Genomic DNA, 144,179 nt, shown 5'->3' with positions numbered 1-144,179 from the left:
GGATTACTTTACTGTAAAGCAATGTAAATTCTGCAGAATCAATCTTAATAAAACTTGCCCAAAATATTTCTTCAGTTTTAGAAATTTTCAGAATTGTCCATTTTTTCACCGAAAATTAGGACTTGTGTGAAGCACAGCCACTTAACTTAGTGCTTAACTTTGCTTTGAGAATTTGGGAACAATGGAGAAGAATAATAGAATTGGTAGGGATCTTGGAGGTCTTCTAGTCCAAACTCTTTCTCTTTCCTATAACATTTCAGATAAATGACTGTCCAATTTCGTCTTAAACATCAAACAGTATTGGAGCATTGTCAACTTCTGGAGAATAGTTAGGGCTCCTCTTCTTTGTGGAAGCCCTTAGATATTGCAACACTGCTATTATGTCACTGATAACTAGACATGCCCAATTCCAGCAACCGTTCTTCATATGTTTTAGCCTCCAGGACCCTAATCATTTTGCTTGGTCTTCTTTTTATTCTTTCTAGAATCTCAAGATCTTCTTTACATCTGGAAACCAAAACTGGATGCAGTATTCCAGAGCATATATAGCATTATAAAGTGGTTCTGACACTTCATGTGATCTTGATTCTATCCCTCTCTCAATGCAGCCTATGATTCTGTTGGGTTTTTTTTGGCACCTATAGCCTACTGCTGACTCATGTTTAAGTGATTGTCCACTAGGACTCCAAGACCCCTGTTGCACATACTACTGTTGAGCCAGGTATCACCTATTCCCGTGATGGCAAACCTATGGCACCAGTGGCACACAGAGCCCTCTCTGCGGGCATGCCAACCGTCGCCCCAGCCTAGCTCCACCATGCATGTATATGCGCCTCCCGCCAGCAACTGGTTTTTGGTTCTGCCACACATGTGCAGGGGACTGATGCAAGTGGGGGATGCGTGTGCACATGCATGGGGGCGGGGTTCACTTGTGGGTGGCTCACATTGCATTTTAAGTGTTTGTGTGTGGGCACACTCCTCCCCTGTGCCCAGCTTTTGGCCTGGAAGGTTTGCTGCACCAACCTGGCATCCGTACGGGGCACGGGGTACCCTACAAGTCCCCCGGTGCACCCAGCTTGGGACCTAGAAAACCGCCTGCACCAGCATGGACGCTATATGGGGTGTGGGAGGGAGGGGTTGCATTTTGGGGTAGTGGGTTTGCGCTTTGGCCTCTTGTCAACAAAAAGGTTAGTCATCACTCATCTATTCTATGCCCAAGCATTCGGTTTTTCCTTTCTAAATGTCGATCGTAACATTTCTCACCGTTGATTTTCATTTTGTTAGCTGGGGCCCAATCTGTCGACCCTTCTATATCTCGAGTTTATCTTCTGGAATGTTGGTATTCTTGTCAATTTGATGAGTTCCCCTTCTTTCCCCTTGTCTAAATCATTGATGAAGATGAACAGATTTTGCAAATCTTCCTGTTCTGTTCTTTTTCCTTTGTTCAGGGGAGTCTTGTGTCCTTCGAGGAGGTGGCTGTGTATTTCTCTGAGGAGGAATGGTCACAGCTGGATCCTGACCAGAAAGCGTTGCATTCGGAAGTCATGCTTGAAAACTATAGGAACGTGGTCTCTTTGGGTAAGAGTTTTCTTGTCCCAACCGTCGCCCAAGAAGATAAACTAAGGAAAAAATTTATTGGGAAAAGTGTGAAGCTAATCAAAGATAAATTACATGTAAGCGAACACTATTTAACCCAAGACAAAGGAGAAGATGCTATAAGACACAATGGAAAAAATTACAATGGGACATTCATTCATCCTCTTGGAAATAACTTCCTTACACCTCAAAAACCGATTCACACAAAAAAGGACTCTTATAAATGTTTGGAATCTGGAAAACATTTTAGAGCAGGAAAGCAACTTACTTCCCATGAAAGGACTCACACAGGGGAGGAGCTATTCAAATGCAGAGAGTATGGTAACAGGTTCAGAAGTGGCAGTAATCTTATCACCCATAAAAGGATTCACTCAGGAGACAAACCATATAAATGCATGGAGTGTGGGAAAACCTTTACTCGTAGCGATGGACTTAGAAACCACAAAATGATCCACGCAGGGGAAAAGCCATTTAAATGCATGGAGTGTGGAAAGACCTTTGCTCTGAGCAGTAGACTTAGGTACCACAAAAGGATCCACACAGGGGAAAAGCCATTTAAATGCATGGAGTGTGGAAAGTCCTTTGCTCAGCGTGGTCATCTTATTTCCCATAACATGATCCACACAGGGGAGAAACCATTTAAATGCATGGAGTGTGGAAAAACCTTTACTCGTAGCAATGAACTTAGGTACCACAAAATGATCCACGCAGGGGAAAAGCCATTTAAATGCATGGAGTGTGGAAAGACCTTTCCTCTGAGCAGTAGACTTAGAAGCCACAAAAGTATCCACTCAGCGGAAAAGCCATTTAAATGCCTGGAGTGTGGAAAGACCTTTGCTCTGAGCAGTAGACTTAGACGCCACAAAAGGATCCACACAGGGGAAAAGCCATTTAAATGCATGGAGTGTGAAAAGACCTTTGCTGAGCGAGGTCATCTTATTTCCCATAAGATGATCCATACAGGGGAGAAACCATTTAAATGCATGGAGTGTGGGAAAACCTTTACTCGTAACAATGAACTTACTATCCACAAAAAGAGACACATGGGAGAGAAACCATATAAATGCATGCAGTGTGGTAAAACCTTTACTCGTAGCAATGAACTTAGGTACCACAAAATGACCCACACAGGGGGAAAGCCATTTAAATGCATGGAGTGTGGAAAGACCTTTGCTCGTAGCAAGGAACTTAGGTACCATAAAATGATCCACACAGGGGAAATGCCATTTAAATGCATGGAGTGTGGAAAGACCTTTGCTCTGAGCAGTAGACTTAGAAGCCACGAAAGGATCCACACTGGAGAGAAACCATTTAAATGCATGGAGTGTGGGAAAACCTTTACTCGTAACAATGAACTTACTATCCACAAAAGGAGACACATGGGAGAGAAACCATATAAATGCATGCAGTGTGGTAAAACCTTTCCTCGTAACAATGAACTTAGGTACCACAAAATGATCCACACAGGGGAAAAGCCATTTAAATGCATGGAGTGTGGAAAGACCTTTGCTAGTAGCAGTGGACTTGGGTACCACAAAATGATCCACACAGGGGAAAAGCCATTTAAATGCATGGAGTGTGGAAAGACCTTTGCTCTGAGTAGTAGACTTAGAAGCCACAAAAGGATCCACACTGGAGAGAAGCCATTTAAATGTATGGAGTGTGGAAAGACGTTTACTAAGAGCAATGCTCTTACTTCTCATAACAGAATCCACACAGGAGAGAAGCCCTATAAATGTGGAAAGACCTTTGCTCAGAATAGTAATCTTACTTCTCATAAAAGGATGGGAGAAAGTATCTAGCAATAGCAATTCCACTTCAGACTTCTCTACCACTCCACAAAACTTTATAGCAATATTTGAGCAGTTTACAAAGTCAGCATATTGTCCCAAGAAATCTGGGTCCTCATTATAGGCTGAAGCAATCATGAGCTGTTGGTAATTTGCTTGTACTACTGCATTCTAACTTCTGACCCACCATGTCTATAGATTTTTATGTGTACAGATATTGTGCCTTTCTGATCCATATGAGACAAGGATGTATCCAACAAAGTGAAATTTAATGTGTAGAAAAGTAAGATTTTACACCTGGGCAGAAAAACAGACTACATGAAACCTGGCTAAAGATAGTAACACTTAGAGGGACCTTGGGAGTCTGAATGGATGATCAATTGAACATTAGTTATCTGTGTGCGGCGGCAGCCAAAAAACCTAATACAATGTTTGGTTGTATAAACAGAAGCATAGAATCAAATTCACATGAAATATTAGTACCATTTTATAAAGCCTTAGCAAGACCACACTTGGAATACTTCATCCAGTTTTGGACATTACATTACAAAAAAAGATGTTTAGGCTTTGGAAAAAGTGTAAAGAAGAGCAGCTAAGAAGATCAAAGATCTAAAGACGAAAACATACGAAGAATTGTTGCAGGACTTTGGTTTGGCTAGTCTAGAGAAAAAGATGGGAGTAGGAGTGACATAATAGCAGTATTCCAGTACTTGAGAGGCTTCCACAAAGTAGAAGGGGGTCAATTTATTTTACAAAGCATCAGCGGACAGGACAAGAAGCAATGCAGATGAACTAAGCAACCTGGAATGAACAAGAATATTCCTTACAGTGAGGACAATCAACCATTGGAACAGTTTGCCTTCAGACATTGTGGGTGCTTCATCACTGGATGCTTTTAAGAGACTGGATAGTCACTTTTCTGAAATGGTCATAGGAGAGTGTTAGCAAACCTTTTTGGCACCAAGTGCTGAAACCAGAATGCACGTATATGTGCTGGAAACCAGAAGGGGCAACTGCTCTTCTGTATTCCAATGCCCACATATACTCTGGCTATGTGGAATTCACACGCAGGAGCATTGGAAACCGGAAGAGCAGCTGCCCAGTGCACATGTGCAAGCCTGTCAGCTGATCTTTGCATGTGTATGCATGCCGGAAAGTGGAAGAGCAGCTGCCTGGTGCGCATGCATCTGCCAGCCCCCTGGCCTTCCGCTTTCTGGCGCCCACACCCACACCAATGCAAAGAACAGCTGGCTAGTGTGCATGTGCATGCCGGAACCCATAGGATCAGATGTTGACGGTGCATGCCCAGAGAGAGGCTCTGCATGCCAATAGTTGCAGGAGCTGATTGTTTACTGGCTGGACGCCCTTCCTATCACCAATGCAGAGTTTTGTTCAGCAGATATATTCTCATTCTGCCCAGAGAGAAATATCAGCCTCTACCTAGGATCGAACTCACAGCCTCCTGATTGCGAGATGAGAGATCCATCTATAGGCCATCACACCACTCTATGAGTTCCCCATCTATGCTCTCTGTCACTGCGTTTTTATTGTTTGCCAGCTGTGCTTACATTTTACGATATACGGTAGACTGAACTGACTCTTATCTCTAAGTTCAACTGCGCATGTCCACATTCCACATTCTTTACTTCTCTTCTAATCCTTTGTTCGCCTGGCAAGGTAGGCTGGGACACTGCCAAAATGTAATCATTAGTTAGTAAGTTTCTTTTTTAATTTTCTTTACAATAAAATGTTTTTCTTAGAATATATCTCGGGTTTATTTTGCTTAATTAAGAAGTATGCTTCAAACAGCTTCCGGTTCCGGCGGCTGATGGCAACGGGCAAGCTTTCCCTTTTTCCCTATTATTTTTAAAAAACCAATAAAACTTTGTTTAAAAAAAAAGAAGAAGTATGCTACAAGGAAAAGCCACGCTTCATTCCTCATTAAATACAGGGCTCAATTTACTCCTTGACAAGTGGTAGCATCGGATCATTGATTTATGGCTTTTTCCTTGCTTGTTACTTGATGATAAGGGTCTAGGCTAATTAGTCTGATGATTTATTTCACGACTGCGGAATGCTGATTTAAATCATTTCTAAGATGCCGAAAATTAAGAAAAAAAGGAAACACTCCGCAAACGATATCAGTGTTTCTGATCTCTCTGATGAAGAAGCGAAAAGCATTTTATACAGGTTTACAAACCTTCAAATGCCGCTTGCTTCCGCAACCAGACTGGATGGGAGCCAGCCATGGGAGATGAAGAAGAATACAGAAAAGCTGCTCCTGAAGGCGACGTACTACAACTGAGGTCAGTGACGCCCCCTTCTAATTATGCATGCTCCCAAACAGTTCTTTGAGATTTTGAAACACTTGGTGCGAGGCCAAAGTTTTCACAGCCGCAAGAGCATTTTCACTCCCACACAGAGAGAGAAACTTATAATTCTCCTCCAAGCTCTAAGCAAGCTATAAAAAGCTATCGTGATCTAAAAGAGATCTTTGAACGTCAGCTATTCCAGGCCAAAATGGCTTTATCTATGTTTGAGCCAGATAAGAGGGAATCTCCTGTTTTTCAAATTTCTGAAAACGCCATCTTGGCTCCTCCAAGCCTAAGACACCCCCCCTGGAGGATATTGTGTCAGGCAAATCAGAACAGAGAGCTGTGTACACGTCACAATTGTCACGTGACGTTCTTTGTTCTCCAATTGCATATGCCACGCAGGCAGAAATATTACAGCCTAAAACTGAAATTGCAGCACCATCTACTGGCAGAAGTAATTTACTAGAGAAAGCCGACATGAATTATAAATTCCAGCAGCAATTACAGACATTGCAACAGACTTTATCAAACATGTCTTTAAATTACTCAGATGTTCAGGCTGCAATGCAACAAGTGCCTCCACAGTCCCAATTTTCAGCACCCCCTGGTGGTGCTGGTGTCTTCTTAGATGGAGCACAACAATACTTAATGCAGCAAAGGCAAATGGCTGCGCCTCCAGCAAGCCGTCTTAATATTGCTGCTCAAGCACCAGCCGCACCTGTAGTACAACAACCACAGGTTTGACTACAGCGGCCACAGGTTCAACAACAAGTATTTTTACCTGCACAGCCAGCATTTCAAATGCACATTCCTCAACAGGCATTTTCTGTTGCTCCATTGACTGGTGAGTCAAAATTAAAAATGTCAGGACAGAATTATAAGGCCTGGGTCAGTGAGGTTGCACTTTTGCTTCGCAGAGAAGGTACCATTGTATGGTGTTTAATCCTCCTGCCCAGCCATGGACTCCTGCAATAAGAGAGACTAAGGCTTGCACAACATTATTGATGTCCATGGATACTGAACTGCAAGTTACTTTTCCGCCTGATGCAACAGCCCAACAAATTTGGGTCCAATTGGAAAATTGCTAAAGGCCGTTTCAATCGAATCTTCATGTTTGCTCATGTCTGAGTTCCATGGTTCGAGATTGAAATCTGGTGAACAAATTGGAGGACATTTAACCAAACTGAAAGGAATGAGAAAAGAATTGAGAGAGAGAGGCCATTTTATTGATGATATTCAAATAATCAGCATTATCATTAACTCATTGAATTATGAATGGAAAGATGCCATTGCAAAGATTAACCATGTGCCTATTGCTCAATGCACAGTGGACAATGTTTGCAGACTTTTAATTGAAGAAGAAACTCTCATGTTAACCATGCCACATTTGCGAGGACCACCCGCATCAAGAGCTCCAGCGAGACATCCCTTCCGAGGAAGAGCTTACGTTCCAAGGATGCCAAGATGCTACATCTGTAACTGTGTGGGAAATGCCATCCGGGATTGTCCCCAACGAGTTCCAGCTCCCGTCACATACCATCCCAGAGGAACAGATTCCAGAGCAGTGGTGGGTTTCAAAAATTTTTGGAACCTACTCTGTGGGTGTGGCCTCCTTTGTGGGAGTGGCTTGCCAGCCATGTGACCGGGTGGGAGTGGCTTGCCAGCCATGTGACCGGGTGGGAGTGGCTTGCCGGCCATGTGACCGGGTGGGAGTGGCCAAGACAATGTCACTGAATGAATGATCTACAAAAAGAAGATATAAAAAAGGAAATTTATTATTTTGTGCACTTACTACTTAAATAAGATTAACATAAGTACACAAAACAATAAAAGAGCTACTTACAGAAGGTAAGTAGCTTACTACTTACTACTTGTATTTCAAAGGGAATAAATACATATTTAATTTTACACATGTTAACAGCTGTTGGAATTGTGTTTGCACAACAGTGGAAAAAACAAAGATGAAAATGAATAAATATTAGAATGTGCAAGAATGAATAAATTGACAATTAAAACCAAGAAGGCTTTGAATACTTTTTCACGTGGAATTTGTTTTATCAATTGCTAACTAACAAAAACAGCAATTAGAAATCTAAAAGTATGAAAGAAAACACCAATTATGAAAGGAAAGGTCACTAAAATGTATAAGGAAATATTATTAGCACTTGATCATTATTAATGTGTAGATAACTGCGGGACATTACATACCCACAAACACAAACTATGACAGTGCCAGGAAAACACACACACACACACAAACAATTTCCCCCCAAAAGACTGCAGATGAAACCAGTTTTTTTCCCTAACCCTAAGAACAGGAAAGACAAAGCCACTGGAATCAAAACCATCAAGGCATTGTGGGAAATTATAAAGGACAGTGCCAGGAAGCTCACAGAACCAGCAACCACATCACAATTACATAAACAACCAGGTATCACACAGAAACACACAAAATCTGGCAAAGCTGCCTTGCACCAACCTGGCCTGCCCATAGAAAAGAAGCCACCTTGAGACACATACCATACACCAACCTGTACACTTAAAAGCAACATATTGCATCACAAATAAAACATTTGCAAGAAGGAATAACATTTCTTGTAATAAACTTTCTATAAACAATAAATAAATAAAAATTCCCTAAAAATAATTAAAAACCACCAAGTTCAGAGAACACCAAAGGACCCCACAGTCCTCTCCCTCCTTATCTTTTTCCTTTTTGTCCTTCGACTTCTCCTCCTCCTCCTTTCCCCACAACCCCATCTAGCACTGATGATGTTACCTAGTTTGGTAGTGAAATGTCTGTAAAAAAACCACCAAGCTCAGAAAGCAGCAAGGATCCCACTTTCTCCCACCTCCTCCCTCTTTCTCCTTTTTGTCCCCCCCCCCCAAAAGACTGCAGATGAAACCAGTTTTTTTCCCTAACCCTAAGAACAGGAAAGACAAAGCCACTGGAATTAAAACCATCAAGGCATTGTGGGAAATTATAAAGGACAGTGCCAGGAAGCTCACAGAACCAGCAACCACATCACAATTACATAAACAACCAGGTATCACACAGAAACACACAAAATCTGGCAAAGCTGCCTTGCACCAACCTGGCCTGCCCATAGAAAAGAAGCCACCTTGAGACACATACCATACACCAACCTGTACACTTAAAAGCAACATATTGCATCACAAATAAAACATTTGCAAAAAGGAATAACATTTCTTGTAGTAAATATATTTTATAAACAATTAAAACATATAAATTCCCAAACAATAATTTTAAAAAGATATTCTATAAATAAATAAAAATCCTTAAAAACCATTGTTAAGTATTCCACCAGCAATAATTTATACTATAACTATTTTAAGGTATTGTACCAACTGTAACCATTATTCCACCAGCAATAATTTATACTGTAACCATTTCAAACTATTCCACACACAATAATTTAAAATGAAACCATTAAAAATATTCCATACTACAATTAAACAATTTAAAACAATTATATGCACAATACATTTTAAAGTATTGAGTATAGAATATTTTAAAATGGTTTATTTTAATTTATTTTGGATAGAATCTTTTTTTAAATAGTCTAAGACAATTTTAAAAAAAGAATCCACACACAATAAATTGAAGTAAACCATTTTAAAATATTCTACACTCAATACTTTTAAGTAAAATTATTTTAAAAAATTCTATGCACAATAAATAAAATATTATTTTAAAATACATTTAAAAAATAAAAGAAAAAAAGCCAGGTTACTTACCAGCAGGCAGAATCAGCAGCTCTCCGATGCGATGGATGGATGCAACAGGCAGCAGACAGGCAGAGAGGCAGCAGGACAGGTAAGACTGTTTAAGACTGCTTAGGGCTGGAGAGGGGTGGGGGGGGCTTTTGGCCTAGCCTCGCGGAGGCTTGCCACCCACGCCAGCCCGGTGCTTCGTATCGGAAAGGCCCAAAGGCATTTCCGAGACGATGTAAAGCTCCGGGCGGCTGGGCCGCCAACGCGAGCACGGCGCTTCATCTCGGAAAGGCCCGAAGGCATTTCCGAGACGATGTAAAGCTCCGGGCGGCTGGGCCGCCAACGCGAGCATGGCGCTTCGTCTCGGAAAGGCCCGAAGGCATTTCCGAGACGATGCAAAGCTCCGGGCGGCTGCGCGGCCCACGCGAGCACGGCGCTTCGTCTCGGAAAGGGCCGAAGGCATTTCCGAGACGATGCAAAGCTCCGGGTGGCTGCGCGGCCCACGCGAGCACGGCGCTTCGTCTCGGAAAGGGCCGAAGGCATTTCCGAGACAATGCAAAGCTCCGGGCGGCTGGGCCGCCAATGCGAGCACGGCGCTTCGTGTCGGAAAGGGCCGAAGGCATTTCCGAGACGATGCAAAGCTCCGGGCGGCTGGGCCGCCAACGCGAGCACGGCGCTTCGTCTCGGAAAGGCCCAAAGGCATTTCCGAGACGATGCAAAGCTCCGGGCGGCTGGGCCGCCCACGCGAGCACGGCGCTTCGTCTCGGGAAGGCCCGAAGGCATTTCCGAGACGATGCAAAGCTCCGGGTGGCTGGGCCGCCAACGCGAGCACGGCGCTTCGTCTCGGAAAGGCCCGAAGGCATTTCCGAGACGATGCAAAGCTCCGGGCGGCTGGGCCGCCCACGCGAGCACGGCGCTTCATCTCGGAAAGGCCCAGAGGCCTTTCCTCGGCGAAGCAAGCCTCCCGCCGGCCGCGTCGCCCACGCGAGCATGGCGTTTCCTCGGCGAAGCAAACCTCCCTCCGCCCCCCCTCGTGCTTAGTTGCTTACCTGAGGGAAGCAGCAAGCTCCCAGCGAAGAGAAGGGAGTTTTGAAATGGAGGACGACCCGCTTTTAAACGGGTCGCCTCCAGCCCGCTCACTGATTGGCTGAACTCCAGCCAATCAATGAGCGGCTAGCTGGGCTAGCTAGCTTAGTGCGGACGGGCGGGGGAGCGAGCGAGCTCCGTTGGGATGGCAAGGGGGATAAAGTGACAGGACCGGTGCCGGTTCCCGGTTACTTCCGGGTCCGGTTACTTCCGGGTTCGGTCTTCAACCGGTTCGCGCGATCCGGTGCGAACCGGTAGGAACCCACCACTGTTCCAGAGGCAGAGGCAGAGGCGGAAGACAAAGTTGTCGTGGTCCAAAGGGTGATCCACAAGCTGCAATCACCACATTGGCCTTAAGCAACGATCCACAACCTCATCCAGAGTACGAGAGAAAGCTTTTGTAGACTTTGGACAGTGGTGCAGCGTTGCATGTTACCTACAGAAAGGAACTTTTCACAGAGATGCATGAGCCTGAACCTGAACTACGTGAACTTTATTCTTTCTCCAATCATCCTTGTAAGGTCATGGGAAAAGGAACTGTTTATGCCGAAGAGCTCAATGCACTCATCCCTGATGTTTATTACATACCTACAGCAACTAGTAATTTGCTTAGTCAGTCACTTGTCTAGAGTGTTAAAGTTCCAGGTTCACCACCTCGAAAAAGCAAGTTACATAGTTAGAAATGGAGATATTGTTGCTGAAACCATGCTAATTGGTGGTGTTTATTACATAAAACCAAAGCGTAAACCGCAAACACAGGCAAGTATACAAATTCCAAAAGAGGAGAGCACAGGCCCAGAGAGAGATGTTCCAGTGAGAGATCCTGTAGCTACTCCAAAGGCTCCTAGAGCCAACAAAAATAAAATAAGGAAACAGGTTGCTCAGAGCAAGCCTGAGGTTCCTCACAAAACTGTTAATGTTGAAAATTCACTAACTGGTAAACCTTTGCATTCCAGGTGTATCCATAAGTGGTATAGAAGATTAGGGCATGCCAGTTTCTGTGTCCTTAGGAAAATGCAGGAGTTCACAAAAGGTTTGGATCTAAAGGGGTGCAGGGTGTTTTGGATTGTGCTCTCTGCAAGAAAGCCAAATCCAAAGCAGCAGCCATTCCCAAACGCGCTACACGCCTGTCAACACGCATTTTTGATTTAGTACACACTGACATAGTGGGTCCTTTTCCACCAACACTTGATGGTAAAAAGTATTTTCTAACAATTGTTGATAATTACTCTAGATATGGATATGTATATCCTATGAAAGAGAAATCTGAGACCTTTCAGATCTTTAAAGACTTTGCAGCTCTTGTTTCTACCCAACACCAAGTTCACATCGCCAGAATCCAGAGTGATCGTGGTGCCAAATTCATGTCTCAGCGTTTCCAGGACTGGATGCGTAAGAATGGAATTCTTCATCAGACATCCGCTCCGTACACACCGGCACATAACGGAGTCGCAGAACGAAGACAAGGAGTCCTACAAACAATGATGTTGTCTCCTAGAAGACGCCAACCTCAGTAACCCATACTGGAGTGAAGCTATCAAATATGCAAATTACATTGTCAACCATACTTGGAGCAGTGTAATAAATCAGACTCCTTTCTTCATGATGTATGGCTACAAGCCCGAACTCAAGAACCTCCAGATTTTTGGTTCATACACTATGGTGAACATTCCCTTAGCTCAAAGAAGAAAAGGAGGTCCAGCAGCAAAGAGACTGAGATTTATGGGTATTGATGATAATTCAAAATGGAGCAAATTTATTGACTCTAAACATGTAATTGTGATTTCCCAATCTGCTAATTTTGAGGAAGATGTTGACTGGTCCAGGATTCATTCCAATGATCCTGGAGTTTATTTTCCTAGAGATGATGCTGTAGATGCCACGCAGCCTGATGACCAAGATTCACAGGCAGATATTCCATCCACTAGTTCTTCTCAACCTAATGTTCCGTCTTCACGAGCTGCAGATGGTGATGCTAGCGACAAATGTGAGGACGAGGACGAAGCAAAAGAAGACTGGACTGTTGTTCCGAGACGTTCCAAGCGGGTCACAAAGGGAATCTCTCCACAGCGATATTCGTGGCAGCTGACAAAAACACCCTTGCCTTTGATTTGCAATGTTACACTTCCTCCTGATACCTTCACTCAAATCAAGCATCTTCCTGATTCAGAGCAAGAGAAGTGGTATGAGGTAATGAGGATGAAATGGACAGTCTAAAGAAACTTAACGTATTTACACCAGCAAAACCTCCAGCAAACAAAAAAGTCATTGGCACTCGATGGGTCTACAAAATCAAAAGGAAGCCAAATGGTGAGTCATTGTAAAAGGCCAGACTTGTAGCCCAGGGTTTCGCTCAACGTTATCCTGAGGACTACACAAACACCTACTTACCAACAGTCAGAACTGAGAGTGTAAAAATTGCTTTAGCCACTGCAACTATCCTTGGTTTAGAAGTTTTCCAATTCGATGTTGACACGACTTATCTACATGCTGACCTAGATGAAGAAATCTATGTGAGAGGTCCTCCAGGATTCCGACAGCAAGAAGGGGATACCTGGTTTCTAAACAAAAGTCTTTATGGTCTGAAACAGTTTGGTTTAATGTGGTACGTATGTCTTACTGACAAACTAAATTCAATGGGCTTTATTAAGTCGGAAACTGGTGAGTGCGTGTTCACAAAAAGATCTAACAATACATTTGAGATAATTCTTGTTTATGTTGATGATATTGTTTATATTGGTCCAAATAAGAAAACGAGTGAAATTTTTGCTAAAGCTTTGCAGAGATACTTCACATTGAAATTGTTAGGTCATATTAGCACTTACTTAGGTGTTCAGATTGACAAAACACAAAAGGGGTTTAGTTTTTCACAAGAGGAGAAAATCGACCACATTTTGCATCATTGCAATATGAAGGATGCTAACACAACAAAGACACCCATGCAAACAGATTTTCACAACTTGACACATGAATTAAGTCCTGAGTTCGAGGATCAAACACTTTATCGTTCAGTCATTAGGTCACTGTTGTACATTAGTAGTTGGACCAGACCCGACATTGAACTTAGTGTTAATCTCTTGTCTCGATATGTAGGTAAGACAAAACAGTTTCATTGGACATGCGTTAAGAAGTTATTGAAATACCTAAAACACACCAGACATATGAAGTTATTGTTAGAACCAACACATACTGATTATGCAGAATTATGTTGTTATGCAGATTCTGATTGGGCAAGTGATAAGAAATCGCGAAAAAGTACTTCAGGTTATATGATGTTCCTAAAAACAGATCATGCCAGACTAATCTTATTGCATTCTTTGATAATGTGACAAAATTAGTGGACCAGAGGAATGCCGTTTTATTTATTATTTATTTATTTATTCACATTTCTAAACCGCCCCCTCTCCCAAAAAGGGACTCGGGGCGGTGTACAGTCCAGAGTATATCACAGATAAAATACAAATATAAATAGGGCTATAAATATATGTATGTATGTGGAGGAGGTTAAAATTAAGAGTCCTGTACAGAGGAATAAATATGAGGCTAAAAGCCCTAAAAACAATTAAAACTAAAACATTACCCTTAAAATAACCAGATGAGAATATACTACCAGGAGTTCATAGATGTAACATTTATAATCATGCCAGGCCAGCTAGTCGGAACAGGTGAGTCTTCAATTTTTGACGGAAGGAGCGGAAGTCCAAGGTGGTTCTGATGTCGGGGGGGGAGGTCATTCCAGAGGGTTGGGCCCATCACAGAGAAGGCTCTACTCCTCGGCGCCGCCCGCTGGTATTGCCTAGTGGACGGCACTTGGAGAAGGCCCTCTCTGTGAGAGCGGATTGGCCGCAGGGATGTATGTGGGAGGATGCGATCCCGCAAGTAACTAGGTCCTGAGCCATGGAGCGCTTTAAAGATAGTAATCAGGACCTTGAAACGCACCCGAAAAACCACAGGTAGCCAGTGCAGCTCGCGCAGGAGCGGTGTTACGTGGGAGTATCTAGACCTCCCCATGATAACCCGCGCGGCCGTGTTCTGGACTAGCTGCAGTCTCCGGGCGCGTCCCAAGGGAAGCCCCATGTAGAGAGCATTACAGTAATCTAGGCGAGACGTCACCAGCGCATGAGTGACTGTGCGTAGGGCATCCCGGTCCAGTAGGGGGCGCAATTGGTGCACCAGGCGAACCTGGTGGAACGCCCCCCTTGCCACGGCTGCCACATGGTCATCCATTGACAGCCGGGCATCTAGGAGGACGCCCAAATTGCGTGCCCGTTCCACAGGGGGCAGTAGCTGGTCCCCTATGGCCAGCGATGGAGTCAGCTGGCTGAACCGAGGTGCCGGAAGCCACAGCCACTCAGTCTTGGAGGGGTTGAGTTTGAGTCTGTTGTCCCCCATCCAGACCCCGACGGCTTCCAGACACCGGGACATCACTGCGACAGCCTCGTTGGGGTGGTTTGGGGTTGAGATGTACAGCTGCGTATCATCAGCGTACAGATGGTATTCAACCCCAAAACCACGGATGATCTCGCCCAGCGGCTTCACGTATGCATTGAACAGAAGGGGCGAGAGAACCGACTCCTGCGGCATCCCACAAGAGAGTGGCCTCGGGATCGATCTCTGCCCCCCTGTCAACACATATTGCATCCGGCCGGAGAGGTAAGAGTCGAACCACCGTAACACGGTGCCTCCGACTCCCATCCCCTCCAGCCGGCGCAGAAGGATACCATGGTCGATGGTATCAAAAGCCGCTGAGAGATCTAATAGGACCAGGATAGAGGAACAACCTCTATCTCTGGCCCTCCAGAGATCATCAACCAACGCGACCAAGGCTGTGTCAGTGCTGTGCCCGGGTCGGAAGCCGGACTGGCGTGGGTCTAGATAATCGGATTCATCAAGGTGACGCGGAAACTGCTGCGCCACCACATTCTCAACAACCTTCGCCATAAAAGGGAGGTTGGAGACTGGACGATAATTAGCTAGCTCCATTTGGTCAAGTGAAGGCCTCTTGAGTAAGGGCCTCACCACCGCCTCTTTCAAGACGGTAGGTAAGGATCCCTCACCCAACGAGGCGTTCACCAGGCCCAGAAGCCAGCCTCGTGTCACCTCCCAGGATGCCAGTACCAGCCAGGAGGTACACGGGTCCAATGAACATGTGGTGGGTCGCAGCCTTCCACGCAACCTGTCTAAATCCTCGGGGGCAACAGAGTCAAACTCCTCCCAGAGTGGACTCACAAGACTCACTGTTGACGGCCCGTCCAGACCACTGGAGGGGGCCCATCCGCTCCGGATCTGAGCGACTTTGTTCTGCAGATATTCTCCAAACTCCTCTGCTCTACCCTGTAAGGGTGCCCCCCACGTCTCTTGCACCAAGAGGGAGCGGGTGACCCTAAACAGGGCGGCAGGGTGGTTATCCGCAGATGCAATAAGAGCGGCACAGTGTCTACGTTTGGCCGCTCTCAATGCCACGAGGTAAGTCCGTAAATAGGGTCTTACCTGTGTTCGCTCAGACTCGGAGCATGAGGACCTCCACCTGCTCTCTAGACGTCTCCTCTGGCGTTTCATCACCCTCAGCTCCTCGGTATACCAGGGAGCCCGGGTGGGTCGCTGCCGTAGGAGAGGTTGCAAAGGCGCAACCCGGTCCAAGGCCCCAGCCGTCGCCCTATTCCAGGCAGCCACTAGGTCCTCCGACCGAGCGCGGGTCAGGGCTACAGGTAGCGGCCCAAGCTCCGACTGGAACCTAAGTGGTTGATATAGTTTACTTGGACTTCAATAAGGCTTTTGATAAGGTAGACCATAACCTACTACTAGATAAAGTAGAGGAATGTGGGTTAGACAGCATCACCACCAGATGGATTTGTAACTGGCTGACCAACCGCACTCAACAGGTAGTCCTCAATGGAACTGCATCTACATGGAGGGAAGTATGCAGTGGAGTACCCCAAGGCTCTGTTTTAGGCCCAGTACACTTCAACATCTTCATCAATGATTTGGATGAGGGAATAAATGGGGAACTCATCAAATTTGCAGATGACACCAAGCTGGCAGGAATAGCCAACACTCCAGAAGATAAGCTTAAGATACAGAAGGGTCTTGACAAACTTGAACATTGGGCACTATCTAATAAAATGAAATTCAATGGTGAAAAGAGTAAGGTTCTACATTTAGGCAACAAAAATAGAATACACAGGTACAGTATAGGTGGTACCTTGCTCAGTAGTAGTAACTGTGAAAGGGATCTTGGAGTCCTAGTGGACAACCATTTAAATATGAGCCAGCAATGTGCAGCAGCTGCCAAAAAAGCCAACACAGTCCTAGGCTGCATCAACAGAGGGATAGAATCAAGATCACGTGAAGTGTTGATGCCGCTTTATAATGCCTTGGTAAGGCCTCACTTGGAATACTGCATTCAGTTCTGGTCGCCACGATGTAAAAAAGATGTGGAGACTCTAGAAAGAGTGCAGAGAAGAGCAACAAAGATGATTAGGGGACTGGAGACTAAAACATATGAAGAACGGTTGCAGGAACTGGGTATGTTTAGCTTAAGAGAAAGAAGGACTAGAGGAGACATGATAGCAGTGTTCCAATATCTCAGGGGTTGCCACAAAGAAGAGGGAGTCAAACTATTTTCCAAGGCACCTGAGGATAGAACAAGAAGCAATGGGTGGAAACTAATCAAGGAGAGAAGCAACTTAGAACTGAGGAGAAATTTCCTGACAGTTAGAACAATTAACCAGTGGAACAGCTTGCCTCCAGAAGTTGTGAATGCCCCAACACTGGAAGTCTTTAAGAAGATGTTGGATAGCCATTTGTCTGAAACGGTATAGGGTTTCCTGCCTAGGCAGGGGGTTGGACTAGAAGACCTCCAAGGTCCCTTCCAACTCTACTATTATATTATATTGTATTGTATTAAATGGATGTCCTGTTTACTGGCAAGTGAGGAAACAGAATTTAGTTTCTTGTTCATCTACTGAAGCTGAATATGCTTGTGTTTCAGATGCATGTAATTCTCATGGTTTGATGCTTTGGTCACAGATACCTGGACACGTCCGGTGCGACCGATCACCGTGATGGAAGACAATGAATCGATGGTTTATATTTCTGAGTCCCATTTCACAGGTTCTAGGTCCAGACACATTGACATTCGTTATCAAAACATAAAACATTTAGTTAAACAAGGTTTCATTAAATTGCAAATCATTGATGAAGTTGTTGAAGAGTACTGGGCCTTGGGGTACTCCTCCTTGGTGGAAGAGTTGAACACCTTCACCCGCTCCGAGGTGAAAAGACCAGATCCCGTTGCTTATGGCCACCGGCCTTCTGATTCTCAACCACTCACTCTCTACGAACACCAATTGAGAGCTGTATTGAAAGCGGCTGATATTTCTCTCTGGGCACAATGAGAATATATCTGCTGAACAAAACTCTGCCTTGGTGATTGGAAGGGCACCCAGCCAGTAGCCAATCAGCTCCTACAACTGGCATGCAGAGCCTCTCTCTGGGCATGCATCGTCAACACCTGATCTTATGGGTTCCGGCATGCACATGCACACTATCCAGCTGGTCTTTGCATGGGTGTGGGTGCCAGAGAGCAGAAGGCCAGGTGGCAGCACGTGCATGCACACCAGGCAGCTGCTCTTCCACTTTCCAGCTGCATACACATGCAAAGATCAGCTGGCTGGCTTGCACCTCTGCATTGCGCAGCTGCTCTTCCGGTTTCTGGTGCTTCTGCGCATGGAATCCAGATAGCCAGAGTGCATGTGGGCATTGGAACACAGAAGAGCAGTTGCTCTTCTGGTTTCCAGCATATATACGTGCATTCTGGTTTCAGCACTTGGTGCCAAAAAGGTTTGCTTACACTCTCCTATGACCATTTCAGAAAAGTGACTATCCAGTCTCTTAAAAACATCCAGTGATGAAGCACCCACAATATCTGAAGGCAAACTGTTCCACTGGTTGATGGTCCTCACTGTAAGGGAGATTCTTGTTAGGTTGCTTAGTTCATCTGTATCAGTGACGTGCGGTGAGGTTTATGGCTGGTGAGGCACTGACACAGTGGTGGGTTTCAATTTTTTTTAGACTTGTGGACTTCAACTCCCAGAATTCCACAGCCAGGCATGCTCAGTTCCAATTTAAAGCGACAGCATTTGTTTTTCTCCTTTGCGAAATAAGTTTCTTTCTTTTTTTTCTTCTCCCTTCCCCTCTTTCCTCCCTCTCTCCCCCCTCTCTCAAACACACACACACACACCAGCTGGATTGGACTATATCTCCTACCCCCTTCCCCCTCTCACTCAAACAAACTCTCAAACAAGCACACACACACACACACACACACACACACTTGGATTGGAGGGAGTCAGGGAGACCACAGGAGGAGGCAGGAAGACAGTCAAAGAGCCATACTGGAGCATACACACTTTCCCCCAGCCCCGGAAGCATCCAGCCCAGCTTCACTGATTACAGGTTTGAAAAGACAACGTAGCTCTGCCTGCAATCAAACTACACTTGGGGACGACAAGCCAGCCAGGGTCCTTCCCTCCAGCCTTTGCTCAAAGCCCCGCACCAGGAGGATGAGTTTGAATTCCTCCCCCTCCCTCCGACCCACACGTACCTTTTCCAGCTGTTTCAGAGAAGATTTCAACTCTGCTCTTGCCTGGGCCCTCTGAAAAAGCCCCGCCCAAACGAGCGCCCTCTACTATGAGGCAGGAGAACTGCGTGCCTCAACTACGTCAGGAATTTTTAGGCTTTTAATCCTTGCTTAACTCTGCTTGAGTGATCATAAAGCCTAAAGTCAGACTAGATGAGGCATGCAGTTCTCCTGCCTCATAGTAGAGGGTGCTTTTTTAGAGGCTTTTTTAAACAGTTAAGCAGAGTCATCCAGGGTGAGGAAGGCTTAGGCAGTAACTAGCTCAGCCTGACATCAGGTCTCGCCTTTTTCCTTTTACATTTTTTTTCTTTTCATGATGTCAGTGGTGAGGCTGATTAGAAGATTAGAAACCCTCTTGTATTATATATAAAGATTAATAAAAAAAGAATTAAGTCAGATATAGTTAAGTTTTGAATATTAGGGGGAAAATGTTATGATACAGGATATAGTTAAATAAAGGAGGCATAATGATAAGGTATATATAGGCATGGGCACAACATAAGGAAATTGGATGTAAATTGCAAATAATGTTTTGGAAAGAAGGATTAGAAAATTTTGTTATTGAATATTATGGATGTTTAGCTAGAATAGGACATAAAGATTCAGTGTTATTGGAGGATTTTAGAAATAGTAAATGAAATGCTAGTATGTGGTTATGTATTAAATCTTGGTATATTTTATAATGAAGGACGTTTAAACAATTATAGTCAAATGTAAATGGAGGTATGATGGTAACAGGTATAAATATCTGAGTTAAAATACTTGAGTTAATATGAATTACGCTTGATGACTGTGGAAGAGATGCACGAAGGCCTTTTGTAACCAACTGATGCACTTTCTACAGAATGTAAAAAAGGAAGATTTTATGTGTTGTGTTTGTTTTGCGAATAAAAAAAATATTTTTTAAAAAATTGACTCCTTCTACTTTGTGGAAGCCTCTCAAGTACTGGAATACTGCTATTATGTCACTCCTACTCCCATCTTTTTCTCTAGAGTAGCCAAACCAAAGTCCTGCAACAATTTTTCGTATGTTTTCGTCTTTAGATCTTTGATCCTCTTAGCTGCTCTTCTTTACACTTTTTCCAAAGCCTAAACATCTTTTTTGTAATGTAATGTCCAAAACTGGATGAAGTATTCCAAGTGTGGTCTTGCTAAGGCTTTATAAAATGGTACTAATATTTCATGTGAATTTGATTCTATGCCTCTGTGCCCATCTAACTGCAAAAGTCTCCTTTTCCCATATTGCCCATCTCTGTTCAGTTTCAGTTAACTTCCTAGTGGTGTGGGGACATGGTTGTAATTTGTCTTCTTAATTCTTTCGATTAAAACAGTGAAGGAAGAAATGTCCTTCTGGGTTCGGCTCCAAGTGGGGAAAAAGACACTGGAGACATGGGAGGCTGCTTGGAAAGATGGGTTAATGGTGGACAGGATCACACATGGCTTGAGTCTTGAACAGAAAAGGTGATCACATGCTTCAATGTTGGTGGAGAAGGAGAGAAGGGAGGCTGAGATGCTGAGTCCCTGGTTTTATGCCCTCTCTGGCCTTTGATATTGAGCTTGTCTTCTGATTGGTTGTCAGGCTCCCATGGGGCCATGCAGGGGCAACTCTCTAAGCTGCCTTTTGAATCCAGGTTTGGCTGAGTTCTCAGATGCCATGTGGGGAGTTGGGTAAAGGCTTGTTGGAAGAAATGTCCTTCTGGGTTCGGCTCCAAGTGGGGAAAAAGACACTGGAGACATGGAGGCTGCTTGGAAAGATGGTTTAATGGTGGACAGGACCACATGGCTTGAGCCCTGAACAGAAAAGGTGATCACATGCTTCAATGTTGGTGGAGAAGAGAAGAGAAGGGAAGAGAAGGAGAAGAGCAGACAAGAAGAAGGGCTGAAGAAGGGCTTGCAGGGATTTTTATAATCTGTTCTGCCCCACCTATCTGTTTCCTGTTCCTGTGTAAGAAATGTATTCTGATTGGTTGCCAGACTCACATGGGCCCATGCAGGGGCAACCCTCTAGGCTGTTTTGAATTCAGGTTTGATTGAGTTCAGATGCCATGTGGTCAGTTGAGTAAAGGCTTATTATCCTGCCTTAATCCCATCACAGCTGAAGAGGAGAACTCTTTATTATGTAAAGTGGACTAGCTTGGCCTTCTTAATGGCCCATTGACAAAGTGGGATGGGCTGGAAGCCGCAGGAATTTATTTTGTGTTTAAAATGTGTTTCTCCATTTTTTCACATCCAGGAAAATATAATATTCTGCCTTATCAATATTTCCTAGGATATTTCATTTTTCTGGGAGAGGGCTAGGTGATAACTTCCTACAGGCTGATCCTAGCATGCCTTGATTCCATCACCTGGAGCTGAAGGGGAGAACTCTTTATTATGTCAGGCTTTAAAGGCTCACTGACAAAGCGGGTGGGGGCAGGAAGCTGCAGGGAGCTATTCTCTCATGTTTCTCCATTTTCACATCCAGGGAAATATTCTGCCTTTTCAATATTTCCTAGGATATTTCATTTTTCTGGGAGAGGAATGGGTTTTAACCTCCTACAACAGCACCAACTGCCACATCACTGGCATCAGTCTGGATTACAAATGGTTTCTCTGGGTCTGGGTGTTTTAATACAAGTTCAGCTGAAAAGAGGTTTTTTTTTTCCAGTTTTTCAAATGCTGCTTGGCAGTCCAAAGTCAGCAGTTTACAAAGGCAGCATATTGTCCCCATCAATCTGGGTCCTCCTTTTACCGACCTGAGAAAGGTTAAAAGACTGAATGAACAATGAGCCAGTGAGATTGAACTAATTTGAGAAGGACAACTGTGTATGTATTAAGTTAAAGAAATCAATAAAAATCAATCATTTCCCTAATGGTGGCTTCCCTGCCAGTGTCCATCTTCCTCCACTTAAGACCAAAGTTCTCAACAACCTCAAGACGCACACTGTGTTTTCCAGAGAGGCTGGAAATGAACACTATTTAACCCTGTGGAAAGTTATCACCCAGCCCTCTCCTAGAAAAATGAGATATCCTAGGAAATATTGAAATGGCAGAATATTATATTCCCCTGGATGTGAAAAGGAAGAAACATGTTTTGAAGAGAGAATAGCTTCCTGCCCCCACCCACTTTGTCAATGGGCCATTAAGGAGACCAAGCCAGTCCCTTTACATAATAAAGAGTTCTCCCCTTCAGCTCCAGAGGGGAAATGGGATTAAGGCAGGATAATATTGGCCCTTTACAGAACTGCCCACATGGCATCTGGGAACTCAACCAAACCTGGTTTCTCTTGGGGAGGAAAAAAAGAGCGGAATAACTTGCAGGGATCCGTCCTGAAGCCCCAGAAATTCCCCTGTGAAGGAAAAGGCATCTGGAGACCCAGAAGAGTCATTGGACCCACCGGGAGTTGCTCTGCAGGACAGAGAAAGGATGGAGACACAACCTTTGGCCAAGGAGGGAAGCGGAAAAGGCCCTTCAGCTGCTCAGCCTGGGAAGGGGGGGAAGCTCTGGACAACGACTGGGCAGAAGATCCTGGAGGAGGAAACCATCCGCCCTTCCGAAGTTCAGCTGCAGAATTTCATCCAATACCGGGAGGCTGAAGGTCCCCGAGGACTTTGCAGCCGACTCCATGACATTTGCAGACGATGGCTGAGACCAGATAAGCACACCAAAGCCCAGATGATGGACCTGGTGATTCTGGAGCAGCTCCTGGCTATCCTGCCCCCAGAGATGGAGAGCTGGGTGCGGGAGTGTGGAGCAGAGACCAGCTCCCAGGCGGTGGCCCTGGCTGAAGGCTTCCTCCTGAGCCAGGCGGAGGAGCAGAAGGTCCAGTTGCAGGTGAGAGACTTTAGGGAGCTCAAAAGGGAATAAAGAATATGTTTGAATACTTCACCCCTCCTTCCCAAACTTCTCTGACATTCATAAATTGTGATGATGTCCCACCAATTCTTGTAGGAGATTGTTCCATTGTTTTCTCACTCAACCTCACGGATGGATATTGGGGGCTTTGAGGTTGTGTTCCGAATATAGGAATCCACTTTCCATTTCATGTTATTTTATTTCGTGTGAAGTACATTAATTCTGCTTTTTTTCCCCTTCCTCCTATTGGAAGTGCTGCACTGTGGAGATCAGAGATCCTGAGGGAAAGAGGAATCCATCAAATTCCCCTCAGGAGCTATTTTTCAGGAGGATCCCTTGGGTAGATCAAAGTCTGGACACCTCAGGAGGTAATGGAAGATCCTCAAATTACCCATCTGTCTTACTTTAGCTCTCTCTTCTCTTCTATAGAATACCTCCTCCCTCTTTTGTAAATTATGCATTTTGAAATCATTTATTCTTTACAGAGAAAAAAAGAATGAAGTTTTTTGGTTTTTCTGACGGAGATCAAACAGCAGTTGAACATCCAAATCAAATAAGAAAGGGAAAAGTTATTAGATTTGTATTCTCCCTTCAGGAAGTGAAATGGGTGTGCAGAGTGCTCTCTCCTTCTATTTTCCCCTCTTGTTTGGCCTGGATTATTTTTGTGTTCTTCCACAAAATGGACAGCGGAATAGCAGATTCAACCAGCATAGCTTCCTCTGGTTACCTTGTTCGTCAATTTTGCATTTACAAGAAGGATTTTTTTTAAATCCTTCAAGAATTAGGAATAAACACATCACAGGGGCAAGAACTGCTAGAGACCTATTCGTTTTGTCATTCTTTGACTTGGAATTGTGCAGTGCTAATGAAAAATAAATAAATACATTGCTGCATTACTATTTTTAAAAAGCCTTGTTTATAACTGGTAGTTTAAAAAATATGCAAATCATATTAAAAAATAAAGCAGAATTTTAAAATGGAAAGTGAATGGCCACATAGAGCAGGTAATTACAATACTTAGGCTACAAAATAATTTCCAATCCTCTAATTTGTTCCTGGATTAGGAGATCAAACATTCCCGCTTTGCAAAGTCTGAGAAATGGCTTTCTCAGGGAACTTTTTCTTCTTTCTTTTCTTCCATTCAGCCAGTGGCTCAGACTACTAGATTTATTTTTATTTTATTTATTTATTTACTGCGCTTCTAGACTGCCCCCTCTCCCAAAAGGGACTCGGGGCGGTGTACAGTCCATACAAAAATACATTATAATATAATTAAATAGCTGAACAATTAAAATTGTTAAATAGGTAGAGTTAAATATGGAGGAGGTTAAAAAGAAAGTTAAAAGAACTGTACAGCTGAGTAAAGTATATATAAATATAATTTAAAACCCCTAAAAATATCACACAAATTAAATATAAAAGCAATTCCCCTAAAATAACCAGTTAAAAATATGTCTACCAGGAGGTAACAGTTATAATTATGCCAGGCCTGCTAATCGGAACAGGTGAGTCTTCAATTTTTGTCGGAAGGAGCGGAAGTCAGTGGTGGTTCTAATGTCGGGGGGGAGGTCATTCCAGAGGGTTGGGCCCATCACAGAGAAGGCCCTACTCCTTGGTGTCGCCCGTTGGCATTGCCTAGTGGACAGCACCAGGAGAAGCCCCTCCCTGTGAGAGCGAATTGGCCGCAGGGATGTGTGTGGGAGGATGCGATCCCGCAAATAACTAGGTCCTGTGCCATGGAGCGCTTTAAAGATGGTAATCAAAACCTTGAAATGCACCTGAAAAACCACAGGCAGCCAGTGCAGCTCGCGCAGGAGAGGTGTTACGTGGGAGTACCTAGTACTCCCCATCACAGCCCGCGCGGCTGCGTTCTGGACTAGCTGCAGTCTTCGAGCGCGTCCCAAGGGCAGCTCCATGTAGCGAGCGTTGCAGTAGTCCAGGCGAGACGTCACCAGTGCATGATTGACCGTGCGCAGGGCATCCCGGTCCAGTAGGGGGCGTAATTGGCGCACCAGGCGAACCTGGTGGAACGCCCCCCTTGCCACGGCTGCCACATGGTCATCCATTGACAGCCGGGCATCTAGGACGATGCCCAAATTGCGCGCCCGTTCCACAGCGGGCAATTGTTCGCCCCCTATGGCCAGCGATAGAATCAGCTGGCTGAACCGAGGTGCCAGTAGCCACAGCCACTCAGTCTTGGAGGGGTTGAGTTTGAGTCTGTTGTCCCCCATCCAGACCCCGACGGCTTCCAAACATCAGGACATCACTTCGACAGCCTCGTTGGGGTGGTTTGGGGTTGAAATGTACAGCTGGGTGTCATCAGCGTACAGATGATACTCAACCCCAAAACCACGGATGATCTCCCCCAGTGGCTTCACACATGCGCTGAACAGGAGAGGCGAGAGGACCGACCGCTGCGGCACCCCACAAGTGAGTGGCCTCAGGGTCGACCTCTGCCCCCCTGTCAACACACATTGATTCCGGTCGGAGAGGTAGGAGCCGAACCACCGCAAAACGGTGCCTCCGACTCCCATCCCCTCCAGCCGGCGCAATAGGATACCATGGTCGATGGTATCAAAAGCCGCTGAGAGGATCAATAGATGATAGACAGAGCGATAGATCAGTTGATTCAGATGTGGGATTACTTTCCTGTAAAGCAATATAATTCTGCAGAATCAATCTTCTTGATAAAACTTGCCCAAAATATTTCTTCAGTTTTAGAAATTTTCAGAATTGTCCATTTTTTTCACCGAAAATTAGGACTTGTGTGAAGCACAGCCACTTAACTTAGTGCATAACTTTGCTTTGGGAATTTGGGAACAATGGAGAAGAATAATAGAATTGGTAGGGATCTTGGAGGTCTTCTAGTCCAAACTCTTTCTCTTTCCTATAACATTTCAGATAAATGTCTGTCCAATTTCGTCTTAAACATCAAACAGTATTGGAGCATCCTCAACTTCTGGAGAATAGTTAGGGCTCCTCTTCTTTGTGGCAACCTTTAGATATTGCAACACTGCTATTATGTCACTGATAACTAGACATGCCCAATTCCAGCAACCGTTCTTCATATGTTTTAGCCTCCAGCACCCTAATCATTTTGCTTGGTCTTCTTTTTATTCTTTCCAGAATCTCAAGATCTTCTTTACATCTGGAAACCAAAACTGGTTGCAGTATTCCAGAGCATATATAGCATTATAAAGTGGTTCTGACACTTCATGTGATCTTGATTCTATCCCTCTCTTAATGCAGCCTATGATTCTGTTGGTTTTTTTTTGGCACCTATAGCCTACTGCTGACTCATGTTTAAGTGATTGTCCACTAGGACTCCAAGACCCCTGTTGCACATACTACTGTTGAGCCAGGTATCACCTAATCCCGTGATGGCAAACCTATGGCACAGGTGGCACACAGAGCCCTCTCTGCGGGGATGCAAACCGTCGCCCCAGCCTAGCTCCACCATGCATGTATATGCGCCTCCCGCCAGCAACTGGTTTTTGGTTCTGCCACGCATGTGCAGGGGACTGATGCAAGTGGGGGATGCGTGCGCACATGCAAGGGGGCGGGGTTCACTTGTGGGTGGGCTCACATTGCATTTTAGGTGTTTGCGTGTGGGCACACTCCTCCCCTGTGCCCTGCTTTTGGCCTGGAAGGCTTGCTGCACCAACCTGGCATCCGTACGGGGTACGGGGTGCCCTACAAGTCCCCCGGTGCGCCCAGTTTGGGACCTAGAAAACCGCCTCCACCAATATGGACGCTATATGGGGTGTGGGAGGGAGGGGTTGCATTTTGGGGTAGTGCGTTCGTGCTTTGGCCTCTTGCCAACAAAAAGGTTAGTCATCACTCATATATTCTATGCCCAAGCATTTGGTTTTTCCTTCCTAAATGTCGATCGTAACATTTCTCACCTTTGATTTTCATTTTGTTAGATGGGGCCCAATCTGTCGACCCTTCTATATCTCAAGTTTATCTTCTGGAGTGTTGGTATTCTTGTCAATTTGATGAGTTCCCCTTCTATCCCCTTGTCTAAATCATTGATGAAGATGAACAGATTTTGCAACTCTTCCTGTTCTGTTCTTTTTCCTTTGTTCAGATGAGTCTGGTGTCCTTTGAGGAGGTAGCTGTGTATTTCTCTGAGGAGGAATGGTCTCAGCTGGATCCTGACCAGAAAGCATTGCATTCGGAAGTCATGCTTGAAAACTATAGGAACATGGTCTCTTTGGGTAAGAGTTTTCTTGTCCCAACCGTCGCCCAAGAAGATAAAATAAGGAAAAAAAATATTGGGAAAAGTGTGAAGCTGATCAAAGATAAATTACATGTAAGCGAACACTATTTAACCCAAGACAAAGGAGAAGATGCTATAAGACACAATGGAAAAAATTACAATGGGACATTCATTCATCCTCTTGGAAATAACTTCCTTACACCTCAAAAACCGATTCACACAAAAAAGGACTCTTATAAATGTTTGGAATCTGGAAAACATTTTAGAGCAGGAAAACAATTTACTTCCCATGAAAGGACTCACACAGGGGAGGAGCTATACAAATGCAGAGAGTATGGTAACAGGTTTAGAAGTGGCAGTAATCTTATCACCCATAAAAGGATTCACTCAGGAGACAAACCATATAAATGCATGGAGTGTGGGAAAACCTTTACTCGTAGCGATGTACTTAGAAACCACAAAATGATCCACGCAGGGGAAAAGCCATTTAAATGCATGGAGTGTGGAAAGACCTTTGCTCGTAGCGATGGACTTAGAAACCACAAAATGATCCACACAGGGGAAAAGCCATTTAAATGCATGGAGTGTGGAAAGACCTTTGCTTTGAACAGTAGACTTAGATGCCACAAAAGGATCCACGCAGGGGAAAAGCCATTTAAATGCATACAGGGTGGGAAAACCTTTGCTCTTAGCAATGGACTTAGGTACCACAAAGTGATCCACACAGGGGAAAAGCCATTTAAATGCATGGAGTGTGGAAAGACCTTTGCTAGTAGCAGTGGACTTAGGTATCACAAAATGATCCACACAGGGGAAAAGCCATTTAAATGCATGGAGTGTGGAAAGACCTTTGCTCTGAGCAGTAGACTTAGAAGCCATAAAAGGATCCACACTGGAGAGAAGCCATTTAAATGTATGGAGTGTGGAAAGACGTTTACTAAGAGCAATGCTCCACAGATGAGAGAAGCTCTATAAATGTGGAAAGACCTTTGCTCAAAATAGTAATCTTACTTCTCATAAAAGGATGGGAGAAAGTATCTAGCAAGAGCAATTCAACTTCAGACTTCTCTACCACTCCACAAAACTTTATAGCAATATTTGAGCAGTTTACAAAGTCAGCATATTGTCCCAAGAAATCTGGGTCCTCATTATAGGCTGAAGCAATCATGAGCTGTTGGCAATTTGCTTGTACTACTGCATTCTAACTTCTGACCCACCATGTCTATAGATTTTTATGTGTACAGATATTGTGCCTTTCTGATCCATATGAACCAAGGATGTATCCAACAAAGTGAAATTTAATGTGTAGAAAAGTAAGATTTTACACCTGGACAGAAAAACAGACTACATGAAACCTGGCTAAAAATAGAAACACTTAGAGGGACCTTGGGAGTCTGAATGGATGATCAATTGAACATTAGTTATCTGTGTGCAGCGGCAGCCAAAAAAAATAATACAATGTTTGTTTGTATAAACAGAAGCATAGAATCAAATTCACATGAAATATTAGTACCATTTTATAAAGCCTTAGCAAGACCACACTTGGAATACTGGCTCCAGTTTTGGAGATTACATTACAAAAAAGATGTTTAGGCTTTGGAAAAAGTGTAAAGAAGAGCAGTTAAGAGGATCAAAGATCTAAAGACGTAAACATACGAAGAATTGTTTCAGGATTTTGGTTTGGCTAGTCTAGAGAAAAAGATGGTAGTAGGAGTGACATAATAGCAGTATTCCAGTACTCGAGAGGCTTCCACAAAGTAGAAGGGGGTCAATTTATTTTTCAAAGCATCAGAGGACAGGACAAGAAGCAATGCAGATGAACTAAGCAACCTGGAAGTAACAAGAATCTCTTACAATCAGCTCCTGCAACTGTGGCATGTAGAGCCTCTCTCTGGTCATGCATCGTCAACACCTGATCTTATGGGTACCAGCATGCACATGCACACTAGCCAGCTGGTCTTTGCATGGGTGTGGGTGTGGGTGTGGGTGTGGGAAGGCCAGGTGGCTGGCAGATGCATGCACACCAGGCAGCTGCACTTCCACTTTCTGGCATGCATACACATGCAAAGATCAGCTGGCCGGCTTGCACCTGGGCATTGTGCAGCTGCTCTTCCGGTTTCCGACGCTCCTGCACGTGAATTCCAGATAGCCAGAGTGCATGTGGGCATTGGAACACAGACGAGCAGTTGCTCTTCTGGTTTCCAGCACATATATGTGCATTCTGGTTTCAGCACCTGGTGCCAAAAAGATTTGCTAACACTGGTTGATGGTCCTCACTGTAAGGGAGATTCTTGTTAATTCCGGGTTGCTTAGTTCATCTGCATTGCTTCTTGTCCTGCCCTTTGATGCTTTGAAAATAAATTGATCCCCTTCTACTTTGTAATGGTTTTAATGGTGGACAGGATCACATGGCTTGAGTCCTGAACAGAAAAGGTGATCACTTGCTTCAATGTTGGTGGAGAAGTAGAGAAGGGAGGCTGAGATGCTGAGTCCCTGGTTTTATTTATTTATTTATTATTTATTTATTAATCATTTTTATATGCCGCACCCTCTCCACCAAGGGACTCGGGGCGGCGTACAATTTACTACATAACAAATGAATGACAAGGAGGAGATATACAAAAAGCATTTTACACACACAATAAATAAATAATCAATTAATTAAAAACAGCAAAAGGCAATTAAAAAACAATTAAAACACCCAGAGTCAAACCTAATTTAAAATTGTATCCAGAGGGATTAGAATAGCTATAATTCAAGCCAGGCCGGCTAGTCGGAACAGGTGGGTCTTGAGTTTCATGTGGAAGGAGCGGAGATAGGTTGTTGTCCTGATGTCGGGGGGGAGGTCATTCCAGAGGGCTGGGCCCATCACAGAGAAGGCCCTGCCCCTCGGCGCTGCCCTCTGGCATTGCTTGGTGGACGGCACCCGGAGAAGTCCCTCCCTGTGAGACCGAATTGGTCGCAGGGATGTATGGGCAGGATACGATCCCGCAAATAGCTAGGTCCTGTGCCATGGAGCGCTTTAAAGATAGTAATCAAAACCTTGAAACGCACCCGAAAGACTACAGGGAGCCAGTGCAGCTCGCGCAGGAGTGGTGTCACATGGGAGTACCTCGTACTCCCCATCACTGCCCGCGCGGCCGCGTTCTGGACCAACTGCAGTCCTCGGGTGCATCTCAAGGGAAGCCCCATGTAAAGAGCATTGCAGTAGTCCAGACGAAACGTCACCAGCGCATGAGTGACTGTGCGAAGAGCATCCCGGTCCAATAGGGGGCGCAATTGGCGCACCAGGCGAACCTGTTGGAACGCCCCCCTTGCCACGGCTGCCACATGGTCATCCATGGACAGCCGGGCATCTAGGAGGACGCCCAAGTTGCGCGCCCGTTCCACGGGGGCCAGTTGGTTGCCCCCAATGGCCAGCGATGGGGTCAGCTGGTTGAACCGAGGGGCCGGTAGCCACAGCCACTCCGTCTTGGAGGGGTTGAGTTTAAGTCTGTTGTCTCCCATCCAGACCCGTACGGTTTCCAGACACGGGGACATCACGTCAACGGCCTCGTTGGGGTGGTTCGGGATGGAAATGTACAGCTGAGTATCATCAGCGTACAGATGGTATCCCACCCCAAAACCACGGATGATCTCACCCAGCGGTTTCATATATGTGTTGAACAGGAGAGGCGAGAGGACCGACCCCGTGGCACCCTACAAGTGAGTGGCCTCAGGGTCGACTGCTGCTCCCCTGCCAACACACATTGCGTCCGGTCGGAGAGGTAGGAGCAGAACCACCGTAAAACGGTGCCCCTTACTCCCAGCCCCTCCAGCCGGCGCAATAGGATACCATGGTCGATGGTATCGAAAGCCGCTGAGAGATCTAACAGAACCAGGACAGAGGAGCAACCCCTATCCTTGGCTCTCCAGAGATCATCAACCAACGCGACCAAGGCCGTCTCCGTGCTGTGCCCGGGTCGGAAACCGGACTGGCGCGGGTCTAGATAGTCATTTTCCTCCAGGTGGCGTGGGAACTGCGTAGCCACCACACTCTCTACAACCTTCGCTAAAAAGGGAAGGTTGGAGACCGGACGATAATTAGCTAGCTCAGTTGGGTCCAGTGAAGGCCTCTTGAGTAAGGGCCTCACAACCGCCTCTTTCAAGGCGGCTGGTAGGAACCCCTCACTCAACGAAGCGTTCACCATTCCCAAAAGCCAGCCTCGTGTGACCTCCCAGGATGCCAGTACAAGCCAGGAGGGACATGGGTCCAATAAACATGTGGTGGCTCGCAGTCGCCCACGCAACCTGTCCAAATCATCGGGGGCAACAGAGTCAAACTCCTCCCAGAATGGTCTCTCAAGGCTGGCCTCGGACGTCTCCCCTGGAACACTGAGGGAGATCCATTCCCTCCGGGTCTGAGCGATTTTATCCTGCAGATATTCCCCAAATTCCTTTGCCCTGCCCTGCAGAGGGGCTTCCCGCGGCCTCTGTGATAGAAGAGAGCGGGTCACCCGAAACAGGGCGGCAGGGCGGTTATCTGCGGATGCAATGAGAGTGGCACAATATCGGCGTTTGGCCACCCTCAATACCACAAGGTATGTCCTTAAGTAGGCTCTTACAGGTGTTCGGTCAGATTCGGAATGCGAAGATATCCATCTGCTCTCTAGGCGTCTCTTATGGCGTTTCATCACCCTCAGCTCCACGGTAAACCAAGGGGCCAGGGTGATTCTTTGCCATAGGAGAGGCCGCAAAGGCGCAACCCGGTCTAGGGCCCCGGCGGCCGCACTATTCCATGCGGCCACCAGGTCCTTTGTCTGGGAGGGGGTCAGGTCGACAGGAAGTGGCCCAAGCTCCGTCTGGCGCCCGGGGCGGAACCATCTCGGACATTCTGGCTCCGCCTCCCCGCGGTGGGGGGTAGTACCAGGGAAGTCAAGCCGGAGAAGTGAGTGATCTGATCATGACAGGGGTGTGATGGCTAAGTCCCCTATTCCCAGATCACTCGTCCACTGGCCAGAGACGAAAACAAGATCCAGAGTGTGACCTCCCTCGTGTGTGGGGCCCTGAATTACTTGAGTCAGGTCCATGGCTGTCATGGAAGCCATGAACTCCCGAACCGCCTCGGATGCTTCTCCCATCGACGACAAGTTGAAATCCCCCTCTCTCTCCTTTTTGCCCTCTCTGGCCTTTGATCTTGAGCTTGAATTCTGATTGGTTGTCAGACTCCCATGGGGCCATGCAGGGGCAACTCTCTAGGCTGCGTTTTGAATCCAGGTTTCATTGAGTTCTCAGATGCCATGTGGGGAGTTGTGTAAAGGCTGAGCCTAGCATGCCTTGATTCAATCACCTGGAGCTGAAGGGGGGAACCCAGAGTCAAGCCATGTGGTCCTGTCCACCATTAAAGTAAGGTTCTACGTTTAGGCAACAAAAATGGAATGCACAGGTACAGTATAGGTCAGCGATAGCGAACCTTTTTTAGCTCGTGAGCCACAAGTGGGGGGAGCGCAGGGGGGTCGTGTGCGGGCGTGCTGCACCTATAATGCAATGCGCGACCCCCCCCATTTTTGCATGCTTTTTTCACCCTCCCCAGGCTCCAGAGGCTTTATAGGAGCCTGGGGAGGACGAAAAGAGCCTCCCCCCCCCCCCCGGAGACCCTCCGGAGGCTTCAGGGACCGTCCAGAGGCTTCCCTGAAGCCTTCGGAATGCTTAAAACCATCCTCCAACCAAACCGGAAGTGACTTCCGGTTTGCTCGGAGGGTGGTTTTAAGCCTTCCGAAGGCTTCAGGGAAGCCTCGGGACGGTCCCTGAAGCCTCTGGAGGGGCGGGGGAGGCTCTTTTCGCCCTCCCCAGGCTCCTATAAAGCCTCTGGAGCCTTGGGAAGGCGAAAAATAGCTTTTGAAAAGGTAAAGTCAGCTGGCCAGCGCGCGCATGCGCGCTGGCCAGCTAACAGGGCAGCGCCTCCCGTGCCCTGACAAATGGCTCCGAGTGCCACTTGTGGCACACGTGCCATGGGTTCGCCATCACTGGTATAGGTGGTACCTTGCTCAGTAGTAGTAACTGTGAAAGGGATCTTGGAGTCCTAGTAGACAGCCAGTTAAATATGAGCCAGCTGTGTGCAGCAGCTGCCAAAAAAGCCAACACAGTCCTAGGCTGCATCAACAGAGGGATAGAATCAAAATCACGTGAAGTGTTAATACCACTTTATAATGCCTTGGTGAGGCCACACTTGGAATACTGCATTCAGTTCTGGTCGCCACGATGTAGAAAAGATGTGGAGACTCTAGAAAGAGTGCAGAGAAGAGCAACAAAGATGATTAGGGGACTGGAGGCTAAAACATATGAAGAACGGTTGCAGGAACTGGGTACGTCTAGAAAGACTAGGGGAGACATGATAGCAGTGTTCCAATATCTCAGGGGTTGCCACAAAGAAGAGGGAGTCAAACTATTCTCCAAGGCATCTGAGGGTAGAACAAGAAGCAATGGGTGGAAACTAATCAAGGAGAGAAGCAACTTAGAACTGAGGAGAAACTTCCTGACAGTTAGAACAATTAATCAGAGGAACAGAAGTTGCCTCCAGAGGTTGTGAATGCCCCAACACTGGAAGTCTTTAAGAAGATGTTGGATAGCTATTTGTCTGAAAGGGTTTCCTGCCTAGGCAGGGGGTTGGACTAGAAGACCTCCAAGGTCCCTTCCAACTCTACTATTGTATTGTATTGTGTTGTATTATTAAAACCATCTTTCCAAGCAACCTCCATGTCTCCAGTGTCTTTTTCCCCACTGGGAGCCGAACCCAGAAGGACATTTCTTCCAACACAACCCAAATCAAAGGAGGAAACGCTATAAGACACAACAGACAAAACTACAACAGGACATTCATTCTTTCCCTTGGAAATAACTTCCTTACATCTCAAAAAGGGATTCACACAAAAAGAACCCCAATGAATGTTTGGTATGGGGAAAACATTTTAGAAGAACTTACTTCCCATGAAAGGATTCACGCTGGGGGAGGAGCTCTTACAAATGCAGAGAGAGGTTCAGAAATGGTAGTGCTGTTATTACCCACAAAGGGATCCACTCAGGAGAGAAACCATATAAAGGCACGCAGTGTGGAAAGACCTTTAGTTAAAAAAAAGTAGTCCTATTTCACATCACCGTTTCTGACTGGATTTGGACCCTTCTGAGGCCTTCTGCAATCTGCCCAGCCTTCAAGGCGGCTGCTTTTGAGGGAGGCGAGTTCAAATCCTCCAGAGAGAAATAGTTCTTCCATTCTCCACAAACAGTTCCTGGACGGGAAGGAGAGGAAGATGGAGAAAATGCCGCCTCTGGAGACGTTGAAGCCTCTGTCTAACAGGGAGACATTGCGAGGGGCCTTTCCGCCTACTCCCAAGCCCATCATCCCCGCCCTCTCGCTTCCCCTCAGACGCGCTCCTCTTTCCCGCCCTTTCTACAATCCTGCCAGTTTGCGCCAAAGCCACCAGGGGGCGCCCTCTGCCAAGACAAGAGAAATCTCCGTGCTTCCCCATTGGCCCACTGGAGGGCTTTCCAGAGGAGGCGGCGAAGGGAGGGACGTCACAAACGCTTGCCGCTCTAGGACGCCGCACTCGCTATCCTTAAACCCTGGGGCTCCGCAGGAGGTGGAGAGTCTGGCGGGAGGAGATCCAGACGTGGCCCAGGTGAGTTGGGGGCTCTTCCCGGGCAAAGGGAGGCGGAGGACGGAGAGACCCGCGCCCGGCCTTCCTCCGGCTTAAACCCCGGGTCCCATGCTCCTCAGCCGCCCTCTCTATGCAGGCGGAAGCGGGGAAGGCGGAGGGGATCCGGGGAGGATCCCGAGTGGGGACAGCGGAGGGTCGGCCTTGCAGGGGCCCAGCAGGAGAGGAGAGAAGCCGGGCGAGGAGGAGGCAGGATTCGCACCAGGCTCCCCATTCTAGCTGCCTCCTTCCCGGCCCTGCGCTGGGATGAGCCGCTTGGGGTTGGTTGGGTGAAGGTTCTTCAGTGGCTGAATTCCACTTTCCAATTCTTGGCTTTTCTTTTTCCTTCCATCTCAGATGCAGAAACCTGAAATCATTGCAAGGCAAAAGTTTCTCTTGGGGAGGAAAACAAAGAGCGGAATAACTTGCAGGGATCCGTCCTGAAGCCCCAGAAATTCCCCTGTGAAGGAAAAGGCACCTGGAGACCCACCAGAGTCCTTGGACCCACCTGGAGTTGCTCTGCAGGAGAGAGAAAGGATGGAGACACAACCTTTGGCCAAGGAGGGAAGCGGAAAAGGCCCTTCAGGTGCTCAGCCTGGGAAGGGGGGGAAGCTCTGGACAAGGACTGGGCAGAAGATCCTGGAGGAGGAAACCATCCGCCCTTCCGAAGTTCAGCTGCAGAATTTCATCCAATACCGGGAGGCTGAAGGTCCCCGAGGACTTTGCAGCCGACTCCATGAGTTTTGCAGACGATGGCTGAGACCAGATAAGCACACCAAAGCCCAGATGCTGGACCTGGTGGTTTTGGAGCAGCTCCTGGCTATCCTGCCCCCAGAGATGGAGAGCTGGGTGCGGGAGTGTGGAGCAGAGAGCAGCTCCCAGGCGGTGGCCCTGGCTGAAGGCTTCTTCCTGAGCCAGGCAGAGGAGCAGAAGGTCCAGTTGCAGGTGAGAGACTTTAGGGAGCTCAAAAGGGAATAAAGAATATGTTTGAATACTTCAATCCTCCTTCCTAAACTTCTCTTCATTATTAATATGTGATGATGTCCCACCAATTCTTGTAGAAGATTGTTCCATTGTTTTCTCACTCAACCTCACCGATGGATATTGGGGGCTTTGAGGTTGTGTTCTGAATATAGGAATCCACTTTCCATTTCATGTGATTTTATTTCGTGTGAAGTACATTAATTCTGCTTCTTTTTTCCTTCCTCCTATTGGAAGTGCTGCACTGTGGAGATCAGAGATCCTGAGGGAAAGAAGAATCCATCAAATCCCACTCAGGAGCTATTTTTCAGGAGGATCCCTTGGGTAGATCAAAGTCTGGACACCTCAGGAGGTAATGGAAGATCCTCAAATTACCCATCTGTCTTACTTTAGCTCTCTCTTCTCTTCTATGGAATACCTCCTCCTCTTTTGTTAATTATGCATTTTTAAATTATGTATTCTTTACAGAGAAAAAAATAATGAAGTTTTCTGGTTTTTCTGACGGAGATCAAACAGCAGTTGAACATCCAAATCAAGTAAGAAAGGGAAAAGTTATTAGATTTGTATTCTTTCTTCAGGAAGTGAAATGGGTGTGCAGAGTGCTCTCTCCTTCTATTTTCCCCTCTTCTTTGGCCTGGATTATTTTTGTGTTCTTCCACAACATGGACAGCAGAATAGCAGATTCAACCAGCATAGCTTCCTCTGGTTACCTTGTTCATCAATTTTGCATTTACAAGAAGGAATTTTTTAAAATCCTTCAAGAATTAGGAATAAACACATCACAGTGGCAAGAACTGCTAGAGACCCATTCGTTTTGTCATTCTTTGACTTGGAATTGTGCAGTGCTAATGAAAAATAAATAAATACATTGCTGCATTACTCTTTTTAAAAAACTTTGTTTATAACTGGTAGTTTAAAAAATAAGCAAATCATATTAAAAAATAAAGCAGAATTTTAAAATGGAAAGTGAATGGCCACCTAGAGCAGGTAATTACAGTACTTTGGGCTACAAAATAATTTCCAATCCTCTAATTTGTTCCTGGATTAGGAGATCAAACATTCCCGCTTTGCAAACTCTGAGAAATGACTTTCTCAGGGAACTTTTTCTTCTTTCTTTCCTTCCATTCAGCCAATGGCTCAGACTACTAGATCAATAGATGATAGACAGAGCGATAGATCAGTTGATTCAGATGTGGGATTACTTTACTGTAAAGCAATGTAAATTCTGCAGAATCAATCTTCTTGATAAAACTTGCCCAAAATATTTCTTCAGTTTTAGAAATTTTCAGAATTGTCCATTTTTTCACCTAAAATTAGGACTTGTGTGAAGCACAGCCACTTAACTTAGTGCATAACTTTGCTTTGGGAATTTGGGAACAATGGAGAAGAATAATAGAATTGGTAGGGATCTTGGAGGTCTTCTAGTCCAAACTCTTTCTCTTTCCTATAACATTTCAGATAAATGTCTGTCCAATTTCGTCTTAAACATTAAACAGTATTGGAGCATCCACAACTTCTGGAGAATAGTTAGTGCTCCTCTTCTTTGTGGCAGCCCTTAGATTTTGCAACACTGCTATTATGTCACTGATAACTAGACATGCCCAATTCCAGCAACCGTTCTTCATATGTTTTAGCCTCCAGGACCCTAATCATTTTGCTTGGTCTTCTTTTTATTCTTTCCAGAATCTCAAGCTCTTCTTTACATCTGGCAACCAAAACTGGATGCAGTATTCCAGAGCATATATAGCATTATAAAGTGGTTCTGACACTTCATGTGATCTTGATTCTATCCCTCTCTTAATGCAGCCTATGATTCTGTTGGGTTTTTTTTTGGCACCTATAGCCTACTGCTGACTCATGTTTAAGTGATTGTCCACTAGGACTCCAAGACCCCTGTTGCACATACTACTGTTGAGCCAGGTATCACCTATTCCCGTGATGGAGAACCTATGGCACAGGTGGCACAAAGATAACTCTCTGCAGGCATGCCAACCGTCGCCCGAGCCTAGCTCCAACATGCATGTTCATGCGCCTCCCGCCAGCAGCTGGTTTTCGGTGCTGCCACGCATGTGCAGGGGGGTGATGCATGTGGGTGATGCGTGCGCACATGCATGGGGGTGGGGTTCATTTGCGGGTGGGCAACGGCCCCCATTTTGGGCCTGGAAGTTTTGCTGCACCAATCTGGCATCCGTACAGGGCACGGGGTGCCCTACAAGTCCCCCGGTGCGCCCAGTTTGGGACCTAGAAAACCTCCTTCAACAACCTGGAAGCCTAACAAGGTGTGGGAGGGAGGGGTTGCATTTTGGGGTAGTGCGTTCGTGCTTTGGCCTCTTGCCAACAAAAAGGTTAGCCATCACTCATCTATTCTATGCCCAAGCATTTGGTTTTTCCTTCCTAAATGTGGATCGTAAGATTTCTCACCATTGATTTTCATTTCGTTAGATGGGGCCCAATCTGTCGACCCTTCTATATCTTGAGTTTATCTTCTGGAGTGTTGTTATTCCTGTCAATTTGGTCTTGTTCGCAAATTTGATGAGTTCCCTTTCTATCCCCTTGTCCAAATCATTGATGAAGTTCAACAGATCTTGCAAACCCTCCTGTTCTTTTTTTCGTGTTCAGGGGAGTCTTCTGTCCTTCGAGGAGGTGGCTGTGTATTTCTCTGAGGAGGAATGGTCTCAGCTGGATCCTGACCAGAAAGCGCTGCATTCGGAAGTCATGCTTGAAAACCATAGGAATGTGGTCTCTCTGGGTAAGAGTTTTTTAGTCCCTAATCAGAGAGTTCAAGAAGACAGATTGTAGTTAGTTTTTATTAAAAAATCACTAATCGTCTCCTGGAAAGGAAAAGGAAAGTATCTGGCCTTCTGGTACTCCAAGGAAGGAAAGAGTCAATGTCTCTGCTTAGATGCTTTTGGCCCATTTCTTATCTGTATTGTTCCATTTTTCTTTGAACTTATCTGTGGAGGCTGAGAAAAAAAGGGGGGGTTATGTGTCCTCTGGAGGTTATGTGAGAAGAATGTGTTGTCATTTGTCCTCTGAAACCTCCCCAAATTTTGTGAGAACAGAACTTTTACCTCAGGCCATGGAAGAGCTTTCTCCTAATACGATTGAAGAGCAAAGGCCTCATGAGGTTCGACTCAGAGCATCCTAGGGTACAGGTAATCCCCGAATTATGACAGTTCACTTAGTGAACATTTGAAGTTATGATTCCTCCCCCCACTACTTTATATCCAGTCCCGAAATTACCAATGTTGCAGCACGATGGCCATCCACAGTTTACTAATGACAGTAGAGGCACTGCAACTTTCGTCCTACCTATTCCCCCATCCCACCCTGCAAAGACTTACCCTGTGACGATGTAGAGAGACATCGGTTCCTTTGCCTGCTTTGGTTCATTTGCAGAACACATAAGGCTAAAGTAGTAAAAGGTGAGGTGAGATCAGTGGCGTGAACTCTTGCATTACTGGTCTCGTGTTATCTCGCACTATGGTACGTTCGGCCTCTGTTCTCTTCTAACCAAGGCCTGCACAAGATCCGGGGGGAAAGGCTTTCATTTTCAAAGACTTTTGCCCGGATCACCACCAGATGGATTCGTAACTGGCTGATCAACCGCACTCAACATGTAGTCCTCAATGGAACTGCATCTACATGGAGGGAAGCATGTAATGGTTCCCAAGGCTCTGTTTTAGGCCCAGAAGTGTTAATGACACCTGGAATATTACATACAGTTTTGGTTGCCACGTTGTAAAAAAGATGTTGAGAGTCGGGAAAGAGTGCAGATAAGCCCAACAAAGATGATTAGGGGACTGGAGGCTAAACATATAATAAACGGTTGCTCTAAACTGGGTATGTATAGTCTGATGAAAAGAAGGACTAGGGGTGACATGACAGCAGTTTTCCAATATCTCAGGGGCTGCCACAAAGAAGAGGGAGTCAACTATTCTCCCAAACACCTGAGGGTAGGAGAAGAAGCAACAGGCGGAAACTAATCAAGGAGAGAAGCAACTTAGAACTAAGAAGAAATTTCCTGAAAGTTAGAACAATTACCATATTTTTCAGAGTGTAAGACGCTCCGAAGTATAGGTCCAACTCCCTGCCTAGGCCGGAAACCCTATACCATTTCAGACAAATGGCTATCCAACATCTTAAAGACTTCCAGTGTTGGAGCATTCACAACTTCTGGAGGCAAGTTGCTCCACTGATTAATTATTCTAACGGTCAGGAAATTTGTCCTCAGTTCTAATAATAAAGCAGTCTTAAAAAAATAAGTAATAATTTGAACATTCTATAGGCATTTATAGTTATTGACTTACCTCCTTGCAGCAAACAGCCTGATTAGCACAAGAAAAAGAATTCTGCCTCTGTCTCCCAGCAATTTACCTTGTGGAGCAAACAGCAAGTTTCACTTTCAGTTTCTCCCGATCATCAGCTGTTTCTGGCTGCAGGGATTGTTATAGTCCTGTGATGGCGAACCTATGGCACCAGTACCAGAAGTGGCACATAGAGCCATTTCTCCTGGCACATGGAGCCATCACCAGTTGCTCTTCCGGGCCCAGGCGCAGTAGCCAGCTGGTCTTGACACGCATTGACGTGCCAGATAGCAGAAGTGAAGCCGCCCGGTGCACATGCGTACGCCAGGAAAATGATCTTTTTGTTTCTAGGGTGCACATGCGCATTGGCCATTGGGTGATCTCATTCCTGGCACGCATGCACACGCAAAAACCAGCAACAGGAAGAGCAACGGCCACACGTACCAAAAGACGCAGAGAAGGGTTCCCGGCCATCGCTTCTTAGCAGAGTAGAGCTGTGATCGAGATTTCCCTCCCTTCCCACCTGAGCGAGCTTTTTGCATGTTCCTGGCCCTCCAGCCCATGGCTCATCTGCGGTCCAAAGTGCCTTGCTGGCTCGGGTGCCCCAGAAGAGCAGCAGCTGCAGGCACAGGGGGAAGGGCAGGAGCAGCCAGACGGCCCCTGCAGCCACTCCCAAGTCAGCGAGCCAAGTTCTCGGTGGCGTCTTTATGAGGGTAACTCGCCTTCCTGCAGACAGTTCTTCCAGTGTCCTGGCTTCCAGCAATTGGCTGCAAAAGCGACCGGCGTTTGCTGTAGGTAGAGGCCTGAACGGCACCCGCGAATCAGCTGTTTTGTGAACGGAGCAGCCCAAGTGATCTGATTAAGGGGCCAAGAAGCCCTGAGGTGACTGAGGAATGGAAGTGCTGCCCCCTGTTCTGGCTAAACCCACCCCTTCACTAGGGCTTATTTTAGGGGGAGGGTTTATATTTTTGCCCACCGCGAAAATCTGGCATGGCCTTAGTTTTAGGACATGTCGTATTTTCGAGGAAACACGGTAGTAGGGAGGATTGGTAGAATAAAAAAAGGTTTTAGTTCAGCCAAAAAATAAGGTAGCAAAGAATAGAAGAAAAAAAATCAATTCATTCACTTAAGAGGAGAAACGGGAAGCATTACAATCACTTCAATCCACAAAACATTGTTACAAAGAAAAAGGGAAAAATACTTTCTAAGGCTTTCTAAAGATAAATTTCGCCGCTTTATTCTTTTGCTTAAAGGACTAATTTATCTTTTTTTTAAAAAGTTTCTTTGGGCAATCATTCTCAAAGAAAAAATCTCACCAAATGGACTCGCTTTCACTGCCTTCTTTCCGGAGCCGTCTCCTGCTTTGTTAGCCTGGGGCTGTCTGTTTACCGCCGGCTTGGAGAGCTTCCCTTGGGTCAATCAGGGACTTTGTGATGTCCCTGAGACCAGCAAGGATTTGTCTCCCTGTTCACCGTCTCTTTGGGACGGTTTAGGTCCATATGGACCATGCAGCAGTAAAAGTATCAAAGGTGGTCTCGGACTGTCGAGACCGCATGTTGACTTGTCGCGACGTTGGCTCCTCCTCTTCAAAATAGTCTTTCTTGAAGCCTTCCAACCTTTTCAGTCTCAGCGTGAAGAGCGTTTACAAGCTAATGGGAGGCTTCAAGCAAAGGGTATGCGCCAAAGTCTCATCACTGGGATGAAGTCTCATCACTGGGAAGAGGCCGAGCAGGGGTCCCGCCACCAGGCAAACACTATGGAAAAGCTGATGCAAGGTACATTGGGGAAGAAGGAACTTGTTTTGAAATTCAGTTCTCACCGTTCTCTACAGAAATTAACACATCTCAATAAATGTTAAGTTTTCTCCTAATTCCTTCACTGTCCCAACTAGAGACAACCCCCAGTCACTCCCATCCTGTTGCAGGTCGAGTGTCCTTGACCCCCACAGAAAGGAATGTTGTTATGGCTAATTATCCACCGACTTCTTGTAATCCCCCCTCCCGTTTTGCCAAGCACTAAATGCGGAGGGGGGGGGCTGACAGGCTGCCCCCCCAGCCGAAAATCGTGTTAATACAGTCAGCATGTTAACCACCTCTCCCCCTCCTCCCCGAATGAGGACCCTTTGGCTTGTGGGGAAATTTATCATGAAACTGTTGCAGGGGTCCTCAAACTTTAAAACGGGCTCCATTCTCAGTCCCTCAGACTGTTGGGGAGAGATGGATCAGCTGGGTGGGCATGGTTGGGTCATGTGGGCGTGGCAATGCTAATGAGTTCATCCAATTGCTCTGGGGCAGATTTGACGACACAGGAATGCCTCAGTTCATTTTACATGAACAAATAATGCATCCATCATAAAATGAACTCCGAGGCATTCCCTTTCCTCAAAGAACAAATTTATTTAGATACACCATTTTGGCACTAACTAGCAGAAAGCCAGTACTAAAAATTCCTGGGCTTTCCACGTCACTATAAATAGGATTTTCTCAATCTTTGTTTTGCTCCTGGGGTTGTTTTATTTGCTTTTGTTTGCATGTTTCTCTTTTGGTCGCCTTTTCTTTTTACTAGATCATTTTTTTCAGTTGTTTAAGAGCCTACTGGTCCACTTCAGGAAACTTAGTTTTGCAGCAATTCTTCTCAGTCACAAGGAGCTTGAGAAATTTATGTCTGTCTGTCTCTCTTTCTGTCTGTCTGTCTGTCTCTCTCTCTATATATATGTCTATCTATCCCTGTTTATCTATCTTCTAGATAGATATCTATCTTCTTCTCAGCCACAAGGAGCTTCAGTTTTGGTCACCACGATGTAGAAAAGATGTGGAGACTCTAGAAAGAGTGCAGAGAAGAGCAACAGATTAGGGGACTGGAGACTAAAACATATGAAGAACAGTTGCAGGAACTGGGTATGTTTAGCTTAAGAGAAAGAAGGACTAGGGGAGACATGATAGCAGTCTTCCAATATCTCAGGGGTTGCCACAAATAAGAGGGAGTCAAACTATTCTCCAAGGCAACTGAGGGTAGAACAAGAAGCAATGGGTGGAAACTCATCAAGGAGAGAAGCAACTTAGAACTGAGGAGAAATTTCCTGACAGTTAGAACAATTAATCAGTGGAACAGAAATTGCCTCCAAAAGTTGTGAATGCCCCAACACTGGAAGTCTTTAAGAAGATGTTGGATAGCCATCTGTCTGAAACGGTATAGGGTTTCCTGCCTAGGCAGGGGGTTGGACTAGAAGACCTCCAAGGTCCCTTCCAACTCTGCTATTGTATTATTGTATAAATCTCTGTCTGTCTGTCTGTGTCTGTCTGTCTCTCTCTCTCTCTCTTTATCTATCTTCTAGAGGCAGGGGAGGTTTTTTGGCCTCCTGGGGCATCTGTGCACCCTGTTTTTCACCCACCCCCCCATCACCTACAGAAACATTGTATTGTATTGTATTCTGCAGGCCAAAATACCCCTAACCCTAACCCTTACAGTTCCAGCCCACGGGACTCACGAAGTAAATCCTGCACCTGGCCGAAGGGTGGGTAAGGCGACGTGGGCAGGGCAGCCTCATGATCCTGTGCGATCCAGATTAATGGCTTTTGCGGGCCGCATGTGACCCATAAGCCATAGTTTGAGGACCCATGTACTATAGTATCAGCGTTTATATCCCAACTCTTGACCCATGTAGCTTCTGATAAAGGGTATCCTTTCCAATGAACCAGATATTGTAATCTACCCCTATGTAGTCTATAATCCAAAATCTTTTTTACTTCATAATGGGTTTCACCCTGTACTACAATTGGTTTGGGAGGAGCTGCTTCTGCGGTATTGACCTTGAACTGATGTTTTTTTGGTGTTTTCCCAACCCTTCTTTAATGACTCCTCCATTCAGCTAGGGTCATGGAAGAGGGTGGTTCTCTTGGCAGCTCAGGCATGGGGGCAAACTCCATGCAGTTGGTGACCTAGAAAGGGGTCAGTCCCATGCTGCTGTGCACAGCATTGTTGTAAGCCACTTCTGTGAAAGGTAGTAGGTCTGCACAGTTCTTTTGCTGGTAATCAACATAACATCTGATGTATTTTTCCACCATTGCATTGGCATGTTCCGTGGCTCCGTTCGTACTCGGATGAAAAGTCGAGCAAAGTCCAGAGGGTGTTTTTTCTCTCCCCAGGCTCCAAGAAAGCTTCTGGAGCCTGGGGAAGGTGAAAAAACTGCAGCCCATCACTGTAATAGCATTATGGGTGTGGCACGCTGGCACACAACCCCCCTGTACTCCCCCCACTTTTGACACAGCAGCTAAAAAACCTATCACTGGGATAGGTGTTCTCCACGCATATAGCATTAATTCCGTAAAAATCCACGCAAATCCTCATCCCTCCTCATACTTTGGCATTTGCCTGTTGGATAAACCCCCCATTTAAGTTGGCATCAATGTATTTCTTCAGTTTGGCCATTTCCCTTGGGGTCATAGAATACATATTTGGCTTTGGAAGTTTAGCTCCTGGCCCAAACTGGATCACGCAGTCAGTTGGGTGATGAGAGGGGAGGACACTGCAGTCTTCCACACTAAACACTTTTGCCAGGTCGTGGTACTCTCTGGGGACCTGGGGCTTTTCGCCTGTTGGCAGCTGTTTGGTGGTAAGGAGCTGATGCCTATCTTTACTTTCTGGTAGCCGTCTTCCCACGTGGTGGTTGGGCCCACTTGTCTAGCAAGCATGTCCCAATATGACCGATTCAGTTATCTTGGGAGCTACTACAAATCACATGAGCTCTCGGTTACGGACCATTTCCAGTCTAATGAGTTTGATGGCTAGCAGAGTCCCATCTACTTGCTTGAAGCGTATGGGGTGAACTAGGGGCCTCGTCTTTGTTCCTAGCTGCTTGATTACCAGGAGACTGATCAGACACGTGGTGCAACTAGTGTCTATCATGGCCTCAATGTCACCCTGTACCTCGGTTTCTGGGACTACAAGTCTGATTTTGACAGCAAAGGGGCGAATGGCTTCACTTACCATTGGGTTGTCTTCACTGCTGTTTCTGCTGGCGGTCCCTGGAGGAGTCTCTCTGGCTGGAGGTTTCTTGCCTTCATCTGCGGGAGGAGGAATCGCCTTCCCCATGTTGCTGAGGGTAGCCGGGGCTGAAGAACAGGGGTGGGAGCTAGGCACTCAGATGCCTGGTGTCCCAGTTGGCCATATCTGAAGCACTTTGCCATTCTTGCCAGCTTGGAAGGTGCCGGCTGGGCTGCCTTCGCCAGGGCTCAGTGCCCTAGGACTCTCCTGGCCAATCTCTCCTGAGTGGGCTTCAGATGGGGTTGATTTCTCGATCCATTCTCACAACTCTGGTATACTAATCCTGCAGTCGGTCTGGTACCCCCCTGATGTCACACGCCTTTCTAAGTTCTGGGTCTGTGGCTTCCTTAAAATACTGAACGAGGAGTGATTCAGGCCAGTGCCTAAGTTGCCCAGCTATTCTCCAGAACTCCCAGTCAAACTGTTTAGGGGAGCAGCATGCCTGCTTAATAGTCTTGATTTGTGCCTCATTCTCCTGCCTATGGTCTGTGTCCTCAAATCTGCCCCAGAGCAATTGGATGAACTCATCAGTATCGTCCATCGTCTGCCCCGGAGCAATTGGATGAACTCATCAGCATTGGCGGCACCCTCATCGTGTAGCTGGACTGTCCATTCCTTATCCTCCCCTTTGTTCACCCCATCACAGATGGCTGAGATCAGGTCGTGGGCAGTTTGGTACTGGTCTCCTTAATGGTCATTGTAAAATGAACTCTGAGGCATTTCGTTTCCTCAAAGAACAAACTTATTTAGATACACTATTTTGGCACTAAATAGCGGAAAGCCACTATTAAAAATTCCTGGGCTTTCCACGTCACTATAAATAGGATTTTCTCAATTTTTCAAAACAATATGTCCAACTGGGATGAGAACTGGTTGCTTGGCGACTTCCTCTGACCAGCCAGCTGTTGGAACGTGGCTGGCTCATTGGCCAGTTCTGTTGTTTGGCTGAAGCTCCACCCAGCTCTCCCCCCTTTCAGCTCCCAAATGTGTCAATTCATATGAATAACCTGGATACAACCAAACCCACAATCTAACCAAATTCAGGCTTGACACCCAGATCCAATTGAGGAAACATGCCAACTTCCCCGGGGTTCCGTCAAAAGTTGCCATGAACCTCGGTGGCAGTGTGGCAGTGGGTGCGGTCAGTGGAGCCGGTGGCGGACCTGCAGGGGTTGCGGCCGGCAGAGCCGATGCTGGCTGCAGTGTTGCTGCCGGCAACCACTAGCACTGCATCCACCCCCGCCCAGGGTTGAAAATCCAGCAAGGGGGAATCAGTTCGGCTGGTGGAAGCATGAAGACTGGTTGACGAGAGGGTGTGGTGGGTTTTGCCAAGCCTGACAGCTCCGATTGCCGCAGCAGTCTGGCTCCAGCAGGAGCTAACACTTTGGTGTATTGGACCAGCTGTGGGGGAGGGGGCAGGGTTGTACTTCATCCCAGGCAGAGTGGAAAGACGCCATCATCACCCTCTTATCTGGGAATGTGAAGGTAGGCTGAGCCAGAATCCATCTGCTCCATCTTCCCTGAGTATTCACACCGCCTGAGTGAGGGGTTGGCTCTCAGGGCTCAGGACCCCGGATAGATTTGGGTTAATAGCATTCCAGGTACCCAAAAGTCCATCACATGGCCCGTTCATTTCACGATGCCCACAGGAGAAAAACCCTGGAGAGTGACCTGGAGTCACTCTCATCAAGTTGCAGGCCGAGTGTCCTTGACTCCCAGAAAAAGGAATGATGTTATGGCTAATTCTCCACCGACTGCTTGTGAACCCCCCCCCCCCACGACCGTTTTCCCAGGCACTAAATGTGGCAGCCCTGAAGCTGCAAAGAAAAAGATGGCTTCCAGGGCTGACATATATTTTCTAGATGTTTTCAAAGATTTCATGAATCATGAATATAGAAATCACCATGTCTATGTCACACCACTGTAGACACGCAAAATAAACATAATAGAATTTTGGAAAAATTCAGAAGATTTTTTTTTTACTTTCTACAGTTTGATCTTTTTCTCTAACTTTGTTATCGTTTTCATTTCTCTTTTGCTTTGAAGGTAATAATGGGGAGGAGAATCAAGATTCCTGTGAACTGTTCCAAACGATCAATGCTAAAGATGGAACAGAGACATTTGGAATTCGAATGGAATTAGAAAGCAATGAGAGAAACCAGTCAAGTAATTGGAATAATGAAAGATCCCCTTCTACTGATGCTCTGATGCAAGACTTTCTTACCCAAGAAGAGAAAATAAGGGAAAAAATTCTTGGGAAAAGTGTGAAGCTAATCAAAGATAAATTACATGTAAGCGAACACTATTTAACCCAAAACAAAGGAGAAGATGCTATAAAACACAATGGAAAAAATTACAATGGGACATTCATTCCTCCTCTTGGAAATAACTTCCTTACATCTCAAAAACCGATTCACACGAAAAAGGACTGTTATAAATATTTGGAATCTGGAAAACATTTTAGAGCAAGCAAGCATCTTACTTCCCATGAAAGGACTCACACAGGGGAGGAGCCATTTAAATGCAAGGAGTGTGGAAAGACCTTTGCTCTGAGCAGTAGACTTAGAACCCACAAAAGGATCCACACAAGGGAAAAGCCAGTTAAATGCCTGGAGTGTGGAAAGACCTTTGCTCGAAAAGATAATCTTATTTCGCATAAGATGATCCACACAGGGGAGAAACCATTTAAATGCATGGAGTGTGGAAAGACCTTTGCTCTGAGCTGTAGACTTAGAAACCACAAAATGATCCACACAGGGGAAAAGCCATTTAAATGCATGGAGTGCGGAAAGACCTTTGCTCTGAGCAGCAGACTTAGAACCCACAAAAGTATCCACTCAGGGGAAAAGCCATTTAAATGCATGGAGTGTGGAAAGACCTTTGCTCAGCGTGGTAATTTTATTTCCCATAAAATGATCCACACAGGGGAGAAACCATATAAATGCATGGAGTGTGGAAAGACCTTTGCTCTGAGCAGTAGACTTAGAAGCCACAAAAAGATCCACACAGTGGAAAAGCCATTTAAATGCATGGAATGTGGAAAGACCTTTCCTCTAAGAGATTATCTTATTTCCCATAAGATGAGCCACACAGGGGAGAAACCATTTAAATGCATGGAGTGTGGGAAAACCTTTGCTCGTAGCAATGGACTTAGGTACCATAAAAAGATTCACGCAGGGGAAAAGCCATTTAAATGCATGGAGTGTGGAAAGACCTTTGCTCATCGTGGTCATCTTATTTCCCATAAGATGATCCACACAGGGGAGAAACCATTTAAATGTATGGAGTGTGGAAAGACCTTTGCTCATAGCAATGGACCTAGGTACCATAAAAAGATTCACGCAGGGGAAAAGCCATTTAAATGCATGGAGTGTGGAAAAACCTTTGCTCTGAGCTTTAGCCTTAGAAACCACAAAAGGATCCACAAAGGGGAAAAGCCATTTAAATGCATGGAGTGTGGAAAGACCTTTGCTCGAAGAGATCATCTTATTTCCCATAAGATCATCCACACAGGGGACAAACCATTTAAATGCATGCAGTGTGGGAAAACCTTTGCTCTGAGCAGTAGACTTACAAACCACAAAATGATCCACACAGGGGAAAAGCCATTTAAATGCATGGAGTGTGGAAAGACCTTTGCTCTGAGCAGTAGACTTAAACGGCACCTAATGATCCACGCAGGGGAAAAGCCATTTAAATGCATGGAGTGTGGAAAGACCTTTGCTCAGCGTGGTAATCTTATTTCCCATAAGATGATCCACACAGGGGAGAAACCATTTAAATGCATGGAGTGTGGGAAAACCTTTACTCGTAGCAATGATCTTACTATCCACAAAAAGAACCACACAGGGGAAAAGCCATTTAAATGCATGGAATGTGGAAAGACCTTTGCTCTGAGCAGTAGACTTAAAAGCCACAAAAGGATCCACACTGGAGAGAAACCATTTAAATGCATGGAGTGTGGAAAAACCTTTACTGAAAAAAGTAATCTTATTTCCCATCATGTGATCCACACAGGGGAGAAGCCATTTAAATGCATGGAGTGTGGAAAGACTTTTGCTCGAAGATGTAATCTTATTTCTCATAAGATGATCCACACAAGGGAGAAGCCATTTAAATGCACGGACTGCGGAAAGACCTTTGATCAAAGCCGTTATCTTGCTTCCCATAAAAGGATGCACTCAGAAGAGAAGCCATTTAAATGCATGGAGTGTGGAAAGACATTTACTAAGAGCAATGCTCTTACTTCTCATAACAGAATCCACATAAAAAAGAAGCCATATAAATGCATGGAATACGGAAAGAGCTTTGCTCAGAATAGTAATCTTACTTCTCATAAAATGATGGGAGAAAGCATCTAGCAATAGCAATTCCACTTCAGACTTCTCTACCACTCCACAAAGCTTTATAGCAATATTTGAGCAGTTTACAAAGTCAGCATATTGTCTGAAGAAATCTGGGTCCTCATTATAGGCTGAAGCAATCATGAGCTGTTGGTAATTTGCTTGTACTACTGCATTCTAACTTCTGATCCACCATGTCTATAGATTTTTATGTGTACTGATATTGTGCCTTTCTGATCCATATGAAACAAGGATGTATCCAAGAAAGTGAAATTTAATGTGTAGAAAAGTAAGACTTTACCCCTGGGCAGAAAAACAGACTACATGAAACCTGGCTAAAAATAGTAACACTTAGAGGGACCTTGGGAGTCTGAATGGATGATCACTTGAACATTAGTTATCTATGTGCGGCGGCAGCCAAAAAACCTAATACAATGTTTGGTTGTATAAACAGAAGCATAGAATCAAATTCACATGAAATATTAGTACCATTTTATAAAGCCTTAGCAAGACCACACTTGGAATACTGGCTCCAGTTTTGGACATTACATTACAAAAAAGATGTTTAGGCTTTGGAAAAAGTGTAAAGAAGAGCAGCTAAGATAATCAAAGATCTAAAGACGAAAACATACGAAGAATTGTTGCAGGATTTTGGTTTGGCTAGTCTAGAGAAAAAGATGGGAGTAGGAGTGACATAATAGCAGTATTCCAGTACTTGAGAGGCTTCCACAAAGTAGAAGGGGGTCAATTTATTTTCAAAGCATCAAAGGACAGGACAAGAAGCAATGCAGATGAACTAAGCAGCCTGGAATTAACAAGAATCTCCCTTACAGTGAGGACCATCAACCAGTGGAACAGTTTGCCTTCAGACATTGTGGGTGCTTCATCACTGGATGCTTTTAAGAGACTGGATAGTCACTTTTCTGAAATGGTCATAGGAGAATGTTAGCAAACCTTTTTGGCACCAAGTGCTGAAACCAGAATTTCTACAATTAAAATGAACATTTTACCCAGAATCTTATACCTGTTCCAGACAATCCCAATCAGATTGGGCAAGGACTTTTTTGAAGATCTAAATAAAATAGTTTTGAAGTTTATTTGGCAAGGGAAAAAACCAAGAATAAATCTCAAATTGCTACAAGATGCTAGAACAAGAGGAGGATTGGGCTTACCTGACTGGTAGTTATATTATCAAGCAACAAACCTGATGTGGATTAAGGAGTGGATAACACTAAAAAACTCTAGATTATTGAATGTAGAGGGTCATGATTTACTGTTGGGATGGCATACTTTTTTATGGTATAAGGCTGTGGTGGGCAACCTTTTTTTTCAACTGAGCCAAATCTCGCCAAAACCACGATTGAAATTTATTTTGAGAGCCACATTTTTAAAACCGAAAATACATAGGATGGTACACTGTTTTTAGTTTCAATAAACTCTGGCATTTGAAGCACGCAAGTCTTAAAGCTGTCAAGTTGCAAGACCCTCGCACCCTCAACCCTTTAGAAAAAAAAACCCAGGGTCTTCAAACCTGACAGCTTGAAGACTTGTGGACTTGAACTCCCAGAATTCCTCCTCCAGTCATGTTGGCTCAGGAACTCTGGCATTGAAGCATGCAAGTCTTAAAGCTGTCAAGTTGCAAGACCCTTGCACTCCTAACCCTTTAGGAAAAAAAAAAACCCAGGGTCTTCAAACCTGACAGCTTGAAGACTGGTGGACTTCAACTCCCAGAATTCTGAGAGTTGAAGTCCACCAAGGGCATCAATCATATTAGCCCAGGCAGGGATCTGCAAAATTGGCTCTTAAGACTGGTGGACTTCAACTCCCAGAATTCTGAGAATTGAAGTCCACCAGTCTTAAAACAGCCAACTTTGCAGACCTCTGTGTTAGCCCAAAGCCTGGCGCTGGGCGGGCCTTGCTCCCCCATTGGTGGAGCCCCAGGAAGCGAGGAGGGAGAAAAAGAGACGGAGGCTAAGGAGCTTCTCCCCCCCCACCGCAAAAATCTTATCAGGGAGCCGGCGGGCAGTAGCAAATTAGCTGATCACGCGGCGTGATCGGCTAATTTGCTACTGCCCGCCCGGCTCCCCGGTTAGATTTTTGCTGGGAGGAGGCGGGAGGGAACCTTAGCCTCCGTTTCTTTTTCTGCCTCCTCGCTTCTCGTCCCCGCCCGACTTCAGGATCCTCCCTAATCATTGTGGGTTGAAAAGAAAAAAGGGAAAGAGGCGCTTGTTTTGAAGTGCCTGAGAGGAGGGAGGGGAGCGGGCGCCCGGCACACAGAAGAGCCGGATTAAAGTGTGTAAAGAGCCGCATGTGGCTCGTGAGCCGCGGCTTGCCGACCACTGGTATAAGGGAACTAAAGCACATGGTTATTTTAGAAGACATTATATAAGGGAGGCCTTGTTATTAAACTGGGAAAAGGTTAAAAGATTACACTACTTAAAAACTCCAGCCTGGATATCAACCATTGAAGCATTTTCATATCCAATAATATATAAAAAGGAACAAACAGTAAGATATGTTGAAATATTGAATACAGAGGGTGAACTCAAATCTATTCAAGAGCTGAAACAAGAAGGAATAGAAATGAATTGGTATTCATATTTACAGATACAATCTAGATATAATGAAGATAGAAAATCAATAGGTCTTTACAATGAAATGATTGAGTTAGATAAAATTTTAATAGGTACTGATGAAAAAGTAATTTAAAAACTATATGGATATTTATTAGAGACTAAATTACAAGAGGAACAAATTAAAGAAACTATGATAGCTTGGGGAAAAAATTAGGCATGGGATTGATTTAGAGAAATGGCAGAAATTGTGGTCTCAAAATTATAAAATGACAATGTCAACTGCATATAGAGAAAAATTGTATAAGATGTTTTGCAGATGGCATCTACCCCCAACGAGAATTGCAAGAATGCCCAACAATAAATCAGAAAAATGTTGGAAATGTCATCAGACACCGGGCTCATATTACCACATGTGGTGGACTTGCATTGAAGCCAAAAGATACTGGACTAAAATTCACATGTGGTTGGAGAAAATGATACACAAAAACATAGACCTTAAACCAGAGATTTTTTTATTGGGAATCATACCAGAAATTTATAAGAAAGACTTGAAATATTTGATTATAAACGTTTTAGCAGCAGCTAGAATCATATTTGCAAAAAAATGGAAAAATGAAACAATACCAAAACAGGAGGAAGTTTTTCGAAAGATAATGGAGTGTGCTGAAATGAGTAAATTGACATTTGAAATTAGAGAACAAGACCAGCAATTTTATAAGATATGGGATTTGTTTTATCAGTGGTTGGGAAAAAAAACTTGGAAATGAAAAATGTTTTACTTATGTTTTAATTGAAGGAGATCAGTGATAATACAATTATGTTGTTAAATAGATTATAATGATACAATGAAAGACTGACATAAATATAAATTGAATAATTTAGAATATTTTGTTTTAAAATGAAGGATAAGGATAATAATGAATCTTTGTACATTTGACAGAGGATCGGTGATCTTATGCATAACTCTAAGTAATGATGTATATTATAAAGATATCTTGTTGATAAATAATTTTAACAAGGAAGTAATGAAAGATTGGTATATATATGAAGTGAGTATTTAGAATACTTTGTTTAAAAATGAAGGAATAACATTTTTGTTTGAATGTATGATGTACAAGGACAACAATGAACATACTTGATGGATGATTGGTGGGATTATGCATAATTGAAAGTAGTAATGTATAAACAAACAGTTGGTAAATTCTTTTACACTGTAAAAATATTCAGAATGAGATAAGTGATTACATTTATTTATTTATTTATTACTTGAACTTATTAGTCGCCCCCTCTCCCCACAGGGACTCGGGGCGACGTACAAAAGTATTATATAGCGTACAGAGGAGGTAAGAATAAATAAATAAGTTACAATACCTAAAAAAGTTAAAACCCCAGTGAAATTAACCCTTAAAAACTAAAATTACCAATTAAAAATGCCCTGGGCTGGAGAGGTTGTAGAATTATGCCAGGTCAGCTAGTCGAAACAGGTAGGTTTTCAGCTTCATACGGAAGGAGCGAAGGTCGGTTGTAGTCCTGATGTCTGGGGGGAGGTCATTCCAAAGGGTGGGGCCCACTACAGAGAAGGCCCTACTTCTGGGCGCTGCCCTCTGGCACTCTCTGGAGGACGGCACCCGGAGTAGTCCCTCTCTGTGTGAGTGGACGGGTCGCAGGGATGTATGGGGCAGGACGCGATCCCGCAGGTAACTAGGCCCTGTGCCATGGAGCGCTTTGAAGGTGGTAACCAGTACCTTGAAGCGCACCCGGTAGGCCACAGGAAGCCAGTGCAGCTCGCGCAGGATAGGTGTTATATGGGAGAACCTCGATCTCCCCATAATTACCCGCGCGGCTGCATTCTGGACCAACCTCAAGGGGAGCCCCATGTAGAGAGCATTACAGTAGTCCAGGCGAGACGTCACCAGCGCGTGAGTGACTGTACGCAAGGCCTCCCGGTCCAAAAGGGGCCGCAATTGGCGCACCAGGCGAACCTGGTGGAACGCCCCCCTCGCCACGGCTGCCACATGATCTTCCATAGACAGCCAGGCATCAAGGAGGACGCCCAAATTGCGTGCCCCTTCCACCGGGGCTAATTGATCATCTCCGATGGTCAGCGATGGCATATGCTGGTTGAACCGGGAAGCCGGAAGCCACAGCCACTCTGTCTTGGAGGGGTTGAGCCTGAGCCTGTTGTCATCCATCCAGACCCGTACGGCTTCCAGACACCGGGACATCACTTCAACAGCCTCGTTGGGGTGGTTTGGGGTGGAAATGTACAGCTGAGTGTCATCAGCGTACAGATGGTATCCCACCCCAAAACCACGGATGATCTCGCCCAGCGGCTTCATATATATGTTGAACAGGAGAGGCGAGAGGATCGACCCCTGTGGGACCCCACAGATAAGGGGCCTCGCGGTCGACCTCTCCTCTCCTGCCAACACACATTGCGTCCGGCCAGAGAGGTAGGAGCGGAACCATCGTAATACGGTGCCCCCGACCCCTAACCCCTCCAGACGGCGCAATAGGATACCATGGTCGATGGTATCGAAGGCCGCCGAGAGGTCTAATAGGACAAGGATGGAGGAACAACCCCCATCCTTTGCCCTCCAGAGATCATCCACCAACGCGACCAAGGCTGTCTCCGTGCTTATAAAGGCATATTGTTATTAAATAGACAATCAAGAATGCAAGGGAATTAGGTTCGTTGAAAAGAAAGAAATATTAATTGTATTTGAATATATGTTGTACAATGAAAGTGAGGTATCTAGTTATATTGGACGGAAAATCTGTGATTGTATATGTAATTGAAAATATGGATGCACAAATGCTTGTAACCAAACGACGTGCTGTATGTAATGGATGAGATTTTTTTTTATGTTGTCTTTTATGTTTAAAAGTAATAAAAAAATTAAAAAAAGATCAAAGATCAGAGAGGGCATAAAAGCAGGGACTTTGAGCATCTCAGCCTCCCTTCTCTCCTTCTCCACCAACATTGAAGCATGTGATCACCTTTTCTGTTCAGGACTCAAGCCACGTCCTTCTGTCCACCATTAAAACCATCTTTCCAAGCAGCCTCCATGTCTCCAGGGTCTTTTTCCCCACTGGGAGCCGAACCCAGAAGGACATTTCCTCCAACAACCCAAAACAAAGGAGAAAACGCTATAAGACACAACATACAAAACTACAACAGGACATTCATTCTTTCTCTTGGAAATAACTTCCTTACATCTCAAAAAGGGATTCACACAAAAAAGAACCCTAATGAATGTTTGGAATTGGGGAAACATTTTAGAAGTAGCAGGGAACTTACTTCCCATTGTGGGAAGGGAACTTCACCAAGACAGTGTTGTATTAGAAAGACCAGTACAGCCCATAAACAAACTGGAAGTCACTAGAATAACAAAGCCAGCATACATTCTAAAAGAAACATCCTGAGAATAATTACCAGGATATCAGGACAATTAGAAATAGCTGCAGAGTACAAATAACACAAAAGACCTAGGAAGTGCAGGAAGAAGCTACCTTTAAGAGAAGGAAAAGGTCAGAGTGACAACAAAGACTGATTAGCTCCGGGGCGAAGATGTAAAAATAGGAAATACAGTAGAAGACACTAGGGCTCATCCCTGCCCCATGGGAAGCACTTTAGGGCAGAGGAATAACAAAACTCAGGACAGGATTAGAACCATTAGCAAAGGCCCACACACAAAAAGGGATAAAACAATAGTACAAAGAAAACAAAAGGACTTCAAAGAGGAAAATGGTATAAAAAATGTACACTTTCTGTATGTCGGGGTCAGCTCGCCCAGGAAGGCTGATCCACATCACTGTCGCGGTCTGGCTTTCCTGAAATAATAAAGACAACTTGCTTTCAAACGCAGCGTGTGCTTCGATCCTAAATTCATTCACTCAGCCGGTGATGCTCTCCCAGCCGGGAAATCCAAACCCACGGAGGAAACCTTTTTCCATTTAACACTTCCCACGAAAGGATTCACGCTGGGGAGGTTCAGAAGTGGTAGTGCTGTTATTACCCACAAAGGGATCCACTCAGGAGGGAAACCTTATAAAGGCACGGAGTGTGGAAAGACCTTTGCTCAAAGAAGGACTCTTATTACCCACAAAGGGATCCACTCAGGAGGGAAACCATATAAAGGCATGGAGTGTGGAAAGACCTTTGCTCAAAGAAGGACTCTTATTACCCACAAAGGGATCCACTCAGGAGAGAAACCATATAAAGGCATGGAGTGTGGAAAGACCTTTGCTCAAAGAAGGACTCTTATTACCCACAAAGGGATCCACTCAGGAGGGAAACCATATAAAGGCACGGAGTGTGGAAAGACCTTTGCTCAAAGAAGGACTCTTATTACCCACAAAGGGATCCACTCAGGAGGGAAACCTTATAAAGGCATGGAGTGGGGAAAGACCTTTGCTCAAAGAAGGACTCTTACTACCCACAAAGGGATCCACTCAGGAGGGAAACCATATAAAGGCACGGAGTGTGGAAAGACCTTTGCTCAAAGAAGGACTCTTATTACCCACAAAGGGATCCACTCAGGAGGGAAACCTTATAAAGGCATGGAGTGGGGAAAGACCTTTGCTCAAAGAAGGACTCTTATTACCCACAAAGGGATCCACTCAGGAGGGAAACCATATAAAGGCATGGAGTGTGGAAAGACCTTTGCTCAAAGAAGGACTCTTATTACCCACAAAGGGATCCACTCAGGAGAGAAACCATATAAAGGCACGGAGTGTGGAAAGACCTTTGCTCAAAGAAGGACTCTTATTACCCACAAAGGGATCCACTCAGGAGGGAAACCATATAAAGGCATGGAGTGTGGAAAGACCTTTGCTCAAAGAAGGACTCTTATTACCCACAAAGGGATCCACTCAGGAGGGAAACCTTATAAAGGCACGGAGTGGGGAAAGACCTTTGCTCAAAGAAGGACTCTTATTACCCACAAAGGGATCCACTCAGGAGGGAAACCATATAAAGGCATGGAGTGTGGAAAGACCTTTGCTCAAAGAAGGACTCTTATTACCCACAAAGGGATCCACTCAGGAGACAAACCTTATAAAGGCATGGAGTGGGGAAAGACCTTTGCTCAAAGAAGGACTCTTATTACCCACAAAGGGATCCACTCAGGAGGGAAACCATATAAAGGCATGGAGTGTGGAAAGACCTTTGCTCAAAGAAGGACTCTTATTACCCACAAAGGGATCCACTCAGGAGGGAAACCATATAAAGGCACGCAGTGTGGAAAGACCTTTAGTTAAAAAAAATTGTCTTATTTCACATCACCGTTTCTGACAGGATTTGGACCCTTCTGAGGCCTTCTGCAATCTGCCCAGCCTTCAAGGCGGCTGCTCTTGAGGGAGGCGAGTTCAAATCCTCCAGAGAGAAATAGTTCTTCCATTCTCCACAAACAGTTCCTGGACGGGAAGGAGAGGAAGATGGAGAAAATGCCGCCTCTGGAGACGTTGGCGCCTCTGTCTGACAGGGAGACATTGCGAGGGGGGCCTTTCCTCCTACTCCCAAGCCCATCATCCCCGCCCTCTCCCTTCCCCTCAGACGCGCTCCTCTTTCCCGCCCTTTCTACACTCCTGCCAGTTTGCGCCAAAGCCACCAGGGGGCGCCCTCTGCCAAGACAAGAGAAATCCCCGGGCTTCCCCATCGGCCCACTGGAGGGCTATCCAGAGGAGGGACGTCACAAACGCATACCGCTCTAGGACGCCGCACTCGCTATCCTTAACCCCTGGGGCTCCGCAGGAGGCGGAGAGGCTGCGGGAGAGTCTGGCGGGGGGGAGACTCAGACGTGGCCCGGGTGAGTTGGGGGCTCTTCCCGGGCAAAGGGAGGCGGAGGAGGCAGAGACCCGCGCCCGGCCTTCCTCCGGCTTCAACCCCGGGTCCCATGCTCCCCAGCCGCCCTCTCTCTGCAGGGGGAAGCGGGGAAGGCGGAGGGGATGCGGGGAGGAGCCCGAGTGGGGGGAGGGTCGGGTCGGCCTTGCAGGGGCCCAGCAGGAGAGGAGAGAAGCCGGGCGAGGAGGAGGCAGGATTCGCACCAGGCTCCCCGAGGGCCCCATCCTGTCTCCGGAGGGGGGGAGAAGCGGGGCGGCCTCTCCAGCTGCCTCCTTCCCGGCCCTGCGCTGGGATGAGCCGCTTGGGGTTGGTTGGGTGAAGGTTCTTCAGTGGCTGAATTCCACTTTCCAATTCTTGGCTTTTCTTTTTCCTTCCATCTCAGATGCAGAAACCTGAAATCTTTGCAAGGCAAAAGTTTCTCTTGGGGAGGAAAACAAAGAGCGGAATAACTTGCAGGGATCCGTCCTGAAGCCCCAGAAATTCCCCTGTGAAGGAAAAGGCACCTGGAGACCCACCAGAGTCCTTGGACCCACCTGGAGTTGCTCTGCAGGAGAGAGAAAGGATGGAGACACAACCTTTGGCCAACGAGGGAAGCGGAAAAGGCCCTTCAGCTGCTCAGCCTGGGAAGGGGGGGAAGCTCTGGATGAGGTCTGGGCAGAAGATCCTGGAGGAGGAAACCATCCGCCCTTCAGAAGTTCAGCCCTGGGGTTTCATCCAATACCAGGAGGCTGAGGGTCCCCGAGGACTTTGCAACCGACTCCAGAACTTTTGCAGGCGATGGCTGAGACCAGAAAAGCACACCAAAGCCCAGATCCTGGACCTGGTGGTTCTGGAGCAGCTCCTGGCTATCCTGCCCCCAGAGATGGAGAGCTGGGTGCGGGAGTGTGGAGCAGAGACCAGCTCCCAGGCGGTGGCCCTGGCTGAAGGCTTCCTCCTGAGCCAGTTGGAGGAGCAGAAGGTCCAGTTGCAGGTGAGACACTTTAATGTAGGGAGCCCAAAAGGGAATAAAGGATGAGTTTGAATACTTCACCCCTCCTTCACAAATTTCAGACATTCATAATATGTGATGATGTCCCACCGATTCTTGTAGGAGATTGTTCCATTGTTTTCTCACTCAACCTCACCGATGGATATTGGGGGCTTTGAGGTCGTGTTCCGAATATAGGAATCCACTTTCCATTTCATGTGATTTTATTTCGTGTGAAGTACATTAATTCCGCTTCTTTTTTCCTTCCTCCTATTGGAAGTGCTGCACTGTGGAGATCAGAGATCCTGAGGGAAAGAAGAATCCATCAAATCCCCCTCAGAAGCAATTTTTCAGGAGGATCCCTTGGGTAGATCAAAGTCTGGACACCTCAGGAGGTAATGGAAGATCCTCAAATTATCCATCTGTCTTACTTTAGCTCTCTCTTCTCTTCTATAGAATACCCCCTCCTCTTTTGTAAATTATGCATTTTGAAATTATGTATTCTTTACAGAGAAAAAAAGAATGAAGTTTTCTGGTTTTTCTGACGGAGATCAAAGAGCAGTTGACCATCCAAACCAAGTAAGAAAGGGAAAAGTTATTAGATTTGTATTCTCACTTCAGAAAGTGAACTGGGTGTGCAGAGTACCCTCTCCTATTTTCCCCTCTTGTTTGGCCTGAATTATTTTTTTGTTCTTCCACAACATGGACAGCAGAATAGCAGATTCAATCAGCATAGCTTCCTCTGGTTACCTTGTTCATCAATTTTGCATTTACAAGAAGGAATTTTTTAAAATCCTTCAAGAATTAGGAATAAACACATCACAGGGGCAAGAACTGCTAGAGACCCTTTTGTTTTGTCATTCTTTGACTTGGAATTGTGCAGTGTTGATGAAAAACAAATCAATACTCACATTGCCACATTAATATTTTTTATTTATTATTTTTTTAAAAAAAATTATTTACAAACATGTAAAATACACACACACAAAACTTAGACGTACACCACATTTACACAATACAATACGAACAGGAGCTTCCTGTTCTTTCTAATAGCAATTGTTAATCGATATCGCTCACCTTATATTGTTTCCCCTTCTATTATATTTCATTTGCATTTCACCATTCCTAACCCTCTTATCTTATTCCTCTGTCTGCTATATTGGCTGATTATCTCTAGTAAATTTAAACCACTTGGATACATATATATGTGTTAATTCTCCTTAACTATTTTTGGCCTTTGTTGTCTTCCTTCCTTGATCCTTGTTTCTTTCCTCCATCCACCTATAGCATTTATCCCATATCTGGTAGTATTCTGTTTCTTCTTTTCCCTGGATTTCTTTTGTTAGTTTGTCCATTTCAGCACAGTCCATAACCTTTCTTATTTCATCTTCGCTTGGAATTAATTTGTTTTTCCATTTCTGGGCAAAGGTAATCCTTGCCGCCATAATTATATGTAATATTAAATACCGAATTTCTTTCTTACAGTTCACAGTCATTATTCCTAATAAAAAAAAACTTCAGGTTTCCATTCTATTTTAACACCTGTTATTACCTCTAGCCACTTTTTGATCCTTTTCCAAATTTTGTTATCCTCCTCACAGGTCCACTATAAGTGGTAGTATGTTCCATGTATTGATTTACATTTCCAGCATTTTGGGGAGGTATTTATTGAGATTTTAGCTGTTGGTGCCAGGTGCCATCTGTAAAACATTTTGTACTGATTTTCCTTGTATGCAACTGATAGTGTCATTTTTAAGTTTGTTCCCCAAAATTTTTCCAATTATCCAATTCAATATTACAGCCAAAGTTCTGTGCCCATTTTATCATTTGTTTTTTCACGATTTCCTCTTCCATTCTTTGCTTCAGGAGAAATTTATATATTATTTATTTATTTTATTTCTTAGATTTTTAAACCGCCCCCTCTCCCAAAAAGGGACTCGCTATTCTCCCTATCATCTTTCTATCCGAGCTTTGAATTATTTAATCCAATTCATGTGGTTCCGTTTCGATGCCATATAATTTAGTATCATTATTGTGTTTAGTTTTGATTTGCAAGTAAGTTAGCCAGTCAACTTTTATTTTTATTCTGCCAATTCTTCAATTGTTTTTAAATTTCCCTGTCCATCAATTATGTCTCTGTATCTTAGCATTTTGTTCATATCTATAAAATTTGGTTGGATCGTCTGTCGGTGATAGCCAATTCGGGATTTTCACATAGTGGATTTTTTTGATTTTGAGCCAGTTTTGCAATAACGCTCTTCTAATTAAATGTTTTTGAAAATATTTGTGCGTTTTATTTTTATCATCCCATAGGAATGTATGCCAACCTGCTTGCAAATCATGGCTTTCTAAAGTCAAAATTCTTTTATTCTTTAGCTGTATCCAATCTTTCACCCATGTTATTGATACTGCTGATGCATATAATTCCCAATTTGGTAATGCTAAACCTCCCCTCTCCTTGCTATCTTGCATTGACTTTAGTTTAATCCTCGCTTTTCATCCTTGCCAAATTAACCTAGCAGTTATTTTGTTTAATTCTTGAAAGAAAGTTTTACCCGTATTAATAGGTGCGGTTTGCAACAAGAATAAGATTCTTGGTAAAATATTCATTTTAACTGTGGCTATACGTCCCATTAGTGATAGCTGAATATTTTTCCAGCTTTCTAAATCTTTCTTTATTTGTGTCACTAGTTTATTGTAATTATCGTCCTTAATTGTGGAACATTTTGCTGACACCCAGATCCCCAAGTATTTCACTTTCTTAGTCATAAAGTCAAAATTCTTTTATTCTTTAGCTCTATCCAATCCTTCACCCATGTTATACTGCATTCAGTTGTAGTCGCCACGATGTAAAAAAGATGTGGAGACTCTAGAAAGAGTGCAGAGAAGAGCAACAAAGAGGATTAGGGGACTGGAGACTAAAACATATGAAGAACGGTTGCAGGAACTGGGTATGTTTAGCTTAAGAGAAAGAAGGACTAGGGGAGACATGATAGCAGTGTTCCAATATCTCAGGGGTTGCCACAAAGAAGAGGGAGTCAAACTATTCTCCAAGGCACCTGAGGGTAGAAGAAGAAGCAATGGGTGGAAACTAATCAAGGAGAGAAGCAACTTAGAACTGAGGAGAAATTTCCTGACAGTTAGAACAATTAATCAGTGGAACAGCTTGCCTCCAGAAGTTGTGAATGCCCCAACACTGGAAGTCTTTAAGAAGATGTTGGATAGCCATTTGTCTGAAACTGTATAGGGTTTCCTGCCTAGGCAGGGGGTTGGACTAGAAGACCTCCAAGGTCCCTTCCAACTCTAATTTTAATTGGGTTTGGGGTTTTAAAAAGTTTTTAATATACTATATACTATATTTAATATTTATTATTCTATGTACAGTCTTGCAACCTCCTCCACCTACGTATTTAATTATTTAACTGTTTTGTATGTATTTTATAACGTATTTTAGTGACTGTACACCGCCCCGAGTCCCTTCCGGGAGAGGGGGCGGTCTATAAATATGAATAATAAATAATAAAAAAATAAATACTATTGTATTGTATTGTTATTGTTACTGCTAATATGTATAATTCCCAATTTGGTAATGCTAAACCTCCCCTCTCCTTGCTATCTTGCATTGACTTTCGTTTAATCCTCGCTTTTCATCCTTGCCAAATGAACCTAGCAGTTATTTTGTTTAATTCTTGAAAGAAAGTTTTACCCGGGTTAATAGGTGCGGCTTGCAACAAGAATAAGATTCTTGGTAAAATATTCATTTTAACTGTGGCTATACGTCCCATTAGTGATAGCTGAATATTTTTCCAGATTTCTAAATCTTTCTTTATTTGTGTCACTAGTTTATTGTAATTATTGTCCTTAATTGTGGAACATTTTGCTGACACCCAGATCCCCAAGTATTTCACTTTCTTAGTTATTTGCATTCTAGATGCTAATTGCAGTTCCTCTTCTTGCTTTTTTGTCATATTCTTGGTTAGCATTTTTCTTTTGCCTTTATTGATTTTTAATCCTGCCACTTCACCATATTCTTCTAATTTTTAAATTAATTTCAGACTGGATTCTAATGGATCCTCTAGAAAAAATACTAAGTCATCGGCATAAGCTTGGGCCTTATATTCTTCGTTTTTAAGCCTCAAACCTTTTATTCCCTGGTCCTTCCTAATTTCATTTAATAAAATTTCCAGGGTTAATATAAACAGCAAAAGAGAGAGGGGGCATCCCTCTCTGACTCCCTTTTTTATTTCGATCTTCTCTGTTAGTTCTCCGTTCATCACAACTTTGGCTGTCTGACTGTTACAAAGTTTTTCTATCATTTTTGTAAATTTTCCTCCGAATTTTATCCTGTCTAATGCAGTTATTATAAATTTCCAAATTACGTTGTCGAATGCTTTTTGTGCATCAAGGAAAACCAGTACCATTTGTTTTTCTGGATGCGCCTCGTAATATTCTATTGTGTCTAAGATGACTCTCGTATTATTTTTAACATGTCTGTGAGGTAAAAATCAGTTTTGGTACGTGTGTATTCGTTCATTTAAAACCTGTTTAATTGTTCCTGCCATAATTGCTGCAAATATTTTATAATCGGAATTTAGTAATGAAATTGGTCTGTAGTTTGGGATTTCTTGTACATGGGTTTCTTCTTTCGGAATTAGTAATATTATTGCTTCTGTCCATGATTCAGGCATCTTGGCTCTTCCTAAAACTTCTTTAAACATTTCCACTCTTAGTTCTTCCGATATTATTGTATTATATTTGTATAGCTCCACCGGTATTCCGTCTGGTCCTGGGGTTTATTTTTCTGTTTTTTCAGGACTAATTCCACTTTAGCTAACCTTATTGGCCTGTTTATCGCCTCCCTTTTTTGTTCTTTTGAAATTGGAGTTATCTTTTCTGTGTTTAAATAATGTTTTATCTTGATTTCCTCCATACTATCTTGCACGTATAGTTTTGCGAAGTATTTATGAATAAATAATATGCTTCTTTTCTTTCACTTTGTATTGAATTCTTCCCTCATTTTTTGTTATTTTTTTTAATATCATCCTTTTTTCTCTTTCATTCTTCAATCTGTATGCCACCCATCGTCCAGATTTGTTGGGTTGTTCAAAGTAATTTTGTCTGGCTGCTTTAATTTTCTTTGCTAATTCCTTTAGAGTTATTAAGTTGATCTTATGTTTTATCATCTCTCTTTTTTCTTTTTTAATTTTATTCTTTGGGTCTTTCTGTAGTTCAGCTTCGGCTTCCATGAGTTCTTTTTTCATACATTCTTGTTGCTCTTTTTTGTTTTCTAGTTTTTCTCGCAATGTAGGCAATCGTGAGGCCTCTTTTGTATGCTTTCATAGTGTCCCAGAGATTTTGAATTGAGGTGTCTTCTTTTTTATTTATTCTAAAAAATAGTTTTTATTCTTTCTCCAGCATTTGAGTGTATTCTATTTCATTTACAATATTTGAATTCATCATCCATCTTTTTCTTCTTCTTTGACCTTTCCATCTTAATTTTATTGGATTATGATATGCCCACTCATTTGCTTCTATTTCAATTTCGTCTAATTGATTAGATAGACCAGATGAAATCCAGGCCATGTCAATTCTTGATAGGGACTGGTGGGGGTTCGAATGAAAGGTATATTGCTTTCTTGTTTTGTGCCTTTCTCTCCAAATATCATGTAGTTTATATTCCATTGCCATCTCAAAAAAGGATTTGGGTAACGTATTTTTTTTGGTTTTATTTTTCTTTTTGCTTTCATAATCCATTTTTTTATCCACTATTACATTATAATCCACAATTAAACAAATATTCTCATATTCTAATTCGTTTATTTTGTTGTGTAATTTCCTATAGAATTCCTCTTGTTTCTGATTTGGTGCATATATGACTATTAATATCGGTTTTTCTGTTGTCTCTGATTCAATCATTAGAATCCTGCCACCTTTATCAGAGTAGACTGCTTTGGAGTTCATTTTTTTTCTTTATATAGGTTGCTAGCCCTCTTTTTTTTTTTATCTGCCAGTGTTGTATATAATTTCCCTAATTTTTTGTTTTCCAATAAATTCCTATGTTCCCTTTTAATATGCACTTCCTGCATACAGGTTATATCCGCCTTCAGTTTCTTAAGTTTATTAAACATCTGTGCTCTTTTTTTTGGTGCGTTTAGTTCATTCAAGTCTATCGAGATAATTGTTATTTCCTGGTCCATCTTTAGATGGGGTGTTTTTTGTTGCTTCTGGTTTGTATCTGACTTTTCCCTCTCACGCTTTCCCTTTCTGCTCTCTCTCTTTCTTGCCTCTGTTCTTCTTTCCTGTTTCTTTCCTTGAAGAAACTTGAAGAAATCCTTCAAGAATTAGGAATAAACACATCACAGTGGCAAGAACTGCTAGAGACCCATTCGTTTTGTCATTCTTTGACTTGGAATTGTGCAGTGCTATTGAAAAATAAATAAATACATTGCTGCATTACTCTTTTTAAAAAGCATTTATAACTCGTAGTTTAAAAAATAAGTAAATCACATTAAAAAATAAAGCAGAATTTTAAAATGGAAAGTGAATGGCCACATAGAGCAGGTAATTACAATACTTTGGGCTACAAAATAATTTCCAATCCTCTAATTTGTTCCTGGATTAGATCAAACATTCCCACTTTGCAAAGTCTGATAAATGGCTTTCTCGGGGAACTTTTTCTTCTTTCTTTTCTACCATTCAGCCAATGGCTCAGACTACTAGATCAATAGATGATAGACAGAGCTATAGATCAGTTGATTCAGATTTGGGGTTACTTTACTGTGAAGCAATGTAAGTTCTGCAGAATCAATCTTCTTGATAAAACTTGCCCGAAATATTTATTCAGTCAAAGAAATTTTCAGAATTGTCTATTTTTTCACCTAAAATTAGGACTTGTGTGAAGCACAGCCACTTAACTTAGTGCATAACTTTGCTTTGGGAATTTGGGAACATTTCAGATAAATGACTGTCCAATTTCATCTTAAACATTAAACAGTTTTGGAGCATCCACAACGTTTGGAGGCAAGTCATTCCGCTCATGAATTGTTCACACTGTCAGGAAATTTCTCTTTAGTTGTTGGTTAGTTGTCTCCTTGATTGGCTTCTGTTGTGGCCCAGCAGCTGCCGGCTGAGCTGTTGGTGACAGCTCAGACCATTATGGGACTGCTCTGGAGGATGAGGAAGACTCTGGAGGGTGTTTGGAGTCAAAGCAGGAACTAGAGAGGCCTGTTGGCCACCAGCTGGCATCTGAGTCAGGGAGCAGTGAGGAGGAACAGCGGGAGGTTGTCCCTGATGTGCGTATGCGTAGAATTGATAGGAGAAAGGAACAGCTGTGGAGAAGGCATCATAGAAGGAAGTAAGGACAGCTGGCTAAGGGTGTGGCCCCTTCCAAAGAGTTTATAGGTGGAGCGATGGGAGGGGAATCTTTGCAGGAAACAACAGTCCATTATACGAGCTGTTGAGAAAGCGTTCTGTAAGTTTAATCTTGGGTTCTTGAAGATAACTTTCTAGGCTCCTAGCCAAAGGGTGGCTTTATGTAATTAGCCGTGGCAGACAGCCAACCCTGTGTCTGCATATTCATTGGAATCATGGGACAGAACAGATTCCATCCATTTTTCTCCCGCCTTCAGGTGCTTTGGAGAATAGTTACGGCCCCTCTTCTTTGTGGCAGCCCTTAGATATTGCAAGATTGCTATTATGTCACTGATAACTAGACATGCCCAATTCCAGCAACCATTCTTTATTTGTTTTAGCCTCCAGGACCCTAATCATTTTGCTTGGTCTTCTTTTTATTCTTTCTAGAGTCTCAAGATCTTTTTTACATCTGACAACCAAAACTGAATGCAATATTCCAGAGCATAGATAGCATTATAGAGTGGTTCTAACACTTCATGTGATCTTGATTCTATCCCTCTCTTAATGCAGCCTATGATTCTGTTGCGGTTTTTTTTTGGCACCTATAGCCTACTGCTGACTCATGTTTAAGTGATTGTCCACTAGGACTCCAAGACCCATGTTGTACATACTACTGTTGAGCCAGGTATTACCTATTCCCGTGATGGCGAACCTATGGCACAGGTGTAACACAGAGCCTTCTCTGCGGGCATGCCAACCGTCGCCCGAGCCTAGCTCCACCATGCATGTTCATGCGCCTCCCGCCAGCAGTTGCTTTTCGGTTCTGCCACACGTGTGTGTGGGGCGCATGTGTGGGATGCGTGCGCACATGCATGGGGGCGGGGTTCATTTGCGGGTGGGCTCACATTGCATTTTAGGTGTTTGCGTGTGCGCACACCCCTCCCCCATGCACCGTTTTAGGCCTGGAAATTTTGCTTCAACAACCTGGCATCCGTACGGGGCACGGGGTGCCCTACAAGTCCCCCGGTGCGCCCAGTTTGGGACCTAGAAAACCGCCTGCACCAACCTGGAAGCTATACGGAGTGTGGGAGGGAGGAGTTGCATTTTGGGGTAGTGCGTTCGCGCTTTGGCCTCTTGCCAACAAAAAGGTTAGTCATCACTCATCTATTCTATGCCCAAGCATTTGGTTTTTCCTTCCTGAATGTACATTGTAACATTTCTCCCTGTTGATTTTCATTTCATTAGATGGAGCCCAATCTGTCGACCCTTCTATACCTCGAGTTTATCTTCTGAAGTGTTGTTATTCCTGTCAATTTGGTCTTGTTCGCAAATTTGATGAATTTCCCCATCTATCCCCTTGTCCAAATCATTGATGAAGATCAACAGATCTTGCAAACCCTCCTGTTCTTTTTTCCATGTTCAGGGGAGTCTTCTGTCCTTCGAGGAGGTGGCTGTGTATTTCTCTGAGGAAGAATGGTCTCAGCTGGATCCTGACCAGAAAGCGCTCTATTTGGAAGTCATGCTTGAAAACCATAGGAATGTGGTTTCTCTGGGTAAGAGTTTTCTAGTCCCTAATCGGGGAGTTCAAGAAGACAGATTATAGTTACCGTATATACTTGAGTATAAGCCGAATTTTTCAGCCCACGTTTTGGGCTGAAAAATCCACTTCGGCTTATACTCCAGTGAACAACAACAACAAAAAAAGCATTAACGGGGACTTGCGCGCGGCCGAGGCTTCGGTGCTTCCGGGATCGCCATGAAGAAAGTCCTACCGCGCAGGCGCAGTACAGCTTAAACGCGATAGAGGTAAGGAGCCTGCGCATGCTCTGTTTCATATTGTCAAATTATTATTTTTTGGGGGGGGGGGAGGAGCAGATAGAGCTTTATTTTGATTGTACTCTAGTTACAGTATTTTTAGAGTTGGGTTTACGGTATATTTTTATTTTATGGTATGGCATTTTTTTTTTAAGTTTTTTTTTTCCTGTTAGAAATGGATCCCAGTACTTCTAATCCTGCACCAAAACAAAAACGCAGGTCATACGAAGCTGCTTTCAAACTAAAGGTTGTGTCAAGAGCAGAAAAAAGCAATAACAGTATTGCAAGTAGGGAATTTGGTGTTGATGAAAAACAAGTGAGGGAGTGGCGGAAAATGAAAGCTGACTTGGAAAAGATTCCAAAGGCAAAAAAAGCTCGACGTGGTTTAACAACTCCATATGGGGCTCTAGAGACTGAATTGCATAAATGGGTTATGGAGTGTCGTCAAAATGGTTACTGCGTAACACGCATGGGAATTCGCTTACGTGCCCTTCAAATGGCTAAAGATGACAAATTAAAAGCACCAGGCATTGAAAATTTTGTTGCGTCAGCAGGATGGTGTACTGGCTTCATGAATAGGTATGGCCTATGTTTGCGGCAAAGAACAAAGATTTCACAGAAGTTGCCAAAAGACCTTGATGAAAAAGTGATGTCATTCCATTCATTCATCATAAAACAAAGAAAGATCCATAACTATGGCCTGGGAGATATTGGGAATATGGATGAAACACCTATGACCTTTGATCTTCCAAGCAACAGAACCGTGGCAAGTTTGGGAGACAAAACTGTTTTACTCAGAACCACAGGTAATGAGAAAAACCATTTTACAGTAGTTCTGTCATGTTTGGCTAATGGAACTAAGCTGCGGCCTGTCATTATTTTTAAAAGAAAGACCTTGCCTAAAAAGGTCAATTTCCCACCACGAATTACAGTGCGCGCACATGTTAAAGGCTGGATGGATGAAGATGGAACAAAAAAGTGGCTGGAAGAAGTTTGGAACGGACGACCAGGAGCAGCCTTAAAGAAAAAACCATCATTGCTAGTTTGGGATATGTTCAGAGCCCACACATCTGATGACATAAAAATATTGGCAAAGTCTTCTCAAGTTACTTTAGCCGTTATTCCAGGTGGGCTTACATCTGTATTACAGCCCTTAGATGTCTGTTTAAATAAACCTTTCAAAGACCGTGTACAAAAGATGTGGTGCGAATGGATGTCATCTGGTCAAGCCCGACTGACAAAAGGTGGAAATATGATGAAGCCTGACATAGAACTGATAGCAAAGTGGGTTCGTGATGCATGGGAAGAGATTCCAGAGGACATGGTGAAGCACGCCTTCAAGAAATGTGGCATAAGTAATGCTATGGATGGCAGTGAAGACAGTGCTTTGTATGAGGACGACAGCTGTGATAGTGATGACTGCGAACTCTGTGACAATGTATATGATGATAACCTCACACCAGCTACAGCTGAAGCTCTGTTTGGAGATACAGATGAGGAGGAGGAATCCACTTTTGAAGGATTTTGATGCTTGTGTTTTAGCTTGGTTGCTTATTGAGTTAAGGTTTTTGTACATTTAAAGTTATTGTTAATACTTTAATGTTATATATTGTTTTTGTTGAATATACTGATAATATATTGTTTTTGTTGACCCTCTTTTCCACATGCCTCAATTAAAGCAATTTTATTGTTATATACCTGTATTTTTATTTTTGAAATTTACCGTGAGCTGCTGCATTTCCCAGCCTCGGCTTATACTCGAGTCAATAACTTTTTCCAGTTTTGGGGGGTAAAATTAGGGGTCTCGGCTTATACTCGAGTCGGCTTATACTCAAGTATATACGGTACTTTTTATTTAAAAATCAATAATCAGATATCATCTCCTGGAAAGGAAAAGGAAAGTATCCTGCCGTTTGGTACTCCAAGGAAGGAAAGAGTCAATGTCTCTGCTTAGATGCTTTTGGCCCATTTCTTATCTGTATTGTTCCATTTCTCTTTGAACTTATCTGTGGAGGCTGAGAAAAAGGGTGTGTGTTTTTATGTGTCCTCTGAAGGTTATGTGAGAAGAATGTGTTGTCATTTGTCCTCTGAAACCTCCCCAAATTTTGTGAGAACAGAACTTTTACCTCAGGCCATGGAAGAGCTTTCTCCTAATACAATTGAAGAGCAAAGACCTCATGAAGTTCGACTCAGAGCATCCTAGGGTATAGGTAATCCCTGAGTTATGACAGTTCACTGTTGTGACCCAGCAGGATCCTTTGCAGCTGCTGAGCGACTCAGATACAGTTCACTTAGTGAGCATTCGAAGCTATGATTCCCCCCCCCCCCACTGCTTTATACCCAGTCCCGAAATTACAAATGGTCCATTTTTCACTGTCTGGAGGCTTCAGGGAAGCACCTGAGGCTTCTGGAGGGCATCCAGGAGGGCGGAGGAGGCTGTTTTCGCTCTCCCTAGGCTCCTAGAAAGCCTCTGGAACCTGGGGAAGGAAAAAAAAAACCGACCGCAAAAGCAGGGGGGGGGCATTGTGTGCATACTATTTTGGGTATGGCACGCCGGCACACAATCCCCCTGTGCTCCCCCCGCTTTTGACATAGCAACCAAAAAAGGTGTGCCATCACTGGGATAGGTGTTCTCCACGCACATTGCACTAATTCCGTGAAAATCCCCCCAAATCCTCATCCCCCCCATCTTCTCTTTAGTTAGCACAGGGCCTGCTACTTTAGCATTTGCAGGTTGAATGAAACTCCTGGCTAGATTGGCATCAAGGTATTTCCTCAGTTTGGCCATTTCCCTTGGGGTCATAGAATACATCTTTGGCTCTGGAAGTTTAGCTCCTGGCTCGAACTCGATCACGCAGTCAGTTGGGCGAAGAGCAGGGAGGACACTGCAGTCTTCGTCACTAAACACGTTGGCCAGGTCCTGGTACTCTCTGGGGACCTGGGGCTTTTCGCCTGTTGGCAGCTATTTGCTGGTAAGGGGCTGATGCCTATCTTTATTTTCTGTTAGCCGTCTTCCCATGTGATGGTTGGGCCCCACTTGTCTAGCAAGCACCTCCCAATATGACCGATTCAGTTATCTTGGGGGCTACTACAAATCAGATGAGCTCTCAGTTAGGTCCCATTTCCAGTCTAATGAGCTTGGTGGCTAGCAGAGTCCCATCTACATGCTCGAAGCATATGGGGTGAACTAGGGGCCTCGTATTTGTTCCTAGCTGCTTGATGATCGGGAGACTGATCAGACACCTGGTTCAACTGGTGTCTATCATGGCCTCAACGTCACCTTGTACCTCGGTTTCTGGCACTACTAGTCTGATTTTGAGAGCAAAGGGGAGAATGGCTTCACTTACCATTGTGTTGTCTTCAATGGGCTTCAGATGGGGGTTGATTTCTCGATCCATTGTCACAACTATGGTATACTAATCCTGCAGTCGGTCTGGTACCCCCCTGATGTCACACGCCTTTCTAAGTTCTGGGTCTGTGGATTCCTTAAAATACTGAACGAGGAGTGATTCAGGCCAGTGCCTACGTTTCCCAGCTGTTCTCCAGAACTCCCAGGAAAGCAGCCTGTCTGCTTCATAGTCTTGATTTGTGCGTCAGTCTCCTGCCGACGGTCTGTGTCATCAAATCTGCCCCAGAGCAATTGGATGAACTCATCAGCATTGGCGGCAACCTCATCATGTAGCTGGACTGTCCATTCTGCATCTTTCCCTTTGTTCACCCCATCACCGATGGCTGAGATCAAGTCATGGGCAGTTTGGTACTGGTCTCCATAATGGTCGATGTAAGCCCAGTGTCAGGTTTCAAATAATGCATCCGTCATAAAATGAACTCCGAGGCATTCCGTTTCCTCAAAGAACAAATTTGTTTAGATACACCATCTTGCCCTAGCAGAAAGCCAGTACTGAAAATTCCTGGGCTTTCCACGTCACTATAAATAGGATTTTCTCAATTTTTCAAAACAATATGTCAGATTGTCCAACTGGGATGAGAACTGGTTGCTTGGTGACTTCCTCTGACCAGCCAACTGTTGGAACATGGCTGGCTCATTGGCCAGTTCTGTTGTTTGGCTGAAACTACACCCAGCTCTTCCCCCCTTTCAGCTCCCAAATGTGTCAAACTCAATTCATATGAATAACCTGGATACAACCAAACCCACAATCTAACCAAATTCAGGCTTGACACCCAGATCCAATTGAGGAATCATGCCAACTTGTCCAGGGTTCCGTCAAAAGTTGCCATTTAACCTCGGTGGCAGTGGGTGCGGTTGGTGGAGCCGGTGGCGGAACTGCAGGGGTTACAGCCGGCAGAGCCGATGCTGGCTACAGTGTTGCTGCCAGCAACCACTAGCACTGCATCCACCCCCGGCCGGGGTTGAAAATCCAGCAAGGGGGAATCAGTTCGGCTGGTGGCAGCATGAAGACTGGCTGACGAGAGGGTGTGGCTGGTTTTGCCAAGCCCGACAGCTCCGGTTGCTGCAGCAGGAGCTAACACTTTGGTGTATTGGACCAGCTGGGGGGAGGAGGCAGGATCGTACATCATCCCAGGTGGAGTGGAAAGACGCCATCATCACACTCTTATCTGGGAAGGTGAAGGTAGGCTGAGCCAGAATCCATCTGTTCCATCTTCCCTGAGTATTCATACCGCCCGAGTGACGGGTTGGCTCAGGACCCCGAACAGCAGCCCGGCATTCGGGGAGCTGGTTAAAGTTTTTTAAGGAGATTTGGGTTAATAGCATTCCAAGTACCCAGAAGTCCATAACATGGCCCGTTCATTTCCCCATGCCCACTGGAAAGAAAAAAACCCTGGAAAGTGAACTGGAGTCACTCTCATCAAGTTGCAGGCCGGGGGCTTGACTCCCAGAAAAAGGAATGATGTTGTTAAGTAAGTAACACTCCCCGTTAGGAGAGCAAGTATGCTAAAACATATGAAGAACGGTTGCAGGAACTGGGTATGTTTAGCTTAAGAGAAAGAAGGACTAGGGGAGACATGATAGCATTATTCCAATATCTCAGAGGTTGCCACAAAGAAGAGGGAGTCAAACTATTCTCCAAAGCACCTGAGGGTAGAACAAGAAGCAATGGGTGGAAACTAATCAAGGAGAGAAGCAACTTAGAACTGAGGAGAAATTTCCTGACAGTGAGAACAATTAATCAGTGGAACAGCTTGCCTCCAGAAGTTGTGAATGCCCCAACACTGGAAGTCTTTAAGAAGATGTTGGATAGCTATTTGTCTGAAACGGTATAGGGTTTCCTGCCTAGGCAGGGGGTTGGACTAGAAGACCTCCAAGGTCCCTTCCAACTCTACTATTGTATTATTGTATTATGCAGAGAAGCGAAATGAGAGTGATATGGAATAACACGCACAAACCAGCATACAGAGACACTGAATAGTATAAAATATAGTAGTTTACTATGTAGAAATATAGAGGTATTCAGATTCCGGTTAACAGTCCAAGTCATACATGGTTCAGTTAATTCAGTTATCAAATAGTCAGTCTAGCACACAAAATATAGCTAACAGTTGCAAATCACAATACCTCGCAATACACTGATCAGCTTCTAACAAAACAGAGAGCTAATAGCCATTTGGCTTCCTCTTATGGCTGCTTGAGGTAATAAACCAATTACATTTCTTAAGCATTTAAAGTAACAGTAAGGTAATCATAGCTTATATACATTGCCAAGCCAAGCTTAGGGTTACATCCCTAACATTCTCCCCTCTTGGGTTGTCAATGTATTTACATACAACTTCACATTCTCAATCCATAAACATCACAACATTTTTTATGTTTGACCGTACTTTGAGGTTTGGTAAAATGATCAGCAACATTCTCTTCAGTCATACAATATTCTAGTGTAATCATTTTACAACTAACACTTTGCAGTACATTCATATATCTTAAGTCAGTGTGCTTTATCCTTGTCTTTACAGCAATATTTGTTGCCATCTGGATCGCTGCTTGGTTGTCCTCGTATACAACAATAGGCTCACGAACATTAATTCCCGTTTCTATCAGTAGTTGCTTGTAACAAATTAAATCGGTACATAACAAAGATAAACATGAAAATTCGGCCTTCATTGTTGATAAACTTATATGCTTTTGACGAATAGACCGCCATCCAACCAATGCTTTTCCCAAGAATATCGCAATACCTGATGTAGATTTAGGGGTGGAAACTTCAGTTGCAAAACTTGCATCTGCGTATGCGGTTAATATCAGCTCATCCTTAGGCTCTAAGTATAGTGTATAGTGTATTGTCTGTTTCAGATACCTTAATGCACGTTTTGCTGCTTGCCAATGCCGTTCAGTGGGTTCGGCATTAAATCTTGCCAATTGATTAATGCTATATGAAATATCTGGTCTAGACCAATTGCTAAGATAAGGTAAACTACCATTTAGGGATTGATACATATTCTTATCAAAAACTGGGCTTTTGTTATCATCACTGCCAAATTCCTGACTCATAGGAGTTTTTACAGATTTACACAGTTCCATATTGTAATTCCTAAGTAACTGATTGATCTTATCAGCCTGTGATATTTTATATCTTCCCCTAGTCTTATCTATCTTCAATCCAAGATATTTCTTTATTTCACCAAGATGTTTTATTTTAAGCATTTAAAGTAACAGTAAAGTAATCATAGCTTATATCAGTGGTGGGTTCCTGCCGGATCGCACCGGATCGCGCGCGCTCCCTTTCGGCGCTAAACCTGGATCGCGCGCTCCCTTTCGGCGCTAAACCTGGATTGCGCGCTCCCTTTCGGCGCTAAACCCGGAAGTACGGTCTTGCCCCGCCCCTGGCGACGCGACGACGCTTGCCTGCGCTCCACCAGCTCGGCTGGGAACGGAGACGTTTCTCTGCTCAGCAATGTCTTCAGTGGAGTGGTGGCAGCCTGGCAGGCTGAGCCTGCGTCCCTTTCAGGCGCTCCGCTCCGCTGAGGAAACGTCTCCGTTCCCAGCTGAGCTGGTGGAGCGCAGGCAAGCGTCGTCGCGTCGCCAGGGGCGGGGCAAGACCGTACTTCCGGGTTTAGCGCCGAAAGGGAGCGCGCGATCCAGGTTTAGCGTCGAAAGGGAGCGCGCGCGATCTGGTGCGATCCGGCAGGAACCCACCACTGGCTTATATACATTGCCAAGCCAAGCCTAGGGTTACATTCCTAACAGATGTTATGGCTAATTCACCACGGACTGCTTGTAAACCCTCCCCTCCCGTTTTCCCAGGCACTAAATGTGGCAGCCCTGAAGCTGCAAAGAAAAAGATGGCTTCCAGGACTGACTTAAATTTTCTAGATATTTTCAAAGATTTCATGAATCATGAATATAGAAATCACCACATCTATGTCACACCACTGTAGACATGCAAAATAAACATAATGGAATTTTTTTTTTTTACTTTCTACAGTTTGATCTTTTTCTCTAACTTCGTTATCATTTTCATTTCTCTTTTGCTTTGAAGGTAATAATGGGGAGGAGAATCAAGATTCCTGCGAACTGTTCCAAATGATCAATGCTAAAGATGGAACAGAGACATTTGGAATTCGAATGGAATTAGAAAGCCATGAGAGAAACCAGTCAAATAATTGGAATCATGAAAGATCAGCTTATACTGATGCTCCGATGCAAGACTTTCTTACCCAAGAAGAGAAAATAAGGAAAAAATATATTGGGAAAAGTGTGAAGCTGATCAAAGGTAAATTACATGTAAGCGAACACTATTTTACCCAAAACAAAGGAGAAGATGCTATAAGACACAATGGAAAAAATTACAATGGGACATTCATTCATCCTCTTGGAAATAACTTCCTTACATCTCAAAAACCGAATCGCACAAAAAAGGACTCTTATAAATGTTTAGAATCTAGAAAACATTTTAGAGCAGGCAAGCAACTTACTTCCCATGAAAGGACTCACACAGGGGAGGAGCTATTCAAATGCAGAGAGTATGGTAACAGGTTCAGAAGTGGTAGTAATCTTATCACCCATAAAAGGATCTACTCAGGAGAGAAACCATATAAATGCATGGAGTGTGGGAAAACCTTTGCTTTGAGCAGTAGACTTAGAATCCACAAAATGATCCACGCAGGGCAAAAGCCACTTAAATGCATGGAGTGTGGTAAAACCTTTACTCGTAGCAATGGACTTAGAAGCCACAAAAGGATCCACACAGGGGAAAAGCCATTTAAATGTATGGAGTGTGGAAAGACCTTTGCTTTGAGCGGTAGACTTAGAATCCACAAAATGATCCACACAGTAGAAAAACCATATAAATGCATGGAGTGTGGAAAGACCTTTGCTTTGAATAGTAGACTTAAACGCCACAAAAGGATCCACGTAAGGGAAAAGCCATATAAATGCATGGAGTGTGGAAAGACCTTTGCTTTGAGCAGTAGATTTAGAAGCCACAAAAGGTTCCACACAGGGGAAAAGCCATTTAAATGCATGGAGTGTGGAAAAACCTTTGCTCAGCATGGTCATCTTATTTCCCATAACATGATCCACACAGGGGAGAAACCATTTAAATGCATGGAGTGTGGGAAAACCTTTACTCGTAGCAATGGACTTAAGTACCACAAAATGATCCACGCAGGGGAAAAGCCATTTAAATGCATGGAGTGTGGAAAGACCTTTGCTCTGAGCAGTAGACTTAGAAGCCACAAAAGGATCCACACAGGGGAAAAGCCATTTAAATGCATGGAGTGTGGAAAGACCTTTGCTCATCGTGGTCATCTTATTTCCCATAACATGATCCACACAGGGGAGAAACCATTTAAATGCATGGAGTGTGGGAAAACCTTTACTCGTAGCAATGAACTTACTATCCACAAAAGGAGACACACGGGAGAGAAGCCATATAAATGCATGGAGTGTGGAAAGACCTTTACTCGTAACAATGAACTTAGGTACCACAAAATGATCCACACAGGGGAAAAGCCATTTAAATGCATGGAGTGTGGAAAGACCTTTGCTCGTAGCAATGGACTTAAGTACCACAAAATGATCCACACAGGGGAAATGCCATTTAAATGCATGGAGTGTGGAAAGACCTTTCCTCTGAGCAGTAGACTTAGAAGCCACGAAAGGATCCACACTGGAGAGAAGCCATATAAATGCATGGAGTGTGGAAAGAGCTTTGCTCAGAATAGTAATCTTACTATTCATAACAGAATCCACACAGGAAAGAAGCCATATAAATGCATGGAATGTGGAAAGACCTTTACTCAGAATAGTAATCTTACTTCTCATAAAAGGATGGGAGAAAGTATCTAGCAATAGCAATTCCACTTCAGACTTATCTACCACTCCACAAAACTTTATAGCAATATTTGAGCAGTTTACAAAGTCAGCATATTGTCCCAAGAAATCTGGGTCCTCATTATAGGCTGAAGCAATCATGAGCTGTTGGTAATTTGCTTGTACTACTGCATTCTAACTTCTGACCCACCATGTCTATAGATTTATATGTGTACGGATATTGTGCCTTTCTGATCCATATGAACCAAGAATGTATCCAACAAAGTGAAATTTAATGTGTAGAAAAGTAAGATTTTACACCTGGGCAGAAAAACAGACAACATAAAACCTGGCTAAAAATAGTAACACTTAGAGGGATCTTGGGAGTCTGAATGGATGATCACTTGAACATTAGTTATCTGTGTGCATCGGCAGCCAAAAAAGTTAATACAATGTTTGGTTGTATAAACAAAAGCATAGAATCAAATTCACATGAAATATTAGTACCATTTTATAAAGCCTTAGCAAGACCACACTTGGAATACTTCATCCAGTTTTGGACATTACATTACAAGAAAGATGTTTAGGCTTTGGAAAAAGTGTAAAGAGCAGCTAAGAGGATCAAAGATCTAAAGACGAAAACATACAAAGAATTGTTGCAGGATTTTGGTTTGGCTAGTCTAGAGAAAAAGATGGGAGTAGAAGTGACATAATAGCAGTATTCCAGTACTTGAGAGGCTTCCACAAAGTAGAAGGAGGTCAATTTATTTTTCAAAGCATCAGAGGACAGGACAAGAAGCAATGCAGATGAACTAAGCAACCTGGAATTAACAAGAATCTTCCTTACAGTGAGGACAATCAACCAGTGGAACAGTTTGCCTTCAGACATTGTGGGTGCTTCATCACTGGATGTTTTTAAGAGACTGGATAGTCACTTTTCTGAAACGGTCATAGGAGAGTGTTAGCAAACCTTTTTGGCACCAAGTGCTGAAACCAGAATGCACGTATATGTGCTGGAAACCAGAAGGGGCAACTGCTCGTCTGTGTTCCAATGCCCACATGCACTCTGGCTATCTGGAATTCACACGCAGGAGCGTTGGAAACCGGAAGAGCAGCTGCCCAGTGCACATGTGTAAGCCGGCCAGCTGATCTTTGCATGTGTATGCATGCCGGAAAGTGGAAGAGCAGCTGCCTGGTGTGCATGCATCTGCCAGCCACCTGGCCTTCCGCTTTCTGGCGGCCATACCCATGCAAAGACCAGCTGGCTAGTGTGCATGTGCATGCCGGAACCCATAAGATCAGCTGTTGACGGTGCATGCCCAGAGAGAGGCTCTGCATGCCACAGTTGTAGGAGCTGATTGTTTACTGGCTGGACGCCCTTCCTATCACCAATGCAGAGTTTTGTTCAGCAGATATATTCTCATTGTGCCCAGAGAGAAATATCAGCCTCTACCTAGGATCGAACTCACAGTCTCTTGATTGCGAGATGAGAGATCCACCTATTCTGGTGGCGGTGCTGTTGGAGGAGGAGGAGAAAGAGGAGGAGTTGGCAGCAATTATTCTGGTGGCGGTGGGGGCTTGTTGGCATCTTCAGCGACAGCCCTGCCCACGATGAAGAAACCAATGATGGAGCAGATCCATGCAGATGATGTCGGTGCAACATGACTGGAGGAGGAATTCTGGGAGTTGAAGTCCACAAGTCTTAAAGCTGTCAAGTTTGAACACCCCTGGGGGGTTTTTTCTAAAGGGTTCGGGGTGCAAGGATCTTGTAACTTGACAGCTTTAAGACTTGCATGCTTCAAATGCCAGAGTTTCTGACCCAACATTTTGGTTGCTAAGCAGGAGCGTTGTTAAAGTGATACTATATAACACTTTTAATTAAGCGGGTACCTTGAATAAACATAACTTTTGAGTTTCAAATAATACTGATTTCGTTGTTGTCTTAGATGACACCTGTGAAAAAAATTCAGATGCTGCTCAGGCATGAAAATGTGCCGCTCAAACACTATACTTTTCTGCTCGCACTGAAAAAAAAATTAGAGGGAACATTGGTGTGGAAAGACCTTCAGTAAAAAAAAAGTAGTCTTATTTCACATCACCGTCTCTGACAGGATTTGGACCCTTCTGAGGCCTTCTGCAATCTGCCCAGCCTTCAAGGCAGCTGTTCTTGAGGGAGGCGAGTTCAAATCCTCCAGAGAGAAATAGTTCTTCCATTCTCCACAAACAGTTCCTGGACGGGAAGGAGAGGAAGATGGAGAAAGTGCCGCCTCTGGAGACGTTGGAGCCTTTTTCTGAGAGGGAGACATTGCCAGGGGGGGGGCTTTCCTCCTACTCCGAAGCCCATCATCCCCGCCCTCTCCCTTCCCCTCAGACGCGCTCCTCTTTCCCGCCCTTTCTACACTCCTGCCAGTTTGCGCCAAAGCCACCAGGGGGCGCCCTCTGCCAAGACAAGAGAAATCCCCGTGCTTCCCCATTGGCCCACTGGAGGGCTTTCCAGAGGAGGGACGCCACAAACGCATACCGCTCTAGGACGCCGCACTCGCTCTCCTTAACCCCTGGAGCTCCGTAAGAGGTGGAGAGTCTGGTGGGGGGAGATCCAGACGTGACCCGGGTGAGTTGGGGGCTCTTCCCGGGCAAAAGGAGGCGGAGGAGGGAGAGACCCGCGCCCGGCCTTCCTCGGGCTTAAACCCCGGGTCCCATGCTCCTCAGCCGCCCTCTCTCTGCAGGGGGAAGCGTGGAAGGCGGAGGGGATGCGGGGAGGAGCCCGAGTGGGGGCAGCGGAGGGTCGGCCTTGCAGGGGCCCAGAAGGAGAGGAGAGAAGCCGGGCGAGGAGGAGGCAGGATTCGCACCGGGCTCCCCGAGGGCCCGATCCTGTCTCCGGAGGGGGAGAGAAGCGGGGCGGCCTCTCCAGCTGCCTCCTTCCCGGCCCTGCGCTGAGATGAGCCGCTTGGGGTTGGTTGGGTGAAGGTTCTTCAGTGGCTGAATTCCACTTTCCAATTCTTGGCTTTTCTTTTTCCTTCCATCTCAGATGCAGAAACCTGAAATCTTTGCAAGGCAAAAGTTTCTCTTGGGGAGGAAAACAAAGAGCGGAATAACTTGCAGGGATCCGTCCTGAAGCCCCAGAAATTCCCCTGTGAAGGAAAAGGCATCTGGAGACCCACCAGAGTCCTTGGACCCACCTGGAGTTGCTCTGCAGGAGAGAGAAAGGATGGAGACACAACCTTTGGCCAAGGAGGGAAGCGGAAAAGGCCCTTCAGCTGCTCAGCCTGGGAAGGGGGGGAAGCTCTGGACAAGGACTGGGCAGAAGATCCTGGAGGAGGAAACCATCCGCCCTTCCGAAGTTCAGCCGCAGAATTTCATCCAATACCAGGAGGCTGAAGGTCCCCGAGGACTTTGCAACCGACTACATGACTTTTGCAGGCGATGGCTGAGACCAGAAAAGCACACCAAAGCCCAGATGCTGGACCTGGTGGTTCTGGAGCAGCTCCTGGCTATCCTGCCCCCAGAGATGGAGAGCTGGGTGCGGGAGTGTGGAGCAGAGAGCAGCTCCCAGGCGGTGGCCCTGGCGGAAGGCTTCCTCCTGAGCCAGTCGGAGGAGCAGAAGGTCCAGTTGCAGGTGAGAGATTTTAGGGAGCTCAAAAGGGAATAAAGGATGAGTTTGAATACTTCACCCCTCCTTCCCAAACTTCTCTGACATTCATAATATGTGATGATGTCCCACCAATTCTTGTAGGAGATTGTTCATTGTTTTCTCACTCAACCTCACGGATGGATATTAGGGGCTTTGAGGTCGTGTTCCGAATATAGGAATCCACTTTCCATTTCATGTGATTTTATTTCGTGTGAAGTACATTAATTCCTCTTCTTTTTTCCTTCCTCCTATTGGAAGTGCTGCACTGTGGAGATCAGAGATCCTGAGGGTAAGAGGGATCCATCAAATCCCCCTCAGAAGCAATTTTTCAGGAGGATCCCTTGGGTAGATCAAAGTCTGGACACCTCAGGAGGTAATGGAAGATCCTCAAATTACCCATCTGTCTTACTTTAGCTCTCTCTTCTCTTCTATGGAATACCTCCTCTTTTGTTAATTATGCATTTTGAAATCATTTATTCTTTACAGAGAAAAAAAGAATGAAGTTTTCTGGTTTTTCTGACGGAGATCAAAGAGCAGTTGAACATCCAAACCAAGTAAGAAAGGAAAAAGTTATTAGATTTGTATTCTCCCTTCAGAAAGTGAACTGGGTGTGCAGAATACCCTCTCCTTCTATTTTCCTCTCTTGTTTGGCCTGGATTATTTTTGTGTTCTTCCACAACATGGACAGCAGAATAGCAGATTCAACCAGCACAGCTTCCTCTGGTTACCTTGTTCATCAATTTTGCATTTACAAGAAAGAATTTTTTAAAAATCCTTCAAGAATTAGGAATAAACACATCGCAGTGGCAAGAACTGCTAGAGACCCATTCGTTTTGTCATTCTTTGACTTGGAATTGTGCAGTGCTAATGGAAACTAAATAAATGCTCACATTGCCACATTACTATTTTTATTTATTATTTTTTTAAAAAAATTATTTACAAACATGTAAAATACAGACACACAAAACTTAGACGTATACCACATTTACACAATACAATACGAACAGGAGCTTCCTGTTCTTTCTAATAGCAATTGTTAATCGATATCGCTCACCTTATATTGTTTCCCCTTCTATTATATTTCATTTGCATTTCACCATTCCTAACCCTCTTATCTTATTCCTCTGTCTGCTATATTGGCTGATTACCTCTAGTAAATTTAAACCACTTGGATACATATATATGTGTTAATTCTCCTTAACTACTATTTTTGGCCTTCACCAACGTGGAAGCCATATGGGGTGTGGGAGGGAGGAGTTGCATTTTGGGGTAATGCGTTCCCGCTTTGGCCACTTGCCAACAAAAAGGTTAGTCATCACTCATCTATTCTACGCGCAAGCATTTGGTTTTTCCTTCCTAAATGTTGATCGTAACATTTCTCAAGGTTGTTTTTAATTTTGTTGGAATGGGCCAAATCTGTTGATCCTTCCATATCTCCAGTTTATCTTCTGGAGTGTTGGTATTCCTGTCAATTTGGTCTTGTCTGCAAATTTGATGAATTCCCCTTCTATCCCCTTGTCCAAATCATTGATGAAGTTCAACAGATCTTGCGAATCCTCCTGTTCTGTTCTTTTTCCTTTGTTCAGGAGAGTGTTGTGTCCTTCGAGGAGGTGACTGTGTATTTCTCTGAGGAAGAATGGTCTCAGCTGGATCCTGATCAGAAAGCGCTCTATTTGGAAGTCATGCTTGAAAACCATAGGAATGTGATCTCTGTCGGTAAGAGTTTTCTTATCCCAAATCAGAGAGTTCAAGAAGAAAGATTATAGCTACTTTTTATTTAAAAATCACTAATCAGATATCGTCTCCTGAAAAGGAAAAGGAAAGTATCTGGCCTTTTGGTACTCCAAGGAAGGAAAGAGTCAATGTCTCTGCTTAGATGCTTTTGGCCCATTTCTTATCTGTATTCTTCCATTTCTCTTTAAACTTATCTGTGGAGGCTGAGAAAAAGGGGATGTGTTTTTAAGTATCCTCTGGAGGTCATGTGACAAGAATGTGTTATCATTTGTCCTCTGAAACCTCCCCAAATTTTGTGAGAACAGAACTTTTACCTCAGGCCATGGAAGAGCTTTCTCCTAATACGATTGAAGAGCAAAGGCCTCATGAAGTTCGACTCAGAGCATCCTAGGGTATAGGTAATCCCTGAGTTATGATAGTTCACTGTTGTGACCCAGCAGGATCCTTTGCAGCTGCTGAGCGACTCAGATAGCGACAAACCCTGGGAGTCGGCTATGGAGAAGGTGGAGGACCCTGGGCAGGGTTCAGACGCAGAACAGGGCCCAGAGAGGCTGGTTGGCCACCAGGAGGCGCCTGCGGCATGGAGCAGTGGGGAAGATCAGAGGGAGTTTGTCAGAGAAGGGCAGAGAAATGAAGGAAACAAGCTCATAAAAGATAATGAAGCTCAGGTGGTTGGGGCATGGCCCCTCTCAAGAGCGTATATAAGATGGGGACTTTGGTGAGGAAGGTTTTGCAGGAATCAACCGCTCTTAACAGTATTGAGGATCTTCTGTCTGGTCTGGTCTGTTTGATTTGGGTTGCTGCCAAGTATTCTGGAATGTACTTCTTGCCTGGGCTTGCAGCCAACAGAGTTGTAATCTTTGTGATTTAAAAGTGGCAAACAGCCAAGCCTGTGTCAGCGTTCATTGCCGGACGGAGGGGGGTCAGAACAGTTCACTTAGACCCAGTCCCGAAATTACAAATGTTACAGCACGATGGCCATCCACAGTTTACTAATGACAGTAGAGGCACTGCAACGTTCGCCCTACCTATTCCCCCACCCAACCTTGTGAAGACTTACCCTGTGACGATGCAGAGAGCCATCGGTTCTTTTACCTGCTTTGGTGAATTTGCAGAAAACATAAGGCTAAAGTAGTAAAAGGTCAGGTGAGATCAGTGGCGTGAACTCTTGCATTACTGGTCTCGTGTTATCTTGCACTATGGTACGTTCGGCCTCTGTTCTCTTCTAACCAAGGCCTGCACAAGACCCGGGAGGAAAGGCTTTCATTTTCAAAGGCTTTTGCCCGGATCACCACCAGATGGATTCGTAACTGGCTGATCAACCGCACTCAACATGTAGTCCTCAATGGAACTGCATCTACATGGAGGGAAGTATGCAATGGGGTAGCCCAAGGCTCTGTTTTAGGCCCAGAAGTGTTAATGCCATATTATAATGCCTTGGTAAGGCCACACATGGAATACTACACCCAGTTCTGGTTGCCACAATGTAAAAAAGATGTTAAGACTCTGGAAAGAGTATAGAGAAGAGCAACCAAAATGATTAGGGGACTGGAGGCTAAAACATATAAAGAATGGTTGGGGGAACTGGGTATGTCTAGTTTAATGAAAAGAAGGACTAGGTGTGATATGATAGTTGTGAAGTTCCCAGAAGATGACCTAATCAATTTACGAGCCTCGAGACAAAGTTCAAAAGCAATCCATTCATTTATTAGGATCAACATTCTGGCGTGTACTCCTGCGGAGCCAAAACTGATTTACACTTAATGGCGTTTGAACTTTACCCCTCCCCTCTGCCTTGGTCATAACTCACATTCACATTCAACTCACATTCACCAACAAGATGCTACAGCAGGTTATGGACACGCGCAGCTACAAGAATATGAGACCTGACTCTAGCCAAAAATATGCATGAGATTTTCCTCCCTTTTATATGCCAGTTGATAGTAGTCATGGCAACACTTTACAAGTTGACATCCGGCTTCCCTCACTTCCCGAAAGCGACCTGTGTAAAACAAAGCAATTTGAGTACAGAGGTTTAACTTAGGGATGCATTTCTCCACCAGGCTTGCCTGGATTTTCTGCATGGAATTTTGCTATAAGGCAGTGATTGCGAACCTATGGCACGCGTGCCACAGGTGGCACGCGGAGCCATTTGTCAGGGCACGCGAGGCGCTGCCCTGTCAGCTGGCCAGCGCACATGCGCGCGCTTGCCAGCTGAGTTCACCTTTTTAAAAGCCATTTTTCGCCCTCCCCAGGCTCCAGAGGGTGAAAAGAGCCTCCCCCGCCCTCCCAGAGGGCCTCCGGAGGCTTCATAGACCATCCGGAGGCTTCCCTGAAGCCTTCGGAACGCTTAAAACCAACCTCCGAGCAAACCGGAAGTCACTTCCGGTTTGCTCGGAGGGTGATTTTAAGCGTTCCGAAGGCTTCAGGGACCGTCCAGAGGCTTCCCTGACGCCTTCGGAGCGCTTAAAACGACCCTCCGAGCAACCCGGAAGTCACTTCCGGTTTGCTCGGAGGTTCCTTTTGAGCGCTCCGAAGGCTTCAGGGAAGCCTCCGGATGGTCCCTGAAGCCTCCGGAGGGCCTCCGGGGGGGCGGGGGAGGCTCTTTTCGCCCTCCTCAGGCTCCTATAAAGCCTCTGGAGCCTAGGGAGGGCGAAAAAAGCATGTAAAAATGGGGGTGTCGCGCATTGTACGTGCATGCGCACTGGGGGGTCGCGCATTGCATTATGGGTGCGGCACGCCTGCACACGACCCCCCTGCGCTCCCCCCACTTCTGGCACACGAGCCAAAAAAGGTTCGCCATTGCTGCTATAAGGTGATCATCCTGGATATTCCTACTTTTTACCCAAGGTACCTCTGATAATGGGAAGCGCTTCCACTTGATTAAGTATTGGAGTTGTATCCTGTGCCACCTCGAATCAAAGACTCGTTGAACTTCATAATGGGTTTGGCCCCCTATGACCTCAGAGCCCGGGGGCTCCCGGGGTAGTGGTCTCAGAGTGCATCCGATCACACGTTTTAAGAGGCTACTATGAAACGCTGGGTGTACCTTCCCCAGCAATCGAGGCAGTTTCAATTGCACTGTGACTGGGTTGATGATCTTTACTATGGGGAATGGTCTTTGGCCCCAATTTCTTGCTAGGCAGTTTTAATCTCAAATATTTGGTGGAGAGGTAAACCTCTGTCACCCGGAATGGCCATTGCGGAGCCCAGTGTTTACCTCTTTCTTATCAGTTTGTGCCGCTTTAGCCAGTGCTTTTTTGACATTTTCCCAGGTTGCTTTCAGCATCGACATCCAATCAGTGAAGCTGACTGAGGAGGGGGGATCCCTTGGATACTCAGGCATTGGGACGAAGTCCATACCGCTCACTATTTTGAATGGCGTGAGTCCTATGCTACTGTGAACAGCATTATTGTACGCGACCTCAGCAAAAGATAAAAGGTCTGCCTAATTGGACTGCTGATAGTTCAGCACCTCAGGTACTGCTCTACCATGGCGTTTAGTCTCTCTGCTGCCCCTTTGGTGCTTGGATGAAAAGCTGAACTCACATCCTGAGATGACCCAATGGACTGCTGGAACTCCCTCCAGAACTTAGCCGTGAACTGGACCCCTCTTTCTGAAATAATTCTTCGAGGTACTCCTTGCAGTCGGTAGATATGCTTCACGAACAGTTTAGCCAGCTTGTGAGCCGAGGGTAGTCCGCTGCAGGGTATGAAGTGTGCCTGTTTGGAGAACAGGTCTATTACAGTCCAAATCACTGTGTTTCCCCCACTTTTCGGCAACTTTACTATAAAGTCCACTGCGATCTCCTCCCATGGCCTCGTTGACTCTGCTACTCTTTGCAGCAGTCCGGGGGATTTTCCCGATTGTCTCTTCATTGTGGCGCAGATGGTGCAACTTTTCACATAACTATCCACATCGTTCTTTATGCAAGGCCACCAGAATTGCCTTCGGGCTAAGTATTAGGAACCCAAAGTGGCCTGCCGTTTGGCGTCATGGCTCTTCTGGAGAATTAGGGTGCGTAGGGATTCTGGGATGTAGAGTTTCATCCCCTTGCATGCACATCTTTTTGTCAAGATGTATTGGTTGTTTTGGAACCAGGGGTCTGCTAGCAGTTCAGTTTTTAGCCTCGTGGTTAGGTCGCTTGCGGGTTGGTTTTGCCGGTCACGGCGTTGCCGCTTGGTGGTCACTTGGGCAGCTGTTTGAGCAGAGGGAATGATGGCATCCACCACATGCTCCTGTTCGCATTTGTACTGAGGCATGCGGCAGAGGGCGTCAGCTAGAAAGTTCCCCCCCCCCCCTGGAATGTGCTTTAACACCAAATTAAAATGGTTGAAGTATTGAGCCCATCGGACTTGTTTGGGTGATAGTTTCCGTGGGGTCCTAAGGGCCTCCAGATTTTTGTGGTCAGTCCAGACTTCGAACGGTTTCTGGCCTCCTTCCAACAGGTGTCTCCAGGTCAGCAGTGCCCATCTCACTGCGAAAGCCTTCTTTTCCCACGTGGCCCATTGTCTCTCTGTGTCTGTGAGCTTGCGGGAGGTGTACGTGAAGGGTTGTAAATTTCCTTGGTTGTTTCTTTGGAGTAGCACTGCTCCCACTGCCATGTTGCTGGCGTCTGCCTGGATCACGAAGGGTTGCTCGGGGTCAGGGTGCTTCAACACCGGCTCCTTTGCAAACATTTCTTTTAGTGTTTCGAACGCCTCTTGGTTAGGTTAGGCCCCACTGTAGGGGTTGTCCCAGATGAGCTTTTGTTCCTGGGCTCCCTGTCTTCAGGAAGTCTGTTAAGGGTTTGGCAATTTTCGCAAAGGAGGGGATGAATTGCCTGTAGAAGTTTGCGAACCCTAGGAAGCTTTGTAGCTGTCTGTGGATGCGAGGGAGTTGCCAGCCTAAGACGGCTTGTACTTTGGCTGGGTCCATCTCTATTCCCACATTTGATACTCAGTAACCCAGGTAGTCTAACTGTGCACGGTGGAATTCGCATTTTGATACCTTGACGTACAGGTTGGCTGCCAGACGTTTTTCCAATACTTGGCAGACCGGGGTACGTGGTTGTCCATGGTCTCCGTGTAGATAATGATGTCATCCACGTAGACGAGGACCCCCTTGTAGAGGTGCCCATTCAGCACCTCGTTTATTAACTGCATTAATACCGCTGGGGCCCCCTGCTGTCCGAAAGGCATCACTTTGAATTGAAAGCTCCCTTGGGGGCAGTTAAATGGTGTTTTCCACTCATCTCCCTCTCTGATACGTACTTGGTAGTATGCTTCTCTGAGGTCTAGTTTGGTGAAAACTTCCCTTGGCCAGATGAGATAGCATGTCCTTCATGAGGGGGAGATGGTATAGGTTGTGTATGCACACCCCATTTATCCCTCGAAAGTCCACACACAATCTCATAGTTCCATCTTTTTTCTCTTGAAGAGGACTGGTGCAGCGATCCATGGCTTGGCTGGCTCAATGAACCCCCTTGCTAGGTTTTTGTCTATGTATTTGCGCATCTCTTGCATTTCCGAGGCATCATGGTGTACGTTTGTGCTTGGGTAGTTTTGCCCCATGAATGATTTCGATGGCACAGTCTCTCTCACGGTGAGGAGGCAGAACATCGCACTCGGCCTTGCTGAATACTTCTGCGAGGTCCTGATATTCCATCGGAATCAGTTCAGCCTCGGGGGTTTTGTTGGATGTGGTTGCCAGTTGTTCTTGTGGGCTCTTTTGGGTGGGGGTTCCTGTGTGGGTGGTGTTTCTGCTAGCTGGCGTGGGAGGGGTTGGGAGCCCCTTGATATCCTAAGTCTGCAGGTACCCCCCTTCCACCAGATGGTCGGTCCCCACTTGTCTAGCCAGGAAAGTCCCAGTATGACTGCGTCAGTCATTTTGGGGGTATTATGAATCAAATTACTTCCCAGCGATCCGCTAGCTCTAGCCTCACTGGTTCAGTCAGGTGGGTGGCATAGGCTCCTCCCATTAGGATCCCATCAACTTACTTGAACCAGATCGGGTGGGCCAGTGTTTTTGCTCTGATCCCCAGTTTCAGGACTGTGGTTAGGTTGATCAAGCATCTTGTGCAGCCTATTAGGGCTTGAAAATCCCCCTTGTTTCCTGTTTTTGGGGCTGTGAGGCATATTGGAAAAAGGAAAGGGTGAATTGGTTCACTCACCATTGGGTCATTTTCTCCCTCGTCCTCGCTGTCATATGATTCGGGTGACTGGTTGTTGTTACCTTGGGGTTCCACCACTTTCACCTGAGGGAGAAGGGGCCTCTGCAGCCTGGAGGGTTTTCCCGGACGTGTTGGTGGTCCGTTTGGGGCCTCGTTCTGGTCGTGCCCTAGGCGGTGGGTGCCTTGGTTTTGGGGCTGGGGTTGGGCATGCAGCTGCCATGTGGCCCATCCCCCCACATTGGTAGCATTTCAGCAGACTTCGAGGGAGGGCTGGTCTCAGGGCCTGCTGTGGTGCTGTGGTTCACCGTCGGCTGGATGGTTTTAGTCAGGTTGACCTCTCTCTTTTATGTCCGGTTGCTTTCTCATGTTGACATACAGCCCGCTGCCAACTTTTGTTGCTACTCGGAACCACTTAGAGAGTCGATTTGGGATGTCGCGGTATGCGGTTACCTGGACAATTTGCTTGTCCAGGCTTGTTCTGAAAAAATGCACCAGCAGCTGCTCTGGTAAAGGGGGTAACCTTCCTATGACCCTCCTAAATTCATGGATGTGCTCTTTGATGGGGCGGCCCCTCTGCTTTAAGTTGCTGAGTTCCTCTTCTGCATATGGATCCTCCTCCACCTCCTGAAATCTGGCCTCTAGCAGTTGCAGGAAGTCATCTATTTCTTGCAGTTGGGGGGCTCTCTTGTGGAGGGCTGCTAACCATTACCTTGCTTCTCCCACTAGTCCCTCTGTGATGGCATTTACCATGGCCCTGGGGGATGGGTAGAGGTGCCCATAGCATTCTAGGTGGATATCAGCTGAATTGAGTTATAGAGCTAGCTGGTCTGAGTCCCCATCAAACTTTCCCCTGAATTGGGGCGGGTCATTCAGCCCTACTCTTCCAACCTCCTGTTGGCCTCTGTATGCTTCTGCCTGATATGGCTGGCTGTCTTCTTCACCCCTAGTTTGGAGAGAGGGAGGGGGTTGCCTGTTCTTGGCAGCCTGCCTGCTGCGTGGGAGAGACATTGGTTGCCATTTTGGGCCCCTTCTCCTTCTATCAGGAGGGGGAGGGGGGCTGCGCTCCCGTCTGCATCTCTTCCCCTCAATAGGATCAGATGTCCCTCCCCTCTCTTTTGGGTGGCATGATGGCCCCTCATCAGCAAGGGTGGTCCGGTCAAAATCCTCCCTCAGTTGCTCTTTTGCACTCCCTAGGGATTCCATCTGGGGCTTTGGGAGCCTGGTTTGTGCCCAGTCCCACCTCCAGTCCACCCTTGCCAGCTTCCTTGAGACCCTTCCCTGTATCTGGGGACTAGAGTAAGGGAACTCTACTTCAGCTGCTGTAAGATTCACTGGAGGGCCTTCCATGAAACAAACCAATTCTGAGACAAGTAAAAAGCAGGGGGGGGGGCATTGTGTGCATAGCATTTTGGGTATGGCACGCCGGCACACAATCCCCCTGTGCTCCCCCCGCTTTTGACATAGCAACCAAAAAAGGTTTGCCATCACTGGGATAGGTGTTCTTCACGCACATTGCATTAATTCCGTGAAAATCCCCCAAATCCTCATCCCCCCCATCTTCTCTTTAATTAGCACAGGGCCTGCTATTTTGGCATTTGCAGGTTGAATGAAACTCCTGGCTAGATTGGCATCAAGGTATTTCCTCAGTTTGGCCATTTCCCTTGGGGTCATGGAATACATCTTTGGCTCTGGAAGTTTAGCTCCTGGCTCGAACTCGATCACGCAGTCAGTTGGGCGATGAGCAGGGAGGACATTGCAGTCTTCGTCACTAAACACGTTGGCCAGGTCCTGGTACTCTCTGGGGACCTGGGGCTTTTCGCCCATTGGCAGCTGTTTGGTGGTAAGGGGCTGATGCCTATCTTTATTTTCTGGTAGCCGTCTTCCCATGTGATGGTTGGGCCCCACTTGTCTAGCAAGCATGTCCCAATATGACCAATTTAGTTATCGTGGGGGCTACTACAAATCAGCTGAGCTCTAGGTTACGTCCCATTTCCAGTCTAACGAGTTTGGTGGCTAGCAGAGTCCCATCTACATGCTCGAAGCATATGGGGTGAACTAGGGGCCTCGTCTTTGTTCCTAGCTGCTTGATGATCGGGAGACTAATCAGACACCTGGTGCAACTGGTTTCTGGCACTACTAGTCTGATTTTGACAGCGAAGGGGCGAATGGCTTCACTTACCATTGCGTTGTCTTCAGCGCTGCTTCTGCTGGCGGTCCCGGGAGGAGGGTCTCTGGCTGGAGGTTTCTCGCCTTCGTCTGCAGGAGGAGGAACCGCCTTCCCCATGTTGCTGAGGGTAGCCGGGGCTGAAGAACAAGGGTGGGAGCTAGGCACTCAGATGCCTGGTGTCCCAGTTGGCCATATCTGAAGCACCTTACCATTCTTGCCAGCTTGGAAGGTGCCGGCTGGGCTACCTTTGCCAGGGCTCAGTGTCCTAGGACTCCCCTGGCCAATCTCTCCTGAGTGGGCTTCAGATGGGGGTTGATTTCTTGATCCATTGTTACAACTATGGTATACCAATCGTGCAGTCAGTCTGGTACCCCCCTGATGTCACACGCCTTTCTAAGTTCTGTATCTGTGGCTTCCTTAAAATAGTGAACGAGGAGTGATTCAGGCCAGTGCCTAAGTTGCCCAGCTATTCTCCAGAACTCCCAGTCAAACTCTTTAGGGGAGCAGCCTGCCTGCTTCATAGTCTTGATTTGTGCCTCAGTCTCCTGCCGACGGTCTGTGTCATCAAATCTGCCCCAGAGCAATTGGATGAACTCATCAGCATCGGCGGCACCCTCACTGTGTAGCTGGGCTGTCCATTCTGCATCTTCCCCTTTGTTCATCCCATCACCAGTGGCTGAGATCAGGTCGTGGGCAGTTTGGTACTGGTCTCCATAATGGGTCGATGTAAGCCCAGTGTCAGGTTTCAAATAATGCATCCGTCATAAAATGAACTCCGAGGCATTCCGTTTCCTCAAAGAACAAATTTATTTAGATACACCATTTTGGCACTAACTAGCGGAAAGCCAGTACTGAAAATTCCTGGGCTTTCCAGGTCACTATAAATAGGATTTTCTCAATTTTTCAAAACAATATGTCCAACTAGGATGAGTACTGGTTGCTTGGCAACTTCCTCTGACCAGCCAGCTGTTGGAACATGGCTGGCTCATTGGCCAGTTCTGTTGTTTGGCTGAAGCTCCACCCAGCTCTTCCCCCTTTCAGCTCCCAAATGTGTCAATTCATATGAATAACCTGGATACAACCAAACCCACAATCTAACCAAATTCAGGTTTGACACCCAGATCCAATTGAGGAAACATGCCAACTTCCCCGGGGTTCCGTCAAAAGTTGCCATGAACCTCGGCGGCAGTGGGGCAGTGGGTGCGGTTGGTGGAGCCGGTGGCGGAACTGCAGGGGTTGCGGCCGGCAACCACTAGCACTGCATCTACCCCCGGCCGGGGTTGAAAACCCAGCAAAGGGGAATCAGTTCGGCTGGTGGCAGCATGAAGACTGGCTGACGAGAGGGTGTGGCTGGTTTTGCCAAGCCCGACAGCTCCAGTTGCTGCAGCAGGAGCTAACACTGTGGTGTATTTGAGCAGCTGGGGGGAGGGGGCAGGATCGTACATCATCCCAGGCGGAGTGGAAAGACGCCATCATCACACTCTTATCTGGGAAGGTGAAGGTAGGCTGAGCCAGAATCCATCTGTTCCATCTTCCCTGAGTATTCATACCGCCCGAGTGACGGGTCAGCTCTCGGGGCTCAGGACCCTGGACAGCAGCCCGGCATTCGGGGAGCTGGTTAAAGTTTTTAAAGGAGATTTGGGTTAATAGCATTCCAAGTAACATCCCCAACGAAGGAAGACTCCGAGGCTAGCAATTCCTCAAAGTTCCATTTTAGTAGAGATGTCATATCGGCACATCTTGGGGAAACCCGAATCTGAAAGTTCCAGGTTTGTCCCCACCAAAAAGAAAGTCAAAGATCCATCCCTGCATCCAGAGGTCCATCACATGGCCCAATCATTTCACCATGCCCACTGGAGACAACCCCTGGAGAGTGATCTGGAGTCACTCTCATCAAGTTACAGCCGAGTGTCCTTGACTCCCAGAAAAAGGAATGATGTTACAGCTAATTCTCCACCGACTGCTTGTAACCCCCCTCTCCCATTAAATGTGGCAGCCCTGAAGCTCCAAAGAAAAAGATGGTTTCCAGGGCTGACATATATTTTCTAGATATTTTCAAAGATTTCATGAATCATGAATATAAAAATCACCACGTCTATGTTACACCACATGCAAAATAAACATAATAGCATTTCGGAAAAATTCAAAAGATTTTTTTTTTTTACTTTCTACAGTTTGATCTTTTTCTCTAACTTCGTTATCGTTTTCATTTCTCTTTTGCTTTGAAGGTAATAATGGGGAGGAGAATCAAGATTCCTGTGAACTGTTCCAAATGATCAATGCTAAAGATGGAACAGAGACATTTGGAATTCGAATTGAATTAGAAAGCCATGAGAAAAACCAATCAAATAATAGGAATCATGAAAGATCAGCTTATACTGATGCTCCGATGCAAGACTTTCTTACCCAAGAAGAGAAAATAAGGAAAAAATGTATTGGGAAAAGTGTGAAGCTAATCAAAGATAAATTACATGTAAGCGAACACTATTTAACCCAAAACAAAGGAGAAGATGCTACAAGACACAATGGAAAAAATTACAATGGGACATTCATTCATCCTCTTGGAAATAACTTCCTTACATCTCAAAAACCGAATCGCACGAAAAAGGACTCATATAAATGTTTGGAATCTAGAAAACATTTTCGAGCAGGCAAGCAACTTACTTCCCATGAAAGTACTCACACTGGGGAGGAGCCATTTAAATACAAGAAGTGTGGAACAACCTTTCCTCTGAGCAGTATACTTAGAACCCACAAAAGGATCCATACAGGGGAAAAGCCATTTAAATGCATGGAATGTGGAAAGACCTTTGCTCTGAGCAGTGTACTTAGAAGCCACAAAAGGATCCACACTGGAGAGAAACCATATAAATGCATGGAGTGTGGGAAAACCTTTACTCGTAGCAATGGACTTAGAAGCCACAAAATGATCCACACAGGAGAAAAACCATATAAATGCACAGAGTGTGGGAAAACTTTTACTCATAGCAATGGACTTAGGTACCACAAAATGATCCACACAGGGGAAAAACCATTTAAATGCATGGAGTGTGGAAAGACCTTTGCTCAACGTGGTCATCTTATTTCCCATAAAATGATCCACACAGGGGAGAAACCATTTAAATGCATGCAATGTGGTAAAGCCTTTACTCGTATCTATGAACTTACTATCCACAAAAAGAGACACATGGGAGAGAAACCATATAAATGCATGCAGTGTGGGAAAACCTTTACTCGTAGCAATGAACTTACTATCCACAAAAAGAACCACACAGGAGAGAAACCATATAAATGCATGGAGTGTGGGAAAACCTTTACACATAGCAGTGTACTTAGAAGCCACAAAAGGATCCACACTGGAGAGAAACCATATAAATGCATGGAGTGTGGAAAGACCTTTGCTCTGAGCAATAGACTTACTATCCACAAAAAGATCCACACAGGGGAAAAGCCATTTAAATGCATGGATTGTGGAAAGACCTTTGCTAAACATTGTCATCTTATTTCCCATAAGACGATACACACAGGGGAGAAACCGTATAAATGTATGGAGTGTAGAGAAACCTTTACTCAAAAAAGTAGTCTTATTTCCCATCATGTGATCCACACAGGGGAGAAGCCATATAAATGCATGGAGTGTGGAAAGACTTTTGCTCGAAGATCTAATCTTATTTCCCATACGATGATCCACACAAGGGAGAAGCCATTTAAATGCACGGAGTGTGGAAAGACCTTTGCTCAAAGCCGTTATCTTGCTTCCCATAAAAAGATCCACTCAGAAGAGAAACCATTTAAATGCATGGAGTGTGGAAAGAGCTTTGCTCAGAATAGTAATCTTACTATTCATAACAGAATCCACACAGGAGAGAAGCCATATAAATGCATGGAATGTGGAAAGACCTTTGCTCAGAATAGTAATCTTACTTCTCATAAAAGGATCCACACTCGGGAGAAAGTATCTAGCAATAGCAATTCCACTTCAGACTTATCTACCACTCCACAAAGCTTTATAGCAGTATTTGAACAGTTTACAAAGTCAGCATATTGTCCCAAGAAATCTGGGTCCTCATTATAGGCTGAATCAATCATGAGCTGTTGGTAATTTGCTTGTACTGCTGCATTCTAACTTCTGACCCACCATGTCTATAGATTTTTATGTTTACTGATATTGTGCCTTTCTGATCCATATGAAACAAGGATGAATCCAACAAAGTGAAATTTAATGTGTAGAAAAGTAAGACTTTACACCTGGGCAGAAAAACAGACTACATGAAACCTGGCTCAAAAATAGTAACACTTAGAGGGACCTTGGGAGTCTGAATGGATGATCACTTGAACATTAGTTATCTGTGTGCGGCGGCAGCCAAAAAACCTAATACAATGTTTGGTTGTATAAACAGAAGCATAGAATCAAATTCACATGAAATATTAGTACCATTTTATAAAGCCTTAGCAAGACCACACTTGGAATACTGGCTCCAGTTTTGGACGTTACATTACAAAAAAAGATGTTTAGGCTTTGGAAAAAGTGTAAAGAAGAGCAGCTAAGAGGATCAAAGATCTAAAGACGAAAACATACAAAGAATTGTTGGAGGATTTTGGTTTGGCTAGTCTAGAGAAAAAGATGGGAGTAGGAGTGACATAATAGCAGTATTCCAGTACTTGAGAGGTTTCCACAAAGTAGAAGGGGGTCAATTTATTTTTCAAAGCATCAGCGGACAGGACAAGAAGCAATGCAGATGAACTAAGCAGCCTGGAATTAACAAGAATCTCCCTTACAGTGAGGACCATCAACCAGTGGAACAGTTTGCCTTCAGACATTGTGGGTGCTTCATCACTGGATGCTTTTAAGAGACTGGATAGTCACTTTTCAGAAATGGTCATAGGAGAGTGTTAGCAAACCTTTTTGGCACCAAGTGCTGGAACCAGAATGTGCCTATATGTGCTGGAAACCAGAAGAGCAACTGCTCTTTTGTGTTCCAGTACCCACATGCACACCAGCTAGTTGGACTTCACCCGCAGGAGCGTCGGAAACCGGAAGAGCAGCTGCCCAGTGCACCTGTGCAAGCCTGTCAGCTGATCTTTGCATGTGTATGTATGCTGGAAAATGGAAGAGCAGCTGCCTGGTGTGCATGCATCTGCCAGCCACCTGGCCTTCCGCTTTCTGGCGCCCACACCCATGCAAAGACCAGCTGGCTAGTGTGCATGTGCATGCCGGAACCCATAAGATCAGGTGTTGACAACGCTTGCCCAGAGAGAGCCTCTGCATGCCACAGCTTTAGGAACTGAATGTTTACTGGCTGGACGCCCTTCCTATCACCAATGCAGAGTTTTGTTCAAGAGATATATATTTTCATTTTGCCCAGAGAGAAATATCAGCCTCTACCTAGGATCGAACTCACAGCCTCCTGATTGCGAGATGAGAGATCCACCTATAGGCCACCACACCACTCTGAGTTCCCCATCTATGCCCTCGTCCAAATCATTGATGAAGATGTTGAAGAGCACCGGGCCAAAAACTGACCTTTGGGGTACTCCTCCTTGGTGGAAGAGTTGAACACCTTCACCTGCTCCGAGGTGAAAAGACCAGATCCCGTTGCTTCTGCCCACCAGCCTTCTTATTCTCAACCACTCACTCTCTACGAACACCAAGTGAGAGCTGTATTGAAGGCTGTGAATCCTAGCAAAGGTGCAGGCCCAATGGGGTACTGGGGTTAGTGGTAAATTATTGTGCCGATCAATTAGCAGGCGATTTTGGATTTTCCCTCTTCCATCTGCGACTGGATCACTTATTGCATCATGGTATGACATGATGGTTTGACAGCTGCGAATAGAAAAACATTACAGAGGGTGGTGAGCACAGCACAAAACATCGTGGGCTGCTCTTTGACACCACTAGGTGAGATCGCTAGGCTCGCTGCCTTTGAAGAGTGAGGAAAGTCCTCAGGGGTGACTCACACCCTGGTCAGCACTTCTTTACCCTCCTACCATTGGGAAGGAGATATAGAAGCATAGCCAGATGCACAAACAGGCCAAAGATCAGTTTTTATCCGTGAGCTGTCAGACTCCTGAATGCAAAATAACATCACAACTAAGTAGTACAATGGACTTGCAGGGCCGGCACAATGTGTAACATGTTCACACTGGTGTAATGGGACTGGATGTTTGTTTATACTTCCCTCCATGTAGATGCAGTTCTATTGAGAATTACATTTGATTGGTTGGTCAGCCAGTTACGAATCCATCTGGTGGTGATGAGGTCTAACCCATATTTTTCTACTTTATCTAATTATAGGTTATGGTCTACTTTATCAAATCTTTTACTGAAGTTAATACATAACCACATACTGGCATTTCATTTACTTATTTATAAAATCCTCCATTAACATTAAATCCTTATATCCTATTCTAGCTAAACATCCATAATATTTAATAACAGAGTTTTCTGTTATTTCTGCTGAGTTCTTCCTGTTTGTGGGCTCTGGAGGGATCCAAAGCCGCCCTGAAGGGGTGGTGAAGCAAGGAAGGACACCCTGAGAGGCCAAGGAGAGACACAGCTCTCCTGTCTGGCCCAGAGTTGCTTTTCCCTCTCAATGAAGAAGGCAAGATGGCTGCCACAAATCTGGGACAGCAGAAGAACTTCTAAGACATGCTGGAGCGAAGCAGGTGAATTGTGCTGGAACTGGGGGAGAGGATTTTCCTTTTGCTTTTAATCTAACCCCAAGAAACAATTTATTTGCCGAGAACTATGTGTGTAAGTGGTGTTTAGGAATTCTGAGGCACTCTGAGAAAATGCTTAACCAGAAATGAAAGACACAGAAGAGTAAAATAATAGATTTTGAAACCTGCAGAAAATTGGGCTCCTAAATTGGGAAGACATGGTACTGGGAAGACATTTTACAATGATGAAATTATATACAAAATTTATTCTGCTTCTACAACTGTTTTATAACCAAAATAACGATTGACTAGTAAACTGAAATTTAAGTGGAGAGTGCCAACTACTGATGAAAGGAAAAATTACAAATCTGGGTATAACTTGGTGGGATGAAACCGACAAATGGAACATACAACTAGAAAGATTTAAATTATTTAAAAGAAATAGACCAAATAAAAGAGGAGGTGGAGTTGCACTATATATAAGAAATAATTACCTCTCTACAGAAATAGAGCACAACAATGATGAGAACTATTTTGAATGCATTTGGGTCAATATTAAAGGTTTGGGGTGGGGGGAAATGACATTGCCATAGGTCTATACTACAGGCCACCCAAACAAGCAGAGGAAGTAGATGAACCTTTTGCTAGTCAGCTAACTAAGCTATGTAGGAAGCACACCACACTAGTAGTGGGGGACTTTAACTACCCTGAACTGGGAACAAACTCTGCACCAAGTGGAAGATCCAACAGGTTCCTAACAAACCTAGCAGACAATTTTGTTTCCCAAAAAGTAGAGAAGGGAACAAGGGGATCAGCCATATTGGACTTAATTCTCACTAACAGAGAGAAAATGATAGAAGGTGTTGGAGCCACAGGAACCCCGGGGGCAAGTAACCATGCAATATTGGAATTCAACATTATGCAAACACAAGTAGTAGAACAAAGTGAAGAGTCTTGGACTTTTAAGAGAGCTAATTTCAACAAACTTAGAGCTTGGGAAAAATTCTATGGATGAGAATCCTCAAGGGGAAAACAACTCAAGAAGCTTGGGACATTTTGAAAAATGAGATTACAAAAGCCCAGTCTAGCACAATACCAATGAAGAAGAAAAATAACAGCTCCCAAAAGAAACCAGCATGGCTGCATAAAGAACTCTCTGCCAAATTGAAAGACAAAAAAGATAAGTATAAAAAGTGGAAAGGGGGGGAGATAACTAAGGCAAAATACCAGCAAATAGTCCGAGCCTGTAAAGATGAAGTGAGGAAAGCTAAGGCTCACAATGAAGAAAGGCTTGCCACAAAAGTAAAAAATAACAAAAAAAAAAGCTTCTTCCAACATGTTAAAAACAAGAAAAAGGTTAAGGAAACAATTGGTCCATTGCTGGGAGAAAGTGGCAAGAAGGTGACAAGCAACAGGGAGAAAGCAGAACTACTTTAACTCATGTTTTGCATCTGTCTTTACAGAAAGGGATAAAACAGTCCAACCTATCAAGAACAGCACCACAAAAATCAGATTAGGAACACAAATTGAAATAGGGAAGAAAATGGTAAGTGAGCACCTGTCTACCCTAGACGAGTTCAAATCACCAGGACTGGATGGATTACACCCAGGGTTCTGAAGGAACTGACAGATGAGATCTCAGAACCACTGAACTATATCTTTCAGAGATTCTGGAGCATCGGGCAACTACCAGAGGACTGGAAAAGAGCTGATGTGGTTCCCATCTTCAAAAAAGGGAAAAAAACAGATCCAGGAAACTACAGACCTATCAGCCTGACCTCAATACCAGAAAAGACCCTGGAAAAAATAATCAAGCAACGAATTTGCGAACACCTAGAAGCAAACAAAGTAATAGCCAAAAGTCAACATGGATTTGTCAAAAACAGATCATGCCAGACTAATCTTATTACATTCTTTGATAATGTGACAAAATTAGTGGACCAGAGGAATGCCGTTGATATAGTCCAATTACTTGGACTTCAGTAAGGCATTTGATGAGGTAGACCATAACCTACTACTAGATAAAGTAGAAGAATGTGGGTTAGACAGCATCATCACCAGATGGATTTGTAAGTGGCTGACCAACCGCACTCAATGTGTAGTCCTCAATCGAACTGCATCTACATGGAGGGAAGTATGCAGTGGAGTACCCCAAGGCTCTGTTTTGGGCCCAGTACTCTTCAACATCTTCATCAATGATTTGGATGAGGGAATAAATGGGGAACTCATCAAATTTGCAGATGACACCAAGCTGGCAGGATAGGCCAACACTCCAGAAGATAGGCTAAAGATACAGAAGGATCTTGACAAACTTGAACATTGGGCACTATCTAATAAAATGAAATTCAATGGTGAAAAGAGTAAGGTTCTACATTTTAGCAACAAAAACGAAATGCACAGGTACAGTATACAGTAGGTGGTACCTTGCTCAACAGTAGTACCTATGAAAAGGATCTTGGAGTCCTAGTGGATAACTATTTATATATGAGCCAGCAGTGTGTACCAGCTGCCAAAAAAGCCAACACAGTCCTAGGCTGCATCAACAGAGGGATAGAATCAAGATCATGTGAAGTGTTAATACCACTTTATAATGTCTTGGTAAGGTCACATTTGGAATACGGCATCCAGTTTTGGTCACCACAATGTAGAAAAGATGTGGAGACCCTAGAAAGAGTGCAGAGAAGAGCAACAAATATGATTAGGGGACCGGAGGCTAAAGCATATGAAGAATGGTTGCAGGAACTGGGTATGTCTAGTTTAATGAAAAGAAGGACTAGGGGAGACAGGATAGCAGTGTTCCAATATCTCAGGGGTTGCCACAAAGAAGAGGGAGTCAAGCTATTCTCCAAAGCACCTGAGGATAGAACAAGAAGCAATGGATGGAAACTAATCAAGGAGAGAAGCAACTTAGAACTGAGGAGAAATTTCCTGACAGAACAATTAATCAGTGGAACAGCTTGCCTCCAGAAGTTGTGAATCCCCCAACACTGGAAAGTTTTTAAGAAGATGTTGGATAGCCATTTGTCTGAAATGGTATAGGGTTTCCTGCCTAGGCAGGGGGTTGGACTAGAAGACCTCCAAGGTCCCTTCCAACTGTGCTATTGTATTGTATTGTATTGGGAGGAATATCCAGATTGAACATCTAAGAAGCAGACATAGATAGAGGTAAAGATTTAAGAGAGGAATTTGGAAGACAAGTTTAAAAAAAAGCACAGCAATTAAAGTATTGAAGTGGGCAAGAGATGATGCATAGATGATTTTTTAAAAATTGTTTTGATTGCTTTTGCCTTTTCCTCTCTTTCTCTTAAAGCATAGCAAGTAGAAGTATTAGAGTGGGCAAGAGATGGTGGATGGATGAATTCTTTTTTGTTGCTGTTATGATTTGCTTCTCCTTTTCTCTCTCTCTTTCTCTCTCTCTCCTCTGTTTATCGCTTCTTTTTTAGCTAGGTGACATGATTAGAAGTTAGAAAGGAAAGAAAGGAAAAGTCTTTTAGTAAAGGGTGACATGATTAAAAGCTAGAATAAGTGATAGAAATAAGAGAAAAGGGAATATGAGTGTATACAATTTTATATAATAAAATGGAAGTAATAATAAGAGAAAATGTGGAACAATTGAACAATGATAGATTGCAACCTGATATAAATGTGTATTATTAGAAATAAGTTCAACATAAGTTGACTGAATGTAACAATTATGATTAACCATATTAGTTTTAGTTGCATTAGAATGTATGACACCCGGGTGCCACACTATTCGCGCATTGATTTGATGCATTTATAAAAAATTAAAAAACTTTAAACAATGAAATCCATGGCAATCTCTCTCCATGGTGCTGAAGGAACAGCCACTGGCTTTTGTAGTGTAATGTCTAAAACTGGATGAAGTATTCCAAGTGTGGTCTTTGCTAAGGCTTTATAAAATGGTACTAATATTTCATGTGAATTTGATTCTATGACTCCGTGCTCACCTAACTGCAAAAGTCTCCTTTTCCCATATTGCCCATCTCTGTTCAGTTTCAGTTAACTTCCTAGTGGTGTGTGGACATGGTCTAATTTGTCTTCTTTGCTCTTTTGGATAAAATAGCACCGACTGCCACATCACTGGCATCAGCCTGGATTGCAAATGGTTTCTCCTGGGTCTGGGTGTTTTAATACAGGTTCAGCTGAAAAGAGTTTTTTTTTTTTCAGTTTTTCAAATGCTGCTTGGCAGTCCATAGTCCAACTCAGCATCTTACAAAGTCAGCATATTGTCCCCAGCAATCTGGGTCCTCCTTTTACCGACCTGAGAAAGATTAAAAGACTGAATGAACTATGAGCCAGCTCAGCTTTTCCTCCATTTTGGATTTTTTTTTTTCCATTCAGAGCTTTTCTGCGCGCACAAGAGACGGGTCACCCGCAGTGTTTATCAGAAGAGGCTGGAGGGGTCTCTGCCCTTTCTGCTTCCCTCCTTCAATGTCAGGCTGAATAATTAGAATAGGGCACCTGTATGTATTGAATTCAAGAAATAAAAAAAACAAATGCATAAAAATCATTTCCCTGATTGTGGCTTCCCTGCCTGTGTCCCATCTTCTTCCACTTAAGACTGGAGTTTGCAACAATCGCAAGACACAAGCTGTGTTTCCTATTTCCCCCATCCCACCCTGCTGGGTCTTACCGTGCAGCAATGTGGCCAGCCGTCGATTCCTTTGCCTGCTTTGGTCCATTTGCAGAAAACAGAGGCCTAAAGTTGTGAGAAATAAACGAGATCTCGTGCTATTGTTCTCACGTAATCTTGTACTACAGTACTTTAGGCTTCTGTTCTCTGCTAACCAAGGTCTGCATGTTATCCAGAGCAAAATGCTTTGCAAAGGAAGGGAAGGGCTCTTCGTTTCCAAATAATTTTGCCTTGGATCTTGTGCAGTTCTCAGTTACCAAAAAAATCCCCAGGCCTAATATCCTGTAGTGCGAGATCAGTAGCCTGAGATCTTGCACTACTGGTCTCAAATCTTGCGCTAAACAAGATTTGGCCTCTGTTCTCTGCAAGTAAAAAGGCCTAGAATGGACAGAAACTATATAAATGCATGGAGTGTGGAAAGACCTTTGCTCTGAGCAGTAGACTTACTAACCACAAGAAGATAGTGAGTCTACTATCTTTTTGTAGTCCACGCCACAGAGAAGCTGCTCCAAGGTACACCGGGGAAGGGACTTGTTTCAAAATTGTTTCAGTTCTCATAGGTCTCTGCTGAAATTAACCCACCCCAATAAATCTTAGGTTTTCTCCTAATTCCTTCTTGGATATTTCCCCTGATTATTCCTTAACTCATAACTGACTTTGAGTGAGATTTGTATATATAAATGTGTGTGTGTGTGTGTGTGTGTGTGTGTGTGTGTGTATGTATGTGTATGTATGTATGTATGTATGTATGTATATATATGTGTGTGTGTGTGTGTGTGTGTGTGTTTTCGTAGATTTTCACGGGTGTAGGTATGCTGGTTTTGTTGTATTCGGGTCTTTTCCCGTGTAAGGTTGAGATTGTCTTTGCAACGTTTTGGCAGGATCTCACCTGCCATCTTCAAGCGTGGGCTTAAAATGGGAACGGAGTTGCTGTCTTTCTGTAAGTCCCCTCCCACCAAGACTTACAGAAAGACGGCAACTCCGTTCCCATTTTAAGCCCACGCTTGAAGATGGCAGGGGAGATCCTGCCGAAACGTGTATGTGTATATATATATATATATGTATGTATGTATGTATGTATGTATGTATGTATGTATGTATATATATATATATATATATATATATATATATATATATATATATATATATATATTATATATATATATATATGTTGTATTTGTGTATGTATATATATATGTTGTATTTGTGTGTGTGTGTATATATATATATGTGTGTGTGTGTGTGTGTGTGTGTGTGTATGTTGTATATGTATATATGTACATATATATATTTTCTAGGTATTTTCAAAGTTTTATGACTCGTGAATATAGAAATCATGTCTTTATCACAGCACTATAGTCATGCAAATATACAACTGAATGGAATTTCGGAAAAATTCAGAAGGAAATCTGTTGACTTTCTACAGTTTGATCTGTTTCTAACATTGTTATCATTTTCATTTATATTTTCCTTTGAAGGTAATAACGGGCAGGAGAATCAAGATTCCTGTGAACTGTTCCAAAAGAACCCTATTGAATGTTTGGAATCTGAAAAACATGGTAGAACAAGCAGGCAACTTACTTCCCATGAAAGGATTCACACTGGGGAGAAACAATGTTCAGAAGCACTTGTAGCCCACGCAGCCCAGTCCCTCCAAGCAGCAGGAGAGAAACCATTTAAAAGCATGGAGTATGGGAGAATCTTTATTCATAGCAATGGAGTTACTACCCACAAAAAGAGGCATACGGGAGAGAAACCATATAAATGCATGGAGTGTGGAAAACCATTTATTAGAAAAAGTAGTCTTACTTCACATCATGTGATCCACACAGGGGAAAAGCCATTTAAATGCATGGAGTGTGGTAAAACCTTTAGTCGTAACTATGATCTTAATATCCACAAAAATCTCCACACAGGGGAGAAACCGTATAAATGCATGCAGTGTGGTATGGCCTTCAGTCGTAACTATAATCTTAATATCCACAAAAGTCTCCACACAGGGGAGAAACCATATGAATGCTTGGAGTGTGGAAAGACCTTTGCTCAACGCAGTTATCTTGCTTCCCATAAAAAGATCCACTCAGAAGAGAAACCATTTAAATGCATGGAGTGTGGAAAGAGCTTTGCTCAGAATAGTAATCTTACTACTCATAACAGAATCCACACAGGAGAGAAGCCATATAAATGCATGCAATGTGGAAAGAGTTTTGCTCAGAATGGTAATCTATCTTCTCATAAAAGGATTCACGCTCAGGAGAAAGTAGGCAGTGTGAGAACAAAGCTTTATCTATTGGAAAGTTGCAAGTAATTTGCCTAGGAGTGAGTTTACGGGACTCACTGAACCAAAGTTTTAAACTAACGTAATTGCAAAATGTACCAGACATATTTCTAATGTGCTGACTTCTGTATGCATTTTCTGCAAAGTTTGTACTTGAAATGGATATATTTAGAACATGAAGAATGAGATGGTGAGAAATGAGGAACTGAAAGTAACAAATAGCTGAGAGCTTCAAATGTATACGGGTATATTTGCAGAGAGTGACAGTCAGTGACAATCAGTAAAGTAAGGAAGAACAAGGAAGTGAAACTATGGAATGCGTAGGTCAGTAAAAAAGAAGTATAAGTGTGGCTTGAATGAGACTGTTATCCTTTGCCCGATAGCAGTCCTTGTAGGACTTGCTATCTGCCATTGGAACTCACTGCAATGGTTTAAAAATGTAAATTTTGTTGTGCAATTGCATTGCTATGTTGGCTATTCATGTTCCAAATTGCTCATGAAACAATAAACCTCTGATCTTAAAGTAAGATATATTAATGGTGGTTTCCCTTTGTTTTTTTATCAGGATATTTTTATTACAATAGCAATAGCACTTAGACTTATAGTGCTTTACAGCCAGGTCTAAGCAGTTTTACATAGTCAGCATATTACCCCCCCCCCCAACAATCTGGGTCCTCATTTTACAGACCTCGGAAAGAAGGATGGAAGGCTGAGTCAACTTTGAACTGCTGAGACCTGAACTGCCAAAATGCTGGCAGCCAGTGATCAGCAGAAGTAGCCTGCAGTACTGCACTCTAACCACTGTACCACCATGGCTCTCACTGTATTTTTCGGAGTATAAGAGACACCTTTCCCTCCCAAAAAAAAGAGGGTGAAAATCTGGGTGCATCTTATACTCCGAATGTAGCCCTGCCAGCACCCACCCTTTGGACATTTTCAGCCTCCACACATCATATTTTTGTTTTTGGTTTTTTTATTAAAAATTTTAAATAAATTTTACAATTATCACCCCCCCCTTACCCTTCCCTCTTCCCGGCCTCCCTCCCCCCGACCTCCCAGAGCAAAATACAGGGTATAAACATTTAACAACCATATGCTAACGTAAGCTAACTAATTTTAACATGTTACTATTTTTATGCTTTAACTCCCCCTTTATTAAACTAACTTTGAATAAATTGTAATGTTCTTTATGCCTTCATTCATAAGCTAACTGAAATGTTTTAGTCCGGTATTTGTTTTGAATATAGTCAATCCATCTTGTCCAGTCCACCTTGTACTTCTCATCCGAATGATCCTTCAAATGCGCTGAAATTTTGGCCATCTCTGCTAAGTTTACTACTTTTAACGTCCATTCTTGGATAGTAGGCAACTCTTCCTTCTTCCAGTATTGCGCCACCAACAATCTTGCTGCCGTCTTTAGGTTCAAGATCAGACACATCACATTTTTGGTTAGTTCCAGGCAGCGGGGTGCCAAGGAATGTGCCAAGTCCCTCTTCTGCCCCCATGAAAATCATCCCCCACCCCACGCACTCCAGTTAAATGTGCGTAGGGTGATAGGGTTTGTTTTAAATGGATAAATAGATCTGTGCTGCTCATTATCAAAATCCGAGTGGAAGTGAGGAAGCCACCAATCCCAGCTGCCTGGAACTGCCCGAAAACGCGAGGCACGGAGGGGACGATGATGTGTGGCAATCCCTTCAGTCTGGAAGAGCTGATTGGGGGTATTCCGGGAGGCCATTCTCCCACCAACCAGCTCTTTGTGCTGCAATAACGTGCTGAAGCTGACCAGGCCGTTTCGCTGTTTGCTGCAAGGACGCTAGCCAGATTAATATTGATGAATACTGGTAGGCAGAAAGTTTTTTTCCTGTCCCCCCCCCCCCAAAAAAATTAAGCTGTGTCTTATATTCAGGTTTGTCTCATACTTTTGAAAAATACGGTATATATACCAGTCCACCAAGCTTTATAGCAGTCTTTCAGCAATTTACAAAGTCAGCATATTGTCTCCAACAATCTGGGTCCTCATTTTACCAAACTGAGAAAGATTAAAGGCTCAATCAACTATGATTTGGTCATATCAAACTCAGCTTTCAGCTTTTCCTCCATTTTGGAACTGGTTTTCTTTTCTTTTTTTTCTTCAGAGTGTTTCCGCAGGGACAAGAAACGGTGTCAGGCCTGCAAGCCATCTTTTCTTTTGGACCTCCGGCCTGCCACACTTTCTATTATTCTACTGTGCATTTTCTATTATGGGAAAATGGGAGGCGGGGGTGGTGGTGGTGGTTTATACGGAATTGTGTGATATGTAGCCGTAGCAAAATTCTTTCTAGAAAGCCAAGGTCATCCTTTGTCTCTGCACCTGACCAGAACTGGATGGGTAGCATGGGAGTGGAAGATTAGACCATGTGATGGACTTGTGGGTGTGGGGGCAAGATATTGAACTTTCAACTGGGTGGGGAAACCGGAAAGCTTTCAGATTTGGGTTTTCCCAGATGTGCCAACATGGATCTCTTAATAAAATGGAACTTTGAGGAATCTTTTGTCTCGGACTCTGATTTACTTTCGGATGCTATTTGGAACCCTGACAGACGGGTCACCTGGGGTGTTCGTCAGAAGAGGCTGGAGGGGTCTCTGCCCTTTCTGCTTCCGCCTTTCAATGTGAAGCTGAGTGAAAGATGTGAAAAGGGTACCTATATGTATTGAATTAAAGAAAACATGCATAAAAATGATTTTCCTGATTGTGGCTTCCCTTCCTGTGTCCCAGCTTCCTCGCCTTCAGGCCGGAGTTCCCAACAATCGCAAGACACAAGCTGTGTTTCCCAGAGAGCCTCCTGGTCATTCTCATCTGACTTCCTGGCTGTTTCTGACAGGATTTGGACCCTTTTGAGGCTTCCTCCAATCTCTGCTCAGTCTTCAGACGGCTTTTTTTGAGGGAAGTGCTTCAAATCCCCCAGAGAGAGAATAACAACTCTTGTTATTCTATTTTTCTCCATCTCCACAAACAGTTTCCTAGACAGGAAGGAGAGAAAGTTGGAGAAAGTGCCGCCTGTGGAGACGTTGATGCCTTTGTCTGACAGGGAGGCATTGAGAGCAGCCTTTCCTCCCACTCCCATCATCCCCGCCCTCTCCCTTCCCCCAGATGCGCTTCTCTTTCCCGCCCTTTCAAGGGAATCCTGCAAAATCCAGCAGGGGGCGCCTTCTGCCAAAAGAATCCGGCACTTCCCTATTGGGCCACTGGAGGGCGAAAGTCACGGCTGCCTTTGTAGATTAGGCCATGAAGGAAATGACATCATACAGCCGTGCCTGTCTAGGACACCTCACTCCCTCTCCTTAACCCCTGGGGCTCCGCAGGAGGCGGAGAGGATGCGGGAGAGTCTGGCGGGGGGAGATCCAGACGTGCCCCGGGCGAGTTGGGGGCTCTTTCCGTGCAAAGGGAGGTAAAGGAGAGAGAGACCTGCGTCCAGTCCTCCTCTGGTTCAACCCCGGGTTCCATGCTCCCCAGCCGCCCTCTGCACGCAGGGAGAAAGGAGGATACCAGGAAGGCGGCGGGGATGCGGGGATCCCTTCCCTTACATGTGTCCTGGGAAGAGCCCGAGTGGGGGCAGCGGAGGGTCGGCCTTGCAGGGGCCCAGCAGGAGAGGAGAGAAGCCGGGCGAGGAGGAGGCAGGATTCGCACCGGGCTCCCCGAGGGCCCGATCCTGTCTCCGGAGGGGGGGAGAAGCGGGGCGGCCTCTCCAGCTGCCTCCTTCCCGGCCCTGCGCTGGGATGAGCCGCTTGGGGTTGGTTGGGTGAAGGTTCTTCAGTGGCTGAATTCCACTTTCCAATTCTTGGCTTTTCTTTTTCCTTCCATCTCAGATGCAGAAACCTGAAATCTTTGCAAGGCAAAAGTTTCTCTTGGGGAGGAAAACAAAGAGCGGAATAACTTGCAGGGATCCGTCCTGAAGCCCCAGAAATTCCCCTGTGAAGGAAAAGGCACCTGGAGACCCACCAGAGTCCTTGGACCCACCTGGAGTTGCTCTGCAGGACAGAGAAAGGATGGAGACACAACCTTTTGACAAGGAGGGAAGCGGAAAAGACCCTTCAGCTGCTCAGCCTGGGAAGGGGGGGAAGCTCTGGACAAGGACTGGGCAGAAGATCCTGGAGGAGGAAACCATCTGCCCTTCAGAAGTTCAGCTGCAGAATTTCATCCAACACTGGGAGGCTGAAGGTCCCCGAGGACTTTGCAGCCGACTCCATGACTTTTGCAGGCGATGGCTGAGACCAGATAAGCACACCAAAGCCCAGATGCTGGACCTGGTGGTTCTGGAGCAGCTCCTGGTCCTTCTGCCCCCAGAGATGGAGAGCTGGGTGCGGGAGTGTGGAGCAGAGAGCAGCTCCCAGGCGGTGGCCCTGGCTGAAGGCTTCCTCCTGAGCCAGGCAGAGGAGCAGAAGGAGCAGGTCAGGTTGCAGGTGAGAGACTTTAATGTAGGGAGCCCAAAAGGGAATAAAGGATGAGTTTGAATACTTCACCCCTCCTTCACAAATTTCAGACATTCATAATATGTGATGATGTCCCACCAATTTTGTAGGAGATTGTTCCATTGTTTTCTCACTCAACCTCACGGATGGAATATTGGGGGCTTTGAGGTCGTGTTCCGAATATAAGAATCCGCTTTGTGTCGTGTGACGTACATTAATTCTGCTTCTTTTTTCCTTCCTCCTATTGAAAGTGCTGCACTGTGGAGATCAGAGATCCTGAGGGAAAGAAGAATCCATCAAATCCGCCTCAGGATATATTTTTCAAGAAGATCCCTTGGGAAGATCTAAATCAGGACATCTCAGAAGGTAATCCTCCAATTACCAGAGAGATCCATCTGTCTTACCTGCTTATATTCTGTAGTATACCTCCTCTTCTTTTGTTAAATATGCATTTTGAAATTATTTTATCATTGCAGAGAAACAAAGAATGAAGTTTTCTGTTTTTTACGATGGAGCTCAAAGTGTGATTGAACCTCCAAATCAAGTAAGAAAGGGAAAAATTATTAGATTTGCATTCTCCTTTCCTTCAGGAAGTGAAGTGGGTGTGCAGAGTGTTCTCTCATTCTATTTTTCACCGTCGTTTGGACTGGATTATTTTTGTATTCCTGCACGATATGGAGGGCATAATAGCTGTTTCAAATTGCTGTCAACCAGTTTAACATTTTCTGTAGATTATTACTGTGACAAATGGTTTGTCATTTCTATCCTCTGAAATGTTTTTTTTTAAAGACCACACAGGTTAACTGGTTCTCTATGAGTTTACAAGAAGTAATTTTTTAAAAACCTTGTTCATAACCAGTAGCTCAAAAATAAGCATATCACATTAAAAATTAATACAGAATTTTAAAATCCAAAGTGAGTGGCCACAGAGCATGTCATCGTGGTACGATAGGCTTTAAAATAATTTCCAATCCTCTGCTTCCTGAATTAAGAGATGAAACATTCCTGCTTTGCAAAGGCTGAGAAACTACCTTCCCAAAGAATTATCTCTTTTTTGTTTTCTTCGATTCAGTCCATGGCTTAGACTACTAGATCAATAAATGATATAGAGCGATAGATCGGTTGATCCAGAAGTGGGATTATTTTACTGAAAGGCACTAAATTTTGCAGAATCAATCAGCTTGATAAAACGTCCCCAAATATTTCTTTAGTCAAATAAATTTTCCAAATTGTCTCTTTTCTCACCTAAAATTAGAGCTTGTGTGAAGCATAGCCATTTAAGTTAGCGCATATCTTTGCTTTGGGAATCTGGGAACAATGGAGCAGAATAACAGAGTTGGTAGGGATCTTGGAGGTCTTCTAGTCCAACTCCCTGCTCAGACAGGAAGTCCTATAACATTTCAGATAAATGGCTGTCCAATTTCAATACAATACAATAGTAGAGTTGGAAGGGACCTTGGAGGTCTTCTAGTCCAACCCCCTGCCTAGGCAGGAAACCCTATACCATTTTTTTTCCAGACAAATAGCTATCCAACATCTTCTTAAAGACTTCCAGTGTTGGGGCATTCACAACTTCTGGAGGCAAGCTGTTCCACTGATTAATTGTTCTCACTGTCAGGAAATTTCTCCTCAGTTCTAAGTTGCTTCTCTCCTTGATTAGTTTCCACCCATTGCTTCTTGTGCTGCCTTTAGGTGCCTTGGAGAATGGTTTGACTCCCTCTTCTTTGTGGCAACCCCTGAGATATTGGAACACAGCTATCCTGTCTCCCCTAGTCCTTCTTTCTCTTAAGCTAGACATGCCATTGATTTCTTCTCAAACTCCTCCAGTGCTGAAGCATCCAGAACTTCTGGAGGCAAGTCATTCCACTGATTAATTGTTTTCACTGTCAGGACATTTCTCTTCAGTTATAGGTTACTTACTCTCATTGAATAGTTTCCATCCATTGATTTTTGTCCTGCCTTCAATTGCTTTGGAGAGTAGGTTGAGCTCCTCTTCTTTGTGGCAGCCCCTTAGATATTGCAACACTGCTATCACGTCATTCCTAGTCCTTCTTTTCATTAAACTAGACATATCCAATTCCAGCTACCATTCTTTTTATGTTTTTCGTCTCCAGGACCCCAATCATTTTGGTTGGCTCTTCTCTGCACTCTTTCTAGAATCTCAAGATCTTTTTTTACATCTGGCAACCAAAACTGGATGCAGCATTCCAAGTGTGGTCTTACCAAGGCATTATAAAGTGGCACTAACACTTCATGTGATCTTGATTCTGTCCCTCTCTTAATGCAGCCTATGATAGGGTTGGTTGTTTTTTTTTGCAATTGTAGCATACTGCTGACTAATGTTTAAGTGATTGTACACTAGGACTCCAAGATCCCAGTTGTACTTTCTACTGTTGAGCCAGTATCACCTATTCTAGGCCTGTGCATTTAGCTTTTCTTTCCTAAATGCTGAACCTTACATTTCTCACCATTGATTTTCTTTTTGTTAGATGGCGCCCAATCTGTCAATCCTTCTATATCTCAAGCTTATCTTCTGGAGTGTTGTTATTCCTGTCAATTTGGTCTTGTCTGCAAATTTGAGGAGTTCCCCTTTCTATCCTCTTGTCTAAATCATTGATGAAGATGAGCAGCTCTTGCAAATCCTCCAGTTCTGTTCTTTTTCCTTTGTTCAGGAGAGTCTGGTGTCCTTCGAGGAGGTGGCTGTGTCTTTCTCTGAGGAGGAATGGTCTCAGCTGGATCCTGACCAGAAAGCGCTGCATTCGGAAGTCATGCTTGAAAACCATAGAAATGTAGTCTCCCTGGGTAAGAGTTTTCTAGTCCCCAATCAGAGAGTTCAAGATGACAGATTATAGTTAGTTTTTATTTAAAAGATATCGTCTCCTTAGAGGGAGAAGGAAAGGATCAATATGTCTTTGCTTACATGTTTTCTGTGAAAAGCATTCTCCCAATCAAATTCATGAACGGAGGCCTGATGTAGTATGACTCAGAGAATTCTAGGGTACAGGTAAATCCCCACGTTACGACAATTCACTAAGTACTTAAGACCCGGTCCTGAAAATATAAATGTTGCAACACAACGGCTGTCATTCACACTTACAAACAACAGAAGAGGTGCTGCAACATTCGCTCCATCTATACCCCCACCCCAGCCTGCTGAGACTTACATTGTGATGATATAGCGAGATGTCGGTTCCTTTGCCTACTTTGGTGAATTTGCAGAAAACAGAGGCCTAAAATAGTGAGAGATATGTGAGATCAGTAGTATGAAATCTCACACTAGTGATCTCACGTGATCTTGTACTACAGTACTTTAAGCCTCTGTTCTCTGCTAACCAAGGCCTGTTTCAGTTCTCACAGGTCTCTTCTGAAATCAACACAACATAATAAATCTTAAGTTTCCACCTAATTCCTCCTTGGTTGTTTCTCCTGATTATTCCTTATACTCAAAACTGACTTAAGATTTATGCATGTATGTATGCATGTATATGTATTTATATATATGTGTGTGTGTATGTATATATTCATAGATTTTCACGGGTGTAGGTATGCTGGTCTTGTTGTATTCGGGTCTTTTCCCATGCAAGATTGAGATTGTCTTGGCAACGTTTCGGCGAGGTCTCACTCCCATCTTCAGGCTGGTGTTTTCGGCTTAAAGCATGATCGGAGCTGCCGTCTTTCTATAAATCTTGGTGGAGTGCTGGCGTTGTTTCAGTAAGTGGATTGATTGGCTGTGTGGCTCTATCATGATTGGTAGATTGGTGCTGGCTGTGTGTTGTTGTTTTGGGTTGTAATGGCCGGGGTGGTGGGTGGGGCTTGTTTGTTGACCAGGGCTGGTTTCCAGATGTCTGGCAGGCGGGAGGCACAAGAACGTAGTAAGAAAAAAAGAAAAAACTTCCTCCCTTTTCCAGCACCTTAAAGCTACAGGACATGAAATTAATTTTGAAGGAACCAAATTAATCTCCAAAACTGAACACTTCAACAAGAGAATAATTATGGAAGCTATTGAAATAGAGAAACACCCCCACAACATAAATAAATGTGACGATGCCTCCCACCTGCCAGACATCTGGAAACCAGCCCTAGTCAACAAATGAGCCCCACCCACCACCCAGACTGTTACAACACAAAACAACAACGGACACACAGCCAGCACCAATCAGCACCAATCTATCAATCATGATACAGCTACACAGCCAATCAATCCACTTACTGAAACAACGGCAGTACTCCACACACACCCCACCAAGATTTATAGAAAGATGGCAGCTCCGATCACGCTTTAAGCCGAAAACACCAGCCTCAATCTCAATATGCATGTTTTGGTATATTTGGGTCTTAACCCGAATATACCAAAACATGCAAACCTGTACCTGAAAATCTACGAAAACGCACACACACACCACACATACACACATACATATATATATGTACCGGGTATGCCCAAATATGGGAGAGAGCACATATATAAATAATTGAAAACAAAGAGATATTTTCAAACCTTTCATGACTCACAAATATAGAAATCATATTACAGCACTGTAGGCATGCAAAATACAATCAAATGGAATTCCGGAAAAATTCAAAGTAAATTCACTTGAATTTCTACAATTTGATCTTTTTCTCTAACCTTGTTAACATTTTCATTTCTCTTGTGCTTTGAAGGTAATAATGGGCAGGAGAATCAAGATTCCTCTGAACTGTTCCAAGTGATCAATGCTAAAGATGGAACGGAGAAGTTTGGGTTTGGAATGGAATTCGAAAACCATGAGAGAAACCAGTCAAATAATTGGAATCAGGAAAGCTCATCTTCCACTGATGCTCCGATGCAAGAGTTTCTTGCCCAACAAGAGAAAATAAGGAACAAATATATTGGGAAAAGTGAGAAGCTAATCAATGATAAATTGCATGTAAACGAACACTATTTAACCCAAAACAAAGGAGAAGACACTATAAGACACAACGGACAAAATTACAATGGAACATTCATTTTTTCTCATGGAAATAAGTCCTTCACATCTCAAAAAGTGATTCACACAAAAAATAACCCCAATGAAAGTTTGGAATCTGGAAAACATTTTAGAACAAGCAGGCAACTAACTTCCCATGAAAGAATTCACACTGGGGAGAAACAATGTTCAGAAGCACCCATAGCCCACGCAGCTCAGTCCCTCCAAGCACCAGGAGAGAAACCCTATAAATGCATAGAGTGTGGGAAAACCTTTATTCATAACAATGGCCTTAGAAACCACAAAACAATCCACACAGGAGAGAAACCATATAAATGCATGGAATGTGGAAAGACCTTTGCTCTGAGCAATAGACTTGCTGTGCACAAAAAGATCCACACAGGGGAAAAGCCATTTAAATGTATGGAGTGTGGGAAAACCTTTACTCAAAGTGGTCATCTTATTTCCCATAAGATGATCCACACAGGGGAGAAGCCATTTAAATGCATAGAGTGTGGAAAGACCTTTGCTCACAGAGGTAATCTTATTTCCCATCAGGTGATCCACACAGGGGAGAAACCATATAAATGCATGAGTTGTGGAAAGACTTTTGCTCGTAGTGGTCAACTTAGAAACCACAAAAAGATCCACACAGGAGAAAAGCCCTTTAAATGCATGGAATGTGGAAAGACCTTTACTCAAAGAGATAATCTTATTTGTCATAAGATGATCCACACAGGGGAGAAGCCCTGCAAATGCATGCAATGTGGTAAAACCTTTACTCGTAGCTATGAACTTACTATGCACAAAAAGAGACACACAGGAGAGAAACCATATATGTGCATGCAGTGCGGGAAAACCTTTACTCGTAACTACGAACTTACTATTCACAAAAGGAGACACATGGGAGAGAAACCATATAAATGCTTGCAGTGTGGGAAAACCTTTACTCGTACCAATGAACTTACCATCCACAAAGAGATCCACACGGGAGAGAAACCATATAAATGCATGGAGTGTGGAAAGACTTTTGCTCGTAGTGGTCAACTTAGAAACCACAAAAACATCCACACAGGGGAAAAACCATTTAAATGCATGGAGTGTGGGAAAACCTTTACTCAGAGCAATGGACTTAGAAAACACAAAACGATCCACACGGGGGAGAAACCATATAAATGCAGGGAGTGTGGAAAGACCTTTGTTTATAAAAGTAGTCTTACTAACCACAAAAAGATCCACACAGAGGAAGAACCATTTAAATGCATGGAGTGTGGGAAAACCTTTACTCATAGCAATGGACTTAGAAACCACCAAAAGATCCACACAGGGGAAAAACCTTTTAAATGCATGGAGTGTGGGAAAACCTTTACTCAAAAAGGTCATCTTATTTCCCATAAGATGATACACACAGGGGAGAAGCCATATAGATGCATGGAGTGTGGAAAGACCTTTGTTCAACGTAGTCATCTTGTTTCCCATAAGATGATCCACACAGGAGAGAAACCATATCAATGCATGCAGTGTGGTAAAACATTTACTCGTAGCTATGAACTTACTGTCCACAAAAAGAGACACACGGGAGAGAAGCCATATAAATGCATGCAGTGTGGAAAAACCTTTACTCGTAACAATGAACTTACTGCCCACAAAAAGATCCATACTGGAGAGAAACCATATAAATGTACACAGTGTGGTAAAAACTTTACTCGGAGCTATGAACTTACTATCCACAAAAAGAGACACATGGGAGAGAAACTACATAAATGCATGGAGTGTGGGAAAACCTTTACTCGTAGCAATGAACTTACTGCTCACAAAAAGATCCACGTGGGAGAGAAACCATATAAATGCATGGAGTGTGGGAAAATCTTTACTCGTAGCAATGAACTTACTGCTCACAAAAAGATCCACGTGGGAGAGAAACCATATAAATGCATGGAGTGTGGGAAAACCTTTACTCATAGCAGTGTCCTTAGAAGCCACAAAAAGATTCATACTGGAGAGAAACCATATAAATGCATGGAATGTGGAAAGACCTTTGCTCTGAACAATAGACTTACTATCCACAAAAAGATCCATACAGGGGAAAAGCCGTTTAAATGCATGGAGTGTGGAAAGACCTTTGCTCAGAATGGTAATCTCTCTTCTCATAAAAGGATCCACACTCGGGAGAAAGCATATAACAATAGCAATTCCACTTCAGACTTATATCCCACTCCACAAAGTTTTATAGCAGTCTTTGAGCAGTTTACAAAGTCAGCATATTGTCCCCAGAAATCTGGGTCTTCCTTTTACCGACCTGAGAAAGATTAAAAGACTGAATGAACTATGAGCCAGCTCAGCTTTTCCTCCATTTTGGAACTGGTTTTCTTTTTTCATTCAGAGCCTTTCAGTGAGCACAACAGCTGGGTTATCCACAGTGTTCACCAGAAGAGACTGGGGTCTCTGCCCATTCTGCTTCTGTCTTTCAATGTCAGGCTGAGCAAATAATTTGAATAGGGCACTTGTATGTATTCAAGAAATTAAAAAAAAAACAAATGCATAAAAATACAATACAATACAATAGTAGAGTTGGAAGGGACCTTGGAGGTCTTCTAGTCCAACCCCCTGCCTAGGCAGGAAACCCTATACCGTTTCAGACAAATAGCTATCCAACATCTTCTTAAAGACTTCCAGTGTTGGGGCATTCACAACTTCTGGAGGCAACTTCTGTTCCACTGATTAATTGTTCTCACTGTCAGGAAATTTCTCCTCAGTTCTAAGTTGCTTCTCTCCTTGATTAGTTTCCACCCATTGCTTCTTGTTCTACCCTCAGGTGCTTTGGAGAATAGTTTGACTCCCTCTTCTTTGTGGCAACCCCTGAGATATTGGAATAATGCTATCATGTCTCCCCTAGTCCTTCTTTCTCTTAAGCTAAACATACCCAGTTCCTGCAACCGTTCTTCATATGTTTTAGTCTCCAGTCCCCTAATCATCTTTGTTGCTCTTCTCTGCACTCTTTCTAGAGTCTCCACATCTTTTTTACATCGTGGCGACCAGAACTGAATGCAGTATTCCAAGTGTGGCCTTACCAAGGCATTATAAAGTGGTATTAACACTTCACGTGATCTTGATTCTATCCCTCTGTTGATGCAGCCTAGAACTGTGTTGGCTTTTTTCTGATCGTGGCTTCCCTGCCTGTGTCCCATCTTCCTCCACTTAAGACTGGAGTTCACAACAACTGCAAGACACAAGCTGCGTTTTCCAGAGAGTCTATTTCCCATCCCACCCCGCTGAGTCTTACCGTGCGACGATGTGGCCAGCCATCAGTTCCTTTGCCTGCTTTGGTCCATTTCCAGAAAACAAATGCCAAACCTAGTTTAATGCAAGATCATGTGAGACAAGTAGTGCAAGGTCTCAGACTTACTGATCTCGCGTGATATCGTACTACAGTACTTTAGGCCTCTGTTCTTTACTAACCAAGGCCTGCAGATCCACGGCAAAATGCTTTGCAGAGAAAGGGAAGGCCTCTTTATTTTCAAAGACTTTTGCCCTGGACCTTGTGCAGTCCTCAGTTCCTAAAGAACACAGGCCTAAAATACTGCAGTGTGAAATCACACACCACCCTTGGACCAACTCTTGCCTCACCTTATGGCAGCAACACTGTCACTGCGTTAATTTGTTTGCTAGTCGAACTGAACTGAATAGTTACTGAAAGAGTTACTGCGCAGGTCATAAGGTCTTATCAGCAATGATGTACTGTGTCTGCTCATTACACATTCCAGAGACTTCTTTCCTTTTGATCTTTGTCCGTCTGCCAGGAAACTGGGAGACAAATTGCTTTTGCCAAAATGTAACAATTAGATTTGCTTTATTTTCTTATGTTCTTATTTTTGTATTAAAGCTTGTTTTTAATTAGAACTTGTTAATGGACTTCATTTTCGCTTCTCGAAGATATGCCTGTTTGGAAAAGCCGGCGGTCTAAGCCTCACTAGTTCAGGGTGAAATTTTTTCCCCTGACAAACACCAGCAGGGGCACAGAGGTTTGGAGGAGGCACGTGATCCAACCCAATAGATGCGCAGCCACCTGCCCACTCTCTCCGTCTTTGCCCACAGCCAGGGGTGGGATTGGTTCAGGCGAACTGGATGTTAATTTTGCATCCAGTTTGCCAAAACGGTTGTTGCAAGGACCAGCAGGCCCTGCCCACACCTCCCCCCCCCCCAGGAGTCTCTGTGCTGCCCGTCCATCATGCTAGGTAAGTGCAGGGCCTCCGCAAAGGTTCTGGGAGGGCAAAAAATGCCCCCCCCCCAAGTCTAGAAACGGGCCCATTTCCAGCCTCTATAGGGCCTCCAGAACCCGGGAACTTAAAAATAAACAGGAACTGAATAGGCAAGGGATCAATTTACCATGATGGCTGCATGTACAAATAAATTCAAGATATGAGAAAGATGTCAAAATATAAGATTTTTACAAAAAACAAACATAATTACCGTATTTTTCGGAGTATAAGACACACCATTTCCCCCCCAAAAACAGGCTGAAAATCTGGGTGTGTCTTATACGTCGAATACAGCATTTTTTGCCCCTCGAAGACCTGCCCACTTCACCAAAATGGCTGTGCATACCCTTGTGGAGGCTTTCAGAGAGCTGCTGGGGGCTGAAGAGGGCAGAAATGATCAAAGAACGGCCTCTTCCCCCCCCCCCCCCCCAGCAGCACTCTATAAGCCTTCATAAGGCTATGCATGCATTTTTTTTGACAAAAATGCAACATTTTTGTGACAAACCAGCCATTTCTGGGGGGCCCACCCCCTCCAGGAGCACTCTGCAAGCCCCCCCCCCAAGGCTATTCATGCCTTTTTTTAAAACAATGGGACATTTTTGGGAGGTTTGCAGAGTGCAAAAAAATTTTCCCCCCTTTTGGAAAGCTCTTTAACTGATTGATGAGAATTACATTGATCAAGTGCTGTGCCAGCAGAAACAAGTCTTAGGTGCTGCAGATTGTCAGCAATTTCCTTCTCCAGCACATGGATAAATACACCTGGAAACATCTTCCTACCTACCTACTCTCTTTCCCTACCTACCTACCTGTTCTGACCCCCCTTCCTCCGTTGCCCACACAGCACACACACTCCAGAACAGTACAAGGGAACAAGGTTTATTACACCAACAGACAAGAGGTTTTGTGGCAGCAAGCCACCAAGACAGAACTCATAGAGATAGAACACACAAAAGCCGCTATCCAGCTGGCCAGGATCCCAGACTAGAGTTGCTGGCTTAAGTCCTTTGTTGATTGCTACGCAGAGCCTCTCCAGAGTCAACCCTTTTATAACCTAAAAAGGGCGTCTCCCAAACAGCACCTGAGAGCTCTTTACTGCCTATAATTACGCCCACGCTTCTTGCGTTTGTGGGCGTGCCAGAAACGGGCATCTAGAAACGCCCTGCTAAGTCCTGAGTCACTGTCCTCTCCGCTGCTCCAAGGCAGGGCATCGGGAGCCCTCCTCCTCGGGCTCTCACCGCTGCTCCATGCCTCTGGCGCCACCTGGTGGCCGACCAGACTCTCGGATTCCTGCTCAGCCTCCAAATCCTGTCCAGGATCGCCCACCTCCTCTGGAGCTGACTCGTATGGAGTATCACTCTCGGAGTCTGGTGACAGCGGCACCGGCTGGGCCACAACACCTACCTACTGTACTTTTCTCTCTCTCCCCCTTTATCTACCTACTTACCTACCTACTCTCTCCCCCTATCTACTGTATTTCTCTCCCCCTCTATCTACCTACGTACCTACCTACTCTCTCTCTCCCTACCTACCTACTGTATTTCTCTTTATCCCTTTATCTACCTACCTAACTACTCTCTCTCTCTCTCCCTACCTACCTACTGTATTTCTCTCCCTCTCCCTCTCTATCCCTCAATCTACCTGTTCTGTCCCAAGCCTCTACAATATATAAGGACACAGACTTGGCTGTCTGCCACAACTAAGGAGAGAGATAAGCAACCCCTTTGTTGGGAGCCCAGAAAGCTATCTCTATGAAGCAAGGCTTGAACTCACGAAATTCTCCCAATGTTTCTCTACGACTGGATCAGTAAATTGTTGTTTCCTGCAAAATTCCCCTCCCGTTACCCCACCTATAAGCTCTCCGGGAGGGGCCAATCAGTAGCCACCTGCTCCTATTTCCTTCTGTGACCCTTTTTCCAAAGCTGCTCCCTCCTCCTCGCAGCCCTATGCATAAGTACGTCAGGGACAGCCTCCCTTTGTTCTTCCTCACTGGTCCCAAACTCAGACGCCACCTGGTGGCCAACAGGCCTCTCTAATCCCTGCTCTGACCCCGAACACCCCCCAGAGTCTTCCTCAGCCTCCAGGGCAGTCCCATAGTGTTCATCGCTGTCAGATTCCACCAACAGCTCAGATGGCCGCTGTTGGGCCACAACACTACCTACTTACCTTTTTTAAAAAATTGCCTCTTCAAAACCTTGCTGTGTCTTATACTCCGAAAAATACGGTAGATCAGATCCTAACAGGAATAAATGAAAAACTAATAAAAATTGTTATAACTATTTACTGAGCTTTAGAATGGAAAAACAAGTAAAGGGAAGTATGCTACTGTGGGCTAAAAACTTTGGCTATTCAATAGAATTAGACAAATGGCAAAAGCTGTGGGAGATGAATTATTCATTAACAATGTCAACAGCATATAAAGAAAACCTATATAAAATGTTTTACAGTTGGCACTTTCCACCAGCAAGACTAGCCAAGATGTTTAAGACCATGTCAGCTAAGTGCCAGAAATGTAACCAGACACCGGGCTTGCGTTACCACATGTGGTGGACATGCCCTATGGCAAAAAAATATTGGACAAAAATACACACTTGGATAGAAATAATGTTAAAAGAGCACAAAGACTTAAAACTAGAAATATTTCAGTTGGGCATTATATTAGAAAAATATACTAAAGGAAATACGTATTTAATATTACATGTATTAACATTGGCTAGAATTCCATTTGCGTAACACTGGAATAACAGATCCTTACAGAAGAGAATGTAATAAAAAAGTACTAGAATGTGCAGAAATGAATAGACTAACACTTAAAATTCAAGGCAAGGAAGACACTGAATATATTTTAATTTGGGATTCATGTTATCAATGGTTAAATTAGTAGAAACAAAAATTAGATTTCTTTAAAAATACAAGAGAATGACTAATATTGTAAAAATGGTTTATCAAATGTATAATTAAGCACTATTCTCATTATATGTTTATGATTGTTATGAGGCATGACTGTGATTATATGATTATTACTAATATTATAAATACTATTGTTATGATGATGATGACTATTGTTCAAATTAACTGTACCAAGACAACACACTGTTTATATAGACCAGGGATGTCAAACTGGATTTCTTTGAGGGCTGGATAAGCATTGTAGCTCTCCCCAGTGGGTGGTGCACACGAGGGGGGGGGGGAGACAATGCGTGTGGTGGGGGAGAACAGATGTGTTGGTAACATAGAAAAGCAGACGCAGACAGGAATAAGGTCGAAGGGCACCCACACAGAGCATTGTTCGGGGCTCCCTTTTATTGTCAAACTTCTCAGAATAGCAAAAGCTCATTGAACAGAAAATCTACTTGGCAACTATTGATTGGTTTACAGATGCATGCTTTCCTCATGGACACCTCATGGTATAGATACATGACTCTCCACTTTAGTTAATATTTTGCTGCATGGAATGTGATGTCTACGTGTAGATTCCATCGTGCTTTTCTTGTAAGCAAAAGAATTAGAGGAAGGAATGTGGACTTTGACTGATTTAATCAATGTGGTTTGCCAACTACTGATTAACCAATTAACCTCACACAGATGCCTCTGCAGCACCCTGCCAGCCAAAATGGGACGTGCAGCCCGTTTTACGGGCCTTTTCCAGCCCCTTTTTGGTCCATTTTCCAGGCTGTTTTTGGATAAATTTGGATTATTAAACTTTCTGTGTCAAATGCAGAAAAGAAATAGATACATACAAATTAAAAGTTACCTCCTTTTAAAATGGATTTTTAACCACTTTTCCACCCTTTAAAATTCTCTTGTTTTGCTTACTGTCACTAACCTTTTTGTGTCATTGTCGACTCCAAATGTGGTGGAATATTTTCATTTTCACTTTTCATTTATGGTCCAATGATATATCCCTCCATAAATTATCCAAAGGGCTTAAGCTTCCTAGTCACATTGGTTGAGGTGAATTTCCTACTCAATCCCTACGTAAAAATGTTTTCCCCCCCATTATAGTTTAGACTGATATTCCTTTTCCACAATCATTTTTTGCATCTGTCTTTACACAAAGGGGAAAAAAAGTCCAACCTATCAAAAACAGCACCACAAAAATCAGATTAGGAACACAAGTTGAAATAGAGAAGAAAATGGTAAGTGAGCACCTGTCTACCCTAGATGAGTTCAAATCACCAGGACCGAATGGTTTACCCCCCAGGGTTCTGAAGGAAATTGCAGACAAGATCTCAGAACCACTGAACTACATCTTTCATAGATTATGGAGCACCTGGGAACTGCTAGAGGACTAGAAAAGAGCTGATGTGGTTCCCATCTTCAAAAAAGGGAAAAAAATAGATCCAGGAAACTAGAGACCTATCAGCCTGACCTCAATACCAGGGAAGATTCTAGAAAAGATAATCAAGCAACAAATTAGCGAACACCTAGAAGTAAACAAAGTAATAGCCAAAAGTCAACATGGGTTTGTCAAAAACAGATCATGCCAGATTAATCTTATTGCATTCTTTGACAAAGTGACAAAATTAGTGGACCAGAGGAATGCTGTCGATATAATTTACTTGGACTTCAGCAAGGCATTTGATAAAGTAGACCATAACCTACTACTAAATAAAGTAGAAGAAAGTGGGTTAGACAGCATCACCACCAGATGAATTCGTAACTGGCTGACCAACCGCACTCATCGTGTAGTCCTCAATGGAACTGCATCTACATGGAGGGAAGTATGCAGTGGAGTACCCCAAGGCTCTGTTTTAGACCCAATACTCTTCAACATCTTCATCAATGATTTGGATGAGGGGATGAATGGGGAACTCATCAAATTTGCAGATGACACCAAGCTGGCAGGAATAGCCAACACTCCAGAATATAGGCTTAAGATACAGAAGGATCTTGACAAACTTGAACATTGGGCACTATCTAATAAAATGAAATTCAATGGTGAAAAGAGTAAGGTTCTACATTTAGGCAACAAAAACGGAATGCACAGGTACAGTATAGGTGGTACCTTGCTCAGTAGTAGTAACTGTGAAAGGGATCTTGGAGTTCTAGTGGACAACCATTTAAATAGGAGCCAGCCGTGTGCAGCAGCTGCCAAAAAAGCCAACACAGTTCTAGGCTGCAACAACAGAGGGATAGAATCAAGATCACTTGAAGTGTTAATACCACTGTATAATGCCTTGGTAAGGCCACACTTGAAATACTCCATCCAGTTTTGGTTGCCACAATGTAAAAAAGATGTGAAGACTCTTGAAAGAGTGAAGAGAAGAGCAACCAAGATGTAGGGGAATGGAGGCTAAAACACATGAAGAACGGTTGCAGGAACTGAGTATGTCTAGTTTGATGAAAAGAAGGACTAGGGGAGACATGCTAGAGTTCTTCCATTATCTCAGAGGCTGCCACAAAGAAGAGGAAGTCAGGCTATTCTCCAAAACACCTGACAGTAGAACAAGAAGCTGTGGGAATTCTCAGGAATACTGCATTCTGTTTTGGTCACCACAATGTAAAAAAGATGTGGAGACTATAGAACGAATGCAGTGAAGAGCAACAAAGATGATTAGGGGACTGGAGACTAAAACATATGAAGAACGGTTGCAGGAACTGGGTATGTTTAGCTTAAGAGAAAGAAGGACTAGGGGAGACATGATAGCAGTGTTCCAATATCTCAGGGGTTGCCACAAAGAAGAGGGAGTCAAACTATTTTCCAAGGCACCTGAGGGTAGAACAAGAAGCAATGGGTGGAAACTAATCAAGGAGAGAAGCAACTTAGAACTGAGGAGAAACTTCCTGACAGTTAGGACAATTAATCAGTGGAACAGCTTGCCTCCAGAAGTTGTGAATGCCCCAACACTGGAAGTCTTTAAGAAGATGTTGGATAGCCATTTGTCTGGAACGGTATAGGGTTTCCTGCCTAGGCAGGGGGTTGGACTAGAAGGCCTCCAAGGTCCCTTCCAACTCTGATATTGTATTGTATTATTGATCTTCCTTTCTTAATTTCGTAATTCCACCCAGTCAGAGATGAAACAAGCTTTTCTCCTCTTTGTTTCTCAATTAAAGAGCTTCGTTATGAGGTAAAATTTTCGGAATATCCAGAGATTTCAAACTTTTCTCCATTTTGAAACTAGTCTTTTTTTCTTTTAGCTCAGGGTGGCCGTGACGGGAGGGGCCTTTCCCCCGACTCCCACGCCCATCATCCCTGACCTCTCCCTTCCCCTCAGCCGCTCTCCTCTTTCCCGCCCTTTGTAGAATCCTGGCACTTTGCGGCCAAATCCACCAGGGGGCGACTTCCACAAAGACAAGGGAGAGCCAGGCGCTTCCCCATTGGGCTCCTGGAGGGCGGACGTCACAGCGGCCGTTCCGGAGGAAGCTGCGAAGGACGTGAGATGACAAGCGCTTGCCGCTCTAGGACGCCGCACTCACTCTCCTTAACCCCTGAAGTTCCGCAGAACTCGGGGGATGCTGCGGGAGAGTCTGGCGGGGAGAGATGCAGATGTGCCTCGGGTGAGGATGATGGGCTCTTCCCTTGTCCCATGCTCCCCAGCCGCACCCTACATGCAGGGGAAGCGGGGATGCCTGGAATGCGGCGGGGATCCTGGGCTCCCTTCCCTTACAGGTGTCTCGGGAAGACCCCGAGTGGGGGGGGGGTTGCGGAGGCCCAGCAGGAGAGGAGAGAAGCCGGGCGGGGAGGAGGCAGGATTCGCACCAGGCTCTCTGAGGACCCGATCCTGTCTCCGGAGGGTGAGAGAAGCTGCCTCTCCAGCTGCTTCCTTGCGGTCCCTGCTTGGGTGGTGGGTGGGGACTCCGCCCTGCGCTGGGATGAGCCGCTTGGGGCTCCGGGCAGGTTGGGGGAATGTTTTTCATTGGATAAATTTTAATTTCTAATTCTTGGCTTTTATTTTTTCCTTCCATCTCAGATGCAGAAACCTGAAATCTTTGCAAGGCAAAAGTTTCTCTTGGGGAGGAAAACAAAGAGCGGAATAACTTGCAGGGATCCGTCCTGGAGCCCCAGAAATTGCCCCGTGAAGGAAAAGGCGTCTGGAGACCCAGAAGAGTCATTGCACCCACCTGGAGTTGCTCTGCAGGACAGAGAAAGGATGGAGACACAACCTTTGGCCAAGGAGGGAAGCGGAAAAGGCCCTTCAGCTGCTCAGCCTGGGAAGGGGGGGAAGCTCTGGACAAAGACTGGACAGAAGATCCTGGAGGAGGAAACCATCCGCCCTTCAGAAGTTCAGCCGTGGCAATATGGGGAGGCTGAAGGTCCCCGAGGACTTTGCAGCCGACTCCATGACTTTAGTAGGCGATGGCTGAGACCAGAAAAACACACCAAAGCCCAGATGATGGACCTGGTGGTTCTGGAGCAGCTCCTGGCTCTTCTGCCTCCAGAGATGGAGAGCTGGGTGCGGGAGTGTGGAGCAGAGAGCAGCTCCCAGGCGGTGGCCCTGGCGGAAGGCTTCCTCCTGAGCCAGGCAGAGGAGCAGAAGGACCAGAACGAGTTGCAGGTGAGAGACTTTTAGGAAGCTCAGAATGGAATAGAGAATGTGTTTGAATACTTCACCCCTTCCTATCAGATTTCTCTGCATTAATAATATGTGATGATGTCCCACCAATCCTTGTAGGACATTTTTCCATTGTCCCCCCCCCCCCCTACTTTATGTTGCGTGATGTACATTAATTCTGCTTCTTTTTTTCCTTCCTCCTATTTGAAGTGCTGCAATGTGGAGATCAGAGATCCTGAGAGAAAGAACAACCCACCAAATCTCCCTCAGGAGCTATTTTTAAGGGGGATCCCCTGGGAAGATCAAAGTCAGGACATCTTAGGAGGTAATCGTATATCCTCAGATTACCCATCCTCAGTCTTACCTTCACTCTCTCTGTTCTTCTATAGAATACCTCCTCCTATTTTGTTAATTATGCATTTTGGTATTATTTATTCCCTACAGAGAATGGACAGAGAATTTATGATGGAGCTCAAACAGCGGTTGAACCTCCAAATCAAGTAAGAAAGGGAAAAGTTATTAAATTTGTATTCTCCCTCCAGGAAATGAAGTAGGAAATGTGCAGAGTGCTCCCTCCTTCTATTTTCCCCCCTTGTTTGGACTGGGTTATTTTTGTGTTCTTCCACAACATGGACAGCAGAATAGCAGATTCAAGTTGCTGTCTTTTTGTAATTCTTTGACTTGCAATTGTGCAAGGATAACGAAAAATAAATATTTGCCACATTACCATTTTTGAAAAGCTTTCTTTATAACCTCCAGTTCAAAAATAAAAAAAATCATATTAAAAAATAAAGCATACTATTAAAATCCAAAGGGAGTGGCCACATAGAGTGTGTAATCAATATACTATGGGCTACTAAATAATTTCCAATCCACTGATTAGGACATCAAATATTCCCACTTTGGAAAGACTGAGAAATGACGTTCCCGGGGAATTTTTTCTTTCTTTTTATCTTTGATTCAGCCAATGGCTGAGACTACTAGATCAATCAATGTTAGACAGAGCAATAGATCAGTTGATCCAGAAGTGGGATTAATGTACCGAAAGGCACTGAAGTCTTTGCTGAATCAATAAACTTGATAAAACTTCCCCAAATATTTTTTCACTTAAAGCAATTTTCATGTTTGCCCATTTTCTTACCTCAAACTAGGACTTGTGTGAAGCACAGCCACTTAACGTAGTGCATATCTTTGCTTTGGGAATTTGGGAACAATGGAACAGAATATCAAAGTTGGTAGGGATCTTGGAGGTCTTCTAGTCCAACCCCCACTCCTGCTCAGACGGGAAGCGCTATAACATTTCAGATAAATGGCTGTCCAATTTCTTCTTAACCACCTCCAGTGTTGGAGCACCCACAATTTCTGGAGGCAAGTCATTTCATTGATTAATTTATCTCACTGTCACGAAATTTCTCTTTAGTTGAAGTTTGGTTCTCTCCTTGAATAGTTTCCATCCATTGCTTCTAAAACAGTGCTATCATGTCACCCCTAGTCCTTCTTTTCATTAAACCAGACATACCCAATTCCAGCAACAGTTCATTGTATGTTTTAGCCTCCAGTCCACTAATAATTTTTGTTGCTCTTCTCTGCACTCTTTCTAGAGTCTCAAAATCTTTTTTAAATCTGGCAACCAAAACTGGATGCAACATTCTAAATGTGGTCTTAGCAAGGCATTATAAAGTGATACTAACATTTGATCTTGAGTCTATCCCCCTCTTAATGCTACCTATGAATCTGTTGGTGGGGGTGTGTATTTGGCAACTGTAGCTACGCTGCTGGCTCAAGTGATTGTCTACTAGAACTCCAAGATCCCTGTTTCACTTTCTACTAACTGTTGAGCCTGATATCACTTATTCTGTGCCTTTGCGTTTGGATTTTCTTTCCTATATGTAGCACCTTCCATTTCTCACCGTTGATTTTCATTTTGTTAGATGGGACCCAATCTTTCGATCCTTCTATATCTCAAGCTTATCTTCTGGAGTGTTGGTATTCCTGTCAATTTGGTCTTGTCTGCAAATTTGATGAGTTCCCCTTCTATCCTCTTTTCTAAGTCATGGATGAAGATGAACAGAGCTTGCGAATCCTCCAATTCTGTTCTTTTTCTCGTGTTCAGGGGAGTCTCGTGTCCTTCGAGGAGGTGGCTGTGTATTTCTCTGAGGAGGAATGGTCTCAGCTGGATCCTGACCAGAAAGCGTTGCATTCGGAAGTCATGCTTGAAAACTATACGAACGTGGTCTCTCTCGGTAAGAGTTTTCTTGTCCCCAATCAGAGAGTTCAAATGTACAGATTATAGTTAGTTGTTTTAAATTTAAAAAGTCACTAATCCGATATCGTCTCCTGGGAGGAGGGAGAAGGAAAGGATCTGGCCTTCTCCTACTCCAAGAAAGGAAAGAGTCAGTGTCTCTTTGTTTACATCCTTTCTGTGCCATTTCATATCTGTAAAATATAAAAAAGATTGCTGCTATGAGTCTTCTGCACGTCATGTGAGAGGAATGTGTTTTCAAAGACTTTTGCCCTGCTGTGAACTTGGACTCTTAAGAAGTCGGACCTCATGCAGTCCTCAGTTCATAAAGAACACAAGCCTACAGTACTGCAGTGTGAGGTCACGTGAGATCAGTACCCTGAGGTCTTGTACTACTGGTCTCATGTGATCTCGCACTAAAGTAGCTTAGCCCTTTGTTGTCTGTGAACAGAAGGCTGTACCTGATCCGGCCAGAACTGAGGAGAAATTTCCTGACAGTTAGAACAATTAATCAGTGGAACAGAAGTTGCCTCCAGAAGTTGTGAATGCCCCAACACTGGAAGTCTTTAAGAAGATGTTGGGTAGCCATTTGCCTGAAATGGTATAGGGTTTCCTGCCCAGGCAGGGGGTTGGACTAGAAGGCCTCCAAGGTCCCTTCCAACTCTACTATTGTATTATTGTATAAAGTCCTTTCAAGCCGATGAGACCTTGGTGCAGCGAAATAACCATTCTTAAAGCCTCCCATTCTTTCCAGTCTCAGTGCGAAGAGTGCTTACAAACCAATGGGAGGCTTCAAGCAAGGATTTAGCTCCAAAATCTCATCGCTGGGATCAAGGAACAGGCCGAGCGGGGATTCTCACCCGCCAGGCAGACACATGCAGCAGTTGTTCCAGGGTACACTGGGGAAGGAGGAGCTTGTTTCAAAAGTGATTCATTTCTCACAGGTCTCTGCTGAAATTAACCTACCCCAATAAGTCTTTACTTTTCTCCTATATGCTACTGTTGGATGTTTTCCCTGATCATTCCTTAACTCAAAACTGATTTTGAGTTAGATTTGCAGATGGATGGATGGATGGATGGATGGATGGATGGATGGGTAGATAGGTAGATAGATAGATAGATGATAGATGGATGGATGGATGGATGGATGGATAGATAGATGATAGATGGATGGATGGATGGATGGATAGATAGATAGACGATAGATAGATAGATAGATAGATAGATAGATAGATAGATGATAGATGGATGGATGGATGGATGGATAGATAGACGATAGATAGATAGATAGATAGATAGATAGATAGATGATAGATGGATGGATGGATGGATGGATGGATAGATAGATAGATGATAGATAGATAGATAGATAGATAGATGATAGATAGATAGATAGATAGATAGATAGATAGATAGATAGATAGATAGATAGATGATGATAGATAGATGATAGATGGATGGATGGATGGATGGATGGATGGATGGATAGATAGATAGATAGATAGATAGATAGATAGATAGATGATAGATAGATAGATAGATGATATAGATAGATAGATAGATGATAGATAGATAGATAGATAGATAGATAGATAGATAGATAGATAGATAGATGATAGATAGATGATAGATGGATGGATGGATGGATAGATAGATAGATAGATAGATAGATAGATAGATAGATAGATGATAGATAGATAGATAGATGATATAGATAGATAGATAGATAGATAGATAGATAGATAGATAGATAGATAGATAATGATGATAGACAGACAGACAGACAGACAGACAGACAATTGTAAAGAAAGAGATGTTTTCTAGACATTTTCAAAACTTTCATGACTCATGATTATAGAAATCATCATGTCTATATCACGCCACTGTAAGCATGGAAACATACAACCTAATGGAATTTCGGAAAAATTCAAAAGGAAATTCACTTTACTTTCTAATGTTTGATCTTTTTCTCTAACCTTGTTTATCATTTTTATTTCTCTTTTGCTTTGAAGGTAATAATGGCCAGGAGAATCAAGATTCCTGTGAACTGTTCCAACTGATCAATGCTAAAGATGGATCAGAGAAATTTGGATTTCGAATGGAATTAGAAAGCCATGAGTGGAACCAGTCAAATAATTGGTATCAGGAAAACTCATCTTCCACTGATGCTCTATGGCAAGACCTTCTTGCCCAACAAGAGAAAATAAGGACCATCTATCTTGGGAAAAGTATGGAGCTAATCAAAGCTAAATTAGATGTAAATGAACACTATTTAAGCCAAAACAAAGGAGAAGTTGCTATAAGAAGACACAATGGACAAAATTATAATGGAACATTCATTCTTTCTCTTGGAAATAACTTCCTTGCATCTCAAAAAGTGATTGACACAAAAGAGAAGCCTTATAAATGTTTGGAATGTGGAAAATGTTTTAGAACAAATGGGCAACTTACTTGCCATAAAAGAATTCATACTGGGGAGAAGCCATACAAATGCAGAGAGTGTGGTAACCAGTTCAGAAGATGTAGTAATCTTATTTCTCACAAAATGATCCACTCAGGAGAGAAACCATATAAATGCATGGAGTGTGGGAAAGCCTTTGCTCTGAGCAGTAGACTTACTATCCACAAACTGATCCACACAGGAGAGAAACCATATAAATGCATGGAGTGTGGAAAGACCTTTGCTCTGAGCAGTAGACTTACTGTCCACAAAATGATCCACACAGGAGAGAAACCATATAAATGCATGGAGTGTGGAAAGACCTTTGCTCTGAGCAGTAGACTTACTATCCACAAAAAGATCCACACAGGAGAGAGACCATATAAATGCATGGAGTGTGGAAAGACTTTTGCTCAAAGATGTCATCTTATTTCCCATAAAAGTGTCCACTCAGGAGAGAAACCATATAAATGTATGGAATGTGGGAAAACCTTTAGTTATAAAAGTGGACTTAATGTCCACAAAAAACTCCACACAGGAGAGAAACCATATAAATGCATGGAGTGTGGAAAGACCTTTGCTCAACGCCATTATCTTGCTTCCCATAAGATGATACACACAGGAGAGAAATCATATAAATGCATGGTGTGTGGGAAAACCTTTACTCATAACAATTCACTTAGTATCCACACAAAGCTCCACACAGGAGAGAAACCATATAAATGTATGGAGTGTGGAAAGGCGTTTGCTCTGAGGACTACACTTACTATCCACAAGAAGATCCACACAGGGGAGAAGCCGTATGAATGTATGGAGTGTGGGAAAACCTTTACTCATAGCAGTGGACTTACTATCCACAAAAGGCTCCACACAGGAGAGAAACCATATAAATGCATGGAATGTGGAAAGAGCTTTGCGCAAAGCGGTTATCTTGCTTCCCATAAAATGATCCACACCGGAGAGAAACCATTTAAATGCATGGAGTGTGGAAAGACCTTTGCTCAAAGAGGTCATTTTATTTCCCATGAGATGAAACACACAGGGGAGAAGCCGTATAAATGCACACAGTGTGGAAAGACCTTTACTCGCAGGAGTGTTCTTGCTATCCACAAGAAGCTCCACATAGAAGAAAAACCATATAAATGCCTGGAGTGTGGAAAGACCTTTGTTCTGAGCAGTAGGCTTAGTATCCACAAAAAAATCCACACAGGGGAGAAACCATATAAATGCATGGAGTGTGGAAAGACATATGCTCGGATCTACGATCTTAATTCCCATAACAAAATCCACACGGGAGAGAAGCCCTATAAATGCATGGAATGTGGAAAGAGCTTTGCTCGGAATCATAGTCTTACTTGTCATAAAAGGATCCACGCTCGGGAAAAACTATATAGCAATAGCCATTCCACTTAAACTTATATACCGCTCCAAACTGCTTTGCAGCACTCTTAAGCAGTTTGCAAAGTCAGAATATGGTCAAAACCTGGCTCAAGAACAGTAGCTGTGAGTAGGACCTTGGATTTTGGTTTGGCTACTCTATTGAAAAGAAGGATTAGGAGTAACATGAAAGCAATATTCCAGTATTTGAGAGGCTGGCACAAAGAGGAAGTGGTCATTCCCCCCCCCCCCAAAGCACCAAAGGGCAAGACAAGAAACAATAGATGGAAACTAATAATGGAGAGAAGCAACCTGAAATTTTTGTACAGTTAAGACAATTAAGCGGGCAGAAGTCGGCAGGCGGGTGCCCCTGCACTTGCTCTGGGGGTGGGGGGGTAGGCAAGTGATGTTTCTCTGGGTAGAGGTGGGCGCCGTGGCAAGTGGGAGGGAGGTGGGAGGGACTCATGGGCTAAACATTTGGAGCCAAGCTCCAAGTTTTCAAGTGGGCTCTGCGGGGCCACTTAACAGGGAGGGAGACTCCTGCTGGTATGGTTCGCTTCAGCACAGTTGGGAAAGCAGAAAGCAAAGGAATTTGATCCTGTGTTCTCTTTCTCACTCTCCCCTTTCTCTCTCCCTCCCTCTTTCTCTCTGATTCTGATTCTCTAGTGTCTCATCTCCTTCTGGGTCTTGCAGGTGCTTCTTCCAGCTCTTTTTGTGCATGCAATACTAGCAAGGGCCAGAAGAAGTGTCCATGAGACTTAGCGAGAGATAAGGCAAGTACAGGGGCGCTTTGCTCCTGTGCTGGAATATGGAGCAAATCTCCATTCCCCGCCCTCGACTTTACCTTCTCAGGCCAGGAGAGGAGTGACTGGGAGGGGAGGGCGAGGGGCAGGGCCAGCCAGTGGTGGGAACATCGACTGCCACAGCAGATCGATGAAAGAGTTGCATTCAGCTCTCGAACCGCGGGTTGCCGACACCCGACCTAGACGAATATGGGAAATGGAGATACTGGATGGCTTTTCCTGGCCAGATGATTGACTTAGACTTCCCCCAAAAGCACCAAGATTCCTGGTCCCGACAAAAGCCTTTTTATTAAACGAACGTGAATTCATCTCCTTCACAATCAGCAAATGCCCGATAAACAGTTTTTCAAAGGTGAATTTATGACAACAGATCTTATCTAGCTGAAAAGCTGACATGTACATATTTTTGAAATGCAGTGCTGTGCAAGGAAAGACTTGACACAGAATCTCTGAGAATTACAGACAGATCTTCACACTCCTGAAATGAATCTAATAACCGAATGAATGAATTGTTTCCTGCGAAAGCGCACTCCCTTTTACTTCTCTTTTATTTCCTATTCACTGTCCACCTGTGGCTTTACTCCCAAGTCGACCCTGATTTCTTAGCTGTTCTTTTCGTCTGGCAGCTCTGCGCACACTGGGAACAGGCTCCAGCTGTTCCTCTGCCTCACTGCTGTGTAGCTCCGAAGGCAGCTGAGAACTGCCAGACAGTTTTGGTTCTGTCTCTGCCTCTGATGCAGGGCCCTCATCTGAGCCTTCCCTAGCTTCCAGGACTGGCCCATGTTCCTCCCCAACCTCCTCACTATCTGACTCTGCTGACCGCTCCACTGGCCACTGGTGTGCCACAAGAAGAACCTGCTGGAGAGGTTGGACCAGATGAGCATAAAGGGCGTGGGATAACCGTGCAGATCTGAAGCGCCCAGAGTGATCCTGAACCGGCCTATTTTGACGTTTCCACCCCGCTGCAGTCCAATTCCAGCTGCAGTGACTTAGTTGGCTAGCCCTCCCCCAGTGCTGGTGGAAGTCTTGCCAGGATCCACAGCAAATCCCGCTGCCCCATCATTGGTTGGTGAGCCCACTCGGCCACCCATACCACCTACTAGGGTAGCAAGGATCCCCACCATGGGCATATTTTCCTGGGGCTGGCTGAGTCCTGGGGCAATGGAATCTATCTTGGGCTTCACCACAGCCCCATCCCCTCCCCAATCCGCCCCTCCACTGATGAAGGACCTGAACAAGCTTGCATTCTTCCTGAAGCAGGCATGGGCCAACATAGATAATTATGCTGCAGACTACCCCAGCGACTAAGCCATGGTCTGGGCTATGACAACAAACTTGAAAGGGAATGCAGCAGAATTGGTGACCCAACTCCATGATGAAGATATACTAGAAATTTCAGAGCTATGGTTCAGAGCTACTTTCGACGGAACCCAGGGGAAGCTGGCATCCTTTCTGAACTGGTCCCATTTCTCCAGCTATGAGGCTCAGTACCAATCAGACCAGGAAATAATTTCAGCATTAGCAGACAATATGATAGCAGGAGAAGCAGCTGAATGGCTAGCCCAATTACACAACAAAGGGGCTCCAGAACTAGAGAATGCCAATGAATTCGTGCAGCTGCTAAGGATCTGATTCAAGGATACTTCCCAGAGAGAAGAAGAAGAAGCCAAGATCAAGGACCTGAAGCAAAGGGGTCGGTCTGTGAAGGAGTTGGTCTGATAATTCCAGAGAGTGGCGGGAAAACTAAGACTAGCCAGAATGCCTCTTTGCTCAGCATTTCAAAGAGGCCCTAGATCAGGACTTCAGACAAGCTTATGCTTTCAGAGGGTTCCCTAATCACATTCAGGAATGGTGTTGGATGTCAGCGGCTATAGAACTCGAAATCCACCACATTGGAAACCCCCTTCAGGAAAAAAAAAACCCCAAGCGACCCCTGGGACATTGAACCTGTGTAAAACCGGTTGGAGAGCCGAAGCTGATCCCTACAACCATGATCAAGTGCTTCAGGTGTAACCAGCAAGGCCACCAAGTGTCTGAATGCCTGGCAAGGTCGCCTGTCCCCCAGACCCGGACTCCGGCAAATTCTAAAATGAACAAAACTCCACAGAAGCTGCTGGACAAAGGAAAACTCGCTTGGCAAGCTATTGAGGTTCTTACCCCACCTTCAAAGTGGGGAGAAACTCCGGCTCCAGAGCCCTCTCTAGGCATCACCAGTGAGGCCAGCGAAGTGGATCCGATGGTAAATAAGGCCATCTGCCCCTTTTGCCATAAAGTTCTGAGTAGTGGTTACCTAGAACAGGAGTCCAGGTGGACATAGAAGCCATCATAGACACTGAATGTACTAGTGTCTAATTAGCCTCCTCACTGTCCAGAAGCTAGGGATAGGCACTAAACCCCTGGGGCGCCCCATATGCTTCAAGCAAGTCGATGGGACATTAATAGTTGGAGCCCCAGCCATTGTAGTCACTGAGTTTGTGAGACTGGTGATGGGACACCAATGGAAATTTATACGCTTTGTGGTAGCCCCAAAGATGAGAGTTGCTCATCTTAGGTCTTGCTTGGCTGGACAAATGGGCTCCAGCTATCATGTGGGAAGATGGCTACCGAAAGCTAAAAATAAGCATTGGTCCACTACCACCGTCCCCTCAGGGAGAAGCTCAACCACGCTAATCAGCCCTGGTTGGGGAGAAGGGGTAGCAGGTACCACGGATGGCCTACCTGGCTTTCCCCAGGTGCCCAAAGAGTACAGGGATCTGGCAGATGCATTCAGCGAGCATGAATGTAACATCTCCGCCCACTTCTCCACTGACTGTGCAATAGAATTAGTGCCAGGAGCTAAGCTGCCAAGCCCCAAGATGTATTCCATGATCCCTAGAAAGATGGACAAATTGAGGAAGTACATCAACACCAATTTGGCAAGGGGTTTCATCCAGCCCGCCAAATCTAAAGTGGCGGCCCCAGCGCTGTTCAAAGAAAAGAAGGATGGGGGGGGGGAAATGAGGGTGTGTGGATTTCCATGGAATTAATGTCATGTGCATGCAGAATACCTACCCTTTCCCCCTAGTGAAAGACATGCTAAGTCACCTATCAAAGGGCAAAGTGTTCACAAAACTAGACCTGAGGGGAGCATATTACCAGGTACGAATCAGGGAAGGGGATAAATGGAAGACAGCCTTCAACTGCCCGTTAGGCAGCTTCCAGTTCAAAGTCATGCTGTTCGGACTCCAGGAAGCCCCTGCCATCTTCATGCATCTAATCAATGAGTGCTGCATGAGCATCTGTATAAGGCAGGGGTGTCCAAACTTTTTGCAAGGAGGGCCAGATTTGGTGAGGTGAAAATGTGTGGGGCCGATCATTCAGCCCGACATTCTTTGAACCCTTAACGTTAAATGCGAATTGACTACCGTATTTTTCAGAGTATAAGACGCACCAAGATTTTGAAGAGGCAAATTAAAAAAAAAGTTTTTGCACTCTCCCAAAAATGGCCCATTTTTCATGAAAATGGCCCCCTTTTTTAAAAGGCATGAATTGCCTTTAAGAGGCTTCTAGAGTGCTCCTGGGGGCTGGGGGGGGGTCAAAGTTGAGCAAAAAAATGGCCCATGTTTTGCTCATTTATGCCCTCCACAGCCCCCAGGAGCACTCTGAAAACCTCCTAAAGGCTATGCACAGCCATTTTGGTGAAGGGGGCAGAGTTTTGGGAGGCAAAAAATGCTGTATTCAGTGTATAAGATGCACCCAGATTTTTAGCCTCTTTTTTGAGGGGAAAAAGATGCATCTTTATACTTCGAAAAATACGGTATTTTATGAAAGACTAAACAAATAATTCCAGTGGGGAGAAGAGGCTGCGGGCTGCTTGAAATTTGAAAAAGGGCCACATTTGGCCCCCGGGCCGCACTTTGGACATGCCTGGTATAAGGGGTCCTAGTTTCAGATTCAGGTTTCCTCCAGATGTGCCAAGATGACATCTCTAATAAATTTGTACTTTGAGGAAGATGACTGTCTCGGAGTGTTGATTCTGTTGGTGTTACTTGGAACCCTGACAGAAGGCACTTTATAAATGCATTGGGGACGGGGGTAGGTATTGGGATTGGTTCATTTAATGGGATCCACTTAAATCCTTGTGGTACAAATGTGAATGGCAGGCTCCCTTCCATTTGTAACTCTAGGATTCCCTTTATATTGCAATTTCACATAATCGAGAAGGAAATTCACTTGATTTTCTACACTTTGATCTTTTCCCCTAACCTTGTTATCATTTTTGTTTCTCTTTTTTTTTTGGAGGCTATAATGGGCAGGCGAATAACAATTCTGAAGAGCCATTTCAAGTTATCCAGCATGAAGACAGAATAAAGAAATGTACAGTAAAAATGGAAAAAAGAAAATTAGGAGAGAAAGCAGTCAAATAATTGGAATTGAGAGAGTTCATCTTCCATTGATCCTTCAGTGCAAAACCTTCCCGTCCAGCAAGGGAAAATAAGGAAGAGATATATTGGGAAAAATGTAAAGCTAAATTGTTTGTAAATGAACATTTTCCAATCCAAAACAAAGGAGAAGGAGCTGTAAGCAGACGCAATGGAAAAAAATCCAATGGGACTTCGGCTCTTTCTCTTGGAAATAAGCCCCTCCCTTCCCAAGAAGGTATCCACTACATGGAAGGAGCCATATAAATGCATCCGTGTGGGAAGGTCTTTGCTCAGTCCGGTGGTCTTACTTCCCATAAAAGAATCCACACAGGGGAGTAGCCACATAAATGCATCAAGTGTAGAAAGACTTTTAGTGTAAGAGATCAACTTACTTCCCATAAGATGGTCCACAAGGGATAAACCACATAAATGCATGGAGTGCGGAAAGTTTTCAGTGACAATGTTTGCCTTACTTCGCATAAAAGGAACGACCTCCGGGAGGAAAGAGCTTCAGTGAACATATGAAGAACGGTTGCAGGAACTGGGTATGTTTAGCTTAACAGAAAGAAGGACTAGGGGAGAGATGATAGCAGTGTTCCAATATCTCAGGGGTTGCCACAAAGAAGAGGGAGTCAAACTATTCTCCAAGGCACCTGAGGATAGAACAAGAAGCAATGGGTGGAAACTAATCAAGGAGAGAAGCAACTTAGAACTGGGGAGAAATTTCCTGACAGTTAGAACAATTAATCAGTGGAACATAAGTTGCCTCCAGAAGTTGTGAATGCCCCAACACTGGAAGTCTTTAAGAAGATGTTGGATAGCCATCTGTCTGAAACGGTATAGGGTTTCCTGCCTTGGCAGGGGGTTGGACTAGAAGACCTCCAAGGTCCCTTCCAACTCTACTATTGTATTGTATTATTGTATTGTATTGATAGTGTTTCTCTTAATTACCGTAACAAGATACACATGAGAAAAACCAGTGTTGGGATTCAGCTGGTTCTCTCCGGATTGCGCAAACTGGTAGTGGCGACTGCAGGACGCTCTGCCCATCCACCAGGATGTAAGAAGGCTGTGCGCATGCATAGAAGGCTGTGTGTATGCTCAGAGGAGGTGCGTGCGAACATTTTGGTGAACCAGTAGGGAAGGTAAGTGAATCCCATCTCTGGAGAAAAACCGTATCAATACATGGAGTCCTGAAGGAGCTTTACATAAATGGATCCACACAGGAGTAGCCTTGTCAATTCAGTGTGGCAGGAGCCTCAAAAGGAATAGTATTCTAAAACTCGTGCAAGAGTCTTCTTGGATAATAATCCTCATAAAAGCTAGCCCTACTTTGATATGATCCAAAACCAAAGGGTTTCCTCCCTAGGCAGGGGGTTGGACTAGAAGACCTCCAAGGTCCCTTCCAACTCTACTATTGTATCATTGTATTATTGTAAATAAGACAAGGTGAAGGCTCAACCCTTATGGTTTTAGCTAAGTAGAAGGTTCTAGGCCAAAAATGAGAACCAGTGAAGATTAACCGGTGGAAATTAAGAGATTAATCATTTCAAGAAACTCCCTCTGATGAAGATATCCACTAGAACAGAGTTGCAGATAAAAATGCAATTGGTCCTGAATCCCCTATTATAGTTTCCGTTTTCCTTTTGGAGTTAATCTTGTCTCAATCCACTTTTCCACCCTGCTCTGCATTATATACTGCAAGAAACAAAAATTTTAAGGAGAAGGGGTTGTAAGTGTTGCTGAGTTAGAAGATGCAGCTAAAAGTCCCTGTGCCCTAACTGTAGTTTTCTCTCCTCGCCTTCTCTTGAATTGGCTCCAAAATAAGAGTGAGGAGAAAACTTAAAGTAAGACATGCTGAAGTATTAGCAAAGGAAGTTGACTTTTGGAAACTCTGGCCAGAAATATGGTTAGGATAAGCACTCCAGGGATGAGTGGGTGTTTGTTTCAAATTGCAAAACAGTTACTCCTTCTTGGACATGAAAATAACTGAACTCACAACTTGTTTCTAGTGCATAAAATAAGGATGCAAGATGGGCAATAGGAACAAGAATGTGTCATTCAAAAGTGTCTTTATGCCACAGAATCTTTCCCCCCAAAATCCATGTAAATATATATAGCATGATGAGCTTCGGAGCGAGTGTTTCCTTTTCACCAAAGGAGCCACAGTGATGAGAAGGCTTACTACTTACTGTACATGCTTTGCTCCTGTGAAGGTGACAAGGGGCTTGCAAAAGCTAAAATGTTGTATTACATTTACCTGTAACCTTAGATTAAATTAATAAAATACAATTTGTATGAATTTTCTTCTGTCATATAGTGAATGACCTTGCGACACGCTACAAATTACAAATGTGCTTATTTTTTGGGAGGGGCCAAAGTTGAGGGTTTTAGAGTCCAGTTTGAACACATTTACTGTAAAGTGGCTTAGTGATACTTCCTAGCATTGTGGAAATATCCGTACCTTTGAGTCTGTTCTGAGCCATATCCACATATGCAGTGGTGGGATTTAACCGGTGAAACAACCAGTTCACTGCTTGGGCGTATTACATTAGTAAAGAGCTCAAAAACTTACATTTTCCTGCAGTAAAACAGCTGAGACGTGGCGATCTGCTCCTCCATCCCGATCAGCTGGGCTTCAAAGACAAGAAATAAAGGACAGAAAAGGGCAGGGGCCGGTGGGCAGGGCCAAATGCTGGCCGGAACAACTGGTTTGCCTGAACTGGTCGGTACCGGCTGAATCCACTTAAGCACTTAAAGCAATTAGGTTTTGTAAGAGAAGACGTTGGTAGGGGAAGATGGCTATCTTGCCAAGCATCCAAGAAGTCATGAGTCATCAACATGGATGTGATGGTATGACGTGTCATATAGAATACATATGGAAAAGCAGGACAAAAATAATGGGAGACGCCATCAAAGGACAATGCCTTATTACCCAATCTTGTTGATGGTCTACTAAGTATGTGTTATCATGTCAGCATCAATGTTTTGTAAGCAGATAGACAGATTTTCTTCAGGAGGATCTGTGCCTCAGTTGCTACTTTAGCAATTCCAATGGTACACTTGTTGCCATGGTAGTTACTCTGTCCTTCCAGCTTGCTGCTGGTTGTCTAATGTCCCATCCTTAGAACCTTTTCCCTGTGCAAGCGGGTTTAGGATGAGGAGAAATCTGCCTAGTTTTTACTTCAAAGCTATGACACCTTTCCAGTTTGAGGATCTGTTAGCTGATGAATACGTATTAGAGACTTCTGTAAACTTTGAATTAACATCAGCTAAAATTATTAGTTGTGCCTTTGCCTGCTTTTAGTAACATCTCTTTAACACTTGCGAGCACAAGCTCGACCTAGTTATCTGCGGGATCGTATCCTGCCCCATACATCCCTTCGGCCGATTCGCTCTCACAGAGAGGGACTCCTCCGGGTGCCGTCCACTAGGCAATGCCAGCGGGCGACGCCCAGGAGTAGGGCCTTCTCTGTGATGGGCCCGACCCTCTGGAATGACCTCCCCCCGGATATCAGGACTACCACCGACCTCCGCTCCTTCCGTAAGAAGCTAAAAACCCAACTGTTCAATTTAGCCGGCCTGGCCTAATTCCCAATTTTAGTCCCTCAAGCCTGCATTTTTAAGTTTTTTAGGGGTATGCTTTATAGTTGCTTTTAATTTTTACTTTTCTGTACAGCTGTATTAGGTTTAATTCATTTTTAAGGGTATAGGATATTTATCTTTTGTATTTGTTTTAATGAGACGCCTGTACACCGCCCCGAGTCCCTTCGGGGAGAGGGGGCGGTCTATAAATCCTGAAAAATAAAAATAAATAAATAAATAAAATAAGGGTGAACCGCAATAGTCGAGCACAGGTGTCTAAGAAACTTGGCAAAGTAGCCCTTGCAGAAATCAAGGAAAGTGACCTGATAGCTTAAGCAGCAGTTAGAGGTGTCCAGAAGTAAACTCTGTTTGTCATTAGCATACTAAAAACACACCCCGAGGTGGTAGTTATCAATCTACAGGATAATAATGTAGAATTAGTTAATAGAGTATTACCGCATTTTTCGGTCTATAAGATGCACCGGAGTATAAGATGCACCAAGATTTTGAAGAGGTAAATTAAAAAAAAGTGGTTTTGCTGTCCCTGGCCCCCAGGAGCACTCTGCAGGCTACCCAAACCGTCTGAGCAGGGACGTGCGGTCAGGGGAGGCAGGGGAGGCAGAGCCTCACCACTCTCATCATGAAAAGAAAAAAAAAGGGAAAAGGGAAAAGGCACACGTGGTCCGATTCCCTGCCTTCCTGAGTCAACATGAAGGGGACCGCGGAGTGCGAGCTGCGGGACTGCGGAGCATGCTCCGCGGTCCCCTTCAGGTTGACTCAGGAAGGCAGGGAATGGGACCATGTGTGCAGGAGGAGTGCGCTCCGCGGTCCCGCAGCTCGCGCTCCGCGGTCCCCTTCATGTTGACTCAGGAAGGCGGGGAATGGGACGTGTGCAGGAGGCTGAGGCTGCCTCAGCCTCCTGCACACGCGGTCCCATTCCCCGTCTTCCTGATGACGTCACCAGCCTCACCAGCCATAAACCTAACCGCACGTCACTGCGTCTGAGCATCCATTTTTGTGAAAAACAGGATGTGCGGGGCGGGGTTTCGGGTGGCCAAAAATGTTGTATTCAGTGTATAAGACACACGCAGATTTTCACCCTCTTTTGGGGGGGGGAGGGAAGGTGCATCTTATACTCTGAAAAATATGACACTTGGTAGCTACCAAGTAATTGGTTGTGTTGTCTGAGGGTGCGACTCAGGTAGCTTTCAATCCAATCAGAAATTCGTAAAAAGTGTGGGAAGAGCTTCAGGATGAAAATTTCCTCTCTCACAAAAGGAGGCAAAATGACCCTGAAATGTAGGAGCAAAATATTTTTCAAGCATTGGGGCCATATTTTGCTTTTCTATGGTGAGCTAAGGTGTCAGGCCTGTAGTTATGTTCTTTTTAGGATCTTTGGCCTGCCACACTTTCTAATATTTTCCTATGCTGTTTCATTAGTGTAGTAGTTGGGAGGGGGGAATAGAAAGGAGTAGAACTGTGGAATGTATTGTTGTCATTCTTTTATAGAAGCCCCAGGTGATCTTTTGTCTCCGCACCTCGACACCTGACCGGAACCAGCAGCGTGGAGATGCCAGCATGGAAGAAGAAGATTGGGCTATGTGATGGATTTATGGGTGTGGGGATAAGATCATGAACTTTCAACTGGGTGGAATCCCAGGAAGCAAATCAGATTTGGGATTTCATAGCGCAATGCCAACATGTCTGTCTTATTAAATTGGAACTTTAAGGAAAGTTTTGCCTTTGATTCTGATTTAATTCTGCATGATATTTGGAACGCTGACATAAGGGCTAGGACAAAGTATACATTGGGCTTCAATACATCCCAATAAATATCAGTGGTGTGGTTACTATCCACGCATGCATTGAATCCTTTCTGGTTGCATTAAAAATTACTAACATTTACAAATATTTGGAGGTCTTTGGGTGGGGGACAAATGTCAGGGTTTCAGAGGGACCTGCTGGGTTGAGGCTGTTTTTCAAATATCGCTCATTCAACGAGAATAAAGGAAAAGACATATGAAGAAAAAAAAACAAGTCAACCCAATTATTTTTAAATCGATTTTTAACCAGTTTTCCCTCCATTTAAATTATTTCTTTCGCCCAGTGTAGCAAATCTTTTTGTATGTCATTATCGACTCCAACTGTGGACGGATTTTTATATCCCAAACCACCCCAACGAGGCCGTCGAAATGTTGTCCCGGTGTTTGGAAGCCGTGCGGGTCTGGATGGGGGACAACAGACTTAAGCTCAACCCTTCCAAGACTGAGTGGCTGTGGCTACCGGCGCCCCAATTTAACCAGTTGACGCCATCACTGGCCATAGGGGGCGAATTATTGCCCCCCGTGGAACGGACGCGCAATCTGGGCGTCCTCCTTGATGCCAGGCTGTCAATGGATGACCATCTGACAGCCATGGCGAGGGGGGCGTTCCACCAGGTTCGCCTGGTGCGTCAATTGCGCCCCCTATTGGATCGGGACGCCCTACGCACAGTCACTCATGCACTGGTGACGTCTCGCCTGGACTACTGTAATGCTCTCTACATGGGGCTCCCCTTGAGATGCACCCGAAGACTACAGCTAGTTCAGAATGCGGCCGTGCGGGTTATCATGGGAGGATCAAGATACTCCCATGTAACACCATTCCTGCGCGAGCTGCACTGGCTGCCTGTGGTTTTTCGGGTGCGTTTCAAGGTGTTGGTTACTATCTTCAAAGCGCTCCATGGCATGGGACCTAGTTACCTGCGGGACCGCATCTCACCTCATACATCTCTACGACCTATCCGCTCTCACAGAGAGGGACTCCTCCAGGTGCCATCCGCTAAGCAGTGCCAGCGGGTGGCGCCTAGGAGTAGAGCCTTCTCTGTGATGGGCCCAACCCTCTGGAATGACCTCCCTCCCGATATTAGAACTACTAATGACCTCCGCTCCTTCTGACAGAAGCTCAAGACTCACCTGTTCCGACTAGCTGGCTTAGCCGATTGATAGTTCCATCTTCCACCTCCTGGCAAACATTTTAAACATTTTATTGGGGAATTCTTTAAGGGAATTTTAATTGTATTTGTATTTTAATTAAGAATTGTACAGTATATTTTTTACCTCCTCCGTCTACGTCTACGTCTATGTCTATGTCTACGTCTACGTTTCTGTCTATGTATTTGTATATGGTTTTAACATGACTGTACACCGCCCCGAGTCCTGCCAAGGAAAGGGTGCGGTCTAGAAATAAAATTTATTATTATTATTATTATTATTGTTGTTGTTGTTGTTGTTGTTGTTGTTGTTGTTATTATTATTATTATTATTATTATTATTATTATTATTATTATTATTATTATTATTATTATTATTATTATCCCAGTGGAGTCTTCAGCTCTTCTTATTTTGCTTTTACATTTTCTTTTTCTCTGTTTATTCACAATCTAATGATATCTCCCCTTGTCTTCCATTCTCCAAAGGTCTTAAGCTTCCCAGTCAACCTGGAAGTTTAGGGACAGACTTCCGGTTTGCCCGTAAGGCCATTTTTTTTGGCCTTCCGGAGGCTTCAGGGAAGTG

At 44.4% G+C, this 144,179-nt stretch overlaps 4 protein-coding genes and 1 long non-coding RNA gene across 7 annotated transcripts in view; all 5 read left to right on the top strand.

The window, feature by feature from the left end:
- Nucleotides 1–1,908, top strand: part of LOC309384657 — a 2,890-nt gene extending 982 nt beyond the window's left edge. Inside the window, exon 3 of the long non-coding RNA XR_014174092.1 lies at nucleotides 1,449–1,908. This is a non-coding gene — a long non-coding RNA (uncharacterized lncRNA). The remainder of the gene's footprint in view (nucleotides 1–1,448) is intronic.
- Nucleotides 1,909–22,818: 20,910 nt separating this feature from the next.
- On the top strand, nucleotides 22,819–50,114 carry LOC309382569 (uncharacterized protein; the record flags this gene model as incomplete). Its single annotated transcript, XM_081934217.1, has 9 exons — nucleotides 22,819–22,881; nucleotides 26,597–26,761; nucleotides 27,089–27,313; nucleotides 34,405–34,875; nucleotides 34,974–35,171; nucleotides 36,109–36,223; nucleotides 36,340–36,407; nucleotides 38,491–38,620; nucleotides 47,268–50,114. 9 exons carry the CDS (start codon nucleotides 22,819–22,821, stop codon nucleotides 49,580–49,582), a joined length of 3,750 nt encoding a protein of 1,249 aa, XP_081790343.1. The 3' UTR covers nucleotides 49,583–50,114.
- A 30,267-nt stretch (nucleotides 50,115–80,381) lies between these two features.
- On the top strand, nucleotides 80,382–132,188 carry LOC309384786 (uncharacterized protein). Of its 2 annotated transcripts, none has more exons than XM_081938566.1 (5): nucleotides 80,382–80,965; nucleotides 125,986–126,100; nucleotides 126,220–126,275; nucleotides 127,889–128,018; nucleotides 130,030–132,188. In XM_081938566.1, the coding sequence occupies exons 1-5, from the start codon at nucleotides 80,558–80,560 to the stop codon at nucleotides 131,868–131,870; spliced, it is 2,550 nt and encodes an 849-aa protein (XP_081794692.1). In that variant the 5' UTR covers nucleotides 80,382–80,557; the 3' UTR covers nucleotides 131,871–132,188. The 2 variants fall into 2 exon arrangements, with proteins under 2 accessions (XP_081794692.1, XP_081794693.1); XM_081938567.1 differs by lacking the exon at nucleotides 80,382–80,965 and adding an exon at nucleotides 125,522–125,778.
- Nucleotides 81,262–102,730, top strand: LOC309384837 (putative postmeiotic segregation increased 2-like protein 3). Its single transcript, XM_081938651.1, has 4 exons — nucleotides 81,262–81,353; nucleotides 81,467–81,534; nucleotides 82,567–82,696; nucleotides 102,056–102,730. The coding sequence occupies exons 2-4, from the start codon at nucleotides 81,478–81,480 to the stop codon at nucleotides 102,163–102,165; spliced, it is 297 nt and encodes a 98-aa protein (XP_081794777.1). The 5' UTR covers nucleotides 81,262–81,353; nucleotides 81,467–81,477; the 3' UTR covers nucleotides 102,166–102,730.
- Nucleotides 108,841–116,555, top strand: LOC309384772 (uncharacterized protein). 2 transcript variants are annotated; one of them, XM_081938522.1, is made up of 5 exons: nucleotides 108,841–109,056; nucleotides 109,329–109,443; nucleotides 109,554–109,621; nucleotides 111,750–111,879; nucleotides 113,740–116,555. In XM_081938522.1, the coding sequence occupies exons 1-5, from the start codon at nucleotides 108,904–108,906 to the stop codon at nucleotides 116,334–116,336; spliced, it is 3,063 nt and encodes a 1,020-aa protein (XP_081794648.1). In that variant the 5' UTR covers nucleotides 108,841–108,903; the 3' UTR covers nucleotides 116,337–116,555. The 2 variants fall into 2 exon arrangements, with proteins under 2 accessions (XP_081794648.1, XP_081794647.1); XM_081938521.1 differs by having other exon boundaries at nucleotides 108,841–109,068.
- Nucleotides 132,189–144,179: the final 11,991 nt, after the last annotated feature.

This window comes from Natrix helvetica, assembly GCF_964273705.1.
Source record: "Natrix helvetica genome assembly, chromosome: 1".
In the NCBI taxonomy this organism is placed as follows: Eukaryota; Metazoa; Chordata; class Lepidosauria; order Squamata; family Natricidae; genus Natrix; species Natrix helvetica.
Note: the sequence above shows the minus strand (reverse complement) of the source record. Positions and strands in the feature narration are given on the sequence as shown.

Excerpts from the sequence above, each read along its gene's own strand:
- LOC309384772 (XM_081938521.1), top strand. The coding sequence starts at position 108,904 with ATGCTGGACCTGGTGGTTCTGGAGCAGCTCCTGGTCCTTCTGCCCCCA. Across the intron at positions 109,444-109,553 it reads AAATCAGGACATCTCAGAAG|AGAAACAAAGAATGAAGTTT; the intron begins GTAATCCTCCAA and ends TTATCATTGCAG. Across the intron at positions 109,622-111,749 it reads TGATTGAACCTCCAAATCAA|GAGAGTCTGGTGTCCTTCGA; the intron begins GTAAGAAAGGGA and ends TCCTTTGTTCAG.
- LOC309384786 (XM_081938566.1), top strand. The coding sequence starts at position 80,558 with ATGGAGACACAACCTTTGGCCAAGGAGGGAAGCGGAAAAGGCCCTTCA. Across the intron at positions 80,966-125,985 it reads AGCAGAAGGTCCAGTTGCAG|TGCTGCAATGTGGAGATCAG; the intron begins GTGAGAGATTTT and ends TCCTATTTGAAG. Across the intron at positions 126,101-126,219 it reads AAGTCAGGACATCTTAGGAG|AGAATGGACAGAGAATTTAT; the intron begins GTAATCGTATAT and ends TATTCCCTACAG.
- LOC309384837 (XM_081938651.1), top strand. The coding sequence starts at position 81,478 with ATGAAGTTTTCTGGTTTTTCTGACGGAGATCAAAGAGCAGTTGAACAT. Across the intron at positions 81,535-82,566 it reads CAGTTGAACATCCAAACCAA|GAGAGTGTTGTGTCCTTCGA; the intron begins GTAAGAAAGGAA and ends TCCTTTGTTCAG. Across the intron at positions 82,697-102,055 it reads TAGGAATGTGATCTCTGTCG|AGCTTTTCTGCGCGCACAAG; the intron begins GTAAGAGTTTTC and ends TTTTCCATTCAG.